General features: G+C 45.5%; 2 protein-coding genes across 6 annotated transcripts in view; one reads left to right on the plus strand and one right to left on the minus strand.

Moving 5' to 3' along the window:
• Nucleotides 1-6,823: 6,823 nt before the first annotated feature.
• HRAS (HRas proto-oncogene, GTPase) lies at nt 6,824-106,097 on the minus strand. Of its 2 annotated transcripts, XM_075326841.1 has the most exons (7): nt 105,847-106,097; nt 71,935-71,984; nt 52,136-52,259; nt 38,674-38,852; nt 34,105-34,264; nt 15,978-16,102; nt 6,824-13,142 (listed from the first exon to the last, which is right to left on the minus strand). In XM_075326841.1, the coding sequence occupies exons 3-6, from the start codon at nt 52,244-52,246 to the stop codon at nt 15,983-15,985; spliced, it is 570 nt and encodes a 189-aa protein (XP_075182956.1). In that variant the 5' UTR covers nt 52,247-52,259; nt 71,935-71,984; nt 105,847-106,097; the 3' UTR covers nt 6,824-13,142; nt 15,978-15,982. The 2 variants fall into 2 exon arrangements, with proteins under 2 accessions (XP_075182956.1, XP_075182957.1); XM_075326842.1 differs by lacking the exon at nt 71,935-71,984.
• Nucleotides 106,098-120,737: 14,640 nt separating this feature from the next.
• Nucleotides 120,738-144,179, plus strand: part of LRRC56 (leucine rich repeat containing 56) — a 70,243-nt gene continuing 46,801 nt past the window's right edge. For 3 of the 4 annotated variants that reach the window (XM_075326329.1, XM_075326334.1, XM_075326333.1), the window contains exons 1-2: nt 120,738-120,813; nt 142,655-142,806. The gene's annotated coding sequence lies outside the window, so the exon portion shown is untranslated. The remainder of the gene's footprint in view (nt 120,814-142,654; nt 142,807-144,179) is intronic. The other variant, XM_075326332.1, reaches the window with a different exon arrangement.

Here is a 144,179-nt window from a genome sequence, read left to right on the forward strand (position 1 = left end):
GACATTTACCTTACAGTATAACTCCATAGTCTAGGATGAAAATGAGCTTTTACTCTGATTCCCACTGCACCACTCTTTATGGATGATTTGTAGGCAATGACTGGGCTCAGTGGCCTTACCGCTGTAATTTATTTCAGTAAAATAATGTCCCCAGCTGCATATTATTATAAAAAACAAAACAGTGCTCACCATCCCCAGGTCCAGCACAAAGCCCACACTGATGCTCTTGGTGTCTGGCATTGGCTGTGGCACAGGCGTGACCTTGCGCTCAGAGGTTCTACCACTGTATGTAGAGGGAATGCCCCCTTCAAAGCCACTCAGCACACCGTTTGGCTGCCACGCTATTGACATGACATCAGAGGCAAAGCCCATACCAAACACTGGGAGGAGTGGCAGAGAACTGCCAGAGGTCAAAGAGGGGAGTCATATCATGTTGCTGATATTTAAAAAGCTAGAACCCCTTCAATAACAAAAATAGGGCAATACTGAGCGGTCTGAACAGTGTGGCCATTGCACATGTGCAAAACAACTCCATACATTATCTATGGGACTGATTGAGTGGTAGTTCACAGGCTTTACTGCCTCATTTTCAACATTGCTGGGATTCATATCACTAGGGCCCCCCAAACAGTAGGTTATCACATATCCCAAGTCACTAAATTGGTAAAAAAAAAACTAATTACGGCAAATTTTCAAAACTGAAAAGATAACATGTTTAAATTAAACATATATAGCAAATACAAATTTCACTTGGTTTTAAGTCAAATATATGAAATGTACACGTTTAAGGAATACCAGGATTGTGAAATAAGAGAAAGAATCATCAGTCACGAGTGAAGGAAATCCTGAAAACATGACCTGTTGGGGGACGTGATGACTGGAGCTTGGGAACTAATGATTTAAAGGTATGCTTAGGGCGGCTTTGCACGTTGCGACATTGCACGTGCGATGTCGATGGGGTCAAATCGAAAGTGACGCACATCCGGCGTCGCAGTCGATATCGCAACGTGTAAAACCTTTTTGATACGATGAACGAGCGCAAAAGCGTCGTTATCGTATCATCGCTGCAGCCTCCGACATTTCCATAATGCCGATGGTGCGACAGGTACGATGTTGTTCCTCGTTCCTGCGGCACCACACATCGCTGTGTGTGAAGCCGCAGGAGCGAGGAACATCTCCTTACCTGCCGCCGGCTGCAATGAGAAGGACGGAGGTGGGCGGGATGTTTACATCCTGCTCATCTCCGCCCCTCCGCTTCAATTGGCCGCCTGCCGTGTGACGTCGCTGTGACGCCGCACGACCCGCCCCCCTAAGGAAGGAGGCGGGTCGCTGGCCAGAGGGACGTCGCACGGCAGGTAAGGGCGTGTGAAGCTGCCGTAGTGATAATAATCGCTACGGCAGCTTTCACTAGATATCGCACGTGCGACGGGGGCGGGACTATCGCTGCAGCATCGGTAACACATTGTTACCGATGTCGCAATGTGCAAAGCCCGCCTTAGGGTCATGGTTGTGCTGAAAGGTGAAATTCTTCTTCAGTAGTAAGGGAGCAGTACCATGCTTAGGTGCTCAATACTCACGACAAGCAGTTGGTTGCTCAGGTGGGTGAGACTCAAGTACCTGCGTATAATGGAACTCAATAGGGGACTTTCTGAAAGATTTCCCTGAAAAATGCCAGCGTCCCGCATAGACTGTTGTGCCCATCCGAGCATGCAACTGCGCACTATAAAGTACCAGACACCCAAACATGGTAGTGCTCGCTCATCATTACTCTTCAGCGTTTAAGCAGAGTCCTAAAGATTTTGTTTCAAAATTGACAGACATTTGGAACTGTGTGAGCCCTCGTGGGCAGGGTCCTCTCCTCCTATACCAGTCTGTTTTTGTATTGTTCATGATTGTTGTACTTGTTTTTTATGTATACCCTTTTAACTTGTAAAGCGCCATGGAATAAATGGCACTATAGTAATAAATATTAATAATAATAATAACTGTTCATAATTACCTCCACCTTGATAGAACTCCAGTTCCAGCTGCCCAAAAACTGATCAAAAGCATAATGCTGCCTCCACCATGCCTAAAGGCCACTTTACACGCGTCGATTTATTGTGCGATTGCACCCGCCCCCATCGTTTGTGCGTCACGGGCAATTTGTTACCCGTGTCGCACAAAGTCGGTAACCCCTGTCACACTTTCTTATCTTCCAAACGACCTCGCTGTGGGCGTCGAATATCCTCTTCCTGAAGGGGGAGGGATGTTCAGTGTCACAGCGACGTCACACAGCGGTCGCCCAATAGAAGCGGAGGGGCGGAGATGAGCGGGACATAACATCCCGCCCACCTCCTTCCTCATTGCCGGCGGGACGCAAGTAAGCTGTGTTCGTCGTTCCCGGGGTGTCACACGGAGCGATGTGTGCTGCCCCGGTAGTGATGAACAACCTGCATCCAGGAATTTGACCGATATTTCGAAAATGAATGACTTGTCAACGAGCAACGATAAGGTGAGTATTTTTGCTCGTTCACAGTCACTCGTAGCTGTCACACGCTACGATATGTCAAACGATGCCAGATGTGCGTCACTAACGACGTGACCCCGACGACATATCACTCGATATATCATAGCGTGTAATGCCGCCTTTACAGTGGGTATCCAATCAATGTTGCGTTATGTTGTCTTTGCACCAAACATACTTTTTGGCCAGATGTCAGTCTATGTGTTTCAAACAGGTTAACTGTTCTTAATCATGACATGTCCTTGGTCATGATTAAGAACAATTAACCTGTTTGAAATGCTTAGACGGACATCTAGTCTACTTTAATTGTTATCATGGTTTTTTACGGGTTTAATTAATTTTAAATAAAGCCATGTTTTAACTTTATGAAGCGGATGCTGGATCTACTATTTTTTCATTGGTTCAAGTTTCCACCTGGTTACCGGTCCAGGATTGCGGGCACTGCGCACACATTCAAGAGTCTGGTGAGCTGTTTGAACTTCTATGTTTATATACTTTTTGGCCATAATTCCATAAACTATGTGAGAAAAATGGCACACCTCATGGTAATCAAAACTGCATTCAGGAATTTTGTTAACCCTTTAGGTGCTTCATAATAGCAAAGTGACAGTAGATAAATGTGTATTTCACTGAAATGTTGCTTTGGCTCCAGATTTTTTCTTATAAAAAAAAGCAAAAAAAAAAAAGCACAACAACTTGAGTGGTCTTTCCTCCTGAGTTACATCACTACCCCATATGTGGTGGGAATCTAATGTTTGGGCGCACAGCACTATTTTGACTTTGAGAGCAAGTTTGGGCAGAATAAACTGCACATGTTAAGTATCATTTGAAAAGGCACTGAGGTGGCAAAACAGCAGACGCAACCCTCAAGAGATCCAATTTTGGAAACTACATCCCTCATGGAATTTATCCCATATGCGCTTCACAGAAATGTAAACAATCAGACCAGAAAAATTACATTTTTTCCACTAGAATGTTGCTCGGCCCAGTGTAAGCTGCTTTCAGCCTCTGAATGGCTCTCATGAGGGGCTAAAGCAACGTTTTTAGATGTAGTGTGTCCAAAAAAAAATACCCATCCTCCCCCAGAAATGCTCTTTTTGTGATTGGCTGTATGTAGGTGGAGAGACGATCTGCCCAATCATTGACTTCCATTGGGATTCGGGCTTCAGAACCAAATTCAGGTCCATTGTACCTATTAACATTCTTTAATACCACAAACTTTTACAAAACAAAACAGTCAAACAGTTGTGTCCTGGAGGATAGAAATAAATGCACAAAACTACATTAATCAATAACCTCAACTTTAATGCAAATCTTCAGCATAATATATACAATAAATAAAAAAACACAAGTTTAGCTTATTTTCTTACAGCAATTGAAAACAATTTGGAAAGCTTAATATGATACAATTTGATACAATTTACACATGAATCGTAAATTGGGGTGTTCAGTGGAACAAAATACAACAGGAATATATATCTTTGCTAGGACCTTGAGGTATCAAAAGGGTTAATGAGGTCAGACTGTTGTTCAGCATGGATGTTTGGAGACAATGGACCTTAGTATCCCCCATACATATCTGGTTGAAGACAATGGACCTTAGAATCCCCAATACATGTCCGTTTGAAGACAATGGACATTAGAATCCCCCATACATGTCCGTTTGAAGACAATGGACCTTAGGATCACCCATGGTGGTCAGTTGAGCAATCTTTGGGCTGACATCCATCTCTCCTTACTCGCTTATACGCGTAAGCGCTCGGCTTTGGCTGACTTTAACATTAGTCTATTGGGTATGGCGGACTTTAGTTACAGAAAAAAAAAAACAGGGTAATGCCAACTTGACAGCTTATCTCCCATAAAACAAAAAGGATTGGTAGTCCGAAATCAAATGTGTTGGATATTTCTTTTCCCCGCATCATGTATGGATGAGAAAGTAGAGCAGTCCCCATACAAATACATATTAGGCTATTAGTGGGTTTAACCAATGTTAGTTTAATGTGTATGAGGGCCTTTAAAGGGAACCGACCACCAGTATTTTCATATTTAAACTAAAGCCAGTCCTATATTGGGGCTATCATGCTGAGTCTATACATACCTTTAGTTGTGAGATCAGATGTATACTTTCTGAAATACAGGCAAGTAAAGTGTGTGAAATGCACTGTTACTTGATGAGACGTGCAACGGAATATCTAATAGGTGGGTCGGGGTTTGCTAGTTATTCCCACCCCTGTCTGCTGCCTGTCTTTCCTTTCTGTCTCTTATTACAGGGAGAGGAAGGACAGGGGGGAGGAAGGACAAGCAGACAGATAGGGGCGGGAATAACTAGCAAAACCCAACCCACTTATTAGATATTCTGTTGCATGTCTCATCAAGTAACAGTGCATTTCACAAACTTTACTTGCCTTTATTTGAGAAACTATACATCCGATTTCACAACTAAACATATGTATAGAATCAGCATGATAGCGCCAGTATAGCACTGACTTTAGGTTGTATAGGAAAATCCTGGTGGTTGGTCCTCTTTAATAGAAATCCCAACTGTTCCCGAGCCACTGCATGACAAATCCAAACCGCACCGGAGGTTTCCACTGTGTGTTGGGTATGCTGCATTTTTTTTACCAATAAACTAGACAGATCTGCCAATGACAACCTCCATTCCAGATGAACACGGTCCCAGTAAGTGAAACCATAAAAATATGAGAAGTGTATTTACATTAATCTTGGTTCCATAGGGAAAATATACATTGTGCTTAATACAGGTAGGACTTAGGCCGATTTCACCCATCCATGAAACGCGTACCTTGCTCAGATAGGAATATGCAGCCAGACCACCCGGTCTCCTCACCAGAATTAATTAGCTCGGAAGCATATATGGAGGCAGTTCACTCACGTTAGGACACCCGGCAGACAATTGATCATAGTTCGTGAAACTGGACATACCGAGCAAGATGTCGCAAAGGTACGGATAAAATCCAGACAAATAAAAATACAAAACGGTCTCATCAGAGGGAACGGATTTCAAAATGTGGCCACTGAGCCAATTAATGGCTCACCCTGGGCCAAACTCCATAAAGTCCTGGCAAACAGCTGAACTTACAGGATCTAGAGAATGATGTTGTAATCTCATAAAGCTATAACCATAATAGATACCAGCATGTGATTATACTTGGCAGTATCAAGAGTTTGCTCATACCAATTATGGACTATAAAAATCTTCAATAAAAGTTGAGATGATCTCAAATAAAAACTAAGTTTATGGGACATTGCGGCTATAATCAGAGCAAATTATATAGGGGCAGAGACCCTGATTGTCACTTACTGGGCTTCTTCATGCAATTTGGATAGAATTCCTGTATTCTCTGTTGTAAATGTAGCACTGGTTTGAATGCTGAGCTCTATATAACCCCACCCACACCACTGATTGGTAGCTTCCTGTGTATACTGTCAGTAAGCTGCCAATCCGTGGTGGGGGCGTGGTTACACAGATTAGCTGGACTGCCTGGCACACACCACCTAGGCTTGCAGTGATAATCTCCTGCTGATAAAAAACTAATTATATTGAAACTACAGCCTAGTAAGTAACACATTGCTGGAATTTGGCTCTCTTGCACTATATTATGCTGCACTCAGATTAAAGAGGAAAATCTGTTGACAGATTCCCTTTAAGAAAGAAATTAAAAAAAGATGTTTGTGTGAAATAGTGTACAAAACCACAAAGATGACAGACCAAAATAGCATTGAAAGAAAAACTTCTCTCACCGAAAAATGCTCAATATGCACATGATATTAAAGAGGTAGTTCACTACTCTGCAATAGTGGCCACATCCCTGTAAAACCGATAGAGAAGGATTTTTCTAAATACCTTATTCAGAAAATTCTGCCTCTTAGCGGTGCTATTGCGGTCCGTTCATCCCCATCACGTGACCTCTGAAATCTGGTGATGTCACGTCAACTTCCAGTTGACCTGACATCTCCGAGAGGGGACCCAGTCTCTCTGAGTGACTGGGCTGTGGGCGGAATTTCATTGCTCGCACAGCCCAGCATCGCTCCTGCTTGTGGCACTCGGCAGTGAATGAGAGAGCACGAGACATGCTGCGCTGTGACACTGGGCTGTGATGAGCGGTGAAATGCCCAGTCACTCAGGAAGCCTAGGGTCGGCCTCGGTAATGGCCGGTCAACTGACATCACTGGATCTCAGAGGTCACGGAGCCCAAAGGTCACTTCACGGGGATGAGCGGACCGAAATAGCGCTGCTCAGAAATAGAATTTGCTGAACAAGGTATTTGAAAAAAAAAACCTTCCCTATCAGTTTTACAGGGATGTGGCCACTATTGTAGAGTAGTGAACCACCCCTTTAAGGAATTTGAGACTCAATATTTAAATATGTTGGAAAAGTTTTACATTGCTGTACATAAATGCAATGAGAATAAACACTTTCTGCTCCTTACACAGCTCCATTTTGAGTTAATTTTGTCTTTTCCATTGTAGGAACAAAGATACGGAATCCAAGTGGAAAATGTATGTTACAAAACAGAGAAATACAGATGGGTCCATTGACTTTTGAGTTCAATACACGCCACACTTTTTGTTCCGCTCTGCAGACAAGATGGAAACCAGGTGGGTACATGTAATGTTTAGAGGGGACCTCAATTTTCTACTTTATTTAATTTTAGGAACCAAGAAACGAAATTTGAGTAACAGGATTCAAATTCCGGGTTTCAAACTGCGCAATTCAAACTGCGCAATTCAAACTGCGCGATTCAAACTGCGCAATTCAAACTGCACGTTTCAAACTGCGCGATTTAAACTGCACGATTCAAACTGCACGATTCAAACTGCACGATTCAAACTGCGCGATTCAAACTGCGCGATTCAAACTGCACGATTCAAACTGCACGATTCAAACTGCGCGATTCAAACTGCGCGATTCAAACTGCACGATTCAAACTGCACGATTCAAACTGCGCGATTTAAACTGCACAATTCAAACTGCACGATTCAAACTGCACGATTCAAACTACGCGATTCAAACTGCGCGATTCAAACTACGCGGGTCAAACTGCACGATTCAAACTGCGCGATTCAAACTGCACGATTCAAACTGCACGATTCAAACTGCGCAATTCAAACTGCACGTTTCAAACTGCGCGATTTAAACTGCACGATTCAAACTGCACGATTCAAACTGCACGATTCAAACTACGCGATTCAAACTGCGCGATTCAAACTGCGCGATTCAAACCGCACGATTCAAACCGTGCGATTCAAACCGCGCGATTCAAACTGCGCGATTCAAACTGCGCGACTCAAACTGCACGACTCAAACTGCACGACTCAAACTACGCGATTTAAACTGCACGATTCAAACTAAACGATTCAAACTGCACGATTCAAACCGCACGAATCAAACCGCACGATTCAAACTGCATGATTCAAACCGCACGATTCAAACCAAACGATTCAAACCGCACGATTCAAACCGCACGATTCAAACTGCGCGATTCAAACTGCACGATTCAAACCGCACGATTCAAACCGCACGATTCAAACTGCACGATTCAAACTGCGCCATTTAAACTGCTCGATTCAAACTGCACGATTCAAACTGCACGATTCAAACTGCGCGATTCAAACTGCGCGATTCAAACTGCACAATTCAAACTGCACGATTCAAACTGCATGATTCAAACTGCACGATTCAAACTGCGCAATTCAAACTGCGCCATTTAAACTGCACGATTCAAACTGCGCCATTTAAACTGCACGATTCAAACTGCACGATTCAAACTGCACGATTCAAACTAAACGATTCAAACTGCACGATTCAAACCGCACGAATCAAACCGCACGATTCAAACTGCATGATTCAAACCGCACGATTCAAACCGCACGATTCAAACCGCACGATTCAAACTGCGCGATTCAAACTGCACGATTCAAACCGCACGATTCAAACCGCACGATTCAAACTGCACGATTCAAACTGCGCCATTTAAACTGCTCGATTCAAACTGCACGATTCAAACTGCACGATTCAAACTGCATGAATCAAACTGCACAAATCAAACTAGATTTGTTTAGGATCTTTCCTGTGTACTCAGAATTAATTTATAGAATTATTTTTTTTTTAATCTTCATCCACTTTATAATCTGCCGAATAGTTTACACGTTCTATCTCACAGCCGATCTGTTCCCGAGTCATGATCTTCAGATTCTTAGCGACAGTCTCAGTAAATAAACTCATGCACCTCCTCGAAGGGAGACTCCCATAGAAAAAAAAAAGTCTTTGTATAGACACAAAAGCAGATTTTTCACAGATATGAATCACTCACTACCAACAGACACCCAGTTATGACTATGTATGTTGGTCTGTTGCCAAAAGGTCGCAATAACCTGATTCAAGGTCAACCTGTGCCTGGATTAGTGTTATGAATGCGTGCGGGTAGAGAAGTTTTACAACACTAATGTGTTCATCCATGACAAAAGATCTCATGTTCTAGCACAACAGTACGAAAAAAAAGTAAAAACAAACGGGTGCAAAAATATTTTTAAAATCAGGTATCAGATTGAGCCATAAACAAGAGCGGCATTGTGTTTTAAAGGAAAAATGTGGCTGTTGTAATCTTATACCATTTCTTTGAACACCCCCCTTTCTTTTATTCCTATTCTATAAAAATACAGAAAGTATTTTGTACGGGTTCCATATCACCTGAATTACAGTAACTCTTCTTTCTGCCAAAGACGTTATTCCTGCTCTGTCAGGAATATGGGATCATCAGAAACAATTAACCCTATTAAGGCTGCTTTCACACATCCGTTTTTTGCTGAGCGGCACAATACGGCGCTTTGCAGAAAAAAACGCAACTGGGTTTTTTTGCCGCCGGTTGCATTTTTCCGCATAGACTTGCATTAGCGCCGTATTGTGCCGCATGGCCTTGTGTTGCGTCCGGTTTTTGCCGGATGCGGCATATTTAGCCCATGCGGCGGCTGGATGTTCGGAACGTTGCCTTGCACGTTTTTTTGTACGGCGAAAAAACCGCATTGCGCCGGATCCGGTGTGATGCGGCGCGATTTCTAATGCAAGCCTTTGGACGCCGGATGCGGCATCCTGCGGCAAAAACCTGATCCGGCCGCCGGATGCGGTTTTTTCAACTGCGCATGCTCAGTATCAAGCCGGATCCGTCAAAAAACGGACGGGCCGCATGGAAAAACTTATGCAACGGTTTTTTCACCGCATCCGTTGCATAGATTTTTGAGCCGGATTGTGGCTGATGAAAAAAAACTGATGTGTGAAAGCAGCCTAACCCGTTCAAAGGGAGGCAATTGTTCGTAAAAATGGCCCATACAATAAATAAGGTCTTTTCATTGAATTTTTAGCAATGTTTTTTCCCCTGATATGACAATTTGGCCAAAGGTGTTGGCAGCCTTGAAATTTGTTTCAGAAAATGATTTTTCTCCCAGAAAATTATTGAATTACACATGTTTTGTCATATACATGTAATTTCCTTTGGGTGCACGGGAACAACACAAAAACACAGAGGAAAATAAAAGGCAAATTGGACATAATTTCACACAAAACCCCAAAAATGGATAGGATAAAATTGTTGACACCTTTCCAAAATTGTGGGTAAACATATTTGCTTCAAGCATGTAAAGCTCACCTATTGCAAGTAACAGGAGTGGGCAATATAAAAATCACAGCCAAAACTAGATAGAAAAGGGGAGAAGTTGACTCAATATTTGCATTACGTGTCTGTCTGTGCCCCACATTAAGCTTGGAGAACAGAAAGAAGAAGAGAACTGTCTGAGGACTTGAGAACCAAAATTGTAGAAAAATATCAACAATCTAAAGGCTACAAGTCCAGAGATCTTTATGTTCCTTTGTTCATGGAGTGCAACATATTCAAGAAGTTTACAACCCATGGCACTGTAGCTAATCTCCTTGGATGTGGATGGCCAAAAAAAAAAAATCGATGAAATGTTGCAACACAGGATAGTCTGGATGATGAATAAGCAGCCCCAATCAAGTTCCGAAGAAATTCAAGCTGTCCTGCAGGCTCAGGGTGCAACAATGTCAACACAAGCTATCCATCAATATTTGAATGAAATGAAACGCTATGGCAGGAGACCCAGTAGGACCCCACCGCTGACACATAGGCATAAAGAAGCTCGACTCCAGTTTGCCAAAATACGTGAGTAAGCCAAAATAATTCTGGGAAAGCGTTTTTGAGACCAAGGTAGAGCTTTTTGGTAAAGCACATCATTCTACTGTTTACCAAAAAGAGAATGAGGCCTACAAAGAAAAGAACAGAGTACCTACAGTCAAAAATGGTGGAGGTGCAAGGATGTTTTTGGGTTGTTGTGCCACCTCTGGCCTTGGGTGCCTTGACTGTGTGCAAGGCATCATGAAATTTGTAGATTACCAAAGAATTTAAGGTGACAATGTAGTGTGCTGGGTTTGTGTTGTAGGTCATGGATCTTCCAGCAGGACCATGACCCCAAACATACTTCAAGAAGCCCCCAGAAATGGATGGAAACAAAGTGTTTGAGAGTTCTGAAGTGCCAGCAAAAAGTCCGGATCTAAATCCCATTGACACCTGTGGAGCTATCTTAAAATTGCTGTTGGGAGAAGGCAGCCTTCAAGTATGAGAGACCTGCAGCAGTTTGCAAAAGAAGAGAGTCCAAAATTCCAGGTGAGAGGTGTAAGAAGCTTGTTGATGGTTATAGTAAGCGACTGATTGTAGTTATTTATTCCAAAGGGTGTGCAACAAAATATTAAGTTGAGGGTGGCAACAATTTAGTCTAGCCCATTGTGGGAGTTTTTGTGAAATTATGTAAAATTTGTTTCCCCCCCCTCTATTTTTTTGTGTTGCTTCAATACAGTTTTCACAACTCTCTGGTATAGCCTAATAGGCAGATACAGATTGCAGACCCAGGGGTAATTATTAGACTCCCAGCTGCCATAATAAAACATCCGCAATCTGCAAAATGCTCTGACAGAGGGAGCCTCCTTCCTCTGTCTAAACTGTAAACGCCACGGTTTCGACTGAGCATAGCATTTAAAGGGTTAAACTATTGACATTGGCAGAAACCTTAATTCTGGCAGTTGCGGGTGGAGCCTGGTTGTGCAATACATCGGGGCTCAGCTACGATTTTGGAAAGTGCAGAAGTCTGTACTAACAAGATCAACCCGACAGGAACTAGCACCCTAATCATGACTTATATATACACCATTGGGCATTAAGAGGTGAAACTTTGCACCTTTAGCCTTAAAATGTGTAGGAAAGGGTAGCAGACAGTGTTTTCCTATACAATGAGCCATCCAAAAAGGAAAAAACAAAAACTATACTGTATACTATACCTGTTTTTTGTTTGTAAGATTGTTGCCAGTAAGTCGTTATATTGCTATATATGCAAGTTATAAATCGAGGGAATATTTCCAATGCTTAACTTTGACATATCTTTCTGACATGTGAATTGAGCCCAAGTCAACATACCTGAATACTACACAGCCTACAATTTACCTAATCAAACTGGCTCCTATGTGGAAAAATAGAAATAATGGCAAAAAAAGGAAATACATTCATCATAAATAATTTTTATGATCTATTTAGCCTAGCCCCTTATCCGAGCAACAACATAACTGATCTATGATGATCTGAACACTTAAAGATTCATTCCCATCAAAGTTTTTATCCTCCTAATATATTGCAATTATATGATATAGCACTGTGTACTCACAATTGCTCATTTTGGCCTCCTACTAGTTAATTCTTCTCTTTTCCATTAATTCTATGACATCGCGTGATTAAAAATAGACTAACTGAATCTTTCTAAACTCTATGTAGAAGCAGAAAGTCTCTTGCCCTTCTGCCCAGTTAATTCTTCTCTTTTCCATTAATCACATGAATAAAAACACACTAGCTAAATCTTTCTAATTTCTATGTAGAAATAGTAAGTCTCTTTTCCCTGCATAAGTTATCACTGTAAAAATCAATGTCAGTGGGGAGGAGTGGAGCAGCTTGGTCAGGAGTTGAAGAGGGGGATTACCTAGACAGGGAAAAATGACTTCCTGTCACTTTGCAAATGTTTCAAGAGTCATCAAAAACTTCTCTTAATATTCTTCGCAATGTAATAGACATTATTTATGAAGTTTGTAAACAGATATCACAGAAAGTAAAATTCTTTACTTTGAGGCATATATTTGACACAACATGTTAGCATGAGGCCCTTTGGGTACATTTAAAAAAAAAAACAAAAACAAAAAAAAAAACCTTTGTATCCAGGTTACTCATCCAAAAGAACCATATTTGCCTCCAAAGATTGATACTGATATATTAGTACCAAAGAGAACTAGATTCATTGAGCTGCCGAACAATAGTCACGTCATTAACCCTTTTGTTGGCATTAATACTACCTGTGGAATGCACTCGGCTCATCCAGAAGACAAATACATTCCTGGATATGGAAATCAAATACCCGGGTTAATTATGTTTGAGTCTTTACAGACAGTTCTTCACAGAAGGTTTGATGTCTTCTAATCTCTTCTAATACTTATCCACCTGGGTATCTGGCACTTGGCCGGAGGAGCAGAACAGGGGAACACGTTCAGGTCAGGCTATGACCTGCGATCCTAGTAAGGGAGAAATATATAGGGATCCTTTAAAATGCAATTGCATCATCTTAAAAAAAAAAGGAAATAAACTGATCTAACGACCTTGAAAACATTTACATCATAAACATTTTATTTCCATCTTTAGGTAAAAAAAAAAAAAATATATATATATATATATATATATATATATATATATATATATATATATATATATATATATATATATATATATATATATATATATATATATATATATGTGAGCAAGGATGGTTGACCTTAGGGAGATCAACATCCACCACTGCGGAGACACCATCACGTGTTTCTCAACGCAGTGATTCTAGAGCAATGCCCCCTGGGTCAACCATCCTTGCTCACATAGTCTTTTACTAGGCAATGTCCCACTAGCCAGATTCCTACTCCACACTGATGAGGGGCAAATACCCCGAAACGGCTGTCTGTGGATGGATACCATGTTTGGCATAGGTGGTCTCCTTGACTGGAGACTGCCCTTCCCGTGGTTGTTCCTTCCCGGTGAAAGACCTGGCTAGTTTCCTGCCAGCGTTGAGAAACATGTGATGGTGTCTCCGCAGGCCTTCTTGCTTTGTATATATATATATATATATATATATATATATATATCCCAGCAGGTTATATAAGGGATTGAAGACCCCTATGCAAAGTTTAAATCGGGCTTCCTACCCTAGCAGGGTGTGCAGCACCACATGGCATTATTACAGAAGGGAAGGGGGCACATTTGTAGGCTTTTACTTCTGGGACCATTATTGTTAAGAGGGCAAATGATTTTTACTGTGGGGGCATTAATAACATAGGAGGACAATTTTTTTTGGAGGGGGGTTATTTAGTTTTTACACTGTGGGGGCACTTTGCACATATAGAACAGGAATTTCACAGAATAAGCTATACTGAGCCTTTTCCCACAAATATATATATATATATATATATATATATATATATATATATATATATATATATATAAATATATATATATATATATCTCAATCTGTTCAGCTCCTCCTGCACTATGGCATGCTGCTGATAGATCACACTGTATTTCCAGGATGACAGGTGCCCTTTGTGTAGCACTGGGTGGCGTATGGGGAGACATTCCTTCAGGCCTTGGCTCCTGGTCTTTTAACACTAGAAGTCCCAGGAATTTCGAGCTCCATAGGGTTCCAATGGTAGAAATGTTAAATGACCCCTCTCTGGGACTTCTAGTGTTAAGGCCATAACATCCCTTCTCTATGCTATTTATTTCCTAACTTTTACGGCTGTCATGTGGCCAAATTTATCTACTATATCAGTCTGTACATTTTACAAGACTTTTCACCAAATGTTTCATATTTAACTGGGGACACAATGTAATAGTTGCTCTAGAGCTGAATAAAATATGTGTTTGTTTCTTTTACATTTTGCCTCTCCATTGTGCAGAAATTAGCAAAAAAAATTGCCACATAAAAACTAAAAAAAAAGTTAGTCTAAGTGGGTGGTAGCATTTTCAATGGGGGAGTGTACTTCTTCCCCCTGTATGATGCTAACCAATCATAAGCAGGCAGCAACAGAGCAGAAAAAGGACACGCCCCTACCCACAGCTTACAGAAGGTTTATTAGTGTGATGGATGTAATGATACAGCTCTGAACTCCTGCTCTAAACTCCTACATGAATCAGTGTAGGGAAAATGGCAGTGTGGCTGAATTTAGCTGTGTCACATTACAAACCCTCCTATCAGCTCTTCTAGCACTGTCACCTCTGCCGTACTGATGAGTACATGTCGCCAGAGCACAGCAAACATAAGCATGATTACATCTCATGCACTGGGAAACCTGCTATAATCTATGGTGGTTGCGCATTTTTCTTTCCCCTCAGTATTGCTGATTCCTGATTGGTCAGCAACATACAGGGAGAAGAAGTGGTGCACCGAGTGAAAACTCTTTGAGAACACATACTTAAGGGTGCTTTACACGCTGCGACATCGCTAGCGATTGCTAGCGATGTTGCGAGCGATAGCACCCGCCCCCGTCGTTCGTGCAACATTTGGTGATCGTTGCCGTAGCGAACAATATCGCTACGGCAGCGTCACACGCACATACCTTGTCAGCGACGTCGCTGTGACCGCCGAACAATCCCTCCTTCAAGGGGGAGGTGCGTTCGACATCACAGCGACGTCACAAAACAGCCGCCCAATAGAAACGGAGGGGCGGAGATGAGCAGCCGGAACATGCCGCCCACCTCCTTCCTTCCTCATTGCCGGTGGACGCAGGTAAGGAGATGTTCATCCTTCCTGTGGTGTCACACATAGCGATCTGTGGTGCCGCAGGAATGACGAACAACCAGCGGCATGCACCACCAACGATATTATGAAAAGGAGCGATGTGCCAACGATCAACGATTTTTGCCGTTTTTGCGATCGTTGATCGTCGCTCCTTGGTGTCACACGCTGCGATGTCGCTAATGGCGCCGGATGTGCGTCACAAACACCGTGACCCCGACGATATATCGTTAGCGATGTCGCAGGGTGTAAAGCATCCTTTAGACTTAATAAAAAGTGTTAACTCATTAGGTGCCAAATACATTAATTACAAATATTTCTGTAATAGAGGCGAAATTAAAAAAAAAACAACAAAACAACATTGTATTCTGCTCTGCAGCCACTATTTTATCCTGCGTCCAGTCAAATAGGAAAAGGAGAATTCATTAACTATTTTAAACAAAGTTAAAAGTTGATATTATGCAGAGGAGCTGTGAGTTTTGTTAATGTATTAATGAAATATGGTGAATATTAATATTAATTCTGATAAAAAAACAAAACAAACATATGCTGGTGACTTTCTTACCATGGTCAGGATACAACGCACTTGCAGTTTAGACACCCCTTCTCACTCTCGTCGGGGGGATTGAGTTTCCGTAACTTATGCTGCCGGATCTCCCGCACTAATGTGTAAAAGGCGTCTTCTACTCCCTGTGAGAGACAAGAGTCAACAAGATACATAAAACATTACAGACATGAGCATATTCAATAGGCAGGTCTCGGTACGGTACGGCCGTGTGCACACGTTGCATTTTTAAGGGCAGATTTAAGCACAAAACCTGAAGGAAGTCCTGTCGTCAGCAAAGTCAATCAGAATCCTGAAGTGTCATGCACACGTTGCTTATTTGTGACTTACGTATCTGGTGCAGAAAGTAATCTGTGGCATGTCAATTCTTGCAGCCTTTTGCACTCATTGACTTCAATTAAGTCAGTGAAAAGCGCTATATAAAAACACAGGTATAAAAATGATTGCAGATTTGCTATGTTTTTTAGACAGCAGTGAATGCTATAGAGATAGCTAATAAAAACCTATTTGGCCTAAGTGTCAAATAGGCCCCGGGCCTCCCAGGGGCACTTCATATGGCAACTATTCTCTTGCATTGTTTACAGGTGTATTAATCATATTGTAATGGTTATGAGTGGTTATTTGATTTTGCATCGGCTTAGTTCTCCCTTTGTGAGACTGCCATACTTTCACACCTTGGAGCAAATATTGAAACATACTCTTATCTTCCTTTGTCTTCATATACAGTGTATCCACCCATATCCTGTCCCCCGCCATTAACTTGAGAACCGCGGCAGCTATAGGCATAGAAGTGGTGTCTAGGTATAGTAAAGTAGCCATGCGCTACGCAATGAAACCACCTATAGCGCCACCTGATATAAAACAATAGAGTTAGCATTTTTATCTCAAAAATGGAACGAGATAGAGAAAAAGTGAATTACAAAGTTGCAGGGCATCATCAATTCAATACAAATAGACACCTTGCATACAGAAATGCTATGATATGAAACCCATGACCCCCCTAAAACATTGAATGCTGGTCACGCATATGGTGCTCATTTAACTTTGATGCTCAAAGTGTCCCCCGTCAGCTGCAATGCACATCTGGACTCTGGACAGCATACTGTATCTTGCTGCACGTTGTGCAATGTGGTAGGTGACACGTTTGCACAAGCATCTGTAATACGTCATCGTAGGTCCTGCAATGTTGGTGGAGGGGTCGCATACACCTGCTGTTTGATGTGACCTCACAGAAAGAAGTCCAATGGGGTCAGGTCATCCGAGTGTGGAGGCCACTCCACGCAGCCACCATACCCAATGACTTGTAGGAAGGTCTCCATGAGGTATCGCTTCACGTCCGCAGCCTTATGAGTTTTACACATTCTAATCATAGCATTTCTGTATGCAAGGTGTCGATTCATATTGAATTGATGATGCCCTACAACTTTGTAATTCACTTTTTTTCTCCATCTCGTTCCATTTTTGAAATAAAAATGCTAACTCCGTTGTTTTCCACCAGGTGGCGCTATAGGTGGTTTCATTGTGTAGCGCATGGCTACTTTACTTTACCTAGACACCACTTCTATGCCTATAGCTGCCGCCGTTCTCAAGTTAATGGCAGTGGACAGGATATGGGTGGACACACTGTATATTGTACATATTTACCTAATCACCCTATGCATCACACAACCAGCCATTATATTTATGTGTGTACACCTTTCCATCTTATATTTACAACCAATGTGGTGGTTTGATTCAGACATCAATGTTTTTATATTGTGCCCTGGGTTTATCTTTTGCATCCTACACATTCCACTATATTCTCTTTTGAAATGGTTTTAATATGTATATCCCTTTGTTCTGATGTGGCAATAAAAAGATTTTTACATTAATCATTGGAGAAGAGGGTTTTTTCTGTCGGATTGACAGGGAAGGCACTAGACAGGGAGGGCGACGAGGCTCCATAGACTTTGAGCAGCAGACAGTCCCAACTCATGCTGTGCACCGCAAGACAGAAGCCTGTTATTAGAGGTAACATCAGGAACGTTGAAAGTCACCGCTCAGCATAGTGAGGAGCAGTGATGTTCCTGACATCACCGCTCACCAGGGTCAAGCAGAGTTCAGCATGATATGGGACTGGCTGCTACTCAAAGTCTATGGAGCCTCGTTCTGAAGCTGTATAGCCTTTGATCTATGTAATCGAGGAAAGTCATGGGAATCGGTGGATTATGTCAGACCTGGGAACTTTGCTTTCCAATAAATTGGTGAAAAAGGGACAGTATCTTGTTTTCATTTCTCTTTTTATATCTTTCAGGTTTCCATTTGTGGACTATGTTGGAATTCTTGGACATCGAAACTGCATGTTTTGTTTTTTATAAAATGGTGAACCTTAGAAAATGCTGGGAAGTGTTTATTTAAATTTAGTCTGGTGTGAGTGTTTTTTTATTTTTGTTTTTCTTTCCTTTTAGTTACTGGGCTAGTAATGGGGGTGTCTGATAGACGCCTCTCCATTACTAACACCAGGGCTTGATGCCAGCTGACATGACGAAGCTGAAAACCCCAACATATCATATCCCCGATTGCCAACACACCAGGGCAAATCTGGAAAAGCTGAGGTGAAGCGCCAGAACTGGCGCATCTAATGTGATGTGCCACTTCTGGGCAGCTGCAGGCTTGTAATTTTAGGCTGGAAAAGGCGCAATAACCATGGACCTGCCCAGCCTAATAATATCAGCCCACAGCTGTCTGCTTTACGTTTTCTGGTTATCAAAAATAGGGAGCACCCACATAGTTTTTATTTATTTAATTATGAAAAGCAGTAAAATGAGTACCACAGGGTGCAATATTATTATAGTGTATGTCGGGGGGTTGTGCAATTATATATACTGTATATATATCCATTTATATATGTCTGAATCTATTATCGAGAGCTATCTCTATAGCATGCATTCGTTTCCAAAAATGATAGAAAAACTCAGGTGAGACAGCAGCAAAACACAGTTTTGTCGCTGCGTTATTCCTGCCAAGAGATGCAGAAATGTCTGCATCTAAATACTCAGTGTGCACATACTCTAACTTCCAAAAGAAGAGGTTTTCCAGCACAACGTCCAAGATTAAAATCCAGTTTATTGCATTCTTTAAGGCCTGCAACACACATCCGTGCCGCCGGTACGTGTTTGGGACTTTTTGACACGTACCGGCGGCACGAACACACGTGCACCAATGTTACCCTATGGTAACAGGCGCACAGACATATAGCCACACGGAATGTGTGTCCGTGTGGTTTGTACGGGTGTGCATTTTTTAACACGGATGACATGTCCGCGTTTCATCAGCATCACGCAGACACAGACCCGCTAAAGTCGATGGGTCCGTGTCTGCATGTACGTGACACGGACATGTGTTTTCCGTACGGTCCGTGTGATTTTTTTTTTTTGTAAAAATGGTGAAACGGCTCAAGACACACGGACTGCACATGGACATGACACGTACGCATCTCACACATACACGGACATTCAACACGCACGCACGGCAAGCATACGCCATCACACTGATGTCACACGTATCGGAGAAACGGACATCCAAAACGGAACACAGACCCAAAAAACAGACCGCAAGACATGCGTGTGTTTTTTGCGGACGTGTGTTTCAGGCCTAAAAGTCACGTTTAGCAGAAGTGTTGTGAAGGCAGCAGACTGGCTTACAATACACAGATCCTGGAGAAGACCCGAGACCAGAGCAGAGAGATCAGATCCCAGAAAAGACCTGTAGCCAAATCCAAAAGAGAAACCTGACGCCAGATCCTGGAGAAGACCCAAGAACTGATACTAGAGAGAACCCTATCCGACTGATCCAGAGGAAGAAGACACAACCTGGCCGTAGCGGAGGATCATGTGTGAACCTGTTGCTTCCTTTGCTAATGTATGGTACTAAGTGGAGCCTGGGGATGCACTTCAGGGAACAAAGGCAGTCAGCATAATGAGGGAGAAGTTACCCACCAATTTGGGCTTGTGGCTAATGATTAGCAAGCACTACCATGTTTGGGTGCTCGGTACTCGTAACGAGCAGTTGGACGCTCGGATGGGCGAGACACATGTTCCGAATCTAATGGAAATCAATGGAAAAGTCGGTCATTTTTCCACGAGATCTTCCGAAAGACAGAAGTGCACTTGCGCAGAAGTGGGATTGGGGGACCCCGTGTGGATGAGCACCACAATTTCATTTTATACAATACTAAAAAATATAAATTACCTTTAGATTTTATACCAACTGATACAGTATGTTAAAAAAAATCAAAACACAAAATCAAAATTATAAAGGGAAGTGAAGAAAAAGAAAGAGAAAGGGGACGGAGATAAGGGAAAATCCGAATGCCTTACGCAGAATGTTAGAACCTTTTATACCTAGATACTAAATCTACGGAACAACATAATACATTAAAGCCAACAATGGGAACAAAAACGGGGGGTTAAAAGGAAGGCGCCAAATGTGAAGCTCTCACTTAGACCTAGGATAGTGCAGGAGTTCAATATATAAAAATCCATCTAGCTTCCTTCATTATTCAGTCATTATCCAAATTACCTTTTATAGGGCTCAGGGTCAGTCGTATAATATTCCAAAATTTTAAACCCGTGGGATTAAAGGTAGGGTGTCGCGTTTTTTTTATTTTTGTATTAATAATAGTGATTATGGAATCAAGTATTATTAATACAAAATTAAATTCACTGCTTATTTAGTTTTTATTTAATTCTAGTTTTACTGGAACAGTGGGCGCTGCCATCTTGGATTTGCTGGGTGTAACGACATTTACCTCAAATACGGCAGCGCCCAGGGCATTGGGTCTGATAGTCGGGCTCAGACCCCTATACTTATTACAGGAGAGCTCCCTGCTGTGAGCAGCACGCGCCCCCTGGACTGTCCAGATCACAGCAGAGGGAGGAGATCAGCACCATCTTTGTGGAGCTCACAGCGTATGCTGTGTGTTGAACTTTCCCCGTCACACGCTCGGAATGTGTGAGTACCGGCGCCGGGCCTCCGCCGCTACCCTCTCTTCCCCCTCACTGCCGCTACCTTCTCCCCCCGCTGCCACTCTCCCCACAGCTGCCACTCCCCCCTTCCCCCGCCACCACTACCCTCTCACCCTCTCCCCACTGCCACCATTCCCCCTTTTCCCCAGCCGCTACCCTCTCCCTCCCATAGCCACTCTCCCTCCCACCACTCCCTTCTCCCCCGCTCTCCCTGCCACCACTCCTATCTCCCTCCCCGCCGCTCAACCTGTTCTCATGTGCACACCTTGGATCTCCGCTCCTAGCAGCTCAGTGGGGCACAGTATACTTAGGAGCGCAGTATACAGTTAATTGTTCTCATATGTACAGATTAAGGATCATCTACCATGGTATTAATAGAGCTGAAGTGTTTGAAAAGTTGCCTTCTGAACTCCGATACCAGTTTTCCAACAAAGTTTCATACATTATCTCTTTCGCGCTACAATTTATCCAATCACACATAGTATTTCCAATCATCTAGGGGGTTTTCAAACTCTTTCTTTGGTAGATATTTACAAACAGTATCACAGGGATTCCCCTTATATAGGTTCATGACTAATACCTTTCTCAACATTAAAACTACAACAACAAGAAGGTAATATCATGGAATTATGGAACTCACAAGATTGCTAGACATTTTAATAACGAGCAAATTAAAAAAAGATTTTCAAAACATATATTCCTTAATGAATCAAAGATAGAGCCACATGCATATGCATTCACATACAAGTCTTGGCATGACGACCATGAGTAGCATGCCAAAAGGCCATTGGGTGTGAAAAATATTCCAGCAGCAACCATTAATCTTAGTCACAGCAGCCAAGGCGTGCCGGTGTGTATTTCTATACATTGCGCTCGGAACTTTATGCTGAATTTCTTAAAGAGGTTTTTCAAGTTTTGTTTCCTTTTTTCCCATTACTAGTACATCATTAACATGTAAATTCATTGTGTGAACTCCATGACTTTCTTCTTGATGTGTCAATTTTACACGGTTAAGGATCATATTTTAAAGGTTTTTTTTTTTTTTTTTTCTAAATATGCAATAGGAATAATAATGATTAGATTTGTTATTCATATTGGTATCCATAATATTAACTTGCTATAGCTCTTACGTGGGAAAAAAATATTCAGGCTATTACTTTATGTATTCTTAATTTATGTAGAATATAATTAATGACTAAAAATATAAGGATAAAAGTATTATCGTAAAAATATAATTTTAAGAATTACAGTATACGTGCTAAAAAAAAATGTCAAAAATTGAAATTTATGAAGGCACTATACAAGTATAAATGAATACTAAGGATGTGCATGCGCCAAAAAAACATTATAAGCAGTGGAGAATATAAGATGTACTAGTTGTAGCACCCAGAGTTGCCCGGGATAGTAACTGTCTCAAATGTTTCTCTCCCAGTCTCTGTCTGTGTCTGTCCGTCTGTCTCTCTCTCTCTCTTTGTCTGTCTGTCTCTTTCCCTGACATTCTCGGTCTTGTCTTTCTGTCTCTTTCCCAGTCTGTCTCTCTCTTTTCTTGCCTGTCTGTCTATTTCCTTGTCTGTCTCTCTATCTCTTTCCCTGTCTGTTTCTGTCTGTCTCTTTCCCTGTCTGTCTCTTTCCCTGTCTGTCTCTTTCCCTGTCTGTCTCTTTCCCTGTCTGTCTCTTTCCCTGTCTGTCTCTTTCCCTGTCTGTCTCTTTCCCTGTCTGTCTCTTTCCCTGTCTTTCTCTTTCCCTGTCTGTCTCTTTCCCTGTCTGTCTCTTTCCCTGTCTGTCTCTTTCCCTGTCTGTCTCTTTCCCTGTCTGTCTCTTTCCTTATGTCTGTCTGTTTATTTGTCTGTCTTTCTCTTTGTCTGTCTGTCTCTTTGTCTGTCTGTCTCTTTCCTTATGTCTGTCTGTTTATTTGTCTGTCTTTCTCTTTGTCTGTCTGTCTCTTTGTCTGTCTGTCTCTTTCCTTATGTCTGTCTGTTTATTTGTCTGTCTTTCTCTTTGTCTGTCTGTCTCTTTGTCTGTCTCTGCCTTGTCTGTCTCTTTCCCTTTTTGTCTCTTTCCCTGTCTGTGTCTGTCTCTTTCCCTGGCTGCATTGTGACACGCCAACATTCCATTTAAGGGCGTGGCTGTGCATTCTTCTGAAGTTCTGGTTGCACTGTAGCGTGTATTGTCCTCTATGCAGACACCAAAACAAGAGTTTGGTGAGCTTGTTGTCTAGCCTGTTGAGTGCATATGTTCTTTCAAGGAGTTTGCGGACTAGACCCTATAAGAGGTTAGTGGGTACTGTGCATGTGCCAACTTAAACTACCAATACAGGCACTCTAACTGATAGGTTAATAAGCTAAAGACCGTACTGATTGCTTGAAAGAAGAGGAAGTGTATAGTGAGCTCCTGTTTAGCAAACAAATAAGAAATTATGGATGTCACACTGTACTACTGGGTGTTCTGAGGAAGTACAATACAAACTCCACTAGATGGCAGCAGAGTGGAGAAAGAGCAGAATAAACCTACCCAGGAGTAGTACAGTAAAGTCACCACAAGGTGGCAATAGAATAGTCAGACGAGCCGGGTCAGAAACTACAGGTAAAACAAAGTACAGAGGAGCAATTAAACATGTAGTCAGAAACAAGTCACAGGGTCAACAGCCTGTCAATAACAGAAGTGTCAGAGGGGAAATACAGAATCAGGTCGGGCCAAAGCTAAGTCATACTGGGAAATCAACGTACACAAGACAAGGAGATAAGACGGGCTGGGAGGAGGTAAACAAACACAGGTAGGAGATCAGAGGAATGCGGTAAGACAGATCAGGAACGCATCAGAGCCAGCTACACACCCCAAAGGCAGAAAATAACTGGCAAGGCTTAAAGGGAGGAGCGGACAGATATAGCATCCCAGGAATAGAAACGAGTCAGAGGGAAGTTATCCCTCTACATGATCAGGCCAGGGCTGGGACACTGCCAAAGCAGATACCGACCTGGATCATGACAGTGGAGAGATATAAATGCTTAGAATGACAAATCGTTTAACATATATGTTTCGCTGGAGAACAGCTTAAAGAGGTGGTTCACTACTCAGGAATGCCAGCCACACATTGATGTAAAGCTCATAAAGAAGGCTTTTCTCAAATATCTTGTGATGTCAATTGTGCCTACTGTGGTCCGCTCATCCCCATCATGTGACCTCTGAGATCCAGTGATGTCATATCAACTTCCAATTGACCTGACATCACCATGGCCGACCCCATTCTGCCTGAGTGACTGGGCTATGGGCAGAGTTTCACTGCTCATCACAGCCCAGCATCTCGCACACTTTCTCCTTCACTGCAGAGCACCGCAAGCAGGATGTAAAGCTCATAAAGAAGGCTTTTCTTAAATATCTTGTGATTCAATTGTGCCTACTGTTGTTCGCTTATTCCCATCACATGACCTCCGGGCTCTGTGACTTCTGAGATCCAGTGATGTCATATCAACTTCCAGTTGACTTGACATCACCATGGCCGACCCCATTCTGCCTGAGTGACTGGGCTGTGGGCAGAGTTTCACTGCTCGTCACAGCCCATCATCGCTCCTGCTTGCGGTGCTCTGCAGTGAAGGAAAAAGTGTGCGAGATGCTGGGCTGTGATGAGCGGTGAAACTCTGCCCACACCCCAGTCACTCAGGGAGACTGGAGCTGGCCGCGGTGATGTTGGGTCAACTGAAAGTTGACGTGACTTCACCGTACATCACAGGTCACAGATCCCGGAGTGATGGGGATGAGCGGACCGCAATATCACCGCTCACTGGCACTATTGACTACACAAGGTATTTGAAGAGAGCCTTCTTTAAGCTTTATATCGATGGGGCCACTATGCTGTGTAGTGACCCACCCCTTTAACGATTATGAAGAGGGGCAGGTGATGCTCTCAGCATCTGACGTCGTGAAACCTAATTTATGATTAGCACGTACTGTTGCGTGCTGCTCGATTACTTTGGCCAGACAGTGAATTCAAAAATATTGCATTGGGAGGTTGATAAAAATGTAAATATAATATAGGGAGCCAATAATATAATAACACAAGCGCCAACTGCAGTGTGGAAATATTATTGACAGGGAAAACAAATAATTAAAACACTCCTACTACAGAGTGTACATTAGTCATTTACACAATACATAATTATATACCTACCATAGGGGGTGTGTGTGTGTGTGTGTGTATATATATATATATATATATATATATATATATATATATATACACACACACACACACACACACACACACACCGCTGTGTATCTATATATATATATATATTTATATATACACACAGTATAGATATACACACGCATATATATATATATATATATATATATATATATATATATAATTGCCTTATTCTGTCTGTCTGTCTGTCTGTCTGTCATGCTCCAAAATTGTGTCCTTACGGTGACACAAAGCTGATTGGCCGCTGGGCTCGCCATGGCCCCGCCCCCCCACACCGATTGGCCGCTCGCCCAGGCTGCGCCCCCACACGGATTGGCCAGCCGCTCGCCCAGGCTCCGCCCCCCCCACAGATTGGCCTCTCGCCCCGGCACCCTGCAAGCATTGGCAATTCGGCCACGCCATGCCCCGCCCCCCTCACGCAATGCACGCTAGCTCTGGCCCCACCCCCTCCCTCCCCCCGCGCATTCCCCGAACTGACACGGCTGTCACGGAGGTGAGTACTGTACTCCCCCCCCTCTCCCCCCCCCCCGCGCATTCCCCGAACTGACACGGCTGTCACGGAGGTGAGTACTGTACTCATACCCCACCCCCACCCCCACCCCCCCCCGGCCCCCGCTCGCACGGGAGTGGTGTGGATACGTTGGTAACCATGCTCGCATGGTTACAAGCGCATCAAGGTCCTGCTGCGGCGGAAGATCCACACGCACACACATAACAGCACACACACAAACATACACACACATCAGATCACACTCACTCTCACACACACACACACCTCACATCGCATCCACACACTCACAGCATCCGGCGATATCGCTTGCTTCTCGGCCTCGATACTGTGCTGTTGTGAGCTTCCAGGACCTGCGGGAGGATCACATGGCCAGAGGCATGTGGTATCTCCGGATGTTGTGAGTATCAGCGCGTATGTGCGATATCGTCGGTGTCTGTGTGTGTGAGTGTATGCGATCGGGTGTGTGTGAGTGGATGCGATCGGTTGTGTGTGTGAGTGGATGCGATCGGGTGTGTGTGAGTGGATGCGATCGGGTGTGTGTGAGTGGATGCGATCGGGTGTGTGAGTGTCGGCAGAGGAGCACGGCGTGCTGGAGAAGGCTGGGAGCAGAGAGGCTGAGAGGCTGATGCTGGGGGAGGCTGGAAAGAGAGAGGCTGAGGCTGGGAGGAGAGAGGCTGATGCTGAGGAAGGCTGATGCTGAGGGAGGCTGGGAGGGGAAAGCTGATGCTGGGGAAGGCTGGGAGGACGGAGGCTGGGAGGAGAGAGGCTGATCCTGGGGAAGGCTGGGAGAGGGAGGCTGATGCTGGGGGAGGCTGGAAGGAGAGAGGCTGATGCTGGGGGAGGCTGGAAGAAGAGAGGCTGATGCTGGGGGAGGCTGATGCTGGGGGAGGCTGGGACGAGGGAGGCTAATGCTGGTGGAGGCTGATGCTTGGGGAGGCTGATGCTGGGGGAGGCTGGAAGGAGAGAGGCTAATGCTGGTGGAGGCTGATGCTTGGGGAGGCTGATGCTGGGGGAGACTGGGAGGGGAAGGCTGATGCTGAGGGAGGCTGGGAGGAAGGAGGCTGGGAGGAGAGAGGCTGATCCTGGGGAAGGCTGGGAACGGGAGGCTGATGCTGAGGGAGGCTGGAAGGAGAGAGGCTGATGCTGGGGGAGGCTGGAAGGAGAGAGGCTGATGCTGGTGGAGGCTGATGCTTGGGGAGGCTGATGCTAAGGGAGACTGGGAGCAGAAGGCTGATGCTGAGGGAGGCTGGGAGGGGGAGGCTTGGAGGAAGGAGGCTGGGAGGAGAGAGGCTGATCCTGGGGAAGGCTGGGAAGGGGAGGCTGATGCTGAGGGAGGCTGGAAGGAGAGAGGCTGATGCTGGGGGAGGCTGGAAGGAGAGAGGCTGAGGCTGGGAGGAGAGAGGCTGATGCTGGGGAAGGCTGATGCTGAAGGAGGCTGGGAGGGGAAAGCTGATGCTGGGGAAGGCTGGGAGGACGGAGGCTGGGAGGAGAGAGGCTGATCCTGGGGAAGGCTGGGAGACGGAGGCTGATGCTGGAGGAGGCTGGAAGGAGAGAGGCTGATGCTGGCGGAGGCTGATGCTGGGGGAGGCTGGAAGGAGAGAGGCTGATGCTGGTGGAGGCTGATGCTTGGGGAGGCTGGGAGAGGGAGGCTGATGCTGAGGGAGGCTGGGAGGAGGGAGGCTGGGAGAGGTAGGCTGAGAGAAGAGAGGCTGATGCACACACACACACACACGCGCGCGCACTGCACAACACAACACACCACACACACACACAAACACACACACTGGGAACCACATACAACTGCCCTACACAGACACCCACACACACAGACAACGCTGCACACACACAACACCCAACACACAAACACCGCGGCACACACAAATATACGCACATACCGCACAACACACACATTGCACAAAACATACCTCCCCCCAAAACACACCACACACACACAAACCGTGCAACACACACACAACGCTACAGACACACAGCGCTCCACAAACAACGCAACACACGCAACACACATACAACACCGCTCTCACCCCCCGTCACACCCAGACAACACCCAGAACATGTACAGCGCCCTACACAAACACTTGGTAACTACACACAACAACATCTCTCTATATATATATATATATATATATATATAACAAAAATCATACATGAACTACACAATACGTAAATTCTAGAATACCCGATGCGTAGAATCGGGCCACCTTCTAGTATACAAATATAGGTGTGTGTATTTATTATTTATAAATTACTTTATTTATGCAGAATTTTACAAAAGAAAAAGGATTTTAACATCGTGCCAATTTACTTGTAGACATGTTCAAGAAGGGCAAAGAAAATTAAGATTCCAGCAATTCAACCTTGGAGAAGGTTAATCAATGAATTGCATTGCAGAATTATTTTACAAAATAATTAAAATCAAAATTAAAAACAATGCCCTTGTGGTTTATAATTGTGCAATCAATCATAATCCTAGATGTAGGGGGATTTAACGTCTGTCAAAAAGGATGTGGGTGGGTGGTGCGGAATGATGAAAAGTTGTGGAATATAAAAAGGAAAAATTATGGAGGAAAGTCAGGCTAAAATTAGAGATCTCAATCCTTCTGATTCAAAATAAGAAGCAACAGCGAAGATTTGAGAAACTTCTGAGACTAAAGCGGGCTTTACACGCTGCAACATCGCTAGCAATTGCTAGCAATGTCGAGCGCGATAGCACCCGCCCCTGTCGCACATGCGATATCTGGTGATTGCTGCCGTAGCGAACATTATCGCTACGGCAGCGTCACACGCACATACCTGGTCGGCGACGTCGCTGTGACTGTCGAACAATCCCTCCTTCAAGGGGGAGGTGCGTTCGGCGTCACAGCGACGTCACTAAGCGGCCGCCCAATCAAAGCGGAGGGGCGGAGATGAGCGGGACATAACATTCCGCCCACCTCCTTCCATCCGCATTGCCGGTGGACGCAGGTAAGATGTTTTTCGTTCCTGCTGTGTCACAGACAGTGATGTGTGGTGCTGCAGGAATGACAAACAACATCATATCGGCAGCAGTAACGATATTATGGAAAGGAGCGACTTGTCACCGATCAACGATTTTTGATGTTATTGCGATCGGTGACCATCGCTCCTTGGTGTCACACGCTGCGATGTCGGTGACGGCGCCGGATGTGCGTCACTAACGACGTGACCCCGACGATATATCGTTACCGATGTCGCAACGTGTAAAACCCGCTATAGAATTTCCAGCTTCTCTAAAAAGTATTGTTATGATCTCCAGTACTTTATGGAGCCAAGGTGCAATTGAGGGTGGCAATTTCAAATCCCATGTTCTTGCCGTGTTCACCAAATGGCATACTATTGATTGCCGATAGGTAAAGAATGAGATATTACACAGACAGGAGACGAAGAGGAGCCGGTCTATGGTCGAGAAGAAAAATAAAACTTCCAAACACACTCAACCCCCCCTTGTCTGTAGAGTGCCTGGGTGAGGACTTAAAGAGTCCCTCGCACACAACTGCTGCCCCAAGCACCTTTATACATGCACTATGTGGACACTGTTCCTTATCGGGTTCACATGTTCCTTATCGGGTCATTTGTTAGGGATTAGCAATTTATGAGCAGAAATCTCTTTCCAAGTGTAGGACCCCGATACATAATTATATAATCTTAGGTATACATCTTCCTTCATATTTACACCATTAATTTTTTTTGCATCAGGCCTTTTACTTATTTTTGACTTTGCACTTTCAGTTCATTCTGGGAACTGGGACACAGAACCTCTGACCTCTATTAACACTAGAGCGCGCAACCATATAAATCTACAATAGAAAACAAATCACCTAGCAGGCCTGCGAGACCCCAGGTATGTATTCTAGGGTTAAGCACCGGAGTCCCCTGATGATTCGAGGATGATGAAACGCGTTGGGAAGAGGCTAGGATTGCTATAGGGGTTCCATGTTAGGAGTAGATGGGGTCTGCCCTTGTTAGGGCGGAAGCTTTTGGGGTGATAATTAAGATGAGTCTCTTAGGGACATTTAGGGTCAGTGATGGTCTGAAGACTGAAAGACCCATATGAAGGAGACGCTGGTGCACACCAAGCTTCAAAGATTGGGTGAGATCGTTCTTTATCATCTATACTAACTGTGAATACTGTGAGGTCCTTTGAACTGGATCATTGATAAGTATTTTGGTTGTTTATATTGAGTTTTGATGATTATTTTGTTTACTTGTTGGACCACTGTCCGTACATAGGTCAAATAGTCATACTCAATTTTGTGTTTGTTTTGTTGTGGTTTTTTTTGATAATTTTGTAATATAATTTGTGGGATTCTCGGTAGACCATAAAAGAACATTATATGGGATATGTCCGAACTATTATGTAGTGTCGGTGATCCGGAGAGCTTTTGGTTACGTTTGTACCCATTCTAGGTTTTTAATAACTTTGGGAATAAAATTTAAATTTTAGCTTTTTATAATTGCTTTAAATATGACTTAGCACTTTTCACCATTTCAATATCATTTGCCATTTAGGAATACATAACTCCTGTTTTGGACCTTGGTTTGTATTAGTGTATAAGCCACTTATGCTTCTCTGGTTTGAAGCAAGCCTTTTGCACTATACATGCTATTACAGTGTTACTTGGGCCACTTACCTGTTTCTTTGTTGTTGGTACCACTTAGTGGTTCCTCATTTTAATGGTTTCTAATGTTTGCAATTTTGCCATTGAAAAATAAAGATTTATATTTTTTTTTCCTAAATGACTCACAGTGTACAATTTCTTATGTAGGATTTGCCAATCGACAATCCGTAGAATGTGAAAAAACATAATAGGAGACCAAGTTCGGTAAACCAATCCCACCATTAAGAAAGTAATACGGGATATCCTGGCAGGTTTCACTGACCAAATAAGTGTCATAAGCATCGTGAGTAAAGATCTGAAAAAAAGGGTGAAGGATATGCATAGGGAGAGCTTGGATACTATTAAAGATCTTGGGAGAACATTGGTTTTGGGAGAACATTGGTTTTGACAGGACATTCTGTGAAGATGTAATTTACCCTCTCACTGTATATGCTGTGATACTATGTCATGATATGCATATTTCCCTGGTTGTATTAGTTGTAATTCATGTATTTCCTTGGGGGAGCTACTGATCTCAATGTGTCTCTCTCATACAATTGTAGTCTTGGCATCTAATGTGATTATGTAAATAGCCTGTCCTCTTCTTTCCAGAGTTGTGTATCTAATCTGTAATTGCATTGGCCAGTGAAGGAATAGTCATTGTTCTGCACAGCAGGGGATCCCTTCATCTACTGTGGCTGGCAGACATATCGGAGCCCTGTGATGGACCAAACCATTGATGATAGGATGTGTGACCCCCTACCCCCTGAACATGGTGGGCTGGTCAAGGAGCACAGACAATGCATTTCCCTTTTTGTAACTTCAGAGTGAGCTGAAACTTGAAGGGAGCAGGAGCTCCAGCCTGTGTGGCTGTGGACACGGACGGAGCTAGGCCTGTGTGGCGGCCCGTGGGATTGTGTGGAACTCTTTGGACTACTGTAAGGACGATTGCTTTGTAATCCGGTCCGAGGATTGTCGGGAAGGGCCCCCGAATCTGTTTTACGTGGACTTATCGTGTGCTGTTCCAGTGTTCTTGTGAATAAACCTGTTGGATCGTTCCTCGGCCTGTTGTCTCTCCTTGCTCTGCTGTACACCCCGTCACACATTCGTTTTGCGAGAACATTCGTTTTGCGAGAACATTCGTTTTGAGAGAACATTCGTTTTGAGAGAACATTTGTTCAGAGAGAACAATTGTTCTGAGAGAATATTTGTTTCGAGAGAATATTCGTTTCGAGAGAACATTAGTTTTCAGCAGAACATTTGTTTTGAACGGGAGAACATTAGTTTCGAGAGACCCTGCGTTTTGGGAAACCATTCGATTTGGGAGAACATGTCCCAAACCAAGTAAAAGTAGTTTTTTGTCCAGGTGTCCAAGTCGTTTTTATACACTGAAGGAGATGAAGAGGATCGTTTCCTTGGTATAACATTGCAAAATACTTGAATAAGAAGATAACCGTGCTTTTATTAGTCATTAGACCAGCCAAACAAAGTAGTTGGAAAGCTCCAAAACCATATATTAAGTGATGGAGATGTTGAGGGTCACTGACTTTTAAAAAAACTTCATCTTTAAAATCTGATATTAGGTCCCGTATGTCCACAATTCTGCCAAGATATAAGGGGGGGAGAGGGGGGGGGACAGAAGATAGGCAGCCACTTTATGTGCAGTCTCCAAGAGGAATGCCCTTGATATCCTCATTATTCCATTTAGGACATAAAAGGGGTTCTGGTGATAACATATGTACAGAGGACATCCTGGGTGGATTCCAGTCAAAGCATCCAAGGTGGGAAATGGCATCCCTTTTGCGTTCACAACAACAGATAAGGTATACAAAAGACTTCTTCCAGGCTAATCTATGGTCTTCCAATTTGATACATCTTAGCACTTCGAAAATAAAGTCCCAATTGACTTGGTTGAAGGCCTTATAGGCATGCATGGGGAGACGAAACATTAAAAAGAAAGAGGTGGTAGCATGATAAATCAAATTTATTGCCCTAAGAAATAACTAAAAGGAAATCAGAAACAACAGAAAATTGAAAGGAGAAGGGGTGCTCACATCAGATCTCATCCAACACGCACCAACAATACACAAATATGGAGAGCGAGTCTGCACAACCCGTGAAATTAGCCTTTTTTTAACCCATGCAATGTTTTAGCTCCGGTAAGCTTTTGTGAAGCTAGAGAATTTTTGAGAAAAACTCACGGGAGCTGAAACGTATATTTATCGTCCTGGTGGTCATCTCTGGCTTCATGTTATGATATAATCCTCATCTGATCTTTATGTACAATACCTTGCAAGTGAAAACAATATGAGATCAAATTTAAGAAGGGATATTGGTCAACAGATCTAGAAAAGTGTCAGATCATCTCCTCCTTTGGGAGAACCATGTTGAGCACACAGTTTTTACTTTGAAGATCCATGCCAAAATGGCTATTAAAGCCTTTTTTCAAGGGGTTGTCGGGGATTTTAACATTGACGACTTATCCTTAGTATAGGTCATGCTGCGATGCATACACTGGAGGATTACATCCTCATGCTGGCTATTGCAATGCACTCTTGTCCCACAGTAGATGAGTGGCTGCCCCAGCATCCCACAAGTGTTTTTGTGTCTCCAGGGCTGTCTGTGCCCCTCCAGCGTCCCAAGGACTGTCTGTGCCCCTCCAGCGTCCCCAGGGCTGTCTGTGCCCCTCCAGCATCCCTAGGGCTGTCTGTGCCCCTCCAGCATCCCTAGGGCTGTCTGTGCCCCTCCAGCATCCCCAGGGCTGTCTGTGCCCCTCCAGCGTCCCCAGGGCTGTCTGTGCCCCTCCAGTGTCCCCAGGGCTGTCTGTGCTCCTCCAGCGTCCCCAGGGCTGTCTGTGCCCCTCCAGCATCCCTAGGGCTGTCTGTGCCCCTCCAGCGTCCCTAGGGCTGTCTGTGCCCCTTCAGCATCCCTAGGGCTGCCTGTGCCCCTCTAGCGTCCCTAGGGCTGTCTGTGCCCCTCCAGCGTCCCCAGGGCTGTCTGTGCCCCTCCAGCGTCCCCAGAGCTGTATGTGCCCCTCCAGCATCCTCAGGGCTGTCTGTGCCCCCAGATATGTATATACCTCCAGTGATGAATGTGCTCCCCTTAGTGCTGTATACACCACAAGCAATGACTGTACCCCCCACAACTATGTCTGTCCCCTCCAGTGATATACCCCCTTTAATGTCTGTACTCCCATGTGATGTTTATGCCCCCCCCAGCTTCCCTAGTGATGTATATTCCTCCCATCCCTCCCCAGTGATATATATGCCCCCCAGTCTTCCCAGTCATGTCTATGCTTCCCAGCCCTATGATGTATATGCCCCCAGCATCTCCTATGATGTATATGCCCCCAGCATCTCCTGTGATGTATTTGCCCTCAACCATTAATATAATTTATATGCCCCCAGCCTCTCCTGTGATGTTTATGCCCCCATCCCCTCCTATAAAGTTTATGCCCCAGCCCCTCCTGTTATGTATATGTCCTCAGCGTCTCCTGTGATAAATATGCCCTCTCCTTTGTGATGTTTATACAGCAGTCCCAGCTGACACAAATCTGAAAAAGTAGTTATGAGAAGCATTATGATCAATATCGCCTAATATCACATTTAGTGATATGAAAGTCATCCTGTGATCTGGTTCGTATCAAAAAAGACGCAATTGACCAACGGCAATGCGAACAAAGCCTTACAATGATCATTGAACCAACAAAAGACAGTGTTATGTAGTCTATCCAAATTATGCATCAACCACAACACACATTATATCCTGCACTTACCTGCCTGGTTTTGGCAGATGTTTCAATGTAAGGAATGCCATAACTTCTGGCCAGGTCCTGAGCTTGTCGGGTCTCCACGGTTCTGGCTGGGAGATCACATTTGTTTCCCACTAACACCATTGGAACGTCATCAGAGTCCTTTACCCGTTTTATCTGTTCTCTGTGTAAAAATAACATCCATTAGCGTTACTTTTTAAAAATATATAAAAAAGTAACTAAATTTAAACCGGTTATTCCAGTTTCAGGGATCTTGATAATCTGGGTGTCCATGAATTGCATTACTTCTGCAAAGAGTAAAATTACTGTAAGGGAAGCTAAGGGTACCATCTCACTTAACGACGCACCAGCGATCCCGACAACGATTTGACCTGGTTAGGATCGCTGGTGCGTCGCTACATGGTTGCTGGTGAGCTGTCAATCAAGCAGATCTCACCAGCGACCAGCCACCAGCGACTCTGCGCTTGGTAACCAAGGTACTCATCGGGTTACTAAGCAAAGCGCTTTGCTTAGTTACCCGATATTTACCCTGGTTACCTGTGCAGGGAACCAGCGCTGGCAACCTGCAAGCGTGTACGCTGGTAACCAGGGTAAATATCGGGTAACAAAGCAAAGCGCTTTGCTTAGTTACCTGATATTTACCTTGGTTACCAGCGTACACCGCTTAGCATTGACTCCCTGCACACGTAGCCAGGGTAAATATCGGGTAACTAAGCAAAGCGCTTTGCTTAGTAATCCGATGTGTAACCTGGTTAAGTGTGCAGGGAGCCAGCGCTAAGCGGTGTACGCTGGTAACCAAGGTAAATATCGGGTAACCAAGTAAAGTGCTTTGCTTAGTTACCCGATATTTACCTTGCTTACCAGCATACACTACTTACACAGAGTCGGTGCTCGTTGGTCTCCCGCCGTCAAACACGCCGATGTGCGCTGCACAGCGGGAGACCAATGAGCAAAAAATGAACCAGAACAGTGTGTAACGATCAGCGATTTCACAGCAGGGGCCAGATCGCTGCTTAGTGTCACACACAGCGAGATCGCTAATGAGGTCCCTGGTACATCACAAAACCTGTGACTCAGCAGCGATCTCGCTATGTGAGAAGTACCCCTAAGACCATTTATCTTTTAACCAAAACGTTTTTACTTCCCATTGACTTCAAAAAGGAGTTTTATGGTAAGACTAGGTCTTCCGGGTCACATATGTAAGGGATCCGACTCCGAGCAGAGATACCAATCAGCTGATTAAGTGCTGCTGCACATTGGAAGTTTCCAACTCAATACATTGTGAAGTGACAGTGAATGGTACAGCTAGCAAACACCCAAAAAAGTGAGCAAAGGAAAGATGGAGGAATCCAAAAAACTAAAAGTAAAAGAATAAGGGTACTTTCACACTTGCGTTATTTTCCTTCCGTTACAATCCGCCCTTTTGGGAAACAGCGGAATCCGTTAACGGATTCCGCTGTTTCCCATAGACTTGTATGGTTGACGGATTGTTCCAAAAGGAGCTGCGTTGCTTCCGCTGGGCGACGCTCCGTTGCTTCCGCCCAGCGGGAGGAACGCAGCATGTAACGTTATTTTGAGCAGCGGAATCCTCTGGATTTCACTGCGCATGCTCTTTTTTTTTTTTTTTTTTTTTTTAAATCAAACTTTATTTTGGCTCGCGGTGGCCGAACGTTCAGCTGAGCGCCCGGCCGTCGGCAAGCGACAGCGCTCAGCTGAATGACCGGCCACCAGCATGCCCGGCCGCCGGCAAGTCACAGCGCTCAGCTGAGCGCCCGCCCGCCGGCATGCCCGGGCGCCGGCAAGTGACAGCGATCAGCTGATCACCCGGCGGCCGGCTGCAGGGAGCGATCAGCTGATCACCCGGCGGCCGGGAGCGATCAGCTGATCACCCGGCAGCCGGCTGCAGGGAGCGATCAGCTGATCACCCGGCGGCCGGCTGCAGGGAGCGATCAGCTGATCACCCGGCGGCCGGCTGCAGGGAGCGATCAGCTGATCACCCGGCGGCCGGCTGCAGGGAACGATCAGCTGATCGTTCACTATAGTCTGCCGCTGGTAAAACCGGGAAAAAAAAAAAAAAAAATCAAAACGAATTGCGTTGTTTTGCAGCATCCGTTGCATCCGTTGTGTCACTATATGCAACACATCCGTTGCATCCGTTACACAACGCAAGTGTGAAAGTAGCCTAAGAGTTTAAAGAAAAAAAAAACACCATACGGGATAAATAAGGATATAGTTTTATAGCAGTGTGTTATTACAGATGCGTCAATGCTAAATAAGGATGTTTTAAGGGCTCTTTTTCACCCCTTAAAATTGGATTTTTGAGAGGGTGCTCCACTTTTGTTGGTGTAACTCCGGATCTCCTGCAGCTGATCATACAGCACAGGAGCTGTACGGAATGATCACTAGGGATGAGTGAGCACTACCATGCTCGGGACTCGTAATGATGAGCAGTCGAGTGATTGGATGGGCGCGACTTGAGTACCTCAGTATAATGGAAGTCATTGGGGAACTCAAGCATTTTTCTGGGAGATTTCCTGGAAAAATGCTCGAGTTCCCCATTGACTTCCACTAAAACTGGCACACGAGTCGTGCCCACGCAAGCATCCAACTGCTCAATACGAGTACTGGGCACCTGAGCATGGTAGTGGTCACGCCTCTCTAATTACAAGTTCCGAACACCCGTGCATGGTAGTGCTCACTCATCACTAGTTACGAGTACTGAGCACCCGAGCATGGTAGTGCCCGCTCATCACTAGTTACAAGTACTGAGCACCCGAGCATGGTAGTGCCCGCTCATCACTAGTTACAAGTACTGAGCACCCGAGCATGGTAGTGCCCGCTCATCACTAGTTACAAGTACTGAGCACCCGAGCATGGTAGTGTCCGCTCATCACTAGTTACGAGTACTGAGCACCCGAGCATGGTAGTGCCCGCTCATCACTAGTTACGAGTACAGAACACCTGAGCATGGTAGTGCCCGCTCATCACTAGTTACGAGTACTGAGCACTCGAGCATGGTAGTGCCCGCTCATCACTAGTTACGAGTACTGAGCACCCGAGCATGGTAGTGCCTGCTCATCACTAGTTACGAGTACTGAGCACCTGAGCATGGTAGTGCCCGCTCATCACTAGTTACGAGTACTGAGCACCCGAGCATGGTAGTGCTCACTCATCACTAGTTACGAATACTGAGCACCCGAGCATGGTAGTGCTCGCTCATCACTAGTTACGAGTACTGAGCACCCGAGCATGGTAGTGCCTGCTCATCATTAGTTACGAGTACAGAGCACCCGAGCATGGTAGTGCCTGCTCATCATTAGTTACGAGTACAGAACACCTGAGCATGGTAGTGCCCGCTCATCACTAGTTACGAGTACAGAACACCTGAGCATGGTAGTGCCCGCTCATCACTAGTTACGAGTATAGAGCACCCAAGCATGGTAGTGCCCGCTCATCACCAGTTACGAGTACTGAGCACCCGAGCATGGTAGTGCTCACTCATCACTAGTTACGAGTACTGAGCACCCGAGCATGGTAGTGCCCGCTCATCACTAGTTACGAGTACTGAGCACCCGAGCATGGTAGTGCTCACTCATCACTAGTTACGAATACTGAGCACCCGAGCATGGTAGTGCTCGCTCATCACTAGTTACGAGTACAGAGCACCCGAGCATGGTAGTGCCTGCTCATCACTAGTTACAAGTACAGAGCACCTGAGCATGGTAGTGCTCACTCATCACTAGTTACAAGTACTGAGCACCTGAGCATGGTAGTGCCCGCTCATCACTAGTTACCAGTACTGAGCACCTGAGCATGGTAGTGCTCACTCATCACTAGTTACAAGTACTGAGCACCTGAGCATGGTAGTGCTCGCTCATCACTAGTTACGAGTACAGAGCACCCGAGCATGGTAGTGCCCGCTCATCACTGGTTACGAGTACCGAGCACCCGAGCATGGTAGTGCCCGCTCATCACTAGTGATCATCTTGACAATTTCATGACAACCTAATACCTAGCCCGGTACTCTGTATGCCATTGTGTGGCTAAACATTTTAGATCACCTCCCCCTTCTCTCTGCTTGTTTTCTATCTATTGCCGCCTTTCTCTATAAAGCCAAAACTGTCAATCAAAATAAAATGAGAAATGGGGGAGGAAAACAAGCTGGGGTGAAGCTGCACATAAAGGTTTGGCCCCGCCACGATGCACCGAGCACCTGTGCTTGGTTTGGACAGTCATTATGTGCTGACAGAGACCCTGTAAATGACTTGGTTATGTTGTGATCTGCAAGTGTTTCCCTTCATTTTTCGAGTAGTGTATATTGTACATTTACCCTTGATTCTTTAAACGGAAAAGATAGGTATGAGCCTTGCAAATTGATGTGAACTCATCTAACCACTGAAAAAGCCACTGAAACAAAGTCTATTAGTTCTGTCATGCGTACAATAGCGGTGTCTGTAGAGAAACATCGTATTTCAGGGCCTAGTCTTGTAGATGGGCAGCGCTCCTCACCTGGTGATTTCACTTATTAATTTTTTTACATTAGATCTGACATGTCACTGATTAGTCACACACCTGTATTGGTGAATATCCTCAAAAGACTTGGTGTTATTAATGGCGAAGACACATAAAAATCCCTCTCCCGTTCTCATGTACTGGTCCCTCATTGCACTGTATTCCTCTTGACCTGCAGTGTCCAAGATGTCCAGCAAGCAAGTCTCTCCATCAATCACCACCTGTTTTCTATAGGAATCCTGAAAAAAAAAATGAAGAAAAATACAGATAAATTAAAACCGTAACATTCACTTACGTTGCCCCAATTATATGTCCGCCCCAGAATGCCACTAGGCACTGCCTTAAACAATGCAAAGTAACATAAGTCGGTAAGTAGAGTGTTATGATTAAGGGACCGAGGAGGATCAAAAAAATGCAGAATCCCAAATAGTAACAGAGTGGCTGGAACCTTAACGGACTGCAGACCTAATCCTGACACACAACTAGAAGTAACCGTGGGACAAGCCTACGATGACCTAGTCGTCCCGACACAGCTGGAGAACTAAATATTCTCACAGATAGAAATATGAGAAAGCTAATGTGCCTCGGAGCAGTCCCCAAAAATAGACAGATAGCCCCCCACATATAAAGGCTACAGTGATATAGGAAAACACAATACAAAGCCAGAATAGACAGATTCAGCAAAGGTGAGGCCCAAACTATCTTGATAGGAAAGAGCAACTGTCTGCACCCGTAAAAACCCTAATATATACCAGCACTTCTGATATGGAAAAACCCTGAGACCAAACGGCCTCTCCCCCACTATATCAGCACTCTGATGTTACTGGGATCCAAAAACACTAATACAGATGAGGGACTGAATTAATACCAAGCATGACAAACACAATACCTTCCAGAATCATGGAGCTAAGTATACAGACACTCCCAGCAGGGAATGATCCCATTCCACCAAGAACTCCACACAGACAAAATAGGAATCAAGCATTAGTATCAAAGCAAAAAAACAACAAGAAAGTGGAAAACAAACAGCAGAGGTACAAAGACCACTTATCTGAGAGTAGTTCTGGTTGTGAGTAGGGCTGGTTACAGAATGTCCTTAATACATAGAAGACCATTCAGCACCGGCAAGAAACAAGAGAAAACTACTCAGTTAAATAGCCCAATCTGACCCTGATTACCAATCCTCTACAGGTGTGTGGATTTCTTTCCACAAATCAACTGCACTGCCAGCTCTGACCACAAGAGGGAGCCCCAAACTGGAAAACATATTCACAACAGTAGAGTATATCAACATATATCCTCAATGACGTTGTTCAAAAATTTTCAGTGCAATTATTTTTGCCACCTTGAAATCATCGCACCCAAGAGATAAACATTTTAACAACATCTTGAGGAAGTTTCTAGCAAGCGAAACGCGCGTCGGGGTTAGCGACAGGCAGCTACATCTGACCATCCACTAATGTATCTATCTAACTAATTTGCTACCACATTGTTGGATATACTTTGGATGTTTTTTCCACTGGCACACTTCATTTAGGAGTTGACACTCCATATAGTACATCCTCTGTAATCTTATGTACTACTGCATGCACTCTATTGATCATCCATAGTGGTATACATGGTCTGATCCGCATTGTCACTTTTCTATCGGCTGCTATTTTGGGACATCCCTATTGCGATTTTACATTTTTGATTTGGTTTTAACATAAATTCTAATAAATATTTGATATTTTATTTATATACCTCGTTTCTGTCACTATTTTTCCTTTTGGTGGTTTTATTTTCACCCCCTAATGAATTTTTGATTTGTAAGTTCATGCATAGTGATTATATACGGAATTTTTTGATTACTGACAATGCAAAGTAAGCTAAGTTGGTCAGTAGAGTATATCAACATACAGTGATGAGATTTATTGTAATTTTTTTTGCCATCTTGAATTCATTGCATCCTAGAGATAAAAATTTTAGGGAAATAATGACCTGTATTGTGTCAACTCATCCATTGTGGTGGTAAAGGCAGAATACAATTTACAGAATGCAACCAATCAGGTCTAACACTAAACATTCCGAAAAATATTCTGCCATGGAACAGACACCTAGTCTGTAACACACAGTGACATCTTGTGGCAATGTCAGGAATTGCAAATAAAGACGTCCATTGAAGCAATTATTGATACAGGTAAAATATACTGTATATCTGTACTGTGTTATCCAGTAGATAGAAAAAAAAGATGATTAAAAATAATCCTCAGTGGTTCATACCTTTAATGGTATAAAAATATATATTTTTTTTAAATAGTGAACAGAAGCCGTTTACATTAAAAAGCAGATTTTGTTTTGCTTTTACAAGAGTATGGCTTGTTACATACAGCGCATCAGGGCTCAATCTTCTAATGAGTAAAACCATAAAAAAACAAGAAAAAAAAAAGAAGAAAAAAGAATCACTGATTTTAGGAGTGGTACCATATTGAGGTATTGATTACTGTGAGAATTGTAGGAAAACTGAATGAAAATAATTATGCATTTGGTAACTTCAACCTATAAAACTAACTACTATAATACTGTCCCCTGTGGACTAGACTATAACTGTTATAATACTGCTCTCTATGTACAAGAATATAACTACTATAATACTGCCCCTATGTACAAGAATATAACTACTATAATACTGCCCCCTATGTACAAGAATATAACTACTATAATACTGCCCCTATGTACAAGAATATAACTACTATAATACTGCCCCCTATGTGCAAGAATATAACTACTATAATACTGCCCCTATGTACAAGAATATAACTACTATAATACTGCCCCCTATGTACAAGAATATAACTACTATAATACTGCCCCTATGTATAAGAATATAACTACTATAATACTGCCCCTATGTACAAGAATATAACTACTATAATACAGCTCCTATGTAAAATAATATAACTACTATAATACTGCTCCTATGTACAAAATATAACTACTATAATACTGCCCCCTATGTACAAGAATATAACTACTATAATATTGCCCTATGTACAAGAATATAACTACTATAATACTGCCCCCTATGTACAAGAATATAACTACTATAATATTGCCCTATGTACAAGAATATAACTACTATAATACTGCCCCCTATGTACAAGAATATAACTACTATAATACAGCTCCTATGTAAAATAATATAACTACTATAATACTGCACCTATGTACAAAAATATAACTACTATAATACTGCCCCCTATGTACAAGAATATAACTACTATAATACTGCCCCTATGTATAAGAATATAACTACTATAATACTGCCCCCTATGTACAAGAATATAACTACTATAATACTGCCCCTATGTATAAGAATATAACTACTATAATACTGCCCCTATGTACAAGAATATAACTACTATAATACTGCCCCCTATGTACAAGAATATAACTACTATAATATTGACTCCTTTGTACAAGAATATAACTACTATAATACTGCCCGTATGTACAAGAATATAACTACTATAATACTGCTCCTATGTACAAGAATATAACTACTATAATACTGCCCGTATGTACAAAAATATAACTACTATAATACTGCTCCTATGTACAAAAATATAACTACTATAATACTGCCCCCTATGTACAAGAATATAACTACTATAATATTGACTCCTTTGTACAAGAATATAACTACTATAATACTGCCCCTATGTACAAGAATATAACTACTATAATACTGCCCCTATGTACAAGAGTATAACTACTATAATACTGCTCCTATGTACAGGAATATAACTACTATAATACTGCTCCTGTGTCCAAGAATATAACTACTATAATACTGCCCCTATGTACAAGAATATAACTACTATAATACTGTCCCTATGTACAAGAATATAACTACTATAATACTGCTCCTATGTACAAGAATATAACTACTATAATACTGCCCCTATGTACAAGAGTATAACTACTATAATACTGCCCCCTATGTACAAGAATATAACTACTATAATATTGACTCCTTTGTACAAGAATATAACTACTATAATACTGCCCCTATGTACAAGAATATAACTACTATAATACTGCCCCTATGTACAAGAGTATAACTACTATAATACTGCTCCTATGTACAGGAATATAACTACTATAATACTGCTCCTGTGTCCAAGAATATAACTACTATAATACTGCCCCTATGTACAAGAATATAACTACTATAATACTGTCCCTATGTACAAGAATATAACTACTATAATACTGCTCCTATGTACAAGAATATAACTACTATAATACTGCCCCTATGTACAAGAGTATAACTACTATAATACTGCTCCTATGTACAAGAATATAACTACTATAATACTGCTCCTATGTACAAGAATATAACTACTATAATACTGCTCCTATGTACAAGAATATAACTACTATAATACTGCTCCTATGTACAAAAATATTACTACTATAATACTGCCCCCTATGTACAAGAATATAACTACTATAATACTGCCCCTATGTACAAGAATATAACTACTATAATACTGCCCCTATGTATAAGAATATAACTACTATAATACTGCCCCTATGTACAAGAATATAACTACTATAATACTGCTCCTATGTAAAATAATATAACTACTATAATACTGCTCCTATGTACAAAAATATAACTACTATAATACTGCCCCCTATGTACAAGAATATAACTACTATAATATTGACTCCTTTGTACAAGAATATAACTACTATAATACTGCCCCTATGTACAAGAATATAACTACTATAATACTGCTCCTATGTACAAGAATATAACTACTATAATACTGCTCCTATGTAAAAGAATATAACTACTATAATACTGCTCCTATGTACAAAAATATAACTACTATAATACTGCTCCTATGTACAAAAATATAACTACTATAATACTGCCCCCTATGTACAAGAATATAACTACTATAATATTGACTCCTTTGTACAAGAATATAACTACTATAATACTGCCCCTATGTACAAGAATATAACTACTATAATACTGCCCCTATGTACAAGAGCATAACTACTATAATACTGCTCCTATGTACAGGAATATAACTACTATAATACTGCTCCTGTGTCCAAGAATATAACTACTATAATACTGCCCCTATGTACAAGAATATAACTACTATAATACTGTCCCTATGTACAAGAATATAACTACTATAATACTGCTCCTATGTACAAGAATATAACTACTATAATACTGCCCCTATGTACAAGAGTATAACTACTATAATACTGCCCCCTATGTACAAGAATATAACTACTATAATATTGACTCCTTTGTACAAGAATATAACTACTATAATACTGCCCCTATGTACAAGAATATAACTACTATAATACTGCCCCTATGTACAAGAGTATAACTACTATAATACTGCTCCTATGTACAGGAATATAACTACTATAATACTGCTCCTGTGTCCAAGAATATAACTACTATAATACTGCCCCTATGTACAAGAATATAACTACTATAATACTGTCCCTATGTACAAGAATATAACTACTATAATACTGCTCCTATGTACAAGAATATAACTACTATAATACTGCCCCTATGTACAAGAGTATAACTACTATAATACTGCTCCTATGTACAAGAATATAACTACTATAATACTGCTCCTATGTACAAGAATATTACTACTATAATACTGCCCCCTATGTACAAGCATATAACTACTATAATACTGTCCCTATGTACAAGAATATAACTACTATAATACTGCCCCTATGTACAAGAATATAACTACTATAATACTGTCCCTATGTACAAGAATATAACTACTATAATACTGCCCCTATGTACAAGAATATTACTACTATAATACTGCCCCCTATGTACAAGAATATAACTACTATAATACTGCCCCTATGTACAAGAGTATAACTACTATAATACTGCTCCTATGTACAAGGATATAACTACTATAATACTGCCCCTATGTACAAGAGTATAACTACTATAATACTGCTCCTATGTACAAGGATATAACTACTATAATACTGCCCCTATGTACAAGAGTATAACTACTATAATACTGCTCCTATGTACAAGGATATAACTACTATAATACTGCCCCTATGTACAAGAGTATAACTACTATAATACTGCTCCTATGTACAAGGATATAACTACTATAATACTGCCCCTATGTACAAGAGTATAACTACTATAATACTGCTCCTATGTACAAGGATATAACTACTATAATACTGCCCCTATGTACAAGAGTATAACTACTATAATACTGCTCCTATGTACAAGGATATAACTACTATAATACTGCCCCCTATGTACAATAATATAACTTTTATAATACTGCCCCCTATGTACAAGAATATACCTACTATAATACTGCTCCTATGTAGAAGAATATAATTACTGGGATGAGGCACATGTGAAGGCCCTTGCTGCAGCACAGGTCCTTAGTGAATCCACCTCACCTCTAGTGTATGGAATCAGGACTGGATATGTTTGTAGTGATGACTCCAGGATTTTGTGTTGCTTTTTGTATTAGTATTTGGTGCTGAATCCTGAACCATCAGATGGGTGAGAACTTTCCTTTGTTTCACATATGTTATTATTGTTACTACTAAATTATTAAAAAAAAAAAGTATCATGTTAACTCGTCTATTGCGGTGGCAAAGTCATACTAAATGGTACAGAATGCAGCCACTCTGGAGGTGTGATCCCGCCCCAACATTAAAGGGGTTATCCGGCTTCTTTTGACTTTTTTTTTATTCCCCTATTGGGCTACATTGGGGCAGGTAAGTAGATAGAGACCACTTACCTGCCCTGCTGTCAGCCCCTCTCCCCCGGCTCAGAGCGGTCATGTGACCGCTCCTGCCGCGATTTTGCTGCTTCCGGTCATTGCACGTTTACATACATGGGCAGGGCCATGTTGACATGCAAATGTGGAACAGCTTGTGCCTCCCTGCTGGGTGTCTACAGTGCGATGAGCCCCGCCCCCTTCCCTGCACCCTCCCACACATTCCCCCCGCACCTCCAGTAACCTCCCCCTGCACTGCTGTGGGGTCCGTGACCTGGGGGCGGGGCCTGGCGGCAGCTGCCGTGGTGTCAGCGCCAGTACCGGGCCCCCTGCCCAGGATCGCACATTCAAATGTACCGGCATCACAGATCACCGATGCCGGTACATGTGAAAGTGCTGATGAGAAGCAGCGCAGCGCAGCTTCTCATCACTGTCCCTCCCGCTGTCTGTGCTCTCTGCAGCACAGCGGTGACGTCACTACTGTGCTGAAGAGAACACAGACAGCGCACGAACATGCAGGAGCGGCGGGGACCGAGGACAGGTGAGTATGTACTCCACATGTGTTCCCTATGGGGATGGGGATGGGGATGGGGGGGTTGCAGAGCCATATGTGTGCGTGTGCAGAGCCATGTGTGTGCGTGTACGATGCAGAGCCATGTGTGTGCGTGTGCAGAGCCATATGTGTGCGTGTGCGGTACAGAGCCATATGTGTGCGTGTGCAGAGCCATGTGTGTGCGTGTGCGGTACAGAGCCATATGTGTGCGTGTTCAGAGCCATGTGTGTGCGTGTACGGTGCAGAGCCATGTGTGTGCGTGTACGGTGCAGAGCCATGTGTGTGCGTGTACGGTGCAGAGCCATGTGTGTGCGTGTACGGTGCAGAGCCATATGTGTGCGTGTACGGTGCAGAGCCATATGTGTGCGTGTGCGGTGCAGAGCCATATGTGTGCGTATGCAGAGCCATGTGTGTGCGTGTACGGTGCAGAGCCATGTGTGTGCGTGTGCAGAGCCATATGTGTGCGTGTGCGGTACAGAGCCATATGTGTGCGTGTGCAGAGCCATGTGTGTGCGTGTACGGTGCAGAGCCATGTGTGTGCGTGTGCAGAGCCATATGTGTGCGTGTGCGGTACAGAGCCATATGTGTGCGGTACAGAGCCATATGTGTGCGTGTGCAGAGCCATGTGTGTGCGTGTGCAGAGCCATATGTGTGCGTGTGCGGTAGAGCCATATGTGTGCGTGTGCAGAGCCATGTGTGTGCGTGTACGGTGCAGAGCCATGTGTGTGCGTGTGCAGAGCCATATGTGTGTGTGTGCGTGTGCAGAGCCATATGTGTGCGTGTGCAGAGCCATGTGTGTGCGTGTACGGTGCAGAGCCATATGTGTGCGTGTACGGTGCAGAGCCATATGTGTGCGTGTGCGGTGCAGAGCCATATGTGTGCGTGTGCAGAGCCATGTGTGTGCGTGTACGGTGCAGAGCCATGTGTGTGCGTGTACGGTGCAGAGCCATATGTGTGCGTATACGGTGCAGAGCCATATGTGTGCGTGTGCGGTGCAGAGCCATATGTGTGCGTGTGCAGAGCCATGTGTGTGCGTGTACGGTGCAGAGCCATGTGTGTGCGTGTGCGGTACAGAGCCATATGTGTGCGTGTACGGTGCAGAGCCATGTGTGTGCGTGTGCAGAGCCATATGTGTGCGTGTGCGGTACAGAGCCATATGTGTGCATGTGCAGAGCCATGTGTGTGTGTGTACGGTGCAGAGCCATGTGTGTGCGTGTGCAGAGCCATATGTGTGCGTGTGCGGTACAGAGCCATATGTGTGCGTGTGCAGAGCCATGTGTGTGCGTGTACGGTGCAGAGCCATGTGTGTGCGTGTACGGTGCAGAGCCATATGTGTGCGTGTGCAGAGCCATGTGTGTGCGTGTACGGTGCAGAGCCATGTGTGTGCGTGTACGGTGCAGAGCCATATGTGTGCGTGTGCAGAGCCATGTGTGTGCGTGTACGGTGCAGAGCCATGTGTGTGCGTGTACGGTGCAGAGCCCGATGTGGGGCTGTTATTTGCAATGCTGTAGTGATACCAGGTCAGGTGCTGGGGAAGAATACTGACGTGGAATGTGTGTGCAGGGGGCGGGCAGGGGGTGGGGCTGGACAGTGGGGTGGGGCTGGACACTGAGGCTGGGCGGTGACAGCTCTGACTGAGGAGGAAGTGGTCATGTTTGCTGGAGCTGAATGTAAACAAGAGCTGCAGAGAATAAAGGTATAATTCAAGAGGAACAAAAGTTAGAAAACAAAAAATAACAATGTAGGGGTGATTTATATGACAATACAGCACAGATAAACTCAAACATTTTTGTTAAGCTAATGTCGGACAACTCCTTTAAACATTTCACTAAATATTCTCCCAAAGAATAGAAAACTATTCTGTAGCGCACAGTGACATCTTGTGGCAATTTCAGGTATTGCAGGAAAGACATCCATTGAATCAAATACTCACACATTTTTATCTCTGGAGTATCACTAACCCCCAAAACATAATAATTGGACATTAAAACAACAGTGATCAATAAAGCTCAATATTTATAAAATGAAAAGTCACTGCAGTATTTATTAATCCATCATCCACAGATTAAAAAATCTTTTAAAAAAATCTTTTAAAAAAATGTAAAAAAAACCCCCAAAAATCTGCATATTGAAAGGAAACAATATAAATTATGGTACATTAAGCAGAGATTTTTGCTTTTACAAGTGTATGGCTTGTTATGGTGCATCAGGGCTCAATCTCCTAATAAGAAAGACCATCAAAAACAAGAAATAAAAGGATGACTTATACTAGGAGCGGTATTGAGGAATAAGGACAACTGTGAAGATCTTACTCAGATTGTAGGAAAAGTATATGAAAATAATCGTGCTCATATATTTATAGGTTGAACGGGCCAAATGTATACAGATTATTAATATTAAATAGGTATATTAAATAAAAAGTAAAAAATAAAGTTACAAAAATATGTAAAGAGAAATAAATAAATAAATAAATAATGCAGTTAAGTCAATGAAATTTACCATATACTCTAATAAGTATATGAAAATAATTGTTCTCATATATTTATAGGGTGAATGGGCCAAATGCATAAAGATTATTAATATCAAATAGGTATATTTAAATAAAAAGTAAAAAATAAATAAAAAATAAAGTTACAAAAATATGTAAAGAGAAAAAATAAATAAATAAATAAATAATGCAGTTAAGTCAATGAAATGTACCATATACTCTAATAAGTATATGAAAATAATTGTACTCATATATTTATAGGTTGAACGGGCCAAATGCATAAAGATTATTAATAGTAAGTAGGTATATTTAAATAAAAAGTAAAAAATAAATAAATAAAAAATAAAGTTACAAAAATATGTAAAGAAAACAATAAACAAATAAATAAATAATGCCGTAAAGTCAATGAAATTTACCATATACTCTAATAATGTTCTTTAAAAAGGATGAGTTTTTAGTTTTTCTTCATTAAATAAAAAAACATTCACGATTGGAAATGCTTTGAATAATAAAACAAGAGTTGACATTCCCCGCTTTTTTTAGTGCGGTGCAGGCTGTCTGCAACAAATGACCTGTAATTGCACTGAAAGAATATACAGTATATAGATAATAAACCTATGTTTGTCAGAGCTCGTACCCCTACTATTTTTTTTTTTTTGCAGAGAGGTAATTTAGCAAACACCCTCTATTTGCTGCAATAAATTTGTATTATTTATTCTGTAATTGCATTGCAGCTAAGGCCAGTGATTGGCTGCAGCGGTCACATTTTAAACGAGATGTCACTGCTGCAACCCAGTAAACAGAGACCAAAAAGCAGGGGTATAGGGAAATGTCAAGAGGGTGGGGGGTGGTTCGCCAACAAGTCAATTTGCCTGGGTGAAGGAAAGCCTGGCTATAGTTCTGCAGCAAGAAGCACCAGAGAGGAGGCACAGGAGCACCAGGGAGCTCCACAGCAGGTATATGAGGCAGATTTTGGTAATATATATATATATATATATATATATATATATATATATATATATATATATATTGTACAAACCAAAAGTTTGGACACACCTTCTCATTCAAAGAGGTTTCTTTATTTTCAGGACTCTGAAAATTGTAGATTCACAGTGAAGGCATCAAAACTATGAATTAACACATGTGGAATGAAATACTTAACAAAAAAGTGTGAAACAACTGAAAATATGTCTTATATTCTAGGTTCTTCAAAGTAGCCACCTTTTGCTTTGATTACTGCTTTGCACACTCTTGGCATTCTCTTGATGAGCTTCAAGAGGGAATTCCAGCAGTTACTTTAATGTTGTTGTAGGCCTCTTGGCAGCCTCCCAGACCAATTTATGTCTATCAATTTTTGAGGATGTTCAGTTCTAGGTAATATTACTCGTGTCAAATTTAGGTCATTTCTAGAGGACCATCTTCAGTGTTCCATAGTGTATATAATGCCTTGGGAGTTTTCTTATACCATTCCCCCGACTGATGACTTTCATCTATGAGATCCCTTTGCTGTGTTGTAAGCTGTTTACAGACCATGGCTTACTTTAAAAAGCAACTAAGTTAATGGAGAATCCTATTAGAACTGCAAGACTTTATATAGGCTTAACCAGAATCCGTGTAAATGATGGCAGCTCTGTATTGACCACTATATAACACAAGTCTAAATAGGATTAATGGTGTTTATACTTATGGAACTATATTATTTTAGATTTGTTATATTTATTTCCCCCATCAAAATATCATTTTGTTTCTCAGTGCAATAATACTAATCTTTATTTCTATAGCACCAACATATTCCGCAGCGCTTTACAATTTAGAGGTTTATATAATGCAATGCATTTGTACAGATTATGCGTGATCATCAAAGGGGAAAAACGTTTTGAAGGAATTCCTCCAGTTATGATTATTTTTTTAAGTGACAAAAATGTAAAATTTTCACAGGGTGTGTAGACTTTTTATATAAATTATATCTGTTGGGGGTCTACTAGTTCCTCCAGCTCATCTCACCCACAGTGCAATGTATAATCATATGTTACAAGCGTTGTCTCGTTGCCCAAACCTCGCATTCTCATGAGACTAAGTATCCACTCCACCTGCCATGACTTTAAGGTTCATATGGTGGGACTCTGTAGGCTTGAGGGAATGAAGAGATTTACGATTATCAGAAAGTAAGAGTATTTAAGGATTTACATCATCAATCCTTTGGATTTCAGGAAAAAAAATGACAGTCATTTAAAAGGGAATCTGTCACCAGATTTTTGCTATGTAATCTGACAGCAGCATGATGTAGGGACATAGACCCTGATTCCAGTGAGGTATCAGTTTACTGGGTGCAGCAGTGATGCTAAAATCAGTTTTCCCTGTGGCTGTTCTAGCAGAGCTTGGAGTGCTGAGTAACTCCATCCACAACCCTAATTGGCAGCAGTTTACACTGTGCATTTTCAAAAAGTTGCCAATCAGTGGGGGGTGTAGTTTTACTACATAACAAGATACACCTAGTCCTGTAGTGATGATCTCCTGCCAATAAAACACTGATTATTGAAACACCAAAATATAGCCTAATAATTGACAATTCACTGGAGTCAGAGTCTCAGCCCCTACATTATTGTTCTCAGATTACATAACAAAAAGTTGCAAAGGGAAATCTGTCAACAGCTTTCACTGTTTGAGAGCACCATGATGTATGGGCCGAGAGTAATTCCAGTGATGTGTCACTTGCTCAGCAGTTTGCTGTCGCTTCCATACAATCAATGTTTTATTAGCAGAAGATTATCACTGCTGGACTAGGTGTCGCATGCAAGCCAGTCACAATAATCTGTATAACCCCGCCCACACCACTAATTGGCAGCATCCAGTGTATGTTGTAGTCAAGCTGCCAATCTGTAGTGTTGGCGGGATTATAAGAAGCGCAGCATTCTGACCACTGATACATTTACAGGAGAGAAAAACAAAAACAAAAAACAGGAATTTTATAAAATCTGAACAAAAAAAGTCTAGTAAGTTACACATTGCTGGAATCAGGCTCTCTGCCCCTATATCATGCTGCTCTCAGATTCCAATGCAAAAATCTGGTGACAGATTCTCATAACAAGATGAAGGCTGGTAGAACAAAAATGACCCACCAATTTTCAACCAAAAACTTGAGAGAAAAAGAACCAGAAACCAAAGTAATAGGAATCAAAAACAAAACAACAGAGTAAAAGAGGTGAAACTAACCTGTTGACATCTCCTCCTGTTGGAATGGTGCCACACGCTACCCAACGCACGTTTCGGCAGAAGAATTCGTCAGGGGGCCCCCCGAGAAAGGCTTTTGCCGAAACGTGCATTGGGCAGGAGGAGATGTCAACAGGTTAGTTTCACCTCTTTTACTCTGTTTTGTTATCAGCACATCCATTCATTTATATTATAGCCACTTATAGTTGCTTTGGGTACTATTATATTGGGATCTATATCTGGCTTTGTATAATTTCTTATACACCTGTTTTCATTTGGTGATTCCCCACATCTTCTCCTGTCGATTAGCGCTGCCATCTTGTGTACCATGCTGTTATGATTCCCTCTTGTTTTAAGTATTCACAATAAAAATTATTCTTATTACTTTGGTTTCTGTTAAATTGGTTAGAACAAAAATGAGTAGTGATAAGAAAAATACACATTTTGGAGACTTACCTCAATAGTCGGGTCATACTCGTCAACAAAGTGGTTCTGTATAAGTTGAATGGTTAAGGCACTTTTCCCGACGCCTCCCGCTCCCACCACCACCAGCTTGTACTCGGTCATGGTCTAGAAGCCCCTGCAGCAAAATATACAAAAACATGTAAATAAGTGTTTATAAACAAAAATATAAATGTTCCAAGCATTGACCAAACATTTTCTTTTTCATGGCTTTTACATTCCTCATTTGTAATCCTTAATATATATATATATATATATATATATATATATATATATATATATATATATATGAATTTATAAATCACATAGGATTCATTTTTTTTTTAAGTGCGTTTAGGTTCTAATAAACACAGGAGGATTCGTTATAGGAATGCAATTACACTGTACACGAGTAATAACTAAAGATTAATGGACAACTGCACCTATATCTATTTCCTCCCCTCGGTGGGAATACCCTCGACTTTCCAGAAAGGTTTTATTTTAGTTAATTGCACATTAGCCTACTGTACAAATAGTAAAAAGAGGTGACATCACAAACGAATAATTGATCGGATGACTATATATACTGTACATACATTTTATATATATATATATATATATATATATATACATACACACACACACACACACACACACACACACACACACACAGTACAGACCAAAAGTTTGGACACACCTTCTCATCTCTAGAACAACTGTTTAGAGGAGTCTTTGTGCAGCAGCCTTCATGGTAAATAGCTGCTAGGAAACCACTGCTAAGGACAGGCAACAAGCAGAAGAGACTTGTTTGGGCTAAAGAACACAAGGAATGGACATTAGACCAGTGGAAATCTGTGCTTTGGTCTGATGAGTCCAAATTTGAGATCTTTGGATTCAACCGCCGTGTCTTTGTAGAAAAGGTGAACGGATGGACTCTACATGACTGGTTCCCACTGTGAAGCATGAAGGAGGAGGTGTGATGGTGTGGGGGGGGCTTTGCTGCTGACACTGTTGGGGATTTATTGAAAATTGAAGGCATACAGACCCAGCATGGCTACCACAGCATCGTACAGCGGCGTGCTATTCCATCCGGTTTGCGTTTAGTTGAACCATCATTTATTTCTCAACAGGACAATGACCCCAAACACACCTCCAGGCTGTGTAAGGGCTATTTGACTAAGAAGGAGAGTGATGGGGTGCTACGCCAGATGACCTGGCCTCCACAGTCACCAGACCTGAACCCAATCGAGATGGTTTGGGGTGAGCTGGACCACAGAGTAAAGGCAAAAGGGCCAAAAAGTGCTAAGCATCTCTGGAAACTCCTTCAAGACTGTTGGAAAACCATTTCCGGTGACTACCTCTTGAAGCTCATCAAGAGAATGCCAAGAGTGTGCAAAGCAGTAATCAAAGCAAAAGGTGGCTACTTTGAAGAACCTAGACTATAAGACATATTTTCAGTTGTTTCACCCTTTTTAGTTAAGTATTTCATTCCACATGTTTTCATACATAGTTTTGATGCCTTCAATGTGAATCTACAATTTTCAGAGTCAAGAAAATAAAGAAAACTCTTTGAATGAGAAGGTGTGTCCAAACTTTTGGTCTGTACTGCATATATACATTTTATATATATATATATATATATATATATATATATGCACTTTATTTATATAATAATAATATAATATAATTTTATTAATTTATATAGCGCTATTAATTCCATAGCACTTTACATACATTGGCAACACTGTCCCCATTGGGGCTCACAATCTAGAGTCCCTATCTGTATGTCTTTGGAATGTGGGAGGAAACCGGAGTACCCGGAGGAAACCCACGCAAACACGGGGAGAACATACAAACTCCTTGCAGATGGTGTCCTTGGTGGGATTTGAACCCAGGACCCCAGCGCTGCAAGACTGCAGTGCTAGCCACTGAGCCACCGTGCACCCCCTGGTTGTGCTGCAGAGATATTGAACACTTGCAAAATATATAATTTAATTTATATATTTTTTATTTATTTATTTTTTGAATCTGTCAAAGCTGTCTACAGTTCAATTTTCCAGAGTCTACCTACTATAATTAGGACTAATATTATATGGCTTCCTCTATAAAGAGAGATCCATTACACTCAAGATAACTGTAGATTTCATGGTTAATTAAAATGATGCATTTTTTATTTGGACTTGTGGAGGTACACAGTTTTAGGACACAAGATAAACCTTGTGTTGTCTATTGTCCTCATCTATATAACTTCACAATCTAAACTATCCAGACATTCTGCAATGCAGTCTCCATAGACCAATGCTTAACCCTATCAAAAAAGGTCATTTTCTTACAAAAACTATCAAAGAAGGCAGCTACAACAAAGGTTTTGTTGTATTCCGAGGTTAACCCTCAACTGGTGAGGTGGGGTTTGTAACACCCCAGGGAAATGTTGTTCAGCAGGCATTCATTGGAAAATGCTGATATGAATCATCAATTTATTACATTTTCCGATACTTGTGGGTGTCAAAAGATCAGACACCCCATACTTTGCACTGACGAAGGGCAAGCTCCCAGAAACACCGTGTCTGCAAATTGGGATTCTGATCTGGCATAAAATCCTAAATCATATGCAAAGGATTGTTAAAAATTCCACTTTTGACTTTTAGGATCGCTGCTTCCAATAGGTGGCGCTGCGCTAGAGTTTGTCTCCATTCCTGGAGAGATCATTTAAAAATTTGTTATACTGATGTGTAATCAATCGCCAATAAGAAAACGTTTAAAACAAACAAGATCTTTGCATGTTCTGTAAAAATTAGAGATTTCTAAACATTGAGGCACATCACCAGCTGCGTGATAAAAATCCCACCTCACCAGGTGAGGGTTAAGATTGTTTAAGGACCTTTGATGAGCAAAGGTCTCTTAATTGTAGGAGTCTAAACGAACTGAACAAGAGACAGGCTGGTATCTACGACTGGCATTAGGGAGAGCAAACTGGGCAATTTCACAGGGCCAGCACTCTCCTAGGAACCCCAGCATTTATATCCTGATGATAACACTGCTCAAGGACCTTTGTCGCATGACGTCATGTGACCAAAGGTCTCTTAATTGCAGGAGTCTAAAGCTGGAGAGGAGACAGGCGCGCGTGTGTGTGAAGATAGACAGAAAGACACACAGGGATGCACGGACAGGGACGCACGGACAGGGACGCACGGACAGGGACGCACGGACAGGGACGCACGGACAGGGACGCACGAACAGGGACGCACAGGCAGACACAGACAGAGAGAGGCAGACAGAGGCAGACAGAGAGAGGCAGACAGAGAGGCAGACAGAGAGGCAGACAGAGAGGCAGACAGAGAGGCAGGCAGAGAGAGGCAGACAGAGAGAGGCATCAGAGAGAGGCAGGCAGACAGAGAGGCAGGCAGACAGAGGCAGGCAGACAGAGAGGCAGGCAGAGAGGTACGCAGACAGAGAGACAGACACAGAGAGGCAGGCAGACAGAGAGGCAGGCAGACAGAGAGGCAGGCAGACAGAGAGGCAGGCAGGCAGAGAGAGGCAGACAGAGAGGCAGGCAGACAGAGAGGCAGACAGACAGAGAGGCAGGCAGACAGAGAGGCAGGCAGGCAGACAGAGAGGCAGGCAGGCAGACAGAGAGGCAGGCAGACAGAGAGGCAGGCAGAGAAAGGCAGACAGAGAGGCAGGCAGACAGAGAGGCAGGCAGACAGAGAGGCAGGCAGGCAGAGAAAGGCAGACAGAGAGGCAGGCAGACAGAGAGGCAGGCAGACAGAGAGGCAGGCAGGCAGAGAAAGGCAGACAGAGAGGCAGGCAGACAGAGAGAGGCAGACAGAAATACACACACACGTTACACACAGATACACACAGACACACACACATAGACACATATAGACACACAGACAGAAATACACAAAAACACACATTACACACAGACACACACAGACAGAAATACACAAAAACACGTTACACACAGGGTTTAGAGAGATATCTTAATGTTCTAGAATACAATATGAATATTTGAATAAAATGTTGAATTTTTTGTTCAAGAATAATGGTGGATTGCTGTTCATGAGTAAAAAAAAATAAGACATCCCATTAAAACAAGCCCTAGTCCATCTTTTGGCGTAAAAAATATAAGACCCGGTCTTATTTTCAGAGAAACATGGTACTTATATAGTTGATCCAATACTACCTACTGATAAAGCTTTATATAAAACTAGAAGGTGGCCCGATTCTACGCATCGGGTATTCTAGAATTTACGTATTGTGTAGTTAATGTATGATTTTTGTTATATATAGATATATATATATATATATATATATATATATATATATATATATATATATATATAGATGTTGTTGTGTGTAGTTACCAAGTGTTTGTGTAGGGGCTGTACATGTTCTGGGTGTTGTCTGGGTGTGGCGGGGGGTGAGAGCGGTGTTGTATGTGTTGCGTGGTTTGTGGAGCGCTGTGTGTCTGTAGCGTTGTGTGTGTGTGTGTTGCGCGGTTTGTGTGTGTGGTGTGTTGTGTGTGTGTGTGTTGGGGGGAGGTGTGCACCTCCCATCGTGCGCTATCCCCCATGCTGCGCACCCCCCATCGTGCCCCATCCCCCATGCTGCGCACCCCCCATCATGCTGCATCCCCCATGCTGCCCACCCCCATCGTGCTCCATCCCCTATGCTGCGCATTCCCCATCGTGCTCCATCCCCGATGCTGCGCACCCCCCATCGTGCTCCATCCCCCATACTGCGCACTACCCATCGTGCTCCATCCGCCATGCTGCGCACTCCCCATCGTGCTCCATCCGCCATGCTGCGCACTCCCCATCGTTCTCCATCCCCCATGCTGCGCACCCCCCATCGTGCTACATCCCCCATGCTGTGCACCCCATCGTGCTCCATCCCCCATGCTATAATAGTTCTCCTATTATACTCAGAGAGGAGTATAATAGGAGGACTATAATAGGAGGAGTAGTCCTGGGGGGAGAGGAGTATAATGCCGGCTCCCTGCACATGTGTACCGGGAGCCGGTGTACGCTGGTAACTATGATACACATCGGGTAACTAAGGGACCTTATTTACCCGATGTGTATAATGGTTACCAGCGTTCACCGGCTCCGTCACGATCCCAGCATCGCAAGGGTATGTCTGGCGCTACTGGGATCGTGACGGAGCCGGTGTACACTGGTAACTATGATAGTTACCCGATGTGTATCATAGTTACCAGTGTACACCGGCTCCGTCACGATCCCAGCATCGCAAGGGTATGTCTGGCGCTGCTGGGATCGTGACGGAGCCGGTGTACACTGGTAACTATGATACACATCGGGTAACTAAGGGATCTTAGTTACCCGATGTGTATAATGGTTACCAGCGTTCACCGGCTCCGTCAAGATCCCAGCATCGCAAGGTTATGTCTGGCGCTGCTGGGATTGTGACGGAGCCGGTGTACACTGGTAACTATGATACACATCGGGTAACTAAGGGACCTTAGTTACCCGATGTGTATAATGGTTACTAGCATACACCGGCTCCGTCACGATCCCAGCAGCGCAAGGTTATGTCTGGCGATGCGTGCGGAGGGCCGGGGCGAGCGGCCAATCCATGCGGAGGGCGGGGCCAGGCCGAGGCGAGCGACCAATCCGTGGGGGGGGGCGGAGCCGAGGCGAGTGGCCAATCAGTGCGGGGGGGCGGGGCCATGGCGAGCCCAGCGGCCAATCAGCTTTGTGTCACCGTAAGGACACAATTTTGGAGCAAGACAGACAGACAGACAGACAGAATAAGGCAATTTTATATATAGATTAACCATTTCCCATAAAGGGAACCTGTGATCCCCTGTTCCATGAACATAAGTGGTGGTATGGGTCTATCTATAGGATCTAAAGTTTGTTTGTTTTTTTTTAAGAGCTCAGAAGATGCAGAAGTACACTGAGGGCATGTCTGTTCACTTGAAAGCAGCAGTCCATGTGCACCGCTGTGGCCCCTGTGCACTTTCAGCATGATGTGCATATGGCTTCTATGCTCGATTTCTCATGACTTGACCTTAGGCTGGTTTCAGACGTCCGTGTTTAATCAGGTACCAGTCACACGCATGGTTATGGTCACACGTGTGACATCCGTGACATCCGTGTGACATCCGTGTGACATCCGTGTGACATCCGTGTTTGCATACGTGTGACACGTACCAGGTAAAACACTTGTCTTTGCAATGAAAAGATGTCCTATATTTACCTGTATCCAGCGATGCTGTCTCCGGCTCTGCTGCCTCCCGCTACTAACCCCCACTCATCAGTTTCATTGATTATTCACTGCCCGAGGATTTGGAAGCCGGAGCATCGCGGGGACAGCGCAGCTGAGAACAGCACCACCGGGGACATCGCCGGTGACAGGTGAGTATACAGCAGTTTGTGCAGTGACATCCAGGAGGTCATCGGAGTTCCCAATGAACTCTCATGAACCCCTGGATGTCACCATCGTGACACTCACTGTAGAGCAGTTGTCGCAGGGGTATCATCAGGAGGTCATCAGAGTTCATTGGGAAATCCGATAACGTCCTGGACGTCCCTGCACACACAATGCTGGCAGGATACTCACCTGTCACTAGCGATGTCCCCAGCCATGCTGTCCTCGGCGGTGCTGTCCTCGGCGGTGCTGTCTCCAGCGCTGTCACCACGATGCCCCTGCTCTCAGCTGCTCACTGCAGTGAATAATTAATGAATATAATGAGCGGGGGTCAGGAGCGGGAGGCAGCAGAGCCGGAAACAGCACCGCTGGATACAGGTAAGTATAGAAAATATTTATATTTAAAAACCCGTGTTTTCTCCGGTCTGTGTCACACTGATGTCACACGGATCACATCAGTGTGCGGTCCGTGTGACACCTGTGCTGCCGGAGAAAAAAAACACATTTCCGTGTGAAATAGTGGGGCCACACGGTCCGTGTGAGTACACAATAGGGTAACATAGGTACGTGTGACATCCGTGTTAAAAACGGATGTCACACGTACCCAAAAAGTCTGAAACCAGCCTTACCTGGGTGTTTAACTCCAATTCCTGCTTCAAGGGTTAAAGCCATTATTGTATTTTAAGGGTTAAAGAAGGTTCTCACTAAAAATCAGATACTGAATTCCCTATGGCAATCACATTTTGCTTCTACAAGTTTAACATTCCTGATGTATTGTAGAAAAAAAAAAACGGACAATCCTCTCTTTGTATTCCGCCTCTGTCTTGTGAATGCTGAAAAAATGTTACAGTAAGATGATGGGAAATTCTAAGGACGTTAAAATTGGTAGAAAAAAAAAATACCCATTCCTTTTCAGTGTGTAGTCCACATTAGAAAGCCTACTAAATGTAGTGTATAGAGGGATGGGAATCCGCACCCGAGAATCAAATGAGACTTGGGATAAGGTTTACTATAAACATGCGGTCAGAACCCAGGTTATTAGGTGCCGGAAGAGGGGTTACTTGAAGAATCCACAATGTAAGATGGAAACTCAAAGGGCCTAGTGGTGAAGACGTGGACATATGCAATGTACTGTGGGTGCTTTGGGCTTTTGTTGGGAGAATCCAATAGAAGAGTGGACGCCATCTCTCCAGAGGTAATATAATATTAGCAAACAAGTATCAAGATCGCCGTTCCCATGATATTGGGGTGCTGCTCTACACAGTACATTTTTTTCCTTGTGAAGACTTCTCGCTGGCAGAGGGAGACTTGTAAGCCAGGCAATCCTTCCTGGAAAGAGGATGAAAATTAGCTCTTCTCAGGATAGGGGAAGCTGGCTCCTTATTACCACATGGCCAGGTAGCTATTCTATAGATCACTGTCCAACCCTCTAATGAGCCCTTCAATGAGATATGGAGATTTTCCAAAAGTAAGACACATTTGTGCACCCATTGCAGCACCCAGCGGACCTCATCGCAGCACCTGGTGCATACCTCCCAACTTTTAAAGAAGGAAAAGAGGGACAAAGTTTGCGGGGCGCGTAGTGCGCCGCGGCAAATTTTTAGGCCACGCCCCCTAACCACACCCATTTCACAGTCACGCCCATATCCACTCCCCATCCACACCCATTCAGCACAAACACGCAGGCAGCCGGCGGGCCTCCAGCACGGACACGCAGGCAGCCAGCGGGCCTCCAGCACGGACACGCAGGCAGCCGGCGGGCCTCCAGCACGGACACGCAGGCAGCCGGCGGGCCTCCAGCACGGACACGCAGGCAGCCACAGTGAGGCGGCCGGTCGCCTTCACAGACAGGCGGCCGGCCGCCTTCACAGACAGGCGGCGGGCCGCCCGCACAGAGAGGCGGCCAGCCGCCCGCAGAGAGAGGCGGCCGGCCGCCCGCACAATGAGGCGGCGGGCCGCCCGCACAGACAGGCGGCAGGGGGGCGCCCGCACAGACAGGCGGCAGGGGGGCGCCCGCACAGACAGGCGGCAGGGGGGCGCCCGCACAGACAGGCGGCAGGGGGGCGCCCGCACAGACAGGCGGCAGGGGGGCGCCCGCACAGACAGGTGGCGGGGGGGCGCCCGCACAGACAGGTGGCGGGGGGGCGCCCGCACAGACAGGCGGCAGGGGGGCGCCCGCACAGACAGGCGGCAGGGGGGCGCCCGCACAGACAGGCGGCAGGGGGGCGCCCGCACAGACAGGCGGCAGGGGGGCGCCCGCACAGACAGGCGGCAGGGGGGCGCCCGCACAGACAGGCGGCAGGGGGTGAGGGGGGAGGGAGGGAAATCAGCGCTGGGGAGATTAGTTTACTGTACCAGCAGCAGCACAGGCAGCGCTCCTCTCTATGCCACGTCTACTAGGATGGTAGGAGGGAAAAGCAGGGAGGCGGAGAGAGAGTGGGTGGGCAGAGCCCGGGAGCCGGCCGTCCCGCCCGTGGCAACGGGACAAACAACGTAAAGCGTGAAAGTCCCGCTGTATCCGGGACGGTTGGGAGGTATGCAGCATGTTAGAATGTGTACATAAGATCCCGCTGGTGGTGGCCGCAGCTTATAGGCCCCAAATCTGGTGACAGGTTCCCTTTAAAGTGAACCTGTCAGGTGCAATATGCACTCAGAGCCAGGAGCAGTTCTGGGTGTATATTGCTAATCCCTGCCTAACCGTCCCTGTATACACTAGCATAGATAAAGGGATCAAGAACAAATATTTTTAAAGATCTTATATCTTATGCTAATGAGCGCGGGGACTAGTCACAAGGGCGTTACTTCACTTGGCTAGTCGGCTCGCATAGCATGTTAGCATGTTATTACGCCCCTGTGTGAGTACTAACACGCTATATGAGCCGACTAGCCAAGTGAAGTAAAGCCCTTGGGACTAGTCCCCGCGCTAATTAGCATAAGATATAAGCTCTTTAAAAATACTTTTTCTATAGATGCCTTTATCTATGCTAGTGTATACAGGGACAGTTAGGGAGGGATTAGCAATATACACCCAGAACTGCTCCTGGCTCTGAGTGCAGATTGCACCTGATAGGTTCCCTTTAAAGGGAACCTGTCACCAGAAATTTAGCAAAAAAAATAAAAGATTCCCCTCTGCAGCTCCTGGGCTGCATTCTGGAAAGGTTCCTGTTGTTATTGTGCCCCCTTTGAGACCTAAAATAATACTTTATGAAGTCTTACCTTTTTGTATGCAAATCTGTTTTTATGGTCACGGGGGCGGGCTGCCTGGCGTCCGTTATTCCCCCTCTTGCCGTTGTACGCCGTCCCCCATTGCTCATTTCCATACATGAGGACGCCTTCCTCATGTAACTGTCCTCCTGAAGTTTTGTGCATGCCCAGTGCCACTCTCGCGGGAGTAAGCACTGTGCAAAGTGTGAACGCTTTTGAGGTGATTGCGCAGGCGCGAGATTATGGGCGGCGCTGTGATTGTCATCAGCAGCGTCATCCAAGTACCTGCCCATAATCTCGTGCCCGCGCTTCTCACTCTGCCTCCACTGTTATGTGCAAGCACTGGCCATATGAACCACGTTACCTATTATCATGGGCGCGAGATTATGGGCGGCGCTGTGATTGTCATCAGCAAAGTCATCCAAGTACCCGCCCATAATCTCGTGCAAGCAGTAATAGGTAACATGGTTCATATGGCCAGCACTTGCGCATAACGGTGGAGTCAGAGGGAAAAGTGCGGGCACGAGATTATGGGCGGGTACTTGGTTAACGCTGCTGATGACAATCACAGCGCCGCCCATAATCTCGTGCCTGCGCAATCACCTGAAAAAGCGTTCACATGCGCAAAACTTCGGGAGGACAGTTACATGAGGAAGGCGTCCTTGTGTATGTAAATGAGCAATGGGGGACTGCGTAAAGCGGCAGGAGGGGGAATAACGGACGCCAGACAGCCCGCCCCCGTGACCATAAAAACACATTTGCATACAAAAAGGTAAGACTTCATAAAGTATTTTTGTAGGTCTCAAAGGGGGCACAATAGCAACAGGAACCTTTCTAGAAGCAGCCCAGGAGCTGCAGAGGGGAATCTTTTATTTTTATTGTGAAATTTCTGCTGACATGTTCCCTTTAACTGGTAGGGGAGCCAGGATAAAGCAGAGCTGAAGTTGTTGGGAAGCTAGGACCCAGCAGCTCTGCTCCACAGGCAGGAGACCACTGATCGGTAATAGAAGCCTGCAGATGTCACTCTGCATAGGTTATTGTCACTGCTATCTGCAGGAGAGAGAAGTGCTGATTGCACGGTCTCCTCAGCTTCCTGACTCCCCGCGTGTCTGCAGCAGTGAGAAGCCGCACACGGGGAATCAGAGAACAGCTGCAGACAAACGCAGGCTCCGGGACTGGGGGGGTCGGCTCTGGTGCAGGGGGGGGGGGCTCTGCTGCAGGGGGTGATTCATACCTCAGCAGCAGTCACAGGAGTAGGTGCGCGCTCGGCTCTGTAATGAATAGTAGAAGGGAGAAACAGCGAGGCGGGGCTACAGTGGGTGGGTGGAGCCGTGACAAACAGCCTCACGGGCGGGACCCGGGATCAAAGGCTCAGAAGAGGGACTGTCCCGCTGTATCCGGGACGGTTGGGAGGTATGCCTGGTGGGCCCCATCGGAGCACTGGCAGGCCCCACCGGAGCACTGGCAGGCCCCATCCAAGCACTGGCAGGCCCCATTGAAGCACTGGCAGGCCCCATCCGAGCACTGGCAGGCCTGTCAGAGCACTGGCGGGCCCCATTGGAGCACCTGGCGGGCGCCATTGGAGCACCTGGCGGGCCCCATCAGAGCACTGGTGGCCCCATCAGAGCACCTGGCGGGCCCCATCAGAGCACCTGGCGGGCCCCATCAGAGCACCTGGCGGGCCCCATCAGAGCACTGGCGGCCCCTCAGAGCACTGGCAGGCCCCATCGGAGCACTGGTAGGCCCCATCCGAGCACTGGCAGGCCCCATCCGAGCACTGGCAGGCCCCATCTGAGCACTGGCAGGCCTGTCAGAGCACTGGCGGGCCCCATTGGAGCACCTGGCGGGTGCCATTGGAGCACCTGGCGGGCCCCATCAGAGCACTGGTGGCCCCATCAGAGCACCTGGCGGGCCCCATCAGAGCACCTGGCGGGCCCCATCAGAGCACCTGGCAGGCCCCATCAGAGCACCTGGCGGGCCCCATCAGAGCACTGGCGGCCCCATCAGAGCACTGGCGGCCCCATCAGAGCACTGGCGGCCCCATCAGAGCACTGGCGGCCCCATCAGAGCACTGGCGGCCCCATCAGAGCACTGGCGGCCCCATCAGAGCACTGGAAGTCTATGACACCTATTCTTCTCTCCCTTCTGGTCCCGCCCTCGCTTCTTGATTGACAGGAGATACAGAAGGCTCTGCTGCATAACATTTCCTTTACTGTACACTGTGAATCAAGAATTAGGCCGACGTGAAGAGGATTCATAGATTGCACAACTAGTGAATTTGCAAACCTAATGTATGTATCAATAAAATCCAAATTTTAGCAAAACAGCGCAGCAGACGGTGCAGTAATAGGGATATTTCATAATGTTTTACACTACCCTATCCATTGTGCTAGGTAGTGTTAGACAGGTTACCTTTAACAGTTGATGTATACAGAACACGGTCCTGACAAGCCGCCTTTTCACTTATGTAGAGCCGTCACAATATAGAAGAGTTGACAGGAATGTGACGAGCGCCGTCCCTCACAAATATTACTTAAGACGGCAACATGCGGCTTTCTCCAAGGTCAGCGGAAGCTGCCAATGATTGTATATCGCATGCCATCAAACTGCAGCGCTGTCAGCAGTCGCTGTGCTCAGATTTCTCCTGACCGATCGAAGCATTTTCAATTAGAGGAGGCAGAGAAAATAGGGCCAATGGAGCTAAAAATAACAGGCAGGGGCTTATTAAATGGCTTTGCCTGCCAAAGAACATATTGATTTGGAGAAATGCTTCCATTAGCGGCAACAGAGAAAATGCTTCTGATGTTCTCATATCTTAATTGTTCTAGCGCTCAGCCCTCCCGAAATCAGACTGATGCACCGGCCAAAAGGAAGAAGGCAACAAACCGACAAAATGGCCAAAGTGCCTATAGAAAGCAAAGGAGCCCGTCTTGTTACTGGGTGGCTGTATGACCTAGTTTGTTCTTAAGGGGATTGACTTGTGAATAATTTAATTACTGCTAATAAAATGTTTTCCAAGTATTGCTCTGTAAGAAGGTGGACACAACAGCCTGTCCAGTCACACCAACCTAGTAAGTTAGTAATAGGACACTGCCCTCTGCTGGCCGAGGAAAGAATCACCTAGGAAAGAAGAATTGCCTGGGAATGAAACTCCAGCCAGTGGTTTCCTGGAGGGAGGCTGTTCAGGGAAGGACGAGTTAATAAGGAATCAGTGGACGGTTGTGGCTAAATCCCAGTGGGTAAAAGGACCTTGGGCATGGCCAGCTTGGTTGCTTGGCCTAGTGATGTTTCCTCCTGACCACTCTAATCATGCAATCATGCACACACACACCCCCCCCTTCCCGTCTGGAGCTCTCACCCCCAGACCCCCGCTTCTATTATAATCAACTCCATGCCCACGTGGACTTAAAAGAATAATGTATCTTCCTGGTATCAGCTATGTTGGCAAATGCCCTGCCCCCTCTGGTCACATGGGCATGACGTCAGCAGAGGTCCCTCTGTCCACAGGGATTTCTACGTTACTATCAGTGAACTCAGCAGTAGGCTATAAAAGCCCTGGATGTGATTGGGGTGGTTTACCACTGGATTGGTGCTGGGGTGGGATATGGGTGTGGGAGGGTGGGTTACCCCTGGAGTGGTGCTGGGGTGGGTTACCACTGGATTGGTGCTGGGGTGGGGCATGGGTGTGGGAAAGTGGGCTACCACTGGAGTGGTGCTTTAAAAAAAAAAACCTGCCCCTAGTTTTATACTCACCCTATAGCATTTTCATCCTTTTTCAGCATCTCTCCAATCCCATGGTGCCATCTTGGGACAGACTTCGGATGGAAGTCTGAGAGCCAGAACAAGGCTCTCATAGACTTATATTGATTTGTTACCTCCGGCGCACTCCATGAAACAAAAGAGCTGCCAGCAGGTCACAAATGAAAGGAGACCGACTGGATCAAAGCTGAAAAAAGATTAGGATGGAAGCAGGCGAGTATAAGACAGGAATCAGGAGACTTTGATTTAAAGCACCCCTCCATCGATGAAATAAAAAGAAAAAATGCTTGAGTAAGCTGTAGTACTTTAAAAAAAAACTGCATTTTAACAGGAAACATCTTTAGAAGATGTGTCAGGGCAGAATGACTGTTCAAACCAAGCACAGGCGTTCGGTGCACCTTCGGTGTGGCCAAACATTTAAGTGCTCCTTCCCACATACTTCTTTTCCCTCTATCTATACTTTGATTGACAGCTCTGGCTTTAAAGAGCCAGAAAAGGGCAGAGATAGATAAAAAAAAACAAGTCGGTGCGTAGGTCCACTGAATGGTTTGGCCACACCAAGGGTGCACAAAGCAACTGTACTGGCTTAGAAAATGTCTTCTGTGCCAACAGATTCCCCGTAAAGCTAGCATGCCCAAGTATGCGCGATGATGGCTGTACCATTCAGAGTATTGGCGGATAGAGATGGTGATCTAAACTGTCGATGTGAAATGAGAAACCAAGAGGACGTTGATGGAATTTAACCCCTGTGGTTCTGATGAAGTTGGTCCAACTTCAAAAGTCAGAGAATAAACCACTTGGTCAAATTCCATCAATGTCCTCTTGACTTCTCATCTCTTACATCGGCAGGGTAGACAACCACTCCTATCCTCCTAGCACTCATTCTATAATGGTGGGATCTCCCGACCTGAGAGTGTTAATCCTCGATTCCTCAGTAGTGGGTTATACCACCCCAAAAGATGAGAAACGTCCTCCCCTCACCTTTACAGTCTTTTTCCATTGGATAACCCTATTGAGCTTGGTGGCATTTCATCTGTACAAGTCCTCCAAGCATTAATGACTCTTAACGACAATGTTACCAGTGACTCGCCAATCTGCCACGGGATTTCACCGTACAAACTGCACACAATATTACCAAGAACTCCAAGACCTGATGAGACTGGTGACCTTACTTTGATAATCAATGTCAGAATGCCTGTATCCTACGTTTTGAAAAATTCTAATGCTTATGGTAAAATGAACATTGTATGAATTCAACCAAGGCTCAAAATGCTTACATTATTATACAGCCATTTTCCATGGTTTTTCAAAGTAAGTGCACTAGCTAGCCCCATCAGGTCCAAGATGTATTTAAACGTCATTTTGGTTTTCGAGTCAACCAATCATAAACTGTCACTCATCAGCCAATAGTGTTTTACAGACTATAAGAGCACCTGTTGAGGAGAGCCATAAGATGAAATATTTAATTAACCTCTGGACATAGAGCACTGTGAGAAGTGTGTTCAATGAAATCAATTCTCTATACATAAGCCAGTCAGTCTTCAGAGGAAGCCAAGATGGCCCCCGATAACATCACAGACCCTACCATCAGCATGGATCCACCAGATGATGTCCCTCCCATCACCATCACCATGGATCCATCCGATGACATCATAGACCCGCCTACAATGACTCCCACCAATCAGCTCATGGACTAACACATTGTTCAACCCACTGACCAATGGACACATCCAAGTATGCTCACTGTGGGGCTGACCATGCCCCTTTCCAAGGTTATATCAGGGCATGCTTCAGTTGAAATAAAGGAGAGTCCGGGCTGACTTCTGTCGAGGAAAGATGAATATCCGACTGTGTCTGATCTCATTTTTCAAGCATGCACTCGATCCACACCAATTAGGCCAGGCAGTAGGCAACTAGTGATCTCTGATTAAGAGTTCACCTTAACACACCCACAGCAGATAAGGTCACTGTTTGAGATGTTTTAAATGAGAAAATTAAATTCCACTGGTCCAATCTTTTCTTTCCGTGGGAAAGTAAGAATCATGTAGAGGTGCAATTGGTTTCATCCCTCATAGGACACCAAACCAAAAGGAATAGGTTTAGGGGTTGGCTTTGGATGGCAGCTTTTAGCCGACAGCCATCTATAATAAGTGTGATGATGTCAACAGCTTTGTGCCTTATTGTGTCATGATTCGCCTCCCCGTCCACATGGCTAGGGGGTGGAGCCTTCTCTCGAGCCTCACTTCCAGAACCTGGATGCCTTAAAAGCTGGCGTTTCCAGTGAACCACCGCCGGCTATAAGGTTAGCTCTGCTTTGCCTGTGATTGCTGGTCCTGTGAGTGATATCCTGATCTGTCTGTTCCTGTGCCCCCGTGCCCTTGTCTGTGTTCCGTCCCCTGGTCATCCCTCCTGTCCTCTGTCCCCTCTCCTATTTCCCCACTCGGTTGCTTCCTCCAGTACTGACCTTGGCCTGACTTTGACTCCGCTTTTGCTCATTCCTCCGGTCCTGCTTCTGTCCGTACGGTGTTTGACCCAGCCTGCCTGACTATTCCTTGCATGCTCTGCAGCTCTGCTTCTCAGCTGTGCTTTGAGGTAGTGTATGAGAACGCTGTGTATTTACTTCCTGGTTGTCATTGCTCTGTGTAGTGTCTTCTGCTGCAGAGCTCTGGCTCCCCCTGGTGGCAGCATTACAATCGTATGGGAACCCCAGCACATTGACGACGTCCACTCACTAGATGGATGTGGATTCAGGTGTTCAAGTACAATGTCACAGAATAGTTTCCCCTCCCCCCCATGTGATCCTCAAGAGAAGGCAAACTGATCCAATTTCTCACATGGACCAACGGTGTGTATGAAGCGCGGGGGGAGGGTTAGGGTTCACTCGAGGGCATCGCCAAACTCCCTCCACTGCACTTCCCTCGAGGGCATTGCCGAGCCCCCCCCCCCGCCGCCGCGCTTCACTCAAGGGAATCGTTGAACCCCATTGCCACACTTCACTCGAGGGTATCGCCAAACTTCCCCGCCGCACTTCACTCAAAGGCATCGCTAAGTGCTCCTCCGGCCACGCTTCAATCGAGGGCATTGCCGATTTCCCCCCACGCATAGTTTCACTTGAAGGCATCACCGAGCCCACCGCAGCATTTCACTCAAGGGAATCGCCAAGCTCCCCCCCGTCGCCACACTTCCCTCAAGGGAATCGCTGAGACCCCCCCCACCGCCGCGCTTCACGAGGGAATCGCCGAGCGCCACCGCCACACTTCACTCGAGGGTATCGCCAAGCCCCACTGACCACCCTTGCCGCACTTCACTCAAGGGCATCACCAAGCACCCCACCCCCGCCACGTTTCAGTCAAGTGCATCGCGAAGAACCTCCACCACGCTTCACTTGAGGGAATCGCCAAGCCCCCTCTGACGTGCTTCACTCAAGAGCACTGCTGCCACGCTTCACTGTAGGTAGGGTGCTTTTTTCAAAAACTTCATTCTTCCTCCTCCAGACATATTGCTGATCTATAGGCCTGTAAAGTCTAGTTTTGCATTATTGCTGACCAGTACAGAATTCTAAAACCTGGTGGCTTATTTATATGGTTATACCAATATTGGAACCAACTGTCCTTGTGCTTTGCATTATCTGGGCAGACAGGGGAGCTGTTACCTGGGAGTTTACAGTTTGAACCCAGAGCTCAGTGGTGCAAGACCTAAGTCCTGATCGTTAGATTCAGATGTGTGTGTGCAGGGGAAGACATCAGACATGTCCTAAGGACTGAGGAAACGAGCCGACATACGTACTAGACTGCAATATTTAATAGACTGGAACATTTGATAGACCGGAACCCAGGTCAGGGAGGCCAATTAAATGGTATGGAGAGAAATAAAGGGGGAAGTAGAAGAACCATTTAATGAGGGGAAAAAACGAAAAAACGAGAATGACTTGTATCAAAAGAACGCAAGTGAACAGCTGACTATGGTGAAAAGGAACTCAATTGTGAAAAGTGATGGTCGCTATATTGGGACACAAGTTCCCCTATGGGGAGCCAAAGGTGCATTATGGCCAAGGGTCTATGACCCTCCAAGAATGGACTATTTTACTAGCAGTGAGGAGTCGTACCGACGTGTTCTCTCTAGGGGTGGCCTCGCAACTCAATTGGTAACAGAGTAGCTGTGAATGGCTGTAGCAGTACAACTCCACCCGTGCAACCCTCACGTGGGAAGACAAGGTCTTCCAGAATTATTGGCTGGATTGTCGTGAGTTTGAAGAAGTGTTAAGAAACAGGAATGTCCTTATATGTCACCCAGAAGTGCCTGTGTCTGCTTAATACAAGTGAGACTTAAGTCAAGCATTGCAACTAGAAACTATATACAGTACAGCCAACTGTACTGTACATCAGATAATATCAAGATAAAGTTCAGTGACAATTGTATTTTTGGACTATGTTCTTCTTCATTCATCTGTATGCCATCTGGTCCTGGCCTTCCCAGTTCAAAAGCACAATGCAGTATGAATATGCGTATCGCATAGGTAACTACCACAACACATGCCCACCTAGCCAGGACTCCCATTTTAATGTAGTGTGGTAGGGCATGGAGAAATCAGAACCTCTAAGAACCTCATCCATGGCTACCACATTACATTTGTCCAAGGTAATGACCCATAATCTTAACTTATTGGACTTCTCTTGACAACCCAAAAATATATTAGGGACCTGTAGGCCATTCCTTAATGAGGAATGGACAAGGATTTCTCAGGAATTGTGTGTCTATGCATAATGTTAGCAGCAAGTCATAACAGCCAAAGAAGCTCTACAAAGTATTAACACTAGAAGTCCCAGAAATTTCGAGCTCCCCCCTGAAGTTCCGAAAGAGGGTCAAATGACATACAATAAACTGAATAGAACTAACTAGAAACTAAATGGCTAAACTCAATGGAAAACAACAACCTCCTGTGGTGCGACAGTAATGGTCTTAAGGCTGCTTTACACCAGACAATCTATCGTGCGATAGATCGTCGGGGTCACGGTTTTTGTGACGCACATCCGGCATCGCTGGCGATGCCGGCCTGTGTGACACCTCCTAGCGACGCAGTATCGCTCACAAATCGTGAGTCTGGTACTGCTCGTTAGGTTCCATAATATCGTTGAATTTAGTTGACCATCGTTTCCGTGGTAGCACACGCCGCTCCGTGTGACACCACGGGAACGATGATCAGCTCACCTGCCTCCCGCGGCCGCCGCCGGCTCTATGTGGAAGGAAGGAGGTGGGCGGGATGTTTACATCCTGCTCATCTCCGCCCCTCCGCTTCTATTGGCCGGCGGCCGTGTGACGTCGCTGTGACGCCGAACGTCCCTCCCACTCCAGGAAGTGGACGTTCGCCGCCCACAGCGAGGTCGCACGAGAGGTAAGTATGTGTGACGGGGGTTACTGACTTTGTGCGACACGGGCAGTGATTTGCCCGTGACGCAAAAAGGACGGGGGCGGGTACGATCGATTGTCAAATCGCACAATTGGTCGTACCATGTAAAGCAGGCTTTAATTACAGAACAAAAGACGGTGATTATAGGAAGTTAGCTAAAATCCTTCAGGTCATTCCACCCGTCTCTGGGTTCCAAAGGTAGAAATGTTAAATGACCCCTCTCTGGGACTTCTAGTGTTAAAGGGAACCTGTCACCAGATTTGTCTTTTATAAACTGCTGCCACCACCAGTGAGCCCTTATATACAGGATTCCAGAATACTGTATATAAGAGCCCAGGTTGCTCTGTAGAACGTAAAAAAAAAGACTTTTTTATACTCACCTAGGGGGCGGTCCAGTCCGATGGTTGTCGCTGCTCTTGGTCCAGAGCCTCCTTCACCTAGTGAGATCACCATCCTCCTTCCAAGCCCCATATGGATGATGCGTCCTACATGATCCACACGGAGGCCACCATTGTGCTTCTGCTCATGCACACTTTAATCTGCCCTGCTGAGGGCAGATCAAAGTATTGTAGTGCGCATGTGAGGGCGGTCTTTGAAATTTCCTCACACTAGGTAGAGGAGGCGACGGACTGAGACCAGCAACACCCATTGGACCAGACCGCCCCCTAGGTGAGTATTATAAAGGTCTTTTTTACGTTATACAGATCGGCTTAGGCTCATATAAACAGTATTCTAGAATGCTGTATATAAGGGCTCACTGGTGGTGGCCGCAGCTTATAGGGGAAAAACCTGGTGACACGTTCCCTTTAAAATCACTTGCCATGATACAAAATGAACTAGTTAATTTTGATTTTGACTGCATACTCCTTAGTATGCAAAATGGAAAGTGATGCCACTTGTCTAATAAATATAAAGTACTGAGAGCATAAAGACTTTTGTAAGCATTAAAAAAAAAAAAATAATTATTCTTGACCATCAAAATTATTAGATCAGGGTCAACAATAAAATCCTATTATGTGAAATATTTAAAGTCTCCGGCACTCACCCTTCTCAAAGTGCCGATTACGTCTTTCAACTGGGCCACAATTTAACCACCTAAAAAAAAAAAAAATTAGAAATATTGAATTTGCAAGAGTTTCGCTGTGGGGATATGAAAATGAGTAGAGGATCATATTTGCAGCCGACGTCTTTCTCTCTATACTGTGAATAATAAACACGTTAATTCATATAACCACTGAAGGGTTTCCAAGCCCCGAAACTGTATATATATAAAAAAAAGAAAAAGTGGCATAAGACAGAATATGTGCATTATGTTCAGTCCTTGTGGCGCTTTTTCAGGCGGCTCGCGGGTGGAAACCGCTTAGGGAAAAAAAAATAAGACTGTGCGCAATGCTTAATCCTTATATTAAAATGAACATTAAAATGAGCTATAAAGTGAAATACACTGAACAAAAATAAACGCAACACTATTGGTTTCGCTCCCATTTTTCATGAGCTGAACTCAAAGATCGAAGACTTTTCCTATGTACACAAAAGGTCTTTATTTCTCAAAAATTGCTCATAAATTTGTCTAAATAGTGTTAGGCCGGTGTTTCATGAGCTGACCTTAAAGGCGCACCTGTGCAATAATCATGCTGTCTAATCAGCATCTTGATATGACACACCTGTGAGGTGGATGGATTATGTCATTAAAGGAGAAGCGCTCACTAAGGCTGGAGTGACACTTGCGAGTGCTTCGCGTGTATCTCGCACGACTTTCGCGGTGCATCACCCATCACGGACTCACACTCTGCTCACAGGATCGGGTCAGTTGTGAGCAGAGAGTGAGTCCGTGATGGGTGATGCACCGCGAAATTCGCGCGAGATACATGCGAGGCACTCGCAAGTGTGACTCCAGTCTTAGTGAGCGCTTCTCCTTTAATGAGATAATCCATCCACCTCACAGGTGTGTCATATCAAGATGCTGATTAGACAGATTATTGCACAGGTGCGCCTTTAAGGTCAGCTTATGAAACATAGGAGCAAAAACCAAAAAACTGTTGCGTTTATATTTGTGTTCAGTGTAGCTCGAGTCCAGGTATTAGTCAGTCTCTATCCATCCAGCCTGACTGAGAGCTGCAGCTTGTACTAAGCAGTGTGAGATCTCAATAGGAAGGAGGGACACTGAGGAGCTGCCAATCTAGGTTGGTGAATACCGACACATACTTTTAGAAAGGATTATACAGTCATTTTGAATTTGATGATCTAAGTACATTAGACCAATCAGATCTTCATAAAAGATTATACAGCCATTCTGAAATGTATGGACTTTGAAAATTCATTAGCCTCTTCAGGTCTAATGCATATATGTGTAGGGAATAGTCAGCTTACCCCCCCACACACACACGTTTACGGCATTTACATGATATCTGATGTATTTTATACTGAATGTACTGTAATATGGTTGTTTTTTAAAAGGTGAATATTGAAGCGCAGCTGCAGGAGAACGTGGGCTGGTGATGTAGAAGAGCCAGAGCACTGCAGCGGTCGGCGCCACCTAGTGGTCGAGAGTTTAATCGTTTTACTGTATACTGTAGTGTACTGACTAATGTGCATTTTATAGTAATTGTACTGTATAACGAATAATTAACTGTAGCGGCATCGGGTGCTTTCTGGATACTGAAAGCAAAAGTGGGAGGAGTGACAAATGGTGAAGGGGGTTGGTTGTAGAGACAGGAAAGACAGATCAGTTCTGCAGTGGGGTTCTTGGAGTGTGGATGGTGATTTGTAACTTGGGTCCGTTAGGGAACCCGGAGGTATTCTCCAAGGGTCTGGAACCTACAGCTCACCTCAGGACGTGCCCAGGAGAGAGCTCCTCAGGATGGACCTAGGGAAGATGAGGGGCTGGAAGCCATCCGAGGCAGTGAGTGGACCATGTGTAGCCATGGAAAGAAGAACAGGGAGGAAACGGAGGTTTAGGCCCGGCAGCTGGAAGACTAGGTCTGAGGCAGCGGGATAGGCCAGAAAAAGTACCCCTACAAACAGCGGCAGCGGAACTGGATAAAATTGTTCATGTCTGTCTTGAAGGGGAGGTAAATAAAGGTTTACAATTGTTTTGCTAAGTGCTCTCTGGTGTCCTGTGTTTAACTAAACCATCCAAGATGGCAACTGGCTGTGGGGTGATGGACACAACTCTGAAGACTACAGTAAAGCAGGTTTTACACGCTGCGACAGCGCTAGCCGATTATAGCGATGCCGAGCGCGATAGCACCCGCCTCCGTCGTACGGCCGATATGTGTTGATCGCTGCCGCAGCGTCACACGCACTTACCTGCTCTGCGATGTCGCTGTGACCGGCAATCCGCCTCCTTTCTAAGGGGGCGGTTCGTTCAGCGTCACAGCGACGTCACAGCACCGTCACCCAATAGAAAAGGAGGGGAGGAGATGAGCAGCCGGACCTCCCGGCCACCTCCTTCCTTCCTCCTTTTCCGGTGGAGGTAGGTAAGGAGATGTTTGTCGTTCCAGCGGCATTACATACAGCGATGTGTGATGCGGCTAGAGCGACAAACAACATCGTACCGTCGCTGCAGCGATATTATGGAAATGAGCGACGTGACAACGAGCTATGATATCGCACGTATTTGCGCTCGATGATAGTCGCTCATTTGCGTCACACGCTGCGATGTTGCGATGTCGCTACCGGCGCCGGATGTGCGTCACTACCGACGTGACCCCGACAATATATTGGTAGCGATGTCGCAGCGTGTAAAGCCCGCTTAAGTGTCACACACACCCCCCAAAGTGGTGGCCAAGCACTGGATATCTCTGGTGAAGGGGTGCGGAGCCATCACAGCCCAGCGTCCACACCTTCCTCCATATGCAGTTTGTATTTGTATCCGCTCTAATGCATTTACTATTTGGTAATGGCTTAAAATGTCTTCTCACCCCATTACCTAAACTACGCGGCATTAGTAATATGGAGAAAAACGAACGAACAACCTTTTCCTATCAAATTCCTTAACATGGGTTTAGATATAGGTTGTAGGATACGTGATCACTTCTTAAATACCAAACAGGACTACGTAGCAGCTGATATTTCCTTCTGGTATGTCATTCAACCTAATTACCGTAAAGGAAGTGTCCTCCCTGCGTGTGTGCTCAGTACTATATGGAGGTGTGTATATATAGAAAGTGCATGTGCACTTGTGTGTATGGCACACGTGCGTCTACAGAGTGTGTGATGGGAAGTGGAGCTGGGAAGCCCATTCCTTCCTCCCGGCCCCTCCTGTTATTCCCCACTGATTTCTTGCGCTTCCTGAGGTGGGCAGCTTAACCCTTTCGTTTTAAGTGGGGGGCCATAAATAAGGTACTTGGGGAGAGCGGTACACCTCTATCGTCAGCATGGGATTTTGCCATCACATTATAGGCAGTACAAATCGTTTAATAAAACAAGGTTAACCGTACTGATTAATCTTGCTCACTATCAATGCGGGTGCTCCGAGAAAAAAACAAATTATACAAGAATAGCTCTGGCGCACAAATAAACAAGAAAGATGTACTGTGCTCAAAATTAAATTTATTCATAGAAAAAAGAACTTCAATTTTCTTATAAAGCCTTTCTCAAAATAGATCTGGATAAAGCAAACAATAGTTACATAAGATCCATTAATAAACATGTAAATTACATACAAAGCATAATTCTGATACAAACAGTATATCAAGTGTACATGTTAATTTACAATAGATAATATCCACATAAGAAAAATCGGAATATATAATATGGTAAAGAGAACTACAGTGTCACTGTACCTAGGGTACAAATGTCAAGTTCAAAAATTGCCCGGAAAAGAGCGAGCTGTAATGCAGAAGGAAAAGGAGAGATTATCACTGCATAATGGTAAATAATCATCAATGGTAATTGTCAACCTTAGAGAATGTACAGACAAAAGGGTTATGGAGTAAGGGAGAGGAACTTAGGGAAAAAAGAAGAGAGAAAAAGAAAAAAAGAGGAAAAAAAATAAGCTTATAAAAAGAATAATAAGAGGGAAAAAGAAAAGGAAATTCAAAAAACATAAGAAAGATGAAAAGAACATACCGTATTTTTTGGACCATAAGACGCACCCTGGTTTTAGAGGAGGAAAATAAAATTTTAAGCAAGAAAATGTGGTCATGACACACTGTTATGGGGCGAGGATCTGCTGCTGACACTGTTATGGGGGTAATGTCCCCAAATTCTCTACTAAGGTACCCCATCCTGGTAATGATCCTCCTGCCTTGTATATGATCTCCATCCTTGTATATATGTCAATCATCCTAGTATAGTCCCCATCCTGCTATATACTGCCATCCTGATAAATCCCCCTGTACTGCTATATACCCCCATCCTAGTATAGCCCCCATCCTGCTATATACCCCATCCTGATAAATCCCCCTGTACTGCTATATACCCCCATCCTAGTATAGCCCCCATCCTGCTATATACCCCATCCTGATAAATCCCCCTGTACTGCTATATACCCCCATCCTAGTATAGCCCCCATCCTGCTATATACCCCATCCTGATAAATACCTCATCCTGCTATATAACCCCATCCTGCTATATACCCCCATCCTGATAAAAACCCCATCCTGCTATATAACCCCATCCTGCTATATACCCCCATCCTGATAAAAACCCCATCCTGCTATATAACCCCATCCTGCTATATACCACCATTCTGGTAAAAATTCCCATCCTGCTATATACCCCCATCCTGCTATATACCCCCATCCTGATAAAAACCCCATCCTGCTATATACCCCCATCCTGCTATATACCCCCATCCTGCTATATACCCCCCATCCTGCTTTATACCCCATCCTGCTTTATACCCCATCCTGCTTTATACCCCCGTCCTGCAATATACCCCCATCCTGCTATATACACCCATCCTGCTATATACACCCATCCTGCTATATACCCCAATCCTGCTATATGGCCTGTATCCTGTGGCACAGAAAAAAATAAAGGTTTATACTCACCTTTCCTCACTCCAGCTGCATCACTCGTCCTCCTGTCAGTGCCAGCAGCAGCGCCGCTGACCTGTGTGGAGCCGGTCACCGTTCCCTGCAGCATCGCGATGTCCTCCTATCAGATTGCCCGCTAGTGTGTGTTGAGACTAGCGGTGCGCACAGGGATGACGTCATCGCTGTGCGCAATCTCCACACACATCAGAGGGCCAGCAGACAGGAGGACATCGTGATGCTGCAGGGAACAGTGACCGGTGAGTATACCATACTTATTCACTGCGCCCCGCGCTGATGATGATGTGCGGGGGGCAGTGAATATAGCCACACATGATCACTCCAGGCTGTAGTTGACAGGGGTGATCACACGGGCCGGCTCTTTACTATGCACGCACCCCCCGCCCGTCATCCTTCCCACCTCTCAGCACTGGCTTTAGCGCTGAGAGATGATGGGCGGGAGGATTCATGCATATGAAATGAGCGAGCCCACGTGGTCACGGCCTACTCATGCCGCCAATGACCCGCTCCACCGCAGCACCCTCATTCCCCGCAGCCCTACATTCAGACTATAAGACGCACCCTTCACTTTCCCCCAACATTTGGGGGGAAAAAAGTGTGTCTTATAGTCCGAAAAATACGGTAACAATGAATATGAAAATAGGATACTTTTTCTGAACAATAAGAGACAATACTATAGTGTAAATACCTGTGTGGCCAAAAGAAAAGGTGCACTTATCAGTAGAAACACCTGTATGAAAAGGTCAGACCATTCTTTTCCGGGCAATTTTTGAACTTGAAATTTGTGCTCTTGCTCCATGACTTAGTACCCTAGGTACAGTGACACTTTAGTTCTCTTTGCAATATTATATATTCTGATTTTTCTTATGTGGATATTATCATTTGTAAATTAACATGTACACTCGATATACTGTTGTTTGTATCAGAATTATGCTTTGTATGTAATTTACATGTTTATTAATGGATCTTATGTAACTATTGTTTGCTTTATCCTGAACAAACATCATGTTGAAATGCGTTTAAAGTTGGCTCAACATTTAGAGAAGCCTGTGAAATACAGGGAGAATAAAGTCTGGTCAGATCAGATCAAAATTGAACTCTTTGGATGCCATAATACACACGATATTTGGAGGCCAAAAGACAAATCACCCCCAAAACACCATAATAACAGTGAAGTTTGGAGGTGGGAACATCATGGTATGGGGCCGTTTTTCAGCATATGGCACTGACAAATTTCATATAGTTGATGAAAGGACAAAATGTTCTTGATAGGCGCCTTAAAACTTCATCACCAACAAAGACTTTAGTATGAAGTATTAAAGGGAACCTGTCAGGTGCCATATGCACCCAGAGCCACGAGCAGTTCTGGGTGTATATTGCTAATCCCTGCCTAACTGTCCCTGTATACACTAGCATAGATAAAGAGATCTTTAGAAAAAGTATTTCTAAAGATCCTTTATCATATGCTAATGAGAGCAGGTACTAGTCCCCTGTGGGTGTGCTAACATGCTAATGAATGCGCAGCGTCAGAGGATGATGTCACTCACCTCTCCGCTGCCATGGCCGCCCGATGCTGGATTTCAGCTTAGTGCGCATGATCCCGCAGGTTCGGTTATGCACACTACTTCAGTTTGAAGCCATGACGCGTACACCCGGCTTCATAGTGCGCATGACCCAAACTCCGGGGTCATGCGCACCGAGCCAAAATCCAGACGGCGGCGATGGCAGCGGAGAGGTGAGTGATATCATCCTGTGATGCTGCACATTCATTAGCATGATAGCACACCCACAGGGGCATACTAACATGCTAATGGGGCCGACTAGAAAGGGAAGCAATGCCCTTGTGACCAGTCCCTGTGCTCATTAGCATACGATAAGAGATCTTTAGAAATACTTTTTCTATATATCTCTTTATCTATGCTAGTGTATACAAGGACGGTTAGGCAGGAATTAGCAATATACACCCAGAACTGCTCGTGGTTCTTGGTGCATATTGGACCTGACAGGTTCCCTTTAAATAAATTTCAGTGAGTGTGTTAAATAATTTTTCCATGTGTGATTTCTCATCATTCCACATCACTAAATTTATAGACATCTAGGATTTGATTTCTTCACCTGTGTGGACTGGATGGGTTGCTACAAGACATCTGGTGAGAGATTTATGTCAATAGCACCTTTAGAAATATATTTACTTAGAAAATTGGTGACGTATTCAATGCATATTTCACACAATATATACTGTATTTTCTGTGCAGTTCAAAAATTGAACAGGTTTACTTACAGCAGGGGTGTGGGGATGACATTTTCTGCGGCCCCCGGGCACATTCCAGGCAACCCCAGTGCTCGAGCAGCACTTGCCGCCGGCCCTTCAAATCCCAGTACTTTCTGGGTAGATGCTAGAATGTACGGGCTTTTCCGAGATCATGATTGCAGCCAGTACTAGAATGTACGGGCTCTTTTCGGGACCTGACTATAGCCCGTACATTCTAGACTGAAACCGGGAAAGTGCTCGCGTGCTCAAGGTTTACCTTGTGGGCGGGTTAAGCAGCGCACTGTGCTCCTGTCACAGAAGAAGAAGTGCAGCAGATGCCTCCCTGCTGTACATGACTCCCGGACCTGTGCTGTGTGACTCCTCCCCTAGTACTGTGAGTATGCAACCCATCGCTGCCCCCCCCCATTAAATGCTGTGTACCCTCTAGTACTGTGTGTAGCCCCAAGTGTTGTGTACCCCCTAGTACTGTGTGTAGCCCCAAGTGCTGTGTACCCCCTAGTACTGTGTGTAGCCCCAAGTGCTGTGTGTACCCCCTAGTACTGTGTGTACCCCCTAGTACTGTGTGTACCCCCTCAGTGCTGTGTAACCCCTCAGTGCTGTGTAATCCGTGCTGCCTCCTAGTGCTGTCAGTGCTGCCACATAGGGCTCTCCCTGCTGCCTCTGTCGCGGGCGGGGAGGACGCCGCCGCTGCTGCTCGGTGGCTCGAGCGGTGGGCCGGATCCGGGGACTCGAGCGGCGCTCCTCGCCCATGAGTGAAAGGGGTGTTTGGTTTGGGGGATTTAGTCCGTGACGCCACCCACGGGTCGTGGTGAAGATGGGCACCACCGCTGCTGATGACGGGGATCCCGGGAGCGATGGTAGGGAGCAGCTGGGATGTTGTTTTCCCCTTCCGTGGGTAGGGGTCGGTGGTCCCGGGGCCCGATGATGTGACGGGGAGGCAGGGTCGGTGAGGTGCAGGGTAGCAGGGACAGCGCGGCGCGGTGCCAGATGGCACTGGTGTACTCACTCAGCAAGGAAGGTACAAAGTCCTTGGTAAACCAAACGGCTGGATGGACGGGTCCCAAAGCCGGCTGCAGTGTCTCTCCCCAGACAGGTGATGGCAGCTGTCTTTCCCTGCACCTTGATGTCCTCGTTTGACTACTATGGATCCCCAACGGTAGTCCGCTCCCCAGTGTATGGGTACCGGAGGAGCCCGTTTGCCCGCAGGCGCTGGCCCTTGGGTCTCTAGCCGTAGGCGGTAGCTGTATACCCTCAGGGTGTGGGCGGTTGCCTTCAATCGGGACTTTTGCTGTTGTGAAACCCCTGGGGTTCCAGTCACATTCGGATTTGACTATTGTCGGTGGCTCCAAGCCTGGTCGGGGTCCGATGGCCCTGCCTGTGTGTGCTGGCTTCACTTCGCTCCCCGGTCGGTACCGGCGGGCCGTCGCCCGACCCCGGTCCTACGGTTCCGCGTTGCTTCACCACTCCTGCAGACGGCCACCACCGTCTGCCAACCTTGCTGTTGGGGCCTGGGCCACAAACCCAGACACCCAAGTGTTCACTCCTCACTCTTCAAACTCCCACTACTAACTGACACTTTTACCGCCTCCAGGCCTGTGAACTCCTCGGTGGGTGGAGCCAACCACTTGGCTCCGCCCCACCTGGTGTGGACATCACACACTGGAGGGAGGCAACAAGGGTTTTGTGTTTGGCTGGTGTCCCTGTCTACTGGGGGTGGGGTGTTTGTGTGTTATCTGTGATGACCTGGCTAGGCCAGGGCGCCACACCTCCTAGTGCTGTCACCTAATGCTCTCCGTGCTGCATCCTAGTGCTGTCAGTGCTGTTAGTACTGCCACCTAGTGCTCTTTGGGCTGCCACCTAGTTCTGCCAGTGCTGCCACCTAGTGCTCTCTGTGCTGCCACCTAGTGCTCTCTGTGCTGTCACCTAGTTCTGTCCGTGCTGCCACCTAGTGCTCTCTGTGCTGCCACTTGGTGCTCTTTGTGCTGCCACCTAGTTCTGTCCGTGCTGCCACCTAGTGCTCTCTGTGCTGCCACCTAGTTCTGTCCGTGCTGCCACCTAGTGCTCTCTGTCCTGCCACCTAGTTCTTTCTGTGCTGCCAACTAGCGCTCTCTGTGCTGCCAACTAGCACTCTCTGTGCTGACTAGTGCTCTCTGTGTTGCCACCTAGTGCTCTGTGCTGCCAACTAGTGATCTCTGTGCTGCCACCTAGCGCTCTCTGTGCTGCCACCTAGTGCTGTCCGTTGTGCCACCTAGTGCTGTCCATTGTGCCACATAGTGCTGTCCATTGTGCCACCTAGTGCTGTCCGTTGTGCCGCCTAGTGCCGTTCGTGCTGCCACCTAATGCTGTCTGTGCCCGCCGCCAGTGTTGTCCATACTCAGCATCTCCTGTGATGTATACACCCAAGCCTCTCCTGTGATGTATATGCCCCAGCCTCTCTTGGGATGTGTATGCCCCAGCCTCTCCTGTGATGTATATGCCCCAGCCTCTCCTGTGATGTATATGCCCCAGCCTTTCCTGGGATGTGTATGCCCCAGCCTCTCCTGGGATATGTATGCCCCAGCCTCTCCTGGGATATGTATGCCCCAGCCTCTCCTGGGATATATATGCCCCAGCTTCTCCTGTGATGTGTATGCCCCCAGCCTCTCCAGACCAAGACAAACCTGGAAAAGCAGTTGTGAGAAACAACATGATCAATATCACCGAACATCACAGCCGCTCCAGCCACCACAGTAGGGGTGAGTTAATTAATTGTTTGACCAAGTATAGCCTAGTTGTTTTCAAGCTGATAATTTGGTACGGGCCCCGAAGGTTGTTAGAAAATTCCAAATGGCCCCCGGCAGTAAAAAGGTTCCCCACCCCTGACTTACAGGAAGTCCCGCTAAAATATCTGACCTGCGATCACTGCTTTGTCTTCAGAACCTCTGAAAACATTTACATAGATATTTGTGTATGAAAGGAGCAGCTCCTTCATTTAGTCTTGATGTAGAGAGTTACAAAACTGAATACCTAAAAGGAAGAGTAAACCAGTAACATAAAGCAGTTTGTAAGCACACGGAGCCGGCAGGCGGGAGGGCAGAGCTTCCTCTTTTAGTTTGTTTGATGTCAAAAGACTTTGGATATGTAACAGGGATACCGGTAAAGAGATCCGTTGCTTAACACTTCCCTTTATGGCAGCTTTAAAGAGAAAATAATCAAAAGCCGAACTACACAATTAGCGTACACCTTGATACGACAGCCCATGCCGTCATTTTTACTATAACATGTTCTCTGACCATGGTTATTCCTTTAAGGAAATGTGATCATTTTTGTTAAATGTTTGGATTTTGTATTAAAAAGTTGATTTCTAAATCTATAAAATTAAACAGTATTATTTTCTTGTTAACTGTGTGAATGGAAGCTGCCAGTTTTGCATATGCATATTTGCATGTCACTTACACCCTGCAAATGTGATATCCCCAGACTATGGGAGACTGCCTTGATATCTGATCCTATCTCCTAAATTGTGGGTATATCAGCTGCAAGCTGGGAATGCCCCCCCGACATACCTTGTTCATAGCTGTAGGTGGAACCCAACATCATGATATAGTAGTCGAGCACTGTGCACCAAGTTACAATTTCCCTCTATCACATGTAAACGCTGTGATCTGAGCGGAGCGGTCATTTCATTTCACTGCTCAGATGTCACGGGTGATAGACAGTCCCGTGCTGTTCAACTGTAGTCGTCACAGTGTTTGGCAACACAAACTGCTCCCTGACAGTCTATTCTTCCTTCTGTTGTGTAAGGCTATGTGCGCACGTGTGCGCTCTGCACGGCACCTAAAAGGTGCGCTTCAGAGCGCAGCTGAAAAGCTCCGTTCTGAAGCGCATGGTGCCGGCGAGAACGTGCGCTCTGCCTGCAGCTCCTGCCATAGACAGAGCAGGAGCTGCCGGCAAAGCACACGGAAGTAGTGACATGTCACTTCTTGAACGCAGCGCTTCGGGCAGCAGCCGAAGCGCTGCGCTCTAAGACGCCACGTGCGCACGGCCCCTGCACAATCTCCATAGACTGTGCAGGGGACGCAGGACGCATGCAGTTACGCTGCGCTACAAAGCGCAGCGTAACTGCATGAATTACGCACACGTGCGCACATAGCTTATATGGTATCCTATATATCTTCTCTGTTTGGGGTTTTTCCCTTTCCTTTTAGGACCCTGCGGATATCCTTACCTTTCAGCTGCTAATCATTATCACTTCCCCTGGTGTTCTTATATATTCACATTTTCCCTGGGTGTTTTGCTGGTGATAGTTATTTTCTTATAAAAGCCTTGGATGCAAGCAGTCGGCTTGTATTCATCTGAAGAAAAATTGTTGGTTATTGCTGTTCCTCTCCCTGAGTCTTCTTGGAGATAAGTTAATCGTTCACGTTATGTTTTTACTCCTTGTATCTTCTTTAATGGTTAGTGGAGTTAACTAAGCGCTCATCCCATCCATTTCTTACAACAAAGGTTCCCAACTCCAGTCCTCAAGGCACACCAACAGTGCATGTTTTCAGGATTTCCTTAGTATTGCACAGGAGATAATTTAATCACCTGCACAGTTGATTCCAACACCCATGCAATGCTAAAGAAATCCTGAAAACATGCACTGTTGGTGTGCCTTGAGGACTGGAGTTGGGAACCTCTGCCTTACAAAGGGTCCAGTTCAGGGTCAGCTAGGGCCAGGTATCCTGCTTGGTGCATAGGTGCGGAACCTATCCAGGGTGGTCAGGGGAGCCAGGGGTAAGCGAATGGTTTTGACAGGGGTCACATCTTCCCCTCCCCTAGACACAGGGTCTCCTTTCCCTGTCACTGTACACATGGTACTCCCCCATACCTAGCATGAAATCAGATCACAGTAATATGCGGTGAGTGGTCACCAAGTCAAAGCACCAGTGCTCTGCTCAGTTTACAGTAACTGTCTGCTGAGCCACATATATAATTCTATCATGTATGACAGTCCACATAGCTAAGTATCTGTTGTGAATGTCATCTGAGCGAGTGTGGAGTGCCCTCTGGTGGCCAGGAATGGTAATAAAGCTGACTCTGAATCTGTGACTCAGACAGGTATTGGAGTTAATTGGGAATCCAGGAAGTCCTATTGCAGATCAGCCTAGTGTATTTAGGCGAGCATTTTCTGCCTGGCGGACACCGGTGGTAAATGTTTTCTTGCTGCTTCTGAAGATGGCTGAGAGTTTTCCCTTCAGTTCTCCCATTTATTCTGTGCCTGAATATACTCCAGATAAGTTTGCTGTTTCTGTAGATAATTGCTGGATTTGCACTTAAGGGTGTTTCTGCTTATTCCAATTGGTTCTGTGTTTGATTTCTTGTATATGAGAATCTGTCTCTCTGCTTTTGTGAGCAGGGCAGTTCCTACAGCAAGAAAGGGAGCTTGCTCCCTGTTCATGTTTGGATTATTTGCACTTTAGAATATTGTTTGTTCTGTGATTTTGTTTATTCCCATTATATCTGCAGTTCACTTTAAAGTGTCTGGCACAAGAGTACCTGATATAGTGGGGGAGAGACTATGTGGTCTTAGTATCTTTTTCCTATCAGGAGTTTGGAATTTTTTGCAGGGTTTTTTGCTGGCCGCAATCAGTTATCTGTCCTGTCCTGTCGTATCCAGTAAGTTGGGCCTCACCTTCGCTAATCTATATTTTCTATCTGTGTATTGTGTTTTCTTACATCAACGTTGTTGCATGTTGGAAGCTTGCTATTTCTTTGGGGACTGCTCCGAGCCAAGTTAAGATTCCTCATTTCTATCTTTGAGGTGTAGCAAGTTTCTCCAGCAGTGACGAGGTGTCTAGGTGTGTTAGGAACATCCAACTGCTACTTCTAGTGTTGTCTGATAGATAGGGGATTGCGGTCAGCTTAGCTTCCAACTACTCTTGTGGTTTTGTTTTTTCCTGATTAATGGCATTTTTTCTTTTCCACGGTTACCAGATAATAACAAGTATCTAAGCCTATCATGTGGTATACTGACTATTGAACCATGTAAATACTGTGATCAGAGTGCTGCAGCCAAAACGATATGACTGCTCCACTCAGATCTCTAAAGTGCAAACTAACTGAATAATTGCTGCCAGTCATCATCAATGACAGTGCCTGCATCTGGATATTATATAAAATTCATTCTCCCTTATACGTTTGCAAACACATCAGAGCAGATCCTGCGCACATTTACTGCAGCTACAATGCATGCTATAATACTCTAGGTTTTCATACCAAATGTCAGCAGCTGCTCCACCTAGTGTTTAAAAATGTCAAAACTTTACATTTTTTTTCATTTGTTGGAATTTTTTGAATGGCATAAAATATGAAAACTGTATTTTTTTAATGACTTATTCTCTTTATGATGTAAAGTAACAACAGCTATACTCCCCTCCTCTGGTGCCAGCGATGTTGACACTTGGTCACCCGGGGCTCACATGACATCTTTATGTCATGCAAGCCCTGGACTCAATCACCGGCCATTTCACTTTCACTTCATTTAGTATGACATGGACATGCAGATAGCTGCTGCTTCGAATTCCTTAAGGTGAACTTGTCCCCAGGTTTTTCCCAGCAGGGCACATCAAAGTATTCTAGTGTGCATGCGTGGGCGGTCTTCGACATTACATTGCTTTGCCCTCAGCATAGCAGACCAAAGTGTGCATGCGCAGGAGAACCATCCAGGCTTCTGTGTGGATGACGTTAGCTTGTGTCATCCACACGGGGCTGGAACGGAGGATGCTGTCTATAAGGGCTTACTGGTGGGGGTTGCACACCTAAAACCACACTGCTTTTTTGTGTAGCATCATGGGAAAGTCCAAAGAAATCAGCCAAGATCTCAGGAAGAGAATTATGGACTTCCACAAGTCTGGTTCATTTTTTGGGTGCAATTTCCAGATACATGAAGGTGCCTCGTTCATCTGTACAAACAATTATTCGCAACTACAAACAAGATGGGAATGTACAGCCATCATACTGCTCAGGAAAGTAGATGGGTTCTGTATATCAGAGATGAACGTTCTTTGGTCAGACATGTGCATATCAACCCAAAACCAAAAGCAAAAGACCTTGTGAAGATGCTGGTGGAAGCTGGTAAGATTTTGTCATTATCCACAGTGAAATGAGTACTGTATAAACAAGGGCTGGATGGCTACTCTGCCAAGAATCAGCCAATACACCAAAAGAAACATAAAAAAAATGCCAGATTCAAAATGATTTACCCAAGTCATACGGTGTAAGGGCAATGGTACCATATACTAATGATATTATGTAAACTTTTGACTTTGCAAAAAGTAATAAAAATGCCTTAAAACATTCTCACTCTCACTCATTATTCTGGAATTTGGCAAATATAAATAATTTTGGTTCCTAATTGACCTAAAACTGGAAAGGTTTCTTCTGATTTCAATGTGAGATAGTGAGAAATATGTGTCTTTTTAGATAGTGGATGGAAACTTCTGGTTTCAACTGTATATTAGGCTGTAAGTTTGGTCCAGGAGATGCGGGGCCAGGTCCAGGTATCAACGGTCCCTACTCTGAACACAATTCACGCATTTAAAGCTGCTTTCACACTACGTTTTTTTAACATGCGTCCTGAACGTTTTTTTAGCGCAAAAACGGATCCAGTGCAAATGTGTTTTCATTTCAATGAATTTGCAATGGACTCGCGTCAACATGCGTTTGCATGCGGTTTAGTCAGGATCCAGCGACTTGCAGTCTTTTAACTTTTTTCAAAAACGCTACTTGTAGCGTTTTTGAGCTGCGTCCAAATACTGCAAATTGCTGGATCCTGACTAAACAGTACGCAACCGCATGTGAACGGTGGTTTACTGATATCCAGGATCCTGTTTGGACAGAAACCAGCCTGGCGTGATCAGTCTCTCTCTCTCTCTCATCTTTCTCCGCTCTCTCCTTTTTTCTCTCTCCTCTCTCCTCTTTTCTCTCTCCTCTCCTCTCTCTCACCCCTCTCCTCTCTTTCACCCCTCTCCTCTCTTTCATCTCTCCTCTCTTTGCCTCTCCTCTCTTTTCTCCTCTCTTCTCTCTCTCCTCTATCTCTCTCCTCTCCTCTCTCTTCTCTCTCCTCTCTTTTCTCTCCTCTCTTCTCTACTCTCTCTCTCCTCTTCTCTCTCCTCTCCTTTCTTCTCCTCTCCTCTCTTCTCTCCTCTCTTATCTCTGCTCCTCTCTTCTCTCTCCTCCTCTCTTTCTCTCTCTCCTCTCTGCTCCTCTCTTCTCTCTTCTCCTCTCTCCTCCCTTTTTCTGCTCTCTCCTCTCTCTCCTCTCTTCTCCTCCCCTCTTCTCTCCTCTTCTCTCTCCTCCTCTCTTTCTCTCTCTCCTCTCTGCTCCTCTCTTCTCTCTTCTCCTCTCTCCTCCCTTTTTCTGCTCTCTCCTCTTCTCTCTCCTCTCTTCTCCTCCCCTCTTCTCTCCTCTTCTCTCTCATCTCTCTTTTGCCCCAGCTGCATCTGAATTTCCAGTCTGTCATGTTCCGATCCCCTCACTCCCGATCACATGACTCCAATGCCCGCCCATAATCTTCAAGTGACAGGATCCTGTAAAATAACACATGCGTTTCTCTTCGCAAAAACAGGATCCGCTTTTGCAGCAAAAAAACGTTTATGAGGCGTGCTAACAAAAAGTAGTGTGAAAGCAGCCTAAGGTGTGCGTAACAACCATAAAAAAACAGTGCAATACACAATTCTAGAAAAATAATTATTTTTAAAATGCAGAATGAAAGTATTTTCAAAACAGACATGTCTGGAGTGGTGGGATTCTCTTGTAAAGGGGCAATTTAAGCAATAATCATATTCTTCATTGCCTGAATCTCAAGATTCACAGTTTTCCCATCCCTAGATATTAATATTACATTAGTGGGGGGGGGTCCAACAACCAGCACCTCCACCGATCAGCCGTTTCCATCCGGTGTACAGAGCGGAGCACCACAGCTCCATCACTGATCTTATAAAATTACTTGCATTCTTTATACAAATCTCAAAATTTTAACATTAAAGGAGTTTGCACCTTCTTAAAGGGAACCTGTCAGCAGAAATTTCGCAACAATAAAAGATTCCCCTTCTGCAGCTCCTGGGCTGCATTCTAGAAAGGTTCCTGTTGCTACTGGCCCCCCTTTGAGACCTAAATAAATACTTTATAAAGTCTTACCTTTTTGTATGCAGATGTTTTTTTATGGTCACGGGGGCGGGCTGTCTTGCGTCCGTTATTCGCCTCCTGCCGCTGTACGCCGTCTCTCATTGCTCAATTCCATACCATGAGGACGCCGCCCAGTGCTCCCGAGGTCTCGCGCATGCCCAGTGGCACTATCGCGAGACAGCACTGTGTAAAGCGTGACCGCTGGTGAGGTGATTGCGCAGGCGCGAGATTATGGGCAGCGCTGTGATTGTGCCCATAATCTCATGCCCGCGCTTTTCCTTCTGCCTCCACCGTTATGTGCAAGTGCTGGCCATATGAACCCACGTTACCTATTACTGCAGGCGCGAGATTATGGGTGGTGCTGTGATTGTCATCAGCAGTGACATCCAAGTACCCGCCTATAATCTCGTGTCCGCGCTTTTCCCTCTGCCTCCACTGTTATGCGCAAGCGCTGGCCATATGAACTCACGTTACCTATTACCGCAGGCGCGAGATTATGGGCGGGTACTTGGATGACGCTGCTGATGACAATCACAGCGCCGCCCATAATCTCGCGCCTGCAGTAATAGGTGACGTGGGTTCATATGGCCAGCGCTTGCGCATAACAGTGGAGGCAGAGGGAAAAGCGCGGGCACGAGATTATGGGCACAATCACAGCTCCACCCATAATCTCGCGCCTGCGCAATCACCTCACCAGCGGTCACGCTTTACACAATGCTGTCCCGCGATAGTGCCACTGGGCATGCACAAGACCTCGGGAGCACTGGGCGGCGTCCTCATGGTATGGAAATGAGCAATGGTGGATGGCGTAAAGCTGCAGGAGGCGAATAACGGACGCAAGAGAGACCACCCCCGTGACCATAAAAAAACATTTGCATACAAAAAGGTAAGACTTTATAAAGTATTTATTTAGGTCTCAAAGGGGGCACAATAGCAACAGGAACCTTTCTAGAATGCAGCCCTGGAGCTGCAGAAGGGGAATCTTTTAGGTTTATTGCGAATTTTCTGCTGACAGGTTCCCTTTAATAGTCAGCTGTACAGCCCAAAAACACCCACACAGTATACTTTGCTCTTTGAATGGTGCCATTACCCCAATCTCCATACTGAGGCCAACAGTGGTCAAGTGACAGCTGCTGCTTAGCTGCAGGATTCGTGTCACATTGTTTATTGACACCTGACCCCCGGGGTCTCACATTAGGTACAGCTTCTACCAAATATATTTCACTTTATGTGCTGGATTCACAGCCACACAGCTGAGTCCTGGATTCACAGCCACACAGCTGAGTCCTGGATTCACAGCCACACAGCTGAGTCCTGGATTCACAGCCACACAGCTCAGTCCTGGATTCACAGCCACACAGCTCAGTGCTGGTTTCACAGCCACACAGCTCAGTGCTGGTTTCACAGCCACACAGCTCAGTGCTGGTTTCACAGCCACACAGCTCAGTGCTGGATTCACAGCCACACAGCTCTGTCTTGGATTCACAGCCACATAGCTCAGTCCTGGATTCAAAGCCACACAATTCAGTCCTGGATTCACAGCCACACAGCTCAGTCCTGGATTCACAGCCAAACAGTTCAGGGCTGGATTCACAGCCACACAGCTCAGTCCTGGATTCATAGCCACACAGCTCAGTCCTGGATTCACAGCCACACAGCTCAGTGCTGGATTCACAGCCACACAGCTCTGTCTTGGATTCATAGCCACATAGCTCAGTCCTGGATTTACAGCCACACAGCTCAATCCTGGATTCACAGCCACACAGCTCTGTCTTGGATTCATAGCCACATAGCTCAGTCCTGGATTCAAAGCCACACAATTCAGTCCTGGATTCACAGCCACACAGCTGAGTCCTGGATTCACAGCCACACAGCTGAGTCCTGGATTCACAGCCACACAGCTGAGTCCTGGATTCACAGCCACACAGCTGAGTCCTGGATTCACAGCCACACAGCTGAGTCCTGGATTCACAGCCACACAGCTGAGTCCTGGATTCACAGCCACACAGCTGAGTCCTGGATTCACAGCCACACAGCTTAGTGCTGGTTTCACAGCCACACAGCTCAGTCCTGGATTCACAGCCACACAGCTCAGTCCTGGATTCAAAGCCACACAAGTTCAGTCCTGGATTCACAGCCACACAGCTCAGTGCTGGATTCACAGCAACACAGTTCAGTCCCGGATTCACATCCACACAGTTCAGTCCTGGATTCACAGCCACACAGCTCAATCCTGGATTCACAGCCACACAGCTCTGTCTTGGATTCATAGCCACATAGCTCAGTCCTGGATTCAAAGCCACACAATTCAGTCCTGGATTCACAGCCACACAGCTCAGTCCTGGATTCACAGCCATACAGTTCAGGGCTGGATTCACAGACACACAGTTCAGGGCTGGATTCACAGCCACACAGCTCAGTCCTGGATTCACAGCCACACAGCTCAGTCCTGGATTCACAGCCACACAGCTCAGTCCTGGATTCACAGCCACACAGCTCAGTCCTGGATTCACAGCCACACAGCTCAGTCCTGGATTCACAGCCACACGGCTCAGTCCTGGATTCACAGCCACACAGCTCAGTCCTGGATTTACAGCCACACAGCTCAGTGTTGGATTCACAGCCACACAGCTCTGTCTTGGATTCATAGCCACATAGCTCAGTCCTGGATTTACAGCCACACAGCTCAATCCTGGATTCACAGCCACACAGTTCAGTGTTGGTTTATAATTCTTCTAAGCTGCTGTTTCTGAGTTAGAGATTTTTTTATTATTTATTTATTTGAAAAAAAAAAAAGCGCAGAAATCCATAAATCCATCTCTCTGTGTGTACCGTATATGGGAGACATCAGACCAGCTAGGTGATAGTAGAGGAAAAGTTTGGCACCTTGGTTTCAATGTTTTTTCAATAAAGATTTATTTCATTTTACCTCTACAGTTTGGATGGACGTGCCAAAGGTTTTCCACTACTATCACCTATGTTACAGGTTGTGCCAAACCAGCGGGATTAGCATCCAACCATCATAATCTCGGTGTGAAATGGATATTGGCAGTGTGGTGAGCTTCTCCCTTTTTTCTGTTTGATCAGAGCAGCTAGTCTCTACCCACTAGCTTAGAGAGAACTGGAAATTAGACCTAGAACCCACAGAAGGGAAAACTGGTGAAAAATTGGATAAAAGTCATATAAATGTACGGAAATTGTATTATTCTTCATGTATACAGAACAGCTTATTCTGAAAAATTACGTGACATGGCAAATACACTGAGATTGAGATTAAAGGGAAACTGTCAGGTGCAATCCACGAGCAGTTCTGGGTGCATGTTGCTAATCTCTTCCTAACTGTCCCTGTATCTAGTATCATAAAATTATTTCTAAAGATCCTTTATGATATGTTAATGAGCAGCGGGTCAAGTCGCAAGCCATGACATAACAGTTTTTTTTGTGAATTTTAGTGCAGATTCTGTACCAAAAGCTTCCAAATCATTTCAATAGGATTAGGCATATAGCATATTTTTTCAATTCTCACAGCATTTTACAAATTTCCTCCTGGAATCCACTGGAGGGAAATAAAAAAGTCAAAATTGTGTTTGTTGTTGCTGTTGGTTTGTTTGTTTTAATGCTGTTTGCTTGGTAGATTTTTCTGCCAGGTAAAAAAAATAATAATAATCTGGGTCAAAAGACCCAGTATGAATATACCTTAAAGGGTATACATCCACCACACAACACACACACACCCATCCCTTGTGAGGACACACCCGTCACCCGAAAGGGAGACCTGATGCCTCCCTCAGGGCCAGTAGGGCACACCAGGGGGGCGGAGTCAGGCGAGGAGACTACTGTCCTGAGGAAGGAAATACAAGGAGTTTGTTGTTAGTCAGGGAGTAGTAGAGAGTGGAGTTGGAGAGTTGGAGTTGACAGGAGGTGTGGAGGAGCAGAGCTGTCAGGGACCCGGGTAGGAGCCTGGGATCCTTGTAACGTCAGGCAGGCAGACGGTGGTGGCCGCCTGCAGGAGTACCGGTGTATGACCGGCAGAACCATAGGGACCGGGCAGGGTTGGAGCCCACCGGACCTGAACCGGGGAGTCAACCGTTTACCGGAGCACCAGAAACCGGGTACTCAGACCCCGTCCTAGCTTAGAAGCCAATGAGTGTAGGCAAATTCACTGATTGCAGTCTGGACCTCACAGGTTCATCCTCACCCAAAGTCCCGAAAGAAGGCAACATCCCACCTATACCGGGTGAGAGCCACCGCCAATGGCCAAACATCCGACGGGCCAGAGCCTGCGGGCAACCGAGGGCTCTTCCGGTAGCTAAACGCCGGGGAGCGGGCTACCACTGCTCAGGCAGGGGAGCCAAAAGTCAAAACAAGAGGTGCAAGGGAAAGGGGCCACCATCAGCCTCACAAGGGACACAAGCAGCCGGCTGCAGGACCAGACCATACCCGAACTTTGGTTTATCAGTGACTCTGAGTGTGAATTAATAGTGCGTACACCAGTGCCATCCGGGCACGATATCGCACCGCAGCACGGCGCCCTGCACCCCGACATCATCGCCCGTCCCACCGGGCCCCGGGACACACCACCCCTACCCACAGAGGGGCTAACATCCATGCTGCGCCTTCAATACCGATCCCGGGAGCCCCCTTCACTCCAGCCGCAGCGGTGGTGCACCCCGTCACCACGACCCGTGGGTGGCGTCACGACCCGTACAACGACAACGCGGCCCCAGGCTGCGAACCTCGTCCCACACCACCACCCCACTGCCTCCCCTTAACAGAGCGACGTGGCCCCCGGTCCGGAGGCGCTCGAGCCACCGACAACCCGAGCCCGGACCTCGAGCCCGAGCCCGGTAAGGGAGCGGCCGAGCCCCTCTCAGGGCGGTACACTACAACCGGGCTCTTATATACAGCATTCTAACATGCTATATATAAGAGGCCAGGCCGGGGGTATAACATAAAAAACATTTATTTATTTATTTATTTAAAAAAAAAAAAGCAGAAATCCATCTCTGTGTGTGTACCGTATATGGGAGACATCAGACCAGCTACGTGATAGTAGAGGAAAAGTTTGGCACCTTGGTTTCAATGTTTTATAATACTTACCTAACGGTCGCACTGTGGGCCTGATGGGCGTCTCCGTTGTCTGGTGCCGGCGCCGCGTCTGTCGGCCATCTTCGTCCTCCTCCTTCTCTAGCCGTGGTGCATGATGGGTCCGATGTCATACACACTCGGCGGCATTCAGGTCCTGAGCAGGGCAGATCAAAGTATTATAGTGCGCCTGCGCAGGACCGGCGAGTGTGTATGACGTAGACGCGTCATGCACCACGGCTTCAGAAAGAGGACGAAGATGGCCAAAAGAGGAGGCGCCGGCACCGGACAACGGAGACGCCCATTAGGCCCACTGCGCAACCGTTAGGTAAGTACTATAAAGTGTTTTTTATGTTATACCCCGGCCTGGGCTCTTATATACAGCACGTTAGAAAGCTGTATATAAGAGCACAGTGGTGGTGGCCGCAGCTTATACACCAAAAAAGTGGTGACATGTTCCCTTTAAATGTTCTGTGTAATCCAGGAGTCTAAAGGATGTCTGGTTAGGAACGGATATCATCTACATAGGCTGGTATTGTAAATGTAAACAGCCCTGATTTAGCTTGGTCACTGTCTACAACATGTGAAAATTTGCTTGTATTAACTGGTGATAAATATGAGACAAATCCTGGCAAAATATTTTTGTGATCAATTATATAAATTCAATTCCAGCCAAGGTGGGATGAGGACATAAGCCTCCTTTTTGTTACTATGTTTTATGTTCAGTTTGCCCCTGTTCACATTAGAAAGGTAGGATGTGCCATCAGTCTTTTTCTTAGATGACAGCTAATAGGAGACATTCGACGATTGATTAACCAACTAACCAACCAGCTTCAACTCTTAAGGTGGCTTTACACACTGCAACATCGCAAACGACATCGCTGTAACGTCACCGGTTTTGTGACGTAATAGCGACCTCCCCAGCGACATTGCAGTGTGTGAAACACATCAGCGACCTGGCCCCTGCTGTGAAGTTGTGATCGCTACAAATCGTTCAGGACCATTCTTAGGTCCTTTGTTTCCCGCTGTGCAGCAAAGTTTTAGTGTGTAAAGGGGACTTTACAGCGACTTCCCTTTCAAAAAGCTCCTTTACAACGTCCCCAATGACTAGCTAGGTCGTTCTGCAGGTCCGGATCGCTGTTGCGTCGTTGGCCAGGTTTGCCTGTTTGACAGCTCACCAGAGACTTTTTAGCGATCCTGGCCAGGTTGGTGTAAAGGGGCCTTTATTCTTTACCGAGGCCCATCATCTGCATAGAATGGAAGGGAAGACGTGGGCCGCGACAGCATTGAGTGAACACCCAACTGATAGTAAAGTTGCTGATCTAATGATATGAAGCCATTTTACTGTATGAAAAGATCATCAGAACCAATTTTACACTCACTACCTATTATTGATTCCATTATGGAGCCTTTACCTAATGCATTAAGTGACAGGCGTGACATCATTACTGATGTAATATCACTCTGCAAAACATCCCTTCCAAGGTTTCAAAGCACAAATATGTAACTATTAAGTCAGTGAATCAAATAGGATTTTTTTTTTACCACTTAACTACCAATTCTTAGTAAAAGGGAAGAATGAATAAGATCTAGTGATGAGCTAATGGTAAGAAATTCCTAACATGTGTAACAGTGTTCTACAGAACATTTCACAACTCCATTCCTGGAAAACTCTCTACTGGAAAGACAAGCCAATGCGGTAAATCGTTGTGGTATGGAAGATCAATTTATTACTGGCAATAAACATGTTGGTGGACCATTGGTTTATTTATTTTACTCAATTACACTACAGTTTAAAAGTTTAGGGTCACTTAGATATTTCCTTATTTTTGAAAGAAATACTCCAGTGTTCTAATGGTACATTGTGTTTGCTAACTGTGTTAGAAGGCTAATGGATGTTTAGAAATCCCTTGAAAACCCTTGTGCAAGTATGTTAGCACAGCTGAAAACAGTTTTGCTGATTAGAGAAGCTATAAAACTGACCTTCCTTTGAGCTAGTTGAGAATCTGGAGCATTACATTTGTTGGTTCCATTAAACTGTCAAAATGGCCAGAAAAAGAACTTTCATGTGAAACTCAACAGTCTATTCTTGTTCTTAGAAATGAAGGATATTCCATGCAAGACATTGCCAAGAAACTGAAGATTTCTTACAACAATGTGTACTACTCCCTTCAGAAGAGAGCACAGACAGGCTCTAACCAGAGTAGAAAGAGAAGTGGGAGGCCGCGCTGCACAACTGAGCAACAAGACCAGTACATTAGAGTCTCTAGTTTGAGAAATTGATGCCTCACATGTCCTTAACTGGCAGCTTCTTTAAATAGTACCCGCAAAACGCCAGTGTCAATGTCTGCAGTGAAGAGGTGACTCCGGGATGCTGGCCTTCAGGGCAGAGTGGCAAAGTAAAAGCCATATCTGAGACTGGCTAATAAAAGGAAAAGATTAATATGGGCAAAAGAACATAGACATTGGACAAAGGAAGATTGGAAAAAAGTGTTATAGACAGAAGAATCGAAGTTTGAGGTGTTTGGATAACACAGAAGAACATTTGTGAGATGCAGAACAACTGAAAAGATGCTGGAAGAGTGCCTGACACCATCTGTCAAGCATGGTGGAGGTAATGTGATGGTCTGGGGTTGCTTTAGTGCTGGTAAAGTGGGAGATTTGTACAAGGTAAAAGGGATTTTGAATAAGGAAGGCTATCACTCCATTTTGCAATGCCATGCCATACCCTGTGGAGAGCGCTTAATTGGTGCCAATTTCATCCTACAACAGGACAATGACCCAAAGCACCTCCAAATTATGCATGAACTATTTAGGGAAGAAGCAGGCAGCTGGTATTCTATCTGTAATGGAGTGGCAGCGAACATTATCGCTACGGCAGCTTCACACACACTTACCTGCCCTGCGACGTCGCTCTTCCTAAGGGGGCGGGTCGTGCGGCATCACAGCGACGTCACACAGCAGGCGGCCAATAGAAGCAGAGGGGCGGAGATGAGTGGGACGTAAACATCCCGCCCACCTCCTTCCCCATAGCCGGTGGAGGCAGGTAAGGAGATGTTCCTCGCTCCTACAGCTTCACAAATAGCGATGTGTGCTGCCGCAGGAACGAGGAACAACATTGTATCTCCTATTGGCGCCACATTATGAAAATGACCGACGCTACACAGATCACCAATTTACGACGCTTTTGCGATCGTTTATATCGGCGCATCTAGGCTTTACACGTTGAAATGCCGTTACCGGCACCGGATGTGCGTCAGTTTTGATTTGACCCCGACGAGATCGCAGTAGCGATGTCGCAACGTGCAAAGTACCCCTTAGACCGGGGTTACACGAGCGTTGATTCTCTCATGAGAGTGAATTGGATTGAGTATGCTACTGGCACTCTGAGTTTGATCAGAGTTTCAGCTTAGCATGACTAAATCTCTGACATGAAAGAATTGGAGCAGACTGTCAGGAGAAGATGGAGAACAAAAGTATTCCATGTTCTCCATTCTATTGTGTCATTCAAGTGCAGACCTCCACGCACCCATAGACTTGAATGGGTACGTACCATCCAATTTGCACTGCAAACCGCAGCATGCCACACACAAACACACACCGATCGGCACTGTCCAATGGAATAACATTGGTCCTAGCGCTGTATGATAAAAGATTGGATAGCACCTGCTCAAATTATATGGTGGTGTGAGCGAGTCCTCATAAGTTCTCCTAAGGGAGTGTGCACATTTTGCAGATTTGGTTGCAGAAATCTTTGTACCAAATCTGCATCTCTTGGCAGGAAAAAAGTGAATTTTGACATGTTTTTTTGATATGTTTTTTTTTCCATTACTTTCAATGGGGAAAACTCAGCCAAAAATACAAAGAATTGACACCCTGTAGAGTATTCTCTGCACCAAATCTGCAAAGGGGAAATCCTGAACGTGTGCACTGCACTTCAGGATTCTCATAGACTTTGCTGGCATCACAGTGTGCTTGTAGTTTTGTGACAAATCTAGCTAGTGTGGATCATACGTTCTACGTCATCTACACTAGCCAACAGTGAGGTCCTGCGCAGGGCACATCAAAGTGCGCCTGCGCAGGACCTCACTGTCAGCTAGTGCAGATGACGTAGAACGTGTCATCCACACTAGCTTCAGAAGGACAAAGATGGCTGAAAGAAGACGCACGGGACCTGAAGAACGGAGACACCCATCCGACCCGTACGCTCCGCGCCGACCGTTAGGTGACTATTATAAACATCCAGTGACAGGTTCCCTTTAAGAAGATTGCCCTTATTGACAGATTAACTTTTAACTGTCTATATGGGAATGCAAGTCAAAGAAAGTTGCACAAAAAAATTCTTTTAACATCTGTGATCCTGTCAGAGTACAGTCCAGATCCTGTTCGGTGCCCTGCCGCTCCTGAAAAGTGTTACAGTGCAAGTGAAGATGTTATGATAAATTGGTGTATTTTTGTGGAATATGATAGTATTTTACTATATTGTTATGGTCCCCCTGTGTAATTTGGCTAGCCACCATCAGGTGTCACTAGGTCCCTGATCCCTCAATGTAAGGGAATGTAGAGGGAGTGACAGGATGGCGTGGGTTAAAAGGGGGAGGGTAGTCCCCAGTAAAGAGGAGATATAAGAAAAGAAGCTTCCTGGTACAAGGGAGTTAGGCTATGTGCGCACGTTGCGTAAATACATGCAGTTACGCTGCGCTTTGTAGCGCAGCGTAACTGCATGCGTCCTGCGTCCCCTGCACAGTCTATGGAGATTGTGCAGGGGCCGTGCGCACGTGGCGTTTAAGAGCGCAGCGCTTTGGCTACTGCCGAAGCGCTGCGTTCTAAGAAGTGACATGTCACTTCTTTCCTGCGCTTTGCCGGCAGCTCCTGCTCTGTCTATGGCAGGAGCTGCAGGCAGAGCGCATGGAATCGGCTTCACTACGGACATTTCTGCAGCGATTTAAAGGGCACATGTGCTCTTCAGATCACTGCAGAAATTTCTGCAGTGAACTGTACGCAACGTGCGCACATAGCCTTAGGGAGTAGTGACAAGCAAAGAAAGGACCTGCATGGTCAGAAGTAGCAGAGTGGAGTAGGGTGGTGTGGAGGTGTCTGGCATAGAGAGAAGATAGAAGAGAAAAGAGTCAAGGAGACTGAAGAGACGTGTGAGCCCCCTCAGTTACAGAGCGTAATTCTAGTAAGAAGGAGGAAATGAGAAGAGCATCCCTTTTCTTAAGCTGGCAGGCTAAAGAGCCAAGCCATCAGAGCAGCCATCATGCTTAATGATTTCCTTCCTGACCCAAGGATAAATCGCTCCTTGGTGGCCGGGTTTTGTAAAGAAAGAAATGCCTATAAAAAATATGGTGTGAATATGGTGTGAAAATTGCCTTAAAGAAGTGTAAGCGGTGTGTTGAAAGATGTTACAGTAAAGTTGTTACTGTTTTAACCGGTGGTGGACTCGTTACTCAAAGTGCGGTGTGTGATTCTGGTTGTAGTGAACGGGATCCAAAGAAATCGGATGAAAGCCCAGATGAGCATCTTCAGGGAGGTACCACCTCCACACCCACTCCATACACCACTCTGACCCCTGTGTCTGTAATGTGCCGGGGTCAGTTGAGGACTATAACTCTTGCCCATGACTGCCCCTCCCTGGCACTATACAATCCAATGTATTATTCCAAAGAAATTCACTTTTTAACATGTAAATGAGCTGTTAAGATCTATTCCCCGGATAAAGATCTCCCTGAGAATCTGCCTCCAGGGCTTATTTTAAGTGAAAGGGAGCGTTACAATTCTGAGACATGTAAATTAGGAGATTTTTTTCATTGAATTTTGTATTTTCTTAGTTGTTGTGTTATTTGTTTGAGTTCATGTAATGTAAAATCGGTATATATAATAAATTAATGGATAGACCAATGTGAGACATGTAAGTTAGCAGACCAGGCTGTCAGTCATTACATGTCTCACACTGGTAAAGTTCCCTGGGTTATCTGTGTCTGACCTATACAGCTTACAGCTCTTTTACATATTAAGGAAAATGTGGATTTTTCTGGAATAAGACATCAGATCGCAGATATCAAGACATCACAACCCCTTTCCAAAGAATGGACATCAACCAGGACTGGTTATCTGAGACACAAGTGTCCTTGGTCCTCTTTCCAAAGTGTTTTCTGTGAAAAGCAGCAGCACTTTAGGGCAAAAACATACATGGCTGCAAATAATGACACAGCCAATGTCCGGTTTTGGGCAGCATGAATGTCATGAGTGATAGGTTCCCTTTACACTAGATGATTCTCCTCAATCATGCTGTAATCAAGACATTTCCAGCAATGGATATATTGATGTCTTTTTTTAAGGCAATGCTATAGATTTAAAAAGAAAAAACTATGGAACAAAAATAGGAAATGTCATGCACTTTATATTTACTGATGATTTGTTTGTATCAATAATAAAGTTCAACTAGTAGCAGAGGGGGTATGATTCTGCCAACCGGGTATACAGGTTGGCAAAAGATAAAGAAAAAAATAATGCATTTTATCTAATGCTTCCAAAATAAGCAAAGTGACCTAATATGATACATTCAACTCATCTGCATAAGTGTTGACCATTTAGGGGCACTTTGCACACTACGACATCGCAAGCCGATGGTAGCGATGTCGAGCGCGATAGTCCCCGCCCCCGTCGCAGCAGCAATATCTTGTGATTGCTGCCGTAGCGAACATTATCGCTACGGAAGCTTCACACGCACTTACCTGCCCTGCGACGTCGCTCTGGCCGGCGACCCGCCTCCTTATTAAGGGGCGGGTCGTGCAGCGTCATAGCGACGTCACACGGCAGGCGGCCAATAGAAGCGGAGGGGCGGAGATGAGCGGGACGTAAACATCCCGCCCACCTCTCTCCTTCCGCATAGCCGGCGTGAGCCGCGGGACGCAGGTAGGAGATGTTCCTCGCTCCTGCGGCTTCACACACAGCGATGTGTGCTGCCGCAGGAACGAGGAACAACATCGTAACATCGGTCATTTCCAAATCATGGAAATGAACGAAGCTACACCGATGATACGATTACGACGCTTTTGCGCTCGTTAATCGTATCAAAAAAGCTTTACACACTACGATATCGCCTGCGACGCCGGATGTGCGTCACTTTCGATTTGACCCCACCGACATCGCACCTGCGATGTCGTAGTGTGCAAAGTGCCCCTAATTGTGGTGATTGGTTAAATGGACCTTCCACACAACAGTTCAGATCAGGGGACAGTACAGAGACCTTTCTAATTATGTTTTTACACCTAGGCCTGCATTGGGGACAAGGGTGCATCCACTACACCTAGAGGAAAAAATATTTAATCATAATAACAAATGCAGATTCTTTACTGTAAGAGCAGTGAGACTATGGAACTCCCTGTTGTAATGGGAGGTCTAGATGCCGGTGTTGAAAAATATTACCGATGTAATATGTGCACTAGATTCTGTGATTGGGCGTTGCTCCAGGGAACTAGTCCGATTGCTAATTGTGGAGTTGGGAAGAAATTATTCCTTATGGAGCTTAGTTTCTGCCTTATGGGGCTTTTGCCTTCCTCTGGATCAACCTGTTAGGCGATGGGTTGAAATCGATGGATGTAAGTTTATCTTCAACCTTAAAAACTATGGATCATAAGAGGATTAACAGAACATTATAAGTATCGGTCCACTTGTAGAATGTTATGTAAACTTATGCATTCAATTATTATGCGACTGCTTTGCGCTACTGTATTTCTTCTTGGGCTATCAAAACAAGGACCAGGTATGACACAAAGTCATGCCCAAAAACAGTGTTGGCATGGGGTCTATGCGGTATTTGTAATGGCTACAAGTGCAATAAACAGCAGTCCGGGTACATGCACACTACATCTTTGAGACGCCGGTGTGATCTCATTGTTTTTGAAGCAGAAGACACTTCAGGAACACATTAGCGGTGTTTTTTCTGAAGCATCTTTTGACATTTTTGCAGCAGTTTTACTGCTGGATATTCTTTAAATTTAAAAAAATAAAAGATTGGTGGTTTCCAAGTGGAAGCCACGTGAAGAATGGTCAGGTCACTTCTCTTCCCTGCTTCACGGCGTTCAAAGTCTCAAGCAGCTAAAAGGAGTGAAAAAAGATAGAACATGTGCACATCAAGTCGTTTTGACATTGCTGTGCATATGTGTATTAATTTGGGTATTTCTTTAAGCACTTAAAAGGGAATCTCTCATCAGGTTTTTCCGACTAATCTGAGAGCAGCATAACATAGGAGCAGTGCTCCTGATTCCAGTGATGTGTCACTTACTGGGCTGCTTAGTGTAGTTTTGATAAAATCACTCATTAATCAGCAGGAGATTATCATTACAGGACTACTTGGCATGCTGCAGGTAGTCCAGCATGTTCATGAGCTCTGTATAACTGTTAGATCTGCAGCAGAGGAAACATTGGTTTTATCAAAATGACAGCAAACAGCTCAGTAAGTGACACATCGCTGGAATCAGGGTCTCTGTCTCTACATTATGCTTCTCTCAGATGGGGGAGCAAAAACCTGGTGACAGATTTCCTTTAACACTAGAAGTCTCAGAGAGGGGTCATTTAACATTTCTACCATTGGAACCCTATGTAGCTCAAAATTCCTGGGACTTCTAGTGTTAAAGAGTATTAATTACCAGGATTTTACTATATAACCTAAAGCCAGAGCTATACTGGCGCTATCAGGCTGATTCTATACATACCTTTAGTTGTCAGCTAGGATGTATAGGTTTTGAAACACAAGCAAGTAAAGTTTGTAAAATGAGCAGCTTTTTGAGTGGTAGTGGCTGTCAATCAGCTGATAGCTGGGGTGGGTATTCATAGTGATTCCCGCCCCCCTGCCTGTCCGTCCTCCCCGTTATTTATGCTAATTCTATTAGGCTACTTTCACACATCCGGTTTCTGCAATGTGGCACAATCCGGCACTTTGCAGGAAAATCGCAACCGTTTTTTTTTGCAGCCGGTTGCGTTTTTCCTGCATAGACTTTAATTAGTGCCGCATTGTGCCGCATGGCCTTGCGTTCCATCCGGTTTTTGCCGCATGCGGCAGATTTAGCCGATGCGGCAGCCGGATGGAACGTTGCCTGGCACGTTTTTTCATGCGGCAAAAAAAACCGCATCGCGCCGCATCCGGCCGACGCGGCGCATTTTTCAATGCATGCCTATGGCGGCCGGATGCGGCAAAAACCGCATCCGGCCGCTGCATGCGTTTTTTGCCACTGCGCATGCTCAGTAGCATGCCGCAAGCGGCAAAAACCGGACGGGCCGCATGGGAAAAACTTATGCAAAGGATGCGGTGTTTTCACCGCATCCGTTGCATAGCTTGCACAGCCGGATTGAGCCGCAGAGCTCAAGCCGGATGTGTGAAAGCAGCCTTATAGAATCATTTTACTAAGTGACTAGCAGGACCTGTGGTGATGTCATACCCATGTGACCAGAAGGGGCGGGGCCTCAGCCAACAGAAAAATAATGTTGCTTCCCGGTATCAGCTATGTTGGTTAAGGCCACGCCTCTTCTGGTCACATGGGTATGACATCAGCAAGGTCCTTCTAGCCACTTAGTAAAATGGTTCTATATTAGAATGAGCATAAATAACAGATAGAGGGAGGAACAGGCAGGGCGGCGGGAATCACTAGGAATACTCACCCCAGCAATCAGCTGATGTCATTCACAAAGCTGCTCATTTTACAATTTTTACTTGCTTGTGTTTCAAAACCTATACATCCTAGCTGACAACTAAATATATGTTTAGAATTAGCATGATAGTGCCAGTATAGCACTGGCTTTAGGTTATATAGGAAAATCCTGGTGATTGGTGCACGTTAAGCATAATCCACCTGAAAAGATATTATGATTGCATACAATTACCCATTTACTGTGTAGCAATTATTATGATTACTAACGGATGGCCAGTTTTGGAAGTAAACCTGTCTACGTCCGAAGAGTTGCTATTAAGTCACCCTAAAGTTATACCAACCACAAATTGTTTTTGGCCAATATATGATGAATTAGGGATTAGGCAGCCAAAGTTGGGTTTCATTATGGATCAATACTTACATTTACAATTGCAGAGACACAAATTCCTGTAGTATAATGTGTGTTTATATAAATATAAATAAATTATATATATATATATATATATATATATATATATATATATATATATACACTCACACACACACACATTGTACTAAGGGGCCTTGTGCCTCTGGAAATGGAAATGTAAGTATTGAACTATGATGAATATATATATATATATATATATATATATATATATATATATATATATATATATATATATATATATATATATATAACATATATTTTGTATAAGTATATAAATGGACTTATTCACACTGACCATCATTATAGCTCTCGGAGGCTGTCAATCGGCTTCTAAACCTCCTGAATGCCAAACATAACATTGACGTGACACAGTTATACATCCCCTCCAGCCATATTACCAAATATCTACGCAATGTTGTATATTAGGAGTGGAGGAATAGTGAGGGACAATTCCACATAGGAGTTGTAAGAATGGCAACATTAATTGTCACAAATACATGGAACCAAAACAATCTTGTAAAATGTATTTTCTTCCTGTTGGGAATTGTTATTTGATTATTTGATAAATATTTGTATACTTTTAGATAAACAAAACAACATTGTAATTGTACACGGAGACGAGAGGCCGCAAGTTAAGGGTGCTTTACATGCTGCGACATCGCTAGCGATGTCGAGCGCGATAGCACCCGCCCCCGTCGTTCGTGCGACATTTGGTGCTCGCTGCCGTAGCAAACATTATCGCTATGGCAGCGTCACACGCACATACCTTGTCAGCGACGTCGCTGTGACTGCCGAACAATCCCTCCTTCAAGGGGGAAGTGCGTTCGGCGTCATAGCAACGTCACTGCGACATCACAAAACGGCCGCCTGATAGCAGAGGAGGGGCGGAGATGAGCGACCGTAACATGCCGCCCACCTCCTTCCTTCCGCATTGCCGGTGGACGCAGGTAAGGAGATGTTCGTCGTTCCTGCGGTGTCACACATAGCGATGTGTGATGCCGCAGGAGCGACGAACAATATTGTACCTGTGGCAGCAACGATATATTAAGGAAAGGAGCGATGTGTCAAAAATCACCGTTTTTGAACGATTTTGCGATCGGTGATCGTCGCTCCTTGGTGTCAAACGCTGCGATGTTGCTACCGACGCCGGATGTGCGTCACTAACGACGTGACCCCGACGATATATAGGTAGCGATGTCACAGCGTGTAAAGTACCCTTTATACATTGATAGCTGAAATTGCAATCACGGGGTCGACAATTCGGCCATAAGGAACCCTATAAAAAGAAATACTCGGCCTTCATTGGTTGTGTAAATAATAATCAAAATGTGTAATAACTGATGAAGAGGGTCCAAGCATCCTCATTCTTTGGGAAAATTGGGCGATAAAAGGGCATAGTGGAATATAATTGGAGGGAGTACCTATATGGGAACCCTATAAAAATAAATACTCGGCCTTCATTGTTGTATAAATAATAATACAAATGTGTAATAACTGATGAAGAGGGTTCAAGCATCCTCATTCTTTGGGCAAATTTGGGGGATATCAGGGCATTAAAAGTGGAATATAAGTGGATGGAGTACCTATATGGGAACCCTATAAAACTAAATAGTCAACCTTCATTGGTTGTGTAAATAATCAAAATGTGTAATAACTGATGAAGAGGGTCCAAGCATCCTCATTCTTTTGGCAAATTTGGGGGATATCAGGGTATTAAAAGTGGAATATAAGTAGAGGGAGTACCTATATGGGAACCCTATAAAAATAAATACTCAACCTTCATTGGTTGTGTAAATAATAACCTAACTGTGTAATAACTGATGAAGAGGGTCCAAGCATCCTCATTCTTTTGGGCAAATTGGGCGATAAAAGGGCATTAAAAGTGGAATATAATTGGAGGGAGTACCTATATGGGGACCCTATAAAAAGAAATACTCGGCCTTCATTGGTTGTGTAAATAATAATACAAATGTGTAATAACTGATGAAGAGGGTCCAAGCATCTTCATTCTTTGGGCAAATTTGGGGGATATCAGGGCATTAAAAGTGGAATATAAGTGGATGGAGTACCTATATGGGAACCCTAAGGGGGTAACTAATGGGCACATGTATGGGGAGGGGGATCTCTCCCTATGAAAGCCCACTACGCCCATGCACCTTCATTATGGGAGACAGCTAGTAAGGTCACACTAGGACTGTATGAGCTCATTCATGCAGAGCTGCTGTCTGGAGGTGCAGAACCCAACTGATTCATTGTATCACAGTGTAAACAAGTAAATATTATCAATATCACACATTGTATCACAAATATTATCAAAAGCACAAAGGTTATTTATCAACACACAAACATTATTGCAGCCACTCACCAGAGGTTCCTTGCAAGGAGCCCACCACAGCACAGGAGAAGCCCCCAGCTCCTGACAATGAGGGGGGAGGGGAGGGGGGTCAGTCCTGAAAAGTTTAAGCAATGCAAAAGTGGTCTGTCCACACAGCAGTCTGCAGGATCTTATCCCACCCTGTGAGATCCCATGCGAAGGGGGCTGCAGTGTGCAGATGAATGGGGAATCTGGGCGTTGCTGTCTATGCAGCTGCAGCATTGACTGCTCTCTGCTCTGGAACAATGTGCAGCCCACGCCCAGGGAGCCGCTGGGTGAGACGCCCATTGGGGGGAGGCCATCATCAGGTGCATCAGAGCTGGTATTGGGTGAGGGGGAGGACAAGTACAGGAAGACCCCGCCTGCATCAAGCTAACGATATTTAGAGAACATGAGGCTGCTGCATCCTGGTGACAACTGCAGGTTATGGAGAAAGCTGGGAGCAGATCATGACTCAGGCAATAATCATAGTGGGGACACCAAAATCAGTGTATACTGGAGTGTTCACACATGAAGATTTGTGGCAGAAATGTCTACAGCTGTCCCATTCATCTGAACAGCCAAGTACATCATACAAAAGCAACCTCAGATGAATGGGACTGATTAGTAGCTGTAACTAGTGATGAGTGGGCACTACCATGTTCAGGTGCTCAGTACTAGTAACTAGTGATGAGCGGGCACTACCATGCTCAGGTGCTCAGTACTCGTAACTAGTGATGAGCGGGCACTACCATGTTCAGGTGCTCAGTACTCGTAACTAGTGATGAGTGAGCACTACCATGCTCGAGTGCTCAGTACTGGTAACTAGTGATGAGTGAGCACTACCATGCTCAGGTGCTCAGTACTCGTAACTAGTGATGAGCGGGCACTACCATGCTCAGGTGCTCAGTACTAGTAACTAGTGATGAGCGGGCACTACCATGCTCATGTGTTCTGTACTCGTAACTAGTGATGAGCGGGCACTACCATGCTCAGGTGCTCAGTACTCGTAACTAGTGATGAGCGGGCACTACCATGCTCAGGTGCTCAGTACTAGTAACTAGTGATGAGCGGGCACTACCATGCTCAGGTGCTCAGTACTCGTAACTAGTGATGAGCGGGCACTACCATGTTCAGGTGCTCAGTACTCATAACTAGTGATGAGCGGGCACTACCATGCTCGGGTGCTCAGTACTAGTAACTAGTGATGAGTGAGCACTACCATGCTCAGGTGCTCAGTACTCGTAACTAGTGATGAGCGGGCACTACCATGCTCGGGTACTCGGTACTGGTAACTAGTGATGAGCGGGCACTACCATGTTCAGGTGTTCAGTACTCGTAACTAGTGATGAGCGGGCACTACCATGCTCGGGTACTCGGTATTCGTAACTAGTGATGAGCGAGCACTACCATGCTCAGGTGCTCAGTACTCGTAACTAGTGATGAGCGGGCACTACCATGCTCAGGTGCTCTGTACTCGTAACTAGTGATGAGCGGGCACTACCATGTTCAGGTGCTCAGTACTCGTAACTAGTGATGAGCGCGCACTACCATGTTCAGGTGCTCAGTACTCGGAACTAGTGATGAGCGGGCACTACCATGTTCAGGTGCTCAGTACTCGTAACTAGTGATGAGCGGGCACTACCATGCTTGGGTGCTCAGTACTCGTAACTAGTGATGAGCGGGCACTACCATGCTCGGGTGCTCAGTACTCGTAACTAGTGATGAGCGGGCAATACCATGCTCGGGTGCTCAGTACTCGTAACTAGTGATGAGCGGGCACTACCATGCTCGGGTGCTCAGTACTCGTAACTAGTGATGAGCGGGCACTACCATGCTCAGGTGCTCAGTACTCGTAACCAGTGATGAGCGGGCACTACCATGCTCAGGTGCTCAGTACTGGTAACTAGTGATGAGCGGGCACTACCATGCTCAGGGGCTCAGTACTGGTAACTAGTGATGAGCGGGCACTACCATGCTCAGGTGCTCAGTACTAGTAACTAGTGATGAGTGAGCACTACCATGCTCAGGTGCTCAGTACTCGTAACTAGTGATGAGCGGGCACTACCATGCTCGGGTACTCGGTACTGGTAACTAGTGATGAGCGGGCACTACCATGTTCAGGTGTTCAGTACTCGTAACTAGTGATGAGCGGGCACTACCATGCTCGGGTACTCGGTATTCGTAACTAGTGATGAGCGAGCACTACCATGCTCAGGTGCTCAGTACTCGTAACTAGTGATGAGCGGGCACTACCATGCTCAGGTGCTCTGTACTCGTAACTAGTGATGAGCGGGCACTACCATGTTCAGGTGCTCAGTACTCGTAACTAGTGATGAGCGCGCACTACCATGTTCAGGTGCTCAGTACTCGGAACTAGTGATGAGCGGGCACTACCATGTTCAGGTGCTCAGTACTCGTAACTAGTGATGAGCGGGCACTACCATGCTTGGGTGCTCAGTACTCGTAACTAGTGATGAGCGGGCACTACCATGCTCGGGTGCTCAGTACTCGTAACTAGTGATGAGCGGGCAATACCATGCTCGGGTGCTCAGTACTCGTAACTAGTGATGAGCGAGCACTACCATGCTCAGGTGCTCAGTACTCGTAACCAGTGATGAGCGGGCACTACCATGCTCAGGTGCTCAGTACTGGTAACTAGTGATGAGCGGGCACTACCATGCTCAGGGGCTCAGTACTGGTAACTAGTGATGAGCGGGCACTACCATGCTCAGGTGCTCAGTACTGGTGACTAGTGATGAGCGGGCACTACCATGCTCAGGTGCTCAGTACTCGTAACTAGTGATGAGCGGGCACTACCATGCTCAGGTGCTCAGTATTCGTAACTAGTGATGAGCGGGCACTACCATGCTCAGGTGCTCAGTACTCGTAACTAGTGATGAGTGAGCACTACCATGCTCGGGTGCTCAGTACTCGTAACTAGTGATGAGCGGGCACTACCATGCTCAGTACTAGTAACTAGTGGTAAGCAAGCACTACCATGCTTGGGTGCTCAGTACTAGTAACTAGTGATGAGCGGGCACTACCATGGTCAGGTGCTCAGTACTTGTAACTAGTGATGAGCGAGCACTACCATGCTCAGGTGCTCAGTACTTGTAACTAGTGATGAGCGAGCACTACCATGCTCAGGTGCTCAGTACTTGTAACTAGTGATGAGCGGGCACTACCATGCTCAGTACTAGTAACTAGTGGTAAGCGAGCACTACCATGCTCGGGTGCTCAGTACTAGTAACAAGTGATGAGCAGGCACTACCATGCTCAGGTGCTCAGTACTTGTAACTAGTGATGAGCGAGCACTACCACGCTCAGGTGCTCAGTACTCGTAACTAGTGATGAGCGGGCACTACCATGCTCGGTTGCTCGGTACTTGTAACTAGTGATGAGCAGGCACTACCATGCTCGGGTGCTCAGTACTCGTAACTAGTGATGAACGAGCACTACCATGCTCAGGTGCTCAGTACTTGTAACTAGTGATGAGCGGGCACTACCATGCTCAGGTGCTCAGTACTCGTAACTAGTGATGAGTGAGCACTACCATGCTCAGGTGCTCAGTACTCGTAACTAGTGATGAGCGGGCACTACCATGCTCAGGTGCTCAGTACTCGTAACTAGTGATAAGTGAGCACTACCATGCTTGGGTGCTCTGTACGCGTAACTAGTGATGAGTGAGTACTACCATGCTCGGGTGCTCTGTACTCGTAACTAGTGATGAGCGGGCGCTACCATGCTCGGGTGCTCTGTACTCGTAACTAGTGATAAGTGAGCACTACCATGCTCGGGTGCTCTGTACTCGTAACTAGTGATGAGCAGACACTACCATGCTCGGGTGCTCGGTACTCGTAACTAGTGATGAGTGAGTACTACCATGCTCACCCGAGCTCAGTACTCGTAACTAGTGATAAGTGAGCACTACCATGCTCGGGTGCTCTGTACGCGTAACTAGTGATGAGTGAGTACTACCATGCTCGGGTGCTCTGTACTCTTAACTAGTGATGAGCAGGCACTACCATGCCCGGGTGCTCGGTACTCGTAACTAGTGATGAGTGAGTACTACCATGCTCACCTGAGCTCAGTACTCGTAACTAGTGATAAGTGAGCACTACCATGCTCGGGTGCTCTGTACTCGTAACTAGTGATAAGTGAGCACTACCATGCTCGGGTGCTCTGTACTCGTAACTAGTGATGAGCGGGCACTACCAAGCTCGGGTGCTCAGTACTCGTAACTAGTGATGAGCGGGCACTACCATGCTCGGGTGCTCGGTACTCGTAACTAGTGATGAGTGAGCACTACCATGCTCACCCGAGCTCAGTACTCGTAACTAGTGATGAGCGGGCACTACCATGCTCAGGTGCTCAGTACTCGTAACTAGTGATGAGCGGGCACTACCATGCTCGGGTGCTCAGTACTCGTAACTAGTGATGAGTGAGCACTACCATGCTCAGGTGCTCAGTACTCGTAACTAGTGATGAGCAGGCACTACCATGCTCGAGTGCTCAGTACTCGTAACTAGTGATGAGCGGGCACTACCATGCTCAGGTGCTCAGTACTCGTAACTAGTGATGAGCAGGCACTACCATGCTCGGGTGCTCAGTACTCGTAACTAGTGATGAGCGGGCACTACCATGCTCGGGTGCTCGGTACTTGTAACTAGTGATGAGCGAGCACTACCATGCTCAGGTGCTCAGTACTCGTAACTAGTGATGAGCGGGCACTACCATGCTCGGGTGCTCAGTACTCGTAACTAGTGATGAGCGGGCACTACCATGCTCGGGTGCTCGGTACTTGTAACTAGTGATGAGCGGGCACTACCATGCTCGGGTGCTCGGTACTTGTAACTAGTGATGAGCGGGCACTACCACTACACAGCACCAACACGCATTAAATCAATGTGTGATTTTTGGATGTCCATTCCATGTGTTTACTACAGCTATGAAGAATGGGAGTTTTCCAGTGATATAGAGGACCAAACGATGATCACAGAGAAGATGCATCCGCTAAAACTTCCAGTTTATTTTACCATTAAAAACTGTTATGCAAAAAGACAGTGTGGAAAAAGCAATATGGGAAAAAAGGAAAGAAAATCTACGCCTTTGGGCTATGCCTTGTTCAGGGTTCATGGTGTTTTTTTGACATTGTCTGTTTGTATAACGATTTTTAATGTCTTGACATTGGGGTATCCAGAAGATTTCTAATATCCCCTAAGTGTTCACGCCCCCCCTCTTACGCAGCTCTCTCTTGGTTTTACCAATATAGTTTAAAGGGCATGTACATGTTAATAAATTAAATAATGCCCTCCGAGCTGCAATTGGCAAAATTCATGTATCAGGCGTCACATTTCCTCTCTGCAGAGCATCTTGCCTTTGGAGATGCTCTTCTGCACTTTCCTGAGTTACTAAATCAGCAGTTTGACGGCACAGGATTCCATGTTGGTGCTAATTTCTCAGGTATCCCACCTTCCTGGTAATTGCTCAGGCTTCTTTAGTGAGCACGCTCGCCCAGGACCTCGCCAGTTGTATTTTCTGGTTCTGCAGTTGTGCTGTTGTCTTGTGTCTCTGATAGTGTTCTGATCTTTGCTCTCTCACCCCGGACTGTTATTTAACTTCTCCCTGCCTGTCCCCTGTTCCTGTCGTGACCTACTGCCTTCTGACCTCGGACCGTTACCTGACCACTTCTCTGCTTCTCCCCTGAATCTATTATGTGCTCTCGTGGATTTCTGACCCTCAGATATTGACTTGGCTACGCCCCTGTTTTCTCCTTGTGCTCATACGTGTTTTCCCATTACCAGGCCCCGGCTTTCCTGACCACTCCTCCTTCCATGCTTTTATAACCACACTTTCCACATTTTGTATAAAAGTACTCAGAGGTGCATCTTACTAATCAATATATTTCCGTAAGTAGTGGCTAGCATCACATCAGGTAAGTGTTTCCGGTGTTAGCTCTTATAACACTTTTGTTTGGATGACCCATTTACAAAACCTACAGTGTCCACACTTGAAAGTACTAGTCACTTTCCTGTCAAGCGAGGTACCAGGATCCCCAGGAGCCTGGTAAAACTGTGTACCAGTCGATCACCCAGTGCCCTGCCCTTCCTAAAGGTCACTGAAGGGTTAGGTGTGATGTATTGCTGTAAGCGCGGGTTAGCTGTAAGAATACCCCAATGTCTCTTTAATATCAACAACACATCCCAACTGCAATTATCAAAAGTATCTATACAACAGAGTCCACATTCTCCTTTTTCCTTGGGATCAAAAGATCCTCTTTCCTGGCTTCTAAGACACTTTTATATGCAGTACTTAATATATCGGAGGGATATCTTCTATCAGATAACCTTTGTCTAAGATCCCTCACTTGATTATGGAACAAGTCATTAGTGAAACAATTCGCTGCAGTCTCAAGTATTGACTGCTTAGAATACCCCTCTTTAGAGGGACTGGATGATGACTAGTCCAGTGGAGTAGTTTATTTGTTGATGTGGGCTTACGGTGGACTCTAGTTTATATATGTCCCTGTTCATCCCTCTTTAGTAAGACATCCAAAAAGGGCAATTCAGCCTTATGGATCTCAAATGTAAAGAAAAGACTAATTGAGTTCTTCTTTAAGTCTACCATAAATTCATTAAATAAATCAGTCAAGCCAGTCCAAAAAAAATAAAATATCGTCAATGAATCGTCCCCAAAAAGTGAGGTGGTCTGTCCATTTAGATAGAGATTCCTGGAACACTATGGTGTCTTCCCACCAGCCCATGAACAGGTTAGCATATGATGGGGCACGAGAACTCCCCATCGCAGTGCCCCTGAGCTGCTGGTAGTATTTGCTGTCAAAAAGAAAAATAATATGAATCACGCATATTCCATCAAGTCATTGATAAATCAGTTATGTTTATCAAACTGTAGTCCTCTCATATTAAGGAAATACCTGATGGTCTTTAGCCCCATATCAAGAGGGACAGAGCTGTATAGTGACTCAATGTCTATAGATGCAAAATACATTTCATCATCCATAATAAGTCCATCAATCTTGCTTAGAAGGTCACTAGTGTCCTTAACATAAGATGACTTTAATGGCAAGGTATTAAATTGTGACCAACTCTTTTTATAGGCCATTGATCCCCCTACGATCTCCTGATAAACCCCAATCAACATTTCTTTGGGGGAAACGCGTTGAGAAATGGAATTAATGTAGAAAAATACCGTACCAGCTGGTTGAGGCTAATCTCTGCGAGGACTCCAGATAAGTGACCAAAATTATATTTTGTGTTAACCCATTAGATCTCTCTGCCATTAGTGCTTTCTCTTTGATCCATCCTGTTCATAGCATTATTGATTTACCATTGTGTTATATAGAGGGAGAGTATGGAGAGTGTAAGGGATAGCCATCGACGAATCGGGGCACTGTTTAAATCAGAGAATTATACTCCATTCATAGACAAGTACAGACACCTTTGAAGGATGGTTAATACTGTATCTGTTCTGATATCACCCCCTCTTGGTGTGTCTCTCTCTGTCTCTCTGTCTGTCTCTCTCTCTGTCTCTCTCGATGTCTCTTTGGCTGCCTCTGTCTGTCTCTCGCTCTGTCTGTCTCTGTATATCTGTCTGTATCTCTCTCTCTGACTGTCTGTTTCTCTCTCTGTCTGTCTCTCCACCGAAATCATATTACCTCACACATAAGCTTCTTATACTAAGAATGTCCTTCATTGCCTATCGCAATCAATCACAGCTCCTATTCATGACCTGTAGCTCCCAGCTCTATTGACTTTAATGTAAGTGTAGTGCCCCTGAATCCATCAGGGAGCTACAAGGTACTGCATCCCCACCAGGATGCAGGACCTACCCCCTAGGGACCCAGAAAACCAGTGCCGGTAACACACAAACACTCCAGTTAATCCCTGTTTTCCCCAACTTCCCCCATAGAATGGTACTAGGCTAGTGTTGGACCAATGGATGGTCGCCTAAAGGTGGAGCCAGTCCAGTCCACTAGACGACCAGGTGGGAGGGGCGGACTGTGGACAGTCAGACAGTGGACAACAGTCGAGAAGAGACAGTGAAAGTGAGCAGATGGACTGATAGGAGTGAAAAGTGACCTGAGGGCCCAGACGGTTACTTGCAGGTGGAGTACGGTGGAGTACTCCCGAAACTATGCACCAACGGGGTACAGAGTCCTAGGTCAGGCAAAAGCTCCAGGCAGACCTGATAAAATCTGCACAGTGAGGGGACCATCAAGGACCTCACTGACCTTGATGTTCGGGACTCAGTAGCAAAGGGAGAACCGGGGACAGGACCAGAGACTCTGACCCCACAGGGTTCACGCTACCATCATACGGACTGCTGAAGAAGATCACCAGGAGGGGACCTCCAGCCGCTCTACGCCACAGGGACCCACCAACCAAAAGACAGGTGCAGGGGAAGAAGCCACCAGGTTACTAAACCGGCACTGGGACTACGGGGACCTGTGATTAATACCATCTGGCATCGGTTGACCAATTACCAGCTTGCAGTGAGTAAAAGAACCAGTTGCACTGAAACCCCTTGTGTGGCCTGCCTTATTTCAACACCCATCTGCATCACCTATCCTCTGGGGCCTGGTCCTGCTTGTGGAGGGCCTAACATCCAGGCTGCCATGAACACCAGCCCCGGTAGTTAAAAATGTGCAGCGGCGGCTCCATCTACATAGCCGCAACACCGCAAGTGGCGTCACGTGTGAACATTATTCTAATTTCCTGTAAATTATCCCCCTTTTTAAAAACCACCCAGGGCACGGGACCGGGCACTAAAGTGACATTCCCCAGTTATACACCGCCCGGGACCGAGTACCCCATAACCCTGTGCAACACATAAGCAGGTTTTTTGTCAACTAACTGTAAAGCGCGGGGTTAAAATTTCCCCCTGAGTCAAATGAGGTAGCTGTGCAAAACTTTGTGATTGTAAATACAACATCCCTTTAGTGGGGACACACACACACACACACACACACACACACACACACACACACACTGAGCTTTATATATCAGATGGTTCCAATATTATACTCCCTTTATGTGGTCATTTGGACATATACTGTATTGATACCTTTTGTGCCCTGAGCTTGTACTTTTATGTGTCATTTAGATGTTTGTGTTGTGTCTATTTGGGGTAGTTTTTTTTAACAAGAATTTAATAAAGTTTATTTTATATTTGAAAATAAAGTATATGCTGCTACATACTTTGATTTTATATACCTCTGGATATTTTTTTCTTTCTGTGGAATCTTAATAAGTGCTGACTGAACATTTAAAAAGTGAAAATAAAGAGCGACTTCTATCTGCGCTGATGAAATTGGCCGGTAAAAGGATGCAGGAGACACAGAGTATTCTTGCGGTTTATATTCTACGCGTTTCGAGGTTTTTCAACCTCTTCATCAGGAAAAAACAGAGTACTACATTTACCATAGGAGAAAGAGAGAGAAAGATCATTAGCGTCCGCTAGTTGGCGGGACCAGTTGTAGTTTGGAATGGCACCAGTCATTATATTGCTTTGATGCCTGGCAATGTCATTCTCCAGGTTGATTATGACAAATATAGGACACAATGTTTGCAGACTGTACATGAGAAATATATACTTTTCATTCCCAGGGTGGAGGGTCACAATTAGGGTAAGTGCCCATCATGGAGCCGATTCAGCAAAACTGGTTTAGTGCATGCTCAGGCTATGCCAGTCTTGCTGGAGTATACGGCACCAAATACACTTCTTGAAGTGAATCTGTCACCAGGGTTTTGCTCCCCCATCTGAGAGCAGCATAATGTAGAGTGTTATGATCCGGAACCATGGAAGACCACCACAAATCATTGGCAAAAGGTGACAAGAGCATTGGCAACTAATCTGGCCGCCATCCCCTTACTAACCATCACAACTAGAAGTAGCCGAGGGGTGAACTAACATCCTGTGCACCGCGAACCCAGCCGGAGAACTAACTATCCTAAAGGTAGGAAAGATGAATAACTCTCTGCCTCAGAAAATAGACAAGAATAGCAAGCCCCCCACATTCAAAGACTGCGGTGATATAGGAAAAACACAATACACAGGTAGATGACAGGATTAGCAAAAAGGTGAGGCCCCCGCTGACTAAAATAGGAAAGGACAGGAAAGGGACTGATGGTGGCCAGAGAAAAACCCTGCAAAATACCAACTTCCTGATAGTACAAAAAGGCCCTCAGATCACACGATCTGAACTCCGTCCTATACCAGGTGCCCTTGTCATACCAATGAACAGAAAACAAGAATCATAACAAAGTCAACAAGCCACAAACACATGGACCCAAAGGAGCTATACTCCACACAGAACTGCAGGGAGTTCCTCAACAATCCACTAAGGGGGAAAATCCCTGCAAGCAAATAAACTGAAACCAACCACAGCAAATGACAAACCCAGATAAACAAAAGAACCAGACAATAAATAAAGAGCAAGCACTTATCTGGGGAAGATGTGGTGTAGAGCAGGATTAAGCAGGCTGGAGATACAAAGAACAACTGACATCCGGCAACAGCCTGCAATCAGACCAGGATTTAAATAAGCAGAGAGTTAGCAAAGGAAACACCCACTGCACAACACACCTGGTCCAAGTCCAAACCATTCCTGGCCACCAGAGGGAGCCTCCCAGCAACCAAAACATAACTAACATTCACAACAGTAGAGGCAGAGACCCTGATGCCAGCGCTGTGCCACTTATTGAGCTGTTTGCTGTCATTTCGATAAAATCAATGATTTCTCTGATGCAGATCTAACATGCTGGACTACCTGCAGCACGCCAAGCAGTCCTGTAATGATAATCTCCTTCTGATTAAACCATAATTTTATCAAAACTACACTAAGCAGATCAGTAAGTGACACATTTCTGGAATCAGGGTCTTCTGCCTCTACATTATGCTGCTCTCAAAGTGGCAAAACCTGGTGACAGATTCCCTTTAATAAATTTAGTGCACCTCTTCTGTGTCTGGAACCGGAAGTGCATTTCTAACATACAAATTGCTGCCATTTTTTATGAATTTGAAAGGCGGAGCGGATTGAAACTGGTGTGAAAACAGCAAAAGTTGCAAACTTTTATCTACTTGTTATGCAAAAATTTTGCAACTTTTCAAAGCTTTTTATACCGGTATTGTGTAAGAACTTGGCATGATCCCTATGTCTATTTTTTCGGCAGACCTAAAAAGTACCCTAAAAACACTCAAAAATTGGAATTATAGATTCCTATGTAAAGACGACTTGCCGTTTGTTAGTTCGGACTTCTGATTGTCTTCTAATTATTTCATGTTTTCAAAGAAGTCAAGATGTTAAAAGAAGGGGCATCCATTCTTCTGTTGTCTGCTGCTTGGAATACGCCCGTGTTTGCCCATTGCCGCATTGCAGATAAAACAATTGAAACCACCCCCCCCACAGATTTAGTATCGTCACATTCACAAATCCCTGATCTATCAAAACATAAAATCAATTAATATGATCAGTACACGGCGTGACGAGAAAAAAAAATCAAAATGCCAAAATTAAGTTTTTTTGGGTCGCCGCAACATTGCATTAAATTACAATAACAGGTGATCAAAACATCGCATCTACCCAAAAACTGTGTAATTAAAAATGTCAGCTCAAGACGCAAAAAACAAACCATAACTGAGCCCCAGATCCCCAAAAATTAGAACTACAGGTCTTGGAAAATGGTGACAAAAGCGCAAATTTTTTTTTTTTTTTTTTACAAACTTGTGAATTTTTTTTTACCACTTAGATAAAGGTAAAACTATACATGTTTGGTATCTACAAACTCGTACTGACCTGGGGAATCATACTGCCAGGTCAATTTTACCATATAGTGAACATGATTAATTAAAAAAAAAAAAAAAACAATGGAATTGCACTTTTTTTGCAATTTTACCACATGGAATTTTTTTCCTGTTTTCCAATATGGGGCAGAATAAATGGTGCCGTTCAAAAGTACAACTCGTCCCGCAAAAAACAAGCCCTGATATGACTATAAAAATACAAAAGTTATGTCTCTTGGAATTTTGGAAGAAGGGGAGGGAAAGAAACTAAAAATCGCCCAGTGGTGAAGAGATAAAATCTGCACCAAATCTTAAAGGAGAAAATATGCAATGTGTGCAGGAAACTTCAGGATTCTCATTCACTTTGCTGGCAGCGGGAAATTGTGAAAAATCCGCGTAGAAAAAAAAACCACGCGACAAATCTGCACCATGTGCACAGGCTCTTAAAAGGAGTTGTGTGTGTTCACATACCCTAATTCGGTAGATTGTATTTTCAGGGGTCTGGGAAAGCTGGAAAAGTGGTAACATTAACCCGAGTGGTTATAACACATCTTTTACAGGCTTATATGTAAGAAGTCAATAATAAAAATAATAAAACATCCTCTTTAAAGTGTGTGTGTGTGTGTGTGTGTATGTGTGTGTGTGTGTGTGTGTGTGTGTGTGTGTGTGTATTCGTGTATATATACATATATGTGTATAGGTAGGTGTGTGTGTGTGTGTGTGTGTGTATATATATCTATCTATATATACAGTTAGGTCCAGAAATAATTGGACAGTGACACAAGTTTTGTTATTTTAGCTGTTTAGAAAAACATGTTCAGAAATACAATTATATATATAATATGGGCTGAAAGTGCACACTCCCAGCTGCAATATGAGAGTTTTCACATCCAAATCAGAGAAAGGGTTTAGGAATCATAGCTCTGTAATGCATAGCCTCCTCTTTTTAAAGGGACCAAAAGTAATTGGACAAGGGACTCTAAGGGCTGCAATTAACTCTGAAGGCGTCTCCCTCGTTAACCTGTAATCAATGAAGTAGTTAAAAGGTCTGGGGTTGATTACAGGTGTGTGGTTTTGCATTTGGAAGCTGTTGCTGTGACCAGACAACATGCGGTCTAAGGAACTCTCAATTGAGGTGAAGCAGAACATCCTGAGGCTGAAAAAAAAGAAAAAATCCATCAGAGAGATAGCAGACATGCTTGGAGTAGCAAAATCAACAGTCGAGTACATTCTGAGAAAAAAGGAATTGACTGGTGAGCTTGGGAACTCAAAAAGGCCTGGGCATCCACGGATGACAACAGTGGTGGATGATCGCCGCATACTTTCTTTGGTGAAGAAGAACCCGTTCACAACATCAACTGAAGTCCAGGACACTCTCAGTGAAGTAGGTGTATCTGTCTCTAAGTCAACAGTAAAGAGAAGACTCCATGAAAGTAAATACAAAGTGTTCACATCTAGATGCAAACCATTCATCAATTCCAAAAATAGACAGGCCAGAGTTAAATTTGCTGAAAAACACCTCATGAAGCCAGCTCAGTTCTGGAAAAGTATTCTATGGACAGATGAGACCAAGATCAACCTGTACCAGAATGATGGGAAGAAAAAAGTTTGGAGAAGAAAGGGAACGGCACATGATCCAAGGCACGCCACATCCTCTGAAAAACATGGTGGAGGCAACGTGATGGCATGGGCATGCATGGCTTTCAATGGCACTGGGTCACTTGTGTTTATTGATGACATAACAGCAGACAAGAGTAGCCGGATGAATTCTGAAGTGTACCGGGATATACTTTCAGCCCAGATTCAGCCAAATGCCGCAAAGTTGATCGGACGGCGCTTCATAGTACAGATGGACAATGCCCCCTAACATACAGCCAAAGCTACCCAGGAGTTCATGAGTGCAAAAAAGTGGAACATTCTGCAATGGCCAAGTCAATCACCAGATCTTAACCCAATTGAGCATGCATTTCACTTGCTCAAATCCAGACTTAAGACGGAAAGACCCACAAACAAGCAAGACCTGAAGGCTGCGGCTGTAAAGGCCTGGCAAAGCATTAAGAAGGAGGAAACCCAGCGTTTGGTGATGTCCATGGGTTCCAGACTTAAGGCAGTGATTGCCTCCAAAGGATTCGCAACAAAATATTGAAAATAAAAATATTTTGTTTGGGTTTGGTTTATTTGTCCAATTACTTTTGACCTCCTAAAATGTGGAGTGTTTGTAAAGAAATGTGACAATTCCTACAATTTCTATCAGATATTTTTGTTCAAACCTTCAAATTAAACGTTACAATCTGCACTTGAATTCTGTTGTAGAGGTTTCATTTCAAATCCAATGTGGTGGCATGCAGAGCCCAACTCGCCAAAATTGTGTCACTGTCCAAAGATTTCTGGACCTAACTGTAGGTGCATGTGTGTGTGTGTGTATTCGTGTATATATATATATATATATATATATATATATATATATATGTATAGGTAGGTGTGTGTGTGTGTGTGTATATATATCTATCTATATATAGGTGCATGTGTGTGTGTGTATTCGTGTATATATATATATATATATATATATATATATATATATATATTTATATATGTATAGGTGTGTGTGTGTGTGTGTATATATATCTATCTATATATAGGTGCATGTGTGTGTGTGTATTCGTGTATATATATATATATATATATATATATATATATATATATATATATTTATATATGTATAGGTGTGTGTGTGTGTGTGTATATATATCTATCTATATATAGGTGCATGTGTGTGTGTGTATTCGTGTATATATATATATATATATATATATATGTGTATAGGTAGGTGTGTGTGTGTATATATATCTATCTATATATAGGTGTGTGTGTGTGTATGTATATATAAAACACAATAACTAAACCAAATAAAAACTTTTTCTTTCCTCTTAAGTGTCTGCACTGCTGTGAGACACAAAGGGTTAATATTTTCTGCTTCTTTACTCAACCAAAGCCACAAAGCAACCTGGTCTCCAATTACCTAAGGGCACAAATGTTTAGTTATGCTAATTCCTGCTTTTTATTTGCCCGTCGCTATGTAACAGTCACCCATGGCAACACGGCCTAGTAATGCAGCAAAGCCTTGGAGCTTCTTAGTGGACTGAAAAAGTGACTGCATTGTCCTGTATGACGGAGGTAAGCGCTATTAGGGGGGGAATGGACTGAGGGCGATGGTATCCGGACAGATGTAGCAGAGCCGGGATTGTGTTTTGGTGCCATCCGTCATATCACCGAGTAGGATCACTGCTCCTGTGTTTCTATGGCTGGGTATTAATACACTTCAGGCTTAAAGAGTTAAATCAGAAATCCAGCTCTGCTTCATCCGCACCTCTCAGCGCCGGTCTATTCGGGGCATAGTTCATACATATAACAATCTTGACTGTTTAGTTCTTAACTGGATATTCGCCATCTTTTTATTTATTCACTTTTTTCCATTATTTTGCCCCCCCCTGTTTATTTTATCTGCCACCAGTGACATTCTCAGCACGTCTGGGGCAATGGGGGTGACACTTCTGTGGGGATGATGTATGGCACCGCTGTGGGGGAGATGTTATAACACTGTTGTGGGGGGTGATGTTATAACACTGCTGTGGGGGGAGATGTTTTAACACTGTTGTGGGGGGTGATGTCATAACACTGTTGTGGGGGGTGATGTTATAACACTGCTGTGGGGGGAGATGTTTTAACACTGCTGTGGGGGGTGATGTCATAACACTGTTGTGGGGGGTGATGTTATAACACTGTTGTGGGGGGAGATGTTTTAACACTGTTGTGGGGGGAGATGTTTTAACACTGCTGTGGGGGGTGATGTCATAACACTGTTGTGGGGGGTGATGTTATAACACTGCTGTGGGGGAGATGTTTTAACACTGTTGTGGGGGGTGATGTTATAACACTGTTGTGGGGGTGATGTTATAACACTGTTGTGGGGGGTGATGTTATAACACTGTTGTGGGGGGTGATGTAATAATACTGTTGTGGGGGGTGATGTAATAACACTGTTGTGGGGGGTGATGTAATAACACTGTTGTGGGGGTGATGTTATAACACTGTTGTGGGGGGTGATGTAATAACACTGTTGTGGGGGGTGATGTAATAACACTGTTGTGGGGGTGATGTTATAACACTGTTGTGGGGGGTGATGTAATAACACTGTTGTGGGGGGTGATGTAATAACACTGTTGTGGGGGGTGATGTTATAACACTGTTGTGGGGGGTGATGTTATAACACTGTTGTGGGGGGTGATGTTATAACACTGCTGTGGGGGAGATGTTATAACACTGTTGTGGGGGTGATGTTATAACACTGTTGTGGGGGTGATGTTATGGCACTGCTGCGGGGCGCTCGCTGACTGGCGTTGTATGGCTGAGATGACATGATGCAAGTGAACTCCTTTTTACAAAGCCCATTCTCCAATCAGTTTTTTGACGTACGAGTGATATCGGTATTATTCACAGATCGCACTCTATGGGGCTTTTCTCATGTCCGTGACTTTTTACTGATCGGGTGATCTGTGCAAAATCATAGACATGTCCGATGATGGATCGAGTAAAGCGTTGAAAGTCCGTGGAAGCCTGAAAAAAATCAGACAGCGCTCAGATGTCCTCCAGGTGCTTTCCGTATTTTACAGACAGATAAGAGAAGGTGGAGAATTTTTTTTTTTCTCATCAGAAAAAAACTGATAAAACTGATCAAAAACACTGATGAAATTCTGAACAAACTCTGATGAATCTCTGACCAAAAACAGTGATGAAACTCTGACCAAATACTGATGAAACTCTGACCAAATACTGATGAAACTCTGAAACAAATACTGATGAAACTCTGAAACAAATACTGATGAAACTCTGAAACAAATACTGATGAAACTCTGACCAAACACTGATGAAACTCTGATCACAAACACTGATGAAATTATGAAACACTGATCAAACACTGACAAAACTCTGATCAAAACTCTGATCACAAGGGTACGCTCACACGAGCATGAAAAACGGACGAGTGCAATGCGAGAAAATCTCGCATTGCACTCTGACCAATGTTAGTCAATGAGGGAGAGCAGTTGGTCAGGTTTTCTTGCATCCAGATTGTGGATGCGAGAAAAGTCGCAACATGCTACGATGTGATCCAGAATACGTTCGAGACTCACCAATACAAGTCAGTGGGTGCGAGGAAAAAACGGACGGCACACGGACCATCCTAGTGACATCAGTTTTTCTAAATACAATTCTATCATGTAGCAGAGAACACTGTAAATGAGTAACAGCTGCTGAGGAAAAAAAACGGATTGCACACTGACAGCACACTGGCAGCACAAGGATGACAAGTGAGAAAAAATCATCCTACTCTCGCAAACGAGAATGGGACTGTTTTTTCATACATTCGTGTGAGTCAAACCAAACACTGACAAAACTCTGACAAAACTCTGACCAAACAGTGATGAAACTCTGACCAAATACTGATGAAACTGACCAAACACTGATGAAACTCTGACCAAACACTGATGAAACTCTGACCAAACACTGATGAAACTCTGACCAAACACTGATGAAACTCTGACCAAACACTGATGAATCTTTGACCAAACACTGATCAATCTCTGACCAAACACTGATGAAACTCTGACCAGTGATGAAACTCTGACCAAATACTGATGAAATGCTAATCCCAAATACTGATGAATCTCTGACCAAATACTGATTAATCTCTCACCAAATGCTGATGAAACTGACTAAATACTGACAAAACTTTGACCAAATACTGATGAAACTCTGATCAAACACTGATGAAACTCAAACCAAACACTGATGAAACTCTGATCAAACATTGATGAATCTCTGATCAAATACTGATGAATCTCTGATCAAATACTGATGAAACTCAAACCAAACACTGATGAAACTCAGACCAAACACTGATGAATCTTTGACCAAACACTGATCAATCTCTGACCAAACACTGATGAAACTCTGACCAAACACTGACGAACCTCTGATCAAAAACATGGATTAAACTCTGACCAAACACTGATGAAACTCTGACCAAACACTGATGAAACTCTGACCAAACACTGATGAATCTCTGACCAAACACTGATGAATCTGTGACCAAACATTGATGAAACTCTGACCAAACACTGATCAATCTCTGACCAAACACTGATGAAACTCTGACCAGTGATGAAACTCTGACCAAATACTGATGAAATGCTAATCCCAAATACTGATGAATCTCTGACCAAATACTGATTAATCTCTCACCAAATGCTGATGAAACTGACTAAATACTGACAAAACTTTGACCAAATACTGATGAAACTCTGATCAAACACTGATGAAACTCAAACCAAACACTGATGAAACTCTGATCAAACATTGATGAATCTCTGATCAAATACTGATGAATCTCTGATCAAATACTGATGAAACTCAAACCAAACACTGATGAAACTCAGACCAAACACTGATGAATCTTTGACCAAACACTGATCAATCTCTGACCAAACACTGATGAAACTCTGACCAAACACTGATGAAACTCTGACCAAACACTGATGAATCTCTGACCAAACACTGATGAATCTGTGACCAAACACTGATGAATCTCTGACCAAACACTGATGAATCTTTGACCAAACACTGATGAAACTCTGACCAAACACTGATGAAACTCTGACCAAACACTGATGAAACTCTGACCAAACACTGATGAATCTCTGACCAAACACTGATGAATCTGTGACCAAACACTGATGAATCTGTGACCAAACACTGATGAATCTCTGACCAAACACTGATGAATCTTTGACCAAACACTGATGAAACTCTGACCAAACACTGATGAAACTCTGACCAAACACTGATGAAACTCTGACCAAACACTGACGAACCTCTGATCAAAAACATGGATTAAACTCTGACCAACTGACCAAACACTGATGAAACTCTGACCAAACACTGATGAAACTCTGACCAAACACTGATGAAACTCTGACCAAACACTGATGAAACTCTGACCAAACACTGACGAACCTCTGATCAAAAACATGGATTAAACTCTGACCAAACATTGATGAAACTCTGACCAAACACTGATCAATCTCTGACCAAACACTGATGAATCTTTGACCAAACACTGATCAATCTCTGACCAAACACTGATGAATCTCTGACCAAACACTGATCAATCTCTGACCAAACACTGATCAATCTCTGACCAAACACTGATGAATCTCTGACCAAACACTGATCAATCTCTGACCAAACACTGATCAATCTCTGACCAAACACTGATGAATCTTTGACCAAACACTGATCAATCTCTGACCAAACACTGATGAAACTCTGACCAAACACTGATGAAACTCTGACCAAACACTGATGAAACTCTGACCAAACACTGATGAAACTCTGACCAAACACTGACGAACCTCTGATCAAAAACATGGATTAAACTCTGACCAAACACTGCTGAAACTCTGATCAAAAACATGGATTAAACTCTGACCAAACACTGACGAAACTCGGACTGATTTCTAGCGCGAGAATATCCCTGACATGAGCACGCGCCCTGATAAGGTGTCATTCAGCTGTGCGTTTGTCACCTATTTTTGATCCTCGTGTCCTTTTTTGCTACGAATGAGGCATCTGAGGGGGGTTTTCATCTGTGAAATATATAAATGTAGAAGCTTGTGCCATTTAAAAGGACAGCGTTTGGATGGCGCACATATGACGTGTTTGCTGTACGTTTTTTGGGGGGTTTTGTGGATAAATTGATTTGAATGGGCATAGTAGATCCATAACTCAGATCAAAACGGCCAGATCTCATTTCTTTCGCAGACAGTCGGGTCCCTGACCATCACAGTCTTTCTAGAGTAAAAATGGTCCCTAGTAGTGATGAGCGAGTACCAAAAAGCTCGGGTGCTCGAGGCTCGGGCTGAGCATCCCAAGATACTCGTGTACTCGGCCCGAGCACCGAGCCCAATGTTATCCTATGGGAGACCCGAGTATTTTTGTGAAATGACCCCCCGGCAGCATGTAGAAACCCTAAAAATGGCACAAAAGTCTCAGAAGAGTGCTCAAATGACATGGCATCAGCATGGGGAAGACCCCTTGAAGCATTTATCACTCAAAAGTCACAGCTGTGAACAATTTTGTCCGCGTTTTACGCCATTTTTACGGACTCACCAGAAAACCTTCCAAAATGACACCAAAATGATTTTTCATGGCGGAAATGTTAAGGGCACATACCCAATAGTGAGATAGAGCTGGTGTATGTTACTTTTTGAGATTAATACATGAAAGATTTTACGTAAAACCTTGTGTGGCACTCCGATGTCCAAAACGCACGTTTTGTGCTTTTTACTAGCGATGTCGGTCATTTTTTTTTTCATTCTATCTCCCGTCGGTCGGTCTCTCTGTCTGTCTGTCGGTCTCTCTCTGTCTTGTCTGTCCCCCTCTCACAGTCTGTCGGTCATTCTCCCCCCTCTCTCTTACTTACCGTTCCCCGATCAGGAGCGGCGGTGTATTCTGCAGCTCCTGTCACCTGCATGTAGCAGAGCTGGATGCGACGCTGGAGGTCCGTGGATTACGCCGGACATGGAGGGTTTGTCGGGGTTAATAAATTGGTAATGAGGGACTTTGTTATTGTTTTTTATTTCTAATAAAGGATTTTTCGGGTGTGTGTGTTTATTAACTGTAATTTACAGATTAATCATGGAAGGAATCTCAGGGAGACGCCTGACATGATTAATCTAGGATTTAGTGGCAGCTATGGGCTGCCATTAACTCCTTATTACCCCGATTTGCCAACGCACTAGGGTAAATCGGGAAGAGCCGGGTACAGTCCCAGAACTGTCGCATCTAATGTATGCGGCAATTCTGGGCGGCTGTTGGCTGATATTGTTAGGCTGGGGGGCTCCCCATAACGTGGAGTTCCCCATCCTGAGAATACCAGCCTTCAGCTGTATGGCTTTATCTGGCTGGTATTAAAATAGGGGGACTGCACGCCGTTTTTTTAATTATTTAATTATTTATTTCACTGCACAGTATACACACGCCCACCGGCTGCTGTGATTGGGTGCAGTGAGACACCTGTCACTCAGCGTGGGGGCGTGTCTCACTGCAACCAATCATAGGCGCCTGTGGGCGTGGAAAGCAGGGAATATGAGATGGCTGTGTACAGAGCACAGCGCGCCCGCCGGTATAAAGGCTCGGTCACGCTGTGCGGGCCGGCCAATCACTGCAATTCCACAACTAACAGGGCTGTGGCATTGCAGTGGTCTGCCAGCCAATCCCTGCATGAGGGCTGGCTCTCAAAAGAGCGCCAACATGCAGGGATGAAGACCACGAGTACAGCACGAGTATCGCGAAATTACTCGGTGCCCGCCGAGCAGCCCGAGTACAGTGATACTCGTGCGAGTACCGAGTAGTAACAAGCATACTCGCTCATCACTAGTCCCTAGGCCTGAATCAGATGTCTATGATTTGTCCCATACATACAAACACGGTCCATTCTTCAGTGTTATGGAGTACGTTTTCATCATTGTTAGGTTCTCATTGATTTTTTTTTTGGTCTACATGAAAAAAGGGAAATGTAAATCGCACTATAGACTATAATGGGTAATTATTTTATCCCTCAAAATCATGAATAGAACACGTGCGTAATTCACAGGCGTCTGAATGAGGCCTTTTATGTTGGGGCCTTATTTAATTTGTTTTTTCTTGGATTTGTCTGTGTTTTGTTTTTTTTTTGTTTTGTTTTGTTATTTTTTATACTGTGTTCTTTGGTTTCCTTATCCAGATCTTTTAATCATTCATTATTTGTAAATTTTCAGAATATTCCTGTGCTGGGACAATGTTATATATGTGTCCCTGCTGTGTACTGTGTAATGGTTGTGTCTGACCATACAGGGACATGGTCTGATCATACCACATCTCCTGGTCTGGGGAGGAAACAAGAGTATACAGACAGGACAGCTGCTGCTTTCTGTGAGGTGAAACATTGTTTAAAAACATGCAATGAAAGGTTTTACCTCACAGAAAGAATCAGGTGTGATCCCATTCTATTCTGTCTATATACTCTCTTTTTGTGTCCTTCTCTACCCAGGAGCTAGGGTATGATCAGACCATGTCCCTGTACAGTCCGCTGCTGGGAGGAAATAAGCGTTAATCCTCCCAGCAGGGTTCTGGTTGCAGTCAGAGGGGCGGTGCCGGTTCAGTCACCCCTCACCACTCTGTGTATGGAGAGCAGCATTTGTAACTGTGCCCTCTGCACTGACTGACAGGTGCTCAGCATTGGAATCAGCTGTCAGTCAGTGCGCGGAGCCATTATAGCCGCCACTTTGTATACACTGGCACCACCCCCATGAACAAAACCTGCCAGGAGGATTAAAGTTAATTTCCTCCCGGCAGCGGGGTTGAATGTGAGGGCACCGGGCAGGTTCAAATTGCTATTAACCTGCAGATTAACCGCATATCTGCAGGTTAATAGCATTTTTCTACATAACCGGTTCCCTTTAATATAAAGTGAGTGTCACTTCTTTGCAGCGAATCTTGATGGAATCTGCTCCAAACTTGGCACTGTCCAATCAAAAGGCTGCAAAAAGCTGCAGGGCAAAAGAAAACTTCAAAACTGCTTCGGAAACTTACTAAAGTTACCTGGACAAGGAGGTTTTGGAGCAGAAATTGAGAAAGAAATCTCCAAATCCTCCTCCAAAAACCTAGATATTCCGATTAGTTTTTTTCATCAAAAACTCAGCAAAAAGACTGTATCTGTACACAGCCTAATAGTATAATAACGTTACATGTAGATTTACAGAGTATAGCACCAATACCTCACTTTAACTATAAGGGGTGCAGCTATAGTAGTCGTACCTAGGTTCCTGTGCCACATATGTAGACACCAATATTATTAATGACATGGTGGAAGGGTAGGTGAAGCACCTGATATAGATTTTAATTTTGGCCCGGGACATTTATGTTGATCCTTTGAGCTTATTCAGAGGTGCGGCTTCACCTTGAACTTGAATCCTCCGGGAACCAAGAAAATCAAGTTTATCACTGATATCATTCCCAACATTTAGAGAACAAGGAGAGTGGAGGGATAAGTTGAGCTTTTATTTTCTGGAAATTCTCCTTGAATCACTGGTAGGTTCAGGGATAGTAATGAGTGAGCACTACCATGCTCAGGTGCTCTGTACTCGTAACTAGTGATGAGCGGGCACTACCATGCTCGGGTGCTCTGTACTCGTAACTAGTGATGAGCGGGCACTACCATGCTCAGGTGCTCTGTACTCGTAACTAGTGATGAGCGGGCACTACCATGCTCGGGTGCTCTGTACTCGTAACTAGTGATGAGTGGGCACTACCATGCTCAGGTGCTCTGTACTCGTAACTAGTGATGAGCGGGCACTACCATGTTCAGGTGCTCTGTACTCGTAACTAGTGATAAGTGAGCACTACCATGCTCGGATGCTCTGTACTCGTAACTAGTGATAAGTGAGCACTACCATGCTCGGGTGCTCAGTACTCGTAACTAGTGATGAGTGAGCACTACCATGCTCGGGTGCTCAGTACTGGTAACTAGTGATGAGTGGGCACTACCATGCTCGGATGCTCTGTACTCGTAACTAGTGATGAGCGGGCACTACCATGCTCAGGTGCTCTGTACTCGTAACTAGTGATAAGTGAGCACTACCATGCTCGGATGCTCTGTACTCGTAACTAGTGATAAGTGAGCACTACCATGCTCGGGTGCTCAGTACTCGTAACTAGTGATGAGTGAGCACTACCATGCTCGGGTGCTCAGTACTCGTAACTAGTGATGAGTGGGCACTACCATGCTCGGATGCTCTGTACTCGTAACTAGTGATGAGCGGGCACTACCATGCTCAGGTGCTCAGTACTCGTAACTAGTGATGAGCGAGCACTACCATGCTCAGGTGCTCTGTACTCGTAACTAGTGATAAGTGAGCACTACCATGCTCAGGTGCTCTGTACTCGTAACTAGTGATGAGCGAGCACTACCATGCTCAGGTGCTCAGTACTCGTAACTAGTGATAAGTGAGCACTACCATGCTCGGGTGCTCTGTACTCGTAACTAGTGATAAGTGAGCACTACCATGCTCGGGTGCTCTGTACTCGTAACTAGTGATAAGTGAGCACTACCATGCTCGGGTGCTCTGTACTCGGAACTAGTGATGAGTGAGCACTACCATGCTCAGGTGTTCAGTACTCGTAACTAGTGATAAGTGAGCACTACCATGCTCAGGTGCTCTGTACTCGTAACTAGTGATGAGTGAGCACTACCATGCTCAGGTGCTCTGTACTCGTAACTAGTGATGAGCGGGCACTACCATGCTCAGGTGCTCTGTACTCGTAACTAGTGATAAGTGAGCACTACCATGCTCAGGTGCTCTGTACTCGTAACTAGTGATGAGTGAGCACTACCATGCTCAGGTGCTCTGTACTCGGAACTAGTGATGAGTGAGCACTACCATGCTCAGGTGTTCAGTACTCGTAACTAGTGATAAGTGAGCACTACCATGCTCAGGTGCTCTGTACTCGTAACTAGTGATGAGTGAGCACTACCATGCTCAGGTGCTCTGTACTCGTAACTAGTGATGAGCGGGCACTACCATGCTCAGGTGCTCTGTACTCGTAACTAGTGATAAGTGAGCACTACCATGCTCAGGTGCTCAGTACTCGTAACTAGTGATAAGTGAGCACTACCATGCTCAGGTGCTCTGTACTCGGAACTAGTGATGAGTGAGCACTACCATGCTCAGGTGTTCAGTACTCGTAACTAGTGATAAGTGAGCACTACCATGCTCAGGTGCTCTGTACTCGTAACTAGTGATGAGTGAGCACTACCATGCTCAGGTGCTCTGTACTCGTAACTAGTGATGAGCGGGCACTACCATGCTCAGGTGCTCTGTACTCGTAACTAGTGATAAGTGAGCACTACCATGCTCAGGTGCTCAGTACTCGTAACTAGTGATGAGTGGGCACTACCATGCTCGGGTGCTCAGTACTCGTAACTAGTGATGAGTGAGCACTACCATACTCGGGTGCTCTGTACTCGTAACTAGTGATGAGAGGGCACTACCATGCTCAGGTGCTCTGTACTAGTAACTAGTGATGAGCGGGCACTACCATGCTCAGGTGCTCAGTACTCGTAACTAGTGATGAGCGAGCACTACCATGCCCGGGTGCTCAGTACTCGTAACTAGTGATGAGTGAGCACTACCATGCTCGGGTGCTCTGTACTCGTAACTAGTGATAAGTGAGCACTACCATGCTCGGGTGCTCTGTACTCGGAACTAGTGATGAGTGAGCACTACCATGCTCAGGTGCTCTGTACTCGTAACTAGTGATGAGTGAGCACTACCATGCTCGGGTGCTCTGTACTCGTAACTAGTGATGAGCGGGCATTACCATGCTCAGGTGCTCAGTACTCGTAACTAGTGAGGAGTGAGCACTACCATGCTCGGGTGCTCAGTACTCGTAACTAGTGATGAGCGGGCACTACCATGCTCAGGTGCTCTGTACTCGTAACTAGTGATGAGCGGGCACTACCATGCTCGCGTGCTCAGTACTCATAACTAGTGATGAGCGGGCACTACCATGCTCGGGTGCTCTGTACTCGTAACTAGTGATGAGCGGGCACTACCATGCTCGGGTGCTCTGTACTCGTAACTAGTGATGAGTGGGCACTACCATGCTCGGGTGCTCTGTACTCGTAACTAGTGATGAGCGAGCACTACCATGCTCAGGTGCTCAGTACTCGTAACTAGTGATGAGCGAGCACTACCATGCTCAGGTGCTCAGTACTCGTAACTAGTGAGGAGTGAGCACTACCATGCTCAGGTGCTCAGTACTGGTAACTAGTGATGAGCGGGCACTACCATGCTCGGGTGCTCAGTACTCGTAACTAGTGATGAGCAGGCACTACCATGCTCGGGTGCTCTGTACTCGTAACTAGTGATGAGCGGGCACTACCATGCTCGGGTGCTCTGTACTCGTAACTAGTGATGAGTGGGCACTACCATGCTCGGGTGCTCTGTACTCGTAACTAGTGATGAGCGGGCATTACCATGCTCGGGTGCTCAGTACTCGTAACTAGTGATGAGCGGGCACTACCATGCTCGGGTGCTCAGTACTCGTAACTAGTGATGAGTGGGCACTACCATGCTCGGGTGCTCAGTACTCGTAACTAGTGATGAGCAGGCACTACCATGCTCAGGTGCTCAGTACTTGTAACTAGTGATGAGTGAGCACTACCATGCTCGGGTGCTCTGTACTCGTAACTAGTGATGAGCGGACACTACCATGCTCGGGTGCTCTGTACTCGTAACTAGTGATGAGCGGACACTACCATGCTCGGGTGCTCTGTACTCGTAACTAGTGATGAGTGGGCACTACCATGCTCGGGTGCTCTGTACTCGTAACTAGTGATGAGCGGACACTACCATGCTCGGGTGCTCTGTACTCGTAACTAGTGATGAGCGGACACTACCATGCTCGGGTGCTCTGTACTCGTAACTAGTGATGAGCGGGCATTACCATGCTCGGGTGCTCAGTACTCGTAACTAGTGATGAGCGGGCACTACCATGCTCAGGTGCTCAGTACTCGTAACTAGTGATGAGCGAGCACTACCATGCTCGGGTGCTCTGTACTCGTAACTAGTGATGAGTGGGCACTACCATGCTCGGGTGCTCAGTACTCGTAACTTGTGATGAGCGAGCACTACCATGCTCGGGTGCTCAGTACTCGTAACTAGTGATGAGCGGGCACTACCATGCTCAGGTGCTCAGTACTGGTAACTAGTGATGAGCGGGCACTACCATGCTCGGGTGCTCAGTACTCGTAACTAGTGATGAGTGAGCACTACCATGTTCAGGTGCTCAGTACTCGTAACTAGTGATGAGTGGGCACTACCATGCTCGGGTGCTCTGTACTCGGAACTAGTGATGAGTGAGCACTACCATGCTCAGGTGTTCAGTACTCGTAACTAGTGATAAGTGAGCACTACCATGCTCAGGTGCTCTGTACTCGTAACTAGTGATGAGCGGGCACTACCATGCTCAGGTGCTCTGTACTCGTAACTAGTGATAAGTGAGCACTACCATGCTCAGGTGCTCAGTACTCGTAACTAGTGATGAGTGAGCACTACCATGCTCAGGTGCTCTGTACTCGGAACTAGTGATGAGTGAGCACTACCATGCTCAGGTGTTCAGTACTCGTAACTAGTGATAAGTGAGCACTACCATGCTCAGGTGCTCTGTACTCGTAACTAGTGATGAGTGAGCACTACCATGCTCAGGTGCTCTGTACTCGTAACTAGTGATGAGCAGGCACTACCATGCTCAGGTGCTCTGTACTCGTAACTAGTGATGAGTGAGCACTACCATGCTCAGGTGCTCTGTACTCGTAACTAGTGATGAGCGGGCACTACCATGCTCAGGTGCTCTGTACTCGTAACTAGTGATAAGTGAGCACTACCATGCTCAGGTGCTCAGTACTCGTAACTAGTGATGAGTGAGCACTACCATGCTCAGGTGCTCTGTACTCGGAACTAGTGATGAGTGAGCACTACCATGCTCAGGTGTTCAGTACTCGTAACTAGTGATAAGTGAGCACTACCATGCTCAGGTGCTCTGTACTCGTAACTAGTGATGAGTGAGCACTACCATGCTCAGGTGCTCTGTACTCGTAACTAGTGATGAGCGGGCACTACCATGCTCAGGTGCTCTGTACTCGTAACTAGTGATAAGTGAGCACTACCATGCTCAGGTGCTCAGTACTCGTAACTAGTGATAAGTGAGCACTACCATGCTCAGGTGCTCTGTACTCGGAACTAGTGATGAGTGAGCACTACCATGCTCAGGTGTTCAGTACTCGTAACTAGTGATAAGTGAGCACTACCATGCTCAGGTGCTCTGTACTCGTAACTAGTGATGAGTGAGCACTACCATGCTCAGGTGCTCTGTACTCGTAACTAGTGATGAGCGGGCACTACCATGCTCAGGTGCTCTGTACTCGTAACTAGTGATAAGTGAGCACTACCATGCTCAGGTGCTCAGTACTCGTAACTAGTGATGAGTGGGCACTACCATGCTCGGGTGCTCAGTACTCGTAACTAGTGATGAGTGAGCACTACCATACTCGGGTGCTCTGTACTCGTAACTAGTGATGAGAGGGCACTACCATGCTCAGGTGCTCTGTACTAGTAACTAGTGATGAGCGGGCACTACCATGCTCAGGTGCTCAGTACTCGTAACTAGTGATGAGCGAGCACTACCATGCCCGGGTGCTCAGTACTCGTAACTAGTGATGAGTGAGCACTACCATGCTCGGGTGCTCTGTACTCGTAACTAGTGATAAGTGAGCACTACCATGCTCGGGTGCTCTGTACTCGGAACTAGTGATGAGTGAGCACTACCATGCTCGGGTGCTCTGTACTCGTAACTAGTGATGAGCGGGCATTACCGTGCTCAGTACTCGTAACTAGTGAGGAGTGAGCACTACCATGCTCGGGTGCTCAGTACTCGTAACTAGTGATGAGCGGGCACTACCATGCTCAGGTGCTCTGTACTCGTAACTAGTGATGAGCGGGCACTACCATGCTCGCGTGCTCAGTACTCATAACTAGTGATGAGCGGGCACTACCATGCTCGGGTGCTCTGTACTCGTAACTAGTGATGAGCGGGCACTACCATGCTCGGGTGCTCTGTACTCGTAACTAGTGATGAGTGGGCACTACCATGCTCGGGTGCTCTGTACTCGTAACTAGTGATGAGCGAGCACTACCATGCTCAGGTGCTCAGTACTCGTAACTAGTGATGAGCGAGCACTACCATGCTCAGGTGCTCAGTACTCGTAACTAGTGAGGAGTGAGCACTACCATGCTCAGGTGCTCAGTACTGGTAACTAGTGATGAGCGGGCACTACCATGCTCGGGTGCTCAGTACTCGTAACTAGTGATGAGCGGACACTACCATGCTCGGGTGCTCTGTACTCGTAACTAGTGATGAGTGGGCACTACCATGCTCGGGTGCTCTGTACTCGTAACTAGTGATGAGCGGACACTACCATGCTCGGGTGCTCTGTACTCGTAACTAGTGATGAGCGGACACTACCATGCTCGGGTGCTCTGTACTCGTAACTAGTGATGAGCGGGCATTACCATGCTCGGGTGCTCAGTACTCGTAACTAGTGATGAGCGGGCACTACCATGCTCAGGTGCTCAGTACTCGTAACTAGTGATGAGCGAGCACTACCATGCTCGGGTGCTCTGTACTCGTAACTAGTGATGAGTGGGCACTACCATGCTCGGGTGCTCAGTACTCGTAACTTGTGATGAGCGAGCACTACCATGCTCGGGTGCTCAGTACTCGTAACTAGTGATGAGCGGGCACTACCATGCTCAGGTGCTCAGTACTGGTAACTAGTGATGAGCGGGCACTACCATGCTCGGGTGCTCAGTACTCGTAACTAGTGATGAGTGAGCACTACCATGTTCAGGTGCTCAGTACTCGTAACTAGTGATGAGTGGGCACTACCATGCTCGGGTGCTCTGTACTCGGAACTAGTGATGAGTGAGCACTACCATGCTCAGGTGTTCAGTACTCGTAACTAGTGATAAGTGAGCACTACCATGCTCAGGTGCTCTGTACTCGTAACTAGTGATGAGCGGGCACTACCATGCTCAGGTGCTCTGTACTCGTAACTAGTGATAAGTGAGCACTACCATGCTCAGGTGCTCAGTACTCGTAACTAGTGATGAGTGAGCACTACCATGCTCAGGTGCTCTGTACTCGGAACTAGTGATGAGTGAGCACTACCATGCTCAGGTGTTCAGTACTCGTAACTAGTGATAAGTGAGCACTACCATGCTCAGGTGCTCTGTACTCGTAACTAGTGATGAGTGAGCACTACCATGCTCAGGTGCTCTGTACTCGTAACTAGTGATGAGCAGGCACTACCATGCTCAGGTGCTCTGTACTCGTAACTAGTGATGAGTGAGCACTACCATGCTCAGGTGCTCTGTACTCGTAACTAGTGATGAGCGGGCACTACCATGCTCAGGTGCTCTGTACTCGTAACTAGTGATAAGTGAGCACTACCATGCTCAGGTGCTCAGTACTCGTAACTAGTGATGAGTGAGCACTACCATGCTCAGGTGCTCTGTACTCGGAACTAGTGATGAGTGAGCACTACCATGCTCAGGTGTTCAGTACTCGTAACTAGTGATAAGTGAGCACTACCATGCTCAGGTGCTCTGTACTCGTAACTAGTGATGAGTGAGCACTACCATGCTCAGGTGCTCTGTACTCGTAACTAGTGATGAGCGGGCACTACCATGCTCAGGTGCTCTGTACTCGTAACTAGTGATAAGTGAGCACTACCATGCTCAGGTGCTCAGTACTCGTAACTAGTGATAAGTGAGCACTACCATGCTCAGGTGCTCTGTACTCGGAACTAGTGATGAGTGAGCACTACCATGCTCAGGTGCTCTGTACTCGTAACTAGTGATGAGCGGGCACTACCATGCTCAGGTGCTCTGTACTCGTAACTAGTGATAAGTGAGCACTACCATGCTCAGGTGCTCAGTACTCGTAACTAGTGATGAGTGGGCACTACCATGCTCGGGTGCTCAGTACTCGTAACTAGTGATGAGTGAGCACTACCATACTCGGGTGCTCTGTACTCGTAACTAGTGATGAGAGGGCACTACCATGCTCAGGTGCTCTGTACTAGTAACTAGTGATGAGCGGGCACTACCATGCTCAGGTGCTCAGTACTCGTAACTAGTGATGAGCGAGCACTACCATGCCCGGGTGCTCAGTACTCGTAACTAGTGATGAGTGAGCACTACCATGCTCGGGTGCTCTGTACTCGTAACTAGTGATAAGTGAGCACTACCATGCTCGGGTGCTCTGTACTCGGAACTAGTGATGAGTGAGCACTACCATGCTCGGGTGCTCTGTACTCGTAACTAGTGATGAGCGGGCATTACCGTGCTCAGTACTCGTAACTAGTGAGGAGTGAGCACTACCATGCTCGGGTGCTCAGTACTCGTAACTAGTGATGAGCGGGCACTACCATGCTCAGGTGCTCTGTACTCGTAACTAGTGATGAGCGGGCACTACCATGCTCGCGTGCTCAGTACTCATAACTAGTGATGAGCGGGCACTACCATGCTCGGGTGCTCTGTACTCGTAACTAGTGATGAGCGGGCACTACCATGCTCGGGTGCTCTGTACTCGTAACTAGTGATGAGTGGGCACTACCATGCTCGGGTGCTCTGTACTCGTAACTAGTGATGAGCGAGCACTACCATGCTCAGGTGCTCAGTACTCGTAACTAGTGATGAGCGAGCACTACCATGCTCAGGTGCTCAGTACTCGTAACTAGTGAGGAGTGAGCACTACCATGCTCAGGTGCTCAGTACTGGTAACTAGTGATGAGCGGGCACTACCATGCTCGGGTGCTCAGTACTCGTAACTAGTGATGAGCAGGCACTACCATGCTCGGGTGCTCTGTACTCGTAACTAGTGATGAGCGGGCACTACCATGCTCGGGTGCTCTGTACTCGTAACTAGTGATGAGTGGGCACTACCATGCTCGGGTGCTCTGTACTCGTAACTAGTGATGAGCGGGCATTACCATGCTCGGGTGCTCAGTACTCGTAACTAGTGATGAGCGGGCACTACCATGCTCGGGTGCTCAGTACTCGTAACTAGTGATGAGTGGGCACTACCATGCTCGGGTGCTCAGTACTCGTAACTAGTGATGAGCAGGCACTACCATGCTCAGGTGCTCAGTACTTGTAACTAGTGATGAGTGAGCACTACCATGCTCGGGTGCTCTGTACTCGTAACTAGTGATGAGCGGACACTACCATGTTCGGGTGCTCTGTACTCGTAACTAGTGATGAGCGGACACTACCATGCTCGGGTGCTCTGTACTCGTAACTAGTGATGAGTGGGCACTACCATGCTCGGGTGCTCTGTACTCGTAACTAGTGATGAGCGGACACTACCATGCTCGGGTGCTCTGTACTCGTAACTAGTGATGAGCGGACACTACCATGCTCGGGTGCTCTGTACTCGTAACTAGTGATGAGCGGGCATTACCATGCTCGGGTGCTCAGTACTCGTAACTAGTGATGAGCGGGCACTACCATGCTCAGGTGCTCAGTACTCGTAACTAGTGATGAGCGAGCACTACCATGCTCGGGTGCTCTGTACTCGTAACTAGTGATGAGTGGGCACTACCATGCTCGGGTGCTCAGTACTCGTAACTTGTGATGAGCGAGCACTACCATGCTCGGGTGCTCAGTACTCGTAACTAGTGATGAGCGGGCACTACCATGCTCAGGTGCTCAGTACTGGTAACTAGTGATGAGCGGGCACTACCATGCTCGGGTGCTCAGTACTCGTAACTAGTGATGAGTGAGCACTACCATGTTCAGGTGCTCAGTACTCGTAACTAGTGATGAGTGGGCACTACCATGCCCGGGTGCTCAGTACTCGTAACTAATGATGAGTGGGCACTACCATGTTCAGGTGCTCAGTACTCGTAACTAGTGATGAGCGGGCACTACCATGCTCGGGTGCTCAGTACTCGTAACTAGTGATGAGTGAGCACTACCATGTTCAGGTGCTCAGTACTCGTAACTAGTGATGAGCGGGCACTACCATGCTCGGGTGCTCAGTACTCGTAACTAGTGATGAGCGGGCACTACCATGCTCGGGTGCTCAGTACTCGTAACTAGTGATGAGCGGGCACTACCATGCTCGGGTGCTTAGTACTCGTAACTAGTGATGAGTGAGCACTACCATGCTCAGGTGCTCAGTACTCGTAACTAGTGATGAGTGAGCACTACCATGCTCGGGTGCTCAGTACTGGTAACTAGTGATGAGCGGGCACTACCATGCTCGGGTGCTCAGTACTCGTAACTAGTGATGAGTGAGCACTACCATGTTCAGGTGCTCAGTACTCGTAACTAGTGATGAGCGGGCACTACCATGCTCGGGTGCTCAGTACTCGTAACTAGTGATGAGCGGGCACTACCATGCTCGGGTGCTTAGTACTCGTAACTAGTGATGAGTGAGCACTACCATGCTCGGGTGCTCAGTACTCGTAACTAGTGATGAGCGGGCACTACCATGCTCAGGTGCTCAGTACTCGTAACTAGTGATGAGCGGGCACTACCATGCTCAGGTGCTCAGTACTCGTAACTAGTGATGAGCGGGCACTACCATGCTCGGGTGCTCAGTACTCGTAACTAGTGATGAGTGAGCACTACCATGCTCAGGTGCTCAGTACTCGTAACTAGTGATGAGTGAGCACTACCATGCTCGGGTGCTCGGTACTCGTAACTAGTGATGAGCGGGCACTACCATGCTCGGGTGCTCAGTACTAGTAACTAGTGATGAGTGAGCACTACCATGCTCGGGTGCTCTGTACTCGTAACTAGTGATGAGTGAGCACTACCATGCTCGGGTGCTTAGTACTCGTAACTAGTGATGAGTGAGCACTACCATGCTCGGATGCTCTGTACTCGTAACTAGTGATGAGTGAGCACTACCATGCTCGGATGCTCTGTACTCGTAACTAGTGATGAGCGAGCACTACCATGCTCGGGTGTTCAGTACTCCTAACTAGTGATGAGCGGGCACTACCATGCTCGGGTGCTCAGTACTCGTAACTAGTGATGAGTGAGCACTACCATGCTCAGGTGCTTAGTACTCATAACTAGTGATGAGCGGGCACTACCATGCTCGGGTGCTCAGTACTCGTAACTAGTGATGAGTGAGCACTACCATGCTCAGGTGCTTAGTACTCATAACTAGTGATGAGCGGGCACTACCATGCTCGGGTGCTCAGTACTCGTAACTAGTGATGAGCGGGCACTACCATGCTCGGGTGCTCAGTACTCGTAACTAGTGATGAGCGGGCACTACCATGCTCGGGTGCTCAGTACTCGTAACGACCATTTTGACCCTCAATTGGGCTTGACTCGTTAACCAAGTGTAATGGAAGTCTATGGGGAACTTGAGCATTTTCCCAGAAGACCCCCAGAAAAATCCTCAAGTTCCCCATAGATTATACTCAGTTAATTAATCGAGTCGGCCAAGCGTCCGACTGCTCATTACGAGTACAGAGCACCCGAGCATGGTAGTGCCCGCTCATCACTAGTTACGAGTACAGAGCACCCGAGCATGGTAGTGCCCAGTTATCACTAGTTACGTGTACTGAGCACCCGAGCATGGTAGTGCCCGCTCATCACTAGTTACGAGTACAGAGCACCCGAGCATGGTAGTGCCCAGTCATCACTAGTTACGTGTACTGAGCACCCGAGCATGGTAGTGCCCGCTCATCACTAGTTACGAGTACAGAGCACCCGAGCATGGTAGTGCCCGCTCATCACTAGTTAGGAGTACTGAGCACCTGAGCATGGTAGTGCTCACTCATCACTAGTTACGTGTACTGAGCACCCGAGCATGGTAGTGTCCGCTCATCACTAGTTACGAGTACTGAGCACCCGAGCATGGTAGTGTCCGCTCATCACTAGTTACGAGTACTGAGCACCCGAGCATGGTAGTGCCCGCTCATCACTAGTTAGGAGTACTGAGCACCTGAGCATGGTAGTGCCCGCTCATCACTAGTTAGGAGTACTGAACACCCGAGCATGGTAGTGCCCGCTCATCACTAGTTACGAGTACTGAGCACCTGAGCATGGTAGTGCTCGCTCATCACTAGTTACGAGTACTGAGCACCCGAGCATGGTAGTGCCCGCTCATCACTAGTTAGGAGTACTGAACACCCGAGCATGGTAGTGCCCGTTCATCACTAGTTAGGAGTACTGAACACCGGAGCATGGTAGTGCCCGATCATCACTAGTTACGAGTACTGAGCACCCGAGCATCGTAGTGCTCACTCATCACTAGTTACGAGTACTGAGCACCCGAGCATGGTAGTGCCCGCTCATCACTAGTTACGAGTACTGAGCACCCGAGCATCGTAGTGCTCGCTCATCACTAGTTACGAGTAATGAGCACTCGAGCATGGTAGTGCCCGCTCATTACTAGTTAGGAGTACTGAACACCCGAGCATGGTAGTGCTCGCTCATCACTAGTTACGAGTACTGAGCACCCGAGCATGGTAGTGCTCGCTCATCACTAGTTACGAGTACTGAGCACCCGAGCATGGTAGTGCTCGCTCATCACTAGTTACGATTACAGAGCACCCGAGCATGGTAGTGCCCGCTCATCATTACGAGTACAGAGCACCCGAGCATGGTAGTGCCCGCTTATCATTACGAGTACAGAGCACCCGAGCATGGTAGTGCCTGCTCATCATTACGAGTACAGAGCACCCGAGCATGGTAGTGCCCGCTCATCATTACGAGTACAGAGCACCCGAGCATGGTAGTGCTCGCTCATCACTAGTTACGATTACAGAGCACCCGAGCATGGTAGTGCCTGCTCATCATTACGAGTACTGAGCACCCGAGCATCGTAGTGCTCGCTCATCACTAGTTACGATTACAGAGCACCCGAGCATGGTAGTGCCCGCTCATCATTACGAGTACAGAGCACCCGAGCATGGTAGTGCCCGCTCATCACTAGTTACGAGTACAGAGCACCCGAGCATCGTAGTGCTCACTCATCACTAGTTACGATTACAGAGCACCCGAGCATGGTAGTGCCCGCTCATCATTACGAGTACAGAGCACCCGAGCATGGTAGTGCCCGCTCATCACTAGTTACGAGTACAGAGCACCCGAGCATCGTAGTGCTCGCTCATCACTAGTTACGATTACAGAGCACCCGAGCATGGTAGTGCCCGCTCATCATTACGAGTACAGAGCACCCGAGCATGGTAGTGCCTGCTCATCATTACGAGTACAGAGCACCCGAGCATGGTAGTGCCCGCTCATCATTACGAGTACAGAGCACCCGAGCATGGTAGTGCTCGCTCATCACTAGTTACGATTACAGAGCACCCGAGCATGGTAGTGCCCGCTCATCATTATGAGTACAGAGCACCCGAGCATGGTAGTGCCCGCTCATCACTAGTTACGAGTACAGAGCACCCGAGCATCGTAGTGCTCACTCATCACTAGTTACGATTACAGAGCACCCGAGCATGGTAGTGCCCGCTCATCATTACGAGTACAGAGCACCCGAGCATGGTAGTGCCCGCTCATCACTAGTTACGAGTACAGAGCACCCGAGCATCGTAGTGCTCGCTCATCACTAGTTACGATTACAGAGCACCCGAGCATGGTAGTGCCCGCTCATCATTACGAGTACAGAGCACCCGAGCATGGTAGTGTCCGCTCATCACTAGTTACGAGTACAGAGCACCCGAGCATGGTAGTGCCCGCTCATCATTACGAGTACAGAGCACCCGAGCATGGTAGTGCCCGCTCATCACTAGTTACGAGTACAGAGCACCCGAGCATGGTAGTGCCCGCTCATCATTACGAGTACTACCACTATAACCACTTCAGGTTTCCAAAGATGCCAACTGCTTAAAAGTAAACTGATCACCCTTCAGGTGTTTTTCGATCTGAAGATGTTCTATTCTTCACAGCAGCAGTCAATTGGAAACATCAGAGGAAGCCCGAGCATCTTTTTGATCATTTTGCCAGAATTTTTGCTAGCGGTTTTGTAATTGTTGCATTGAGTTTAAAACAAAAATATGTGTAAAATGTTAGCAAAGAAGATGACACAAAAATGATGGGAAGAAACTGAAAAAAACCCACTGGTGGTCAAAAACGTAAAAAAAATTGTTTAAGAAACTACTAAAATAGAAAAAGAATGCTGGTGTTTCCTGAAACATCTTGCTCTTGAAAAACTCAGCGGGTTCATCCTCCTGAAAAAGGCGCTGTGTGCACAATGCCCTAATGGATATTTCTATCACACTTTGTCATTTACATTTGTGTTTTGCTTTTAGTCCAGAATAAAGCGGAGATCTGGAGAGGAACAAGACATTTCCATCTGAAAGCACGTAACAGAGATTTATTGTAACCACTGAGAGGAGGGAAATTATGCAGCAGCCGCAGCGGCGATGTGAAAAACATCTGCACTGATCAGGTTTTCTTGCTGGTACGTAGAGGACATGACTGAGACATTTCCTGCTCACGCTTCTTGTAGAATTCAGGCACAACTAATCGCCTCCATCCAGCTGCCATACGGGACTGGTATAACATACATAGTCACCATGAGTCCTGTATACGTGATTGTATTGGGTTTTATCACTTAGGGCATTTATTTCATATCCATATTGTGATGGGTTGGGTTCCCACCTCTGTCACCCCTACTAATCGGAACAACAGATGGCTCGGCTGTTCCTGTAATTCCTATACAGTAGGGTCAATAGAGGGTCAGACATCCAACCTTATATTGACTAGGTATGCAGATTAATTAAGAAAAAAATTCTGTGCATAAGGACATATTCTTCCCACAGTAATAGGACAGAATATTTCTCCGTAGGTTGGTGCGGTGTGACATATTTGCCGTTTTACAATGATCCACATGCTTACATATCACTTAGTCACAACCGACTATCTCATGTTCAAGCATGTCTACCAATCAAATAATTGTCGTTAGACTGTTATAGATAGGGCTTCCATCATGCTCGCCGCTGGGGATGGTACTATGGCAAGCAAATGTGGACCCACTGGACCACAGGGGAACCCCGGGCTTACCCGTTTAGTGGGAGGGACTTGACTAAGCGCCCACCATGAGGTGGACATCAGGACTCCCAGGGCAGGGACAGGGACTGTGGCAGCTGACCCCCTAGGCAGAGGTGGACACAGGAGTAGACAGGGCTGAATCTCAAGTGTAGACAGGGACCATCAGACTGGCAGAGGCAGATGGCACGGCCAGGACAGACAGGTAGGGTCTCTGGCGTAGCTGAGGCTTGAGGCACTGTCAGGGTGGATAGGAACAGTCTTTGGTATAGCAAGGCCACCGGTGTAGCTGAGGCTAGAGGCATGGCCGGGTTTGAAGGCATAGTCTCTTGATAAAGAACGCCACCAGGGTAGCTGAGGCTTGAGGCATGGCCGGGATGGATAGGCACAATTCCTGGTATAGCAAGGCCACCAGGATAGCTGAGACTGGAGGCACAGCCGGGATGGCCAGGCACAGTCCCTGGGATAGCAAGGCCACTGGAGTAGCTGATCCTGGAGGCACAGCCGGGTTGGACAGGCAGGGGTGTAGTACACTGTAGCAAAAGCACAGCAGGTAAGGGGATCTGACAACTAGCTGGCTAGGGCAAACACTAACTAACTAGACACGTTGATCAGGCACCTCCCCTAGTGGGAGAGAGCCTTATGTACCCAGTGCCTGTCAGCGATAGGCTGAGAGCACTTCCTGGGAGTGATGTGCTGGCCCTTTAAGAAAACTGCAGCGGCATGTGCCCCAGGAACACTCCCGGAGGACTTGTGCTGTGTACAGGCCCCATGAGGAGGAAGCAG

Source organism: Anomaloglossus baeobatrachus, chromosome 10 (genome assembly GCF_048569485.1).
Source record: "Anomaloglossus baeobatrachus isolate aAnoBae1 chromosome 10, aAnoBae1.hap1, whole genome shotgun sequence".
Classification (NCBI taxonomy): Eukaryota; Metazoa; Chordata; class Amphibia; order Anura; family Aromobatidae; genus Anomaloglossus; species Anomaloglossus baeobatrachus.

What these genes read in the sequence shown, in the direction of transcription:
- HRAS (XM_075326842.1), bottom strand. Translation starts at nt 52,246, where the DNA reads ATGACCGAGTACAAGCTGGTGGTGGTGGGAGCGGGAGGCGTCGGGAAA. An exon ending in GAGGATATTCACCAATACAG is followed by an intron (nt 34,265 to 38,673) that starts GTGTGTGACTAA and finishes ATTTTTACACAG; the next exon opens with AGAACAGATAAAACGGGTAA. An exon ending in CATCTGCCAAAACCAGGCAG is followed by an intron (nt 16,103 to 34,104) that starts GTAAGTGCAGGA and finishes TGTCTCTCACAG; the next exon opens with GGAGTAGAAGACGCCTTTTA.